The sequence below is a fragment of the Lissotriton helveticus genome, chromosome 4_1 (assembly GCF_964261635.1).
Source record: "Lissotriton helveticus chromosome 4_1, aLisHel1.1, whole genome shotgun sequence".
Lineage (NCBI taxonomy): Eukaryota > Metazoa > Chordata > Amphibia > Caudata > Salamandridae > Lissotriton > Lissotriton helveticus.
In genome coordinates, this window is record NC_136063.1 from 1383967300 (window position 1) to 1384111478 (window position 144179).

Here is a 144179-nt window from a genome sequence, read left to right on the forward strand (position 1 = left end):
CTGTTCTGTGACCTGATGAGACACACCACACATCCTCAAACCTCTGGTGAATCACATAAAGCAGCATCCCACGTTTTTGTTAATGATTAGCATGGCTAGGCCATTTTCTTTGTCTCACAGATAGTCTGGCTTACTGGCTCCCTCTCCAGTAGCGGCTGGCAGGGAATGAGCGTGGAGGGATGGTGGGAGGTGGGGTGGCAGGGGGGCAATATAATTTAAAAACACGTTTCTCTTCTGCTAGCTGTATGTCTCTTCTGCTTCTCCGACTAGTCCTGGAACCAAGAAGCACCCAGGCTGCCCATAGCCAATCCCAACAGTGTTGTTATTTGCTCCCCTAAGCCAATGAAAATGCTGCAATGCAGCATTGTGATTGGTCTGAGCGCCACGGATCGGCTCTCAGATGGTGATAGGTGGCCTGGCCATGTTCTCCATAAAGCTGTGTAATGCAACCTGGTGGGGAACATGCAGAGTGTGCCTGCCTGTTTGGCACGCCTGAGATGGCCGGCCAAGCAGTCATGCGCACTTGGAGTGTGCAAACCACTCCTCCCCCTGTGTCACCAGCCCTGCCCCGCCCTAACCGAGCCCCGAACCTGCGAAAACTAAAATAATAACTATGTTATTATAATTTTGTTTTTCCTGCTCAAAGAGCAGTGGGGTGACGCCCCTCCACCTCAGCGGAGGAGCATCCCCTGTCCGTCTCATGTAAAGGTGCACTACTATATGAACCGCAGATTCTTACGCTGGCATTCTGTATGCATATTGAGTGCATGTATGTGCAGTGAGTTTGTTATACATGTACGGTAGCTGGACTCTGTTTGTCGTGAGAGTCTGAGTAATGGAAACAAATAGATTCATTCCATATAGCTTCTGGTATAGCATGGCAAAAGATAGAGGGTAAATGCACCTACTCTAGACAGTGGAAGTGTGTAGATTGCATTCCTGTGGCTGGAGGATTGAGACCCAGACACTGAAGGGAAGGAGGATGGAGACAGTGCTCCCTTTCAAAATTGAATAAGGACCTTGTTAGCAAAGACCATGTGATAGGTTCTTCCTGAAAACTGCTATTTAGAGATCATAGGGGTAAGGATGAGTACAGCAGTTTCTGCTGTTCAGGATGAGGACGTATCTAGGCAGAACCTGTCTATTTATGTTCTATTAATGATTCAAGAAGGCTGGTGAAAAACAGGTGCAGTGATCTCACTGCTCAATGTTCTCTTGTTTTGGATTCACTTGCTTGGAGCCAACATCACCACTACCTGCTCTGAGAGCCATTACATTACGCATTGGATCCATATAAGCCGAATCCAGAAAATGACTTTTGAGTAAGAACCAATGCAAACCATTATTGAAAACTTAGACAGTGAATTCTCATTTCCTGTCGGGAAAATGTGTAAAATATTGGGGTTCAAACCACAAAATGTTGTTCTTCATGATCAAGGAACAGAGTGCTCTGCATGGAATTCAAAGCACTGCTATGTGAACAGGGATGGTCTCTGTATAACAGACAGTCTCCCAGAGGTGACAGGTTATCATCTCAAATCTGCACTTTCTGCTGGAGGAGTTAAGCATCTGCCTATTGCTTAGAAGTCTGTCTGCCTGCTGAGAGAGGGGAGGAGTGTGAGGTTAAGTATGAGCATACGTTCCTTATTTTTAGATGGCTGGTTTCTTCATATAGCCCGGATGAATCCTTTTTATCTTTGTATTTTAGTGGCAAACACAATTACTGCATGTTACATTCATTCATCTTCTTAAAGAGTCCATTTCACTCTTGTTGTAGATTTTCAAGACTTTATTAAGCAAATTATAAAGGAGAGCCAACGCGTGTTTCACCTTGTGTGGCGAGTAACGCCAGGGCTTTCTCAAGGCTGCAACAGAAATAGAGTACACTGGTGGAAGTAATGAGCATTAGAACAGTTGAGTGAGAACAGGGTGCTTAGAAATTAAGTGAGCTCATGGAAAAAAAATGTTTTTGTTTGATAAAAATTCTTTAGGAAAAATCTGTTTCTGAATTTCAACTATAAAATTCTGAAGAGGAGTTGCAAAAAATTCCTCGAAATGGTACAACTACGGGACACAGTACAAGCCTACATATATTTAAAAAAGTGAAATAAGTGATGACAAAACCAGTGTAAAAGATCTACTTCCCATAGGATTATTTAATAGTGAGTAAGGTTTCCCGTCTTTGACGCTTCTATACATGAGGGAGAGTGCGTCGGGTCGTTATTACACGATCAAGACCGTTAGTAAAGAATCAACCCGTGGTATGTGATGCCAAAGAGGGATAAAGGGTAAGTCCTAAGAGAAGAAGAGATTTTCTGAAAAAGAAAAGTTTTTGATACCTAGACAGTTTTATCACATCATTCTTAGACTTTTTCCAACAGTGAATGTCACAGTACAATTGATATGCATACAAATCTGAGGAAAGAATTTTTGGTTGCAGTCAGTTCAAAGTCATACATCGCTACATCATAATGCATTTCCAACTTGAGGAGTGTGCCTGCTCCGGAATGGGGACAGACTATCCAGGTGGAGAAGACCAGCTTGTTCTTAGCGTGGGGAATAGCCAAAGAGAATAAGCGACTACCAGGGATCAACGCCAAGAGCAACCCTTGTGTGAAGGCTCCCTATCCCCCAATCTCTCTGAAAGGGTGTGCTCATAAACAGCCTAAAGCCTCCAAAAATAAATCATGTATCGAGTACGACCAGAACTCCACTGCAACTGACAGACTGCAACTGCCAACAACAAAATCAGAGCACTCCGTCAATGCAGAGGTGAGTGCTCTGATTGGCCGAAAAGTCACAACTGGTGAAGTCATCTGCGTGAATGAAATCTGCCTGTAGGCTGCCACTTCTGTACAAATGCCCCAAGTACACCCAGCCAAGGGGAGCCACAAACACCAAAAATGAGAGCTGTTGCAGGGTGCTACTGCACTTAAATACCTAAAGTCTTAAAATTCCAAGTGAAGCCACTAGCACAGCCTCAGCAGTTCAGACGCTGCCTCTGCCGAAGCTGCACCCCTGAATGCATCAACCCCACACCTACCTAGACTGCAGCTCCCAGTGCTTGAGAACTGTGTGAGAATGAGAGACTGAACAGCAGCCAGAGGTCTGAAGCAAGACTTTTATGAATAACCTTAAGAAGTTAAAAGCAAATTGAACTCATGGGCAGATGCAGGGTCAGTTTTCAGTGCCACCAGTGAGAAAACGTAAGGACCACAGATTTTACCCAGTAACCCTTGTCAGATCTTTGCCCCCGCCAACAGCATCTGAGAGATATCTTGAGTCCCCAGCTCAGGATAGAGCTTTAAGTGGTCAAGAGCTCTGCCATAGGTACTGGAGAAAAGGCCATGCATTCTAGCACCATGTTGGATTGGACTGGGACCCAGCGCACCTCCATCTGCAGGGTTGCTCCTGTGGTGCATTGTAGCATGATTTGGGTTACACCTTTATGCAGCTAAGAGTCAAGAGGTGAATGCATATAGGCAGTAAACCTTTGGCTCAATGTGTGTCTCTCATTGGCTTGTGAAGCCAATTGGATTTAGAAGATCACCAATGACTTTCAAGGGTGGAAGTGGTCACGACGGCGCCGTGGATGGTAGCCTCACTGTCAGGATCCACGCTACCTTGGGCCCATTTACATTGATCTGGATGATCGAACACTCATTGGGTCCCCCAATTGCTGGTGGCGGCCTTCTCTCTGCAACCTTACTGCCTGTGGGGTATGATTTCACCAGAAGAAACATGCACAATTGTGGTGAGACAGTGAGGTCTTTTCTGACTGCAGCTGCCCTTGATCCTGGGCTGATCGGAGCACCCATAAGGGAGTGGCGTCTCTGCCTTTTGGTGTGGCCCCATTCTTCCTGGGTTAGAGAATTGTGTCACTAGCGAGGTGAGCCTCGTACCCACATTGCAGGGACTTGTGTGCCTAAGTGGGGTGTACTTCTGAGATGAAAGCTGAGAGGAACCCCGGACTTGTCTGTTCCCTTAGTCGCGACCATACTGGATGCTGCTTGGGGGATGGAACGTTTTGCAGTGCTCTTCTCTGGATGCCTGGCTCCTGGGGACACCCATGCACCTGCCTTAAATAAACCCCACACCACTTTGTTAATCTGGTGACCTTAATTTGACTGTTGCAGTAGGTTTATTGAGACAGCAGTGAGGGGACTACACAGAGGACCACGCTGCTGACCTGGAAGTGGGTGTGGCACAATCCCAGAGGATACCACTAACAATCTGATCCTCTTGTCTACACTCCCTGGGCACCACAGGTGGTGAATCGAGGCATGGTCTGGCCAAAGGTCCCAAAACCCTGCCTTAAAATTGTTGATTATGGCCATGCTAACAACATCTCCCGCATTGATGGAACCAATCCGTCAATTAGAATGTACCCTTGAAAAGTCAGTTGGGATTTTTGACAAGGTCCTACAAGACATTCAAGATTCCAAAACTGCTATGGAGGCCCAACTGTGGGTGATACAGGTGGAAGCTGGCCTGCTGTGGGCCGATCATGTCAAACCTATGGAGAGGGTGTAAGCTACGGAATCTTCCCTAATGGTAATACGACCCTCCTTGGTTGTAATGCAGTACCACCTTAAAACACTGCAAGCTGAGGTGCGGGACCTCAAGGCAAGAGTGGAAGGTGCCGAGGGTTGCTCCAGGTGCACCAAAATCCTTTCTTTTCATAACTTTATTTCGGTCATTGACCATTAAAGTGCAGATAAAATATGTACAAGCACAATGATAAAATACATAAATATAAGCAGTTTAAAAAAAAAAATATTAAACAGTGAGTTATCAAAAGAAGGGGGCAATTCATTCCTATTAACAAAAGCAGTTCTTCTATGCCACATACCATACAGAAAACGGGAAACAGAGAAAACAATAAGGGGGGGAAGTATCAAATATTAAAACTCTACAGGCCTGTGTACATTGTCTAAGTCCCAAATTTCTACACAACGGCGTCAACCAACATTTCCGAATTCTACTATATGCCAGGCAGAAGAACATAACATGCACAATGTCCTCTCTGCCATTGTTGCAAGCAGGGCAACTACCCTCATTCTAATTGGCCCATTTAGAAGTTAGTGACCTGATAGGCAGAGAGCCATGTCTCAGTTGAGTATATAATTTCCTTGCAAGCTGGGGCTGAACTAAGTCCAAAAATTCCTCTTTCTTGGATTCAGTTTTCATCAACAAAAACTTGGTGGATAACCTGCCCAAAGTTGTCGAACAATGTAGTAATTTAAAGTTGTAATGTCTCACAGAAGCCAACAACTCTGACCTCTGGATCCTCGGGCAACTTTCCTCGGAGGTGTCCCATAATTGAGGTAAGCCAACTTGGTAAGAGAAAGCTTTAATATGGGATAACCAGGGTATGTTTTTATTCTTTATCGGGCCCCAGACCGCAGCGAATTCTACTCTATAGGCTGCGAGCTCTGGTACAGACCAGAGCCTTCTCCAGTAGAACAGTGGTCGTGCGGCCACCAATTCTTTGATAGACTCCAGGCCCATGTCCAGCCTCAATGGTATAAGAGGGGTGCTTTGGGATAGGCCCACCAAACTACGCATGAAGGCCTCTCAACCTCTAGTAGTGTGTGTTCGTATGTCCCCAAAGTTCTGCACCATACATAGCTGCTGACCGGACTTGGGTACTGTAAATCTCGACAACAGGGGCAACTGGTTTAAATTGAGAGGTTCTTTGAAATTTACCAATACCCCCAAAAATCTGCGAGAGTCTCTAGGAAGATTTAAATACTTGGTGGCCCCAGTCGAAGTGTTCGGTCAGCATAACCCCTAGGTAGACGAAAGTTTTTACCTGTTCGAGTGGAATACCACTCAATACAGGGTTCGGGCGGGTGATCATAAACTTGGTTTTCTCCAAGTTTATCTCCAATCCCCTCGAGGCACAGAAGGATACAAACCCGTCCAAAACCCGCTGGATGCCCGTTGACGTTCGGGACAGCAACAAGGTGTCGTCCGCGAACATCAGAGCGGGCACCAGGCCAGTGGCCAACCACGGGGCATCACTGTCCCTGACACCATTAAGTGCATCTACCAGACCGTTAATATAGAGGCTGAAAAGTGTAGGGGCCCGGACGTAGCCCTGGCGTATGCCCCTGGTTACAGGAAAACGGGCCGAGAGTTCTCCGTTCCTCCCACACCTCACCTGCCATAGTTCCCTGTATGTAATCTAATTAGGACATCCAAGAGGTAGGACGGGAGACGTAGTTCTTCCAACACCAGCCATAATCTCTCCCTGGGCACCAAATCGAAAGCGGCCCGCAGGTCCACGAATACAAGGTAGAGGCTGCCACCCTCTACTCTTGCAGTTTTCCAAAATAGGACCTGCAGCCGAAAGATTTGGTCCAGGGTCGAGATGCCCGTTCTAAATCCGGCTTGGAGGGTGGTCAATGTTTCATGTTCCTCCATCCAACCCAATAGTCTGTCCAATAGTATCTGGCCCATTAGTTTCTGGGTGGTATCTAGAAGACTAATGGGCCTGTAGTTAGATGGAACTAGCGGGCAACCCTTCTTAAAAATTGGGACGATCTCCGCTCCCAGCCAGGTCTCCGGTAACACAGGGCCCCGGAGAACTGCATTAAAAAGGACTACCAGGTAAGGTGCCCAAATTTTAGGCTGGGAGCGAAAGAGATCGCCTGGGAGCTTGTCAAGGCCAGGGGCTTTATTTGGGAGCAGTCTTTGAATAGCAGATTCCACTTCCTTGAGAGAAATGCTCTCAAGGCTTTCAGTAGGAATCGTCTCCCGAACATCCAGCAAGCCCGGGCAGTATCCCGAGCCCGAGGCCCCCGCCAGTCCATGCTCGTGGGGGTGGTCTAGGGCCGGGGTAATCCGGGGGGCCATGTCTGCTTCTGGCATCTTGTCCCGACGTTGGGACTCTTGTGCGCCAAACTCGGGGATTGCGTAAAGTGCCTTGAAGTGTGCCTCCCATACTGAGGGTGCAATGTTCGGTAGTACAGCCTCTCCTCCTTCCTTCACCCCAGAAGTGACTAGGGCCCAGAATGTCTTAGCATCCTTTGAGAGAAGCGCATGTCTCAGATCTTCCCTCTTCGATCCCTCTCACTCACTCTTGCCCCTGGTGAGTTCCTTCTTATACTGCAATCTAAATGCCCGGATTTTTACAGTGTCTTTGGTTTTGATTGCTGCAAGGAGGTCCCTCTTTGCTTTCTTGCAGGAATGATCAAAGCAGGGGTGGGTCCTAGACTTTTGCTGTTTGTTTCCACCTACTGGGTAGAATACATCCCCTAACGTCACGGCTAACTGCCTATGAATTTCTATAGCCTGCCGGTGAGAAATCATATCACCCATCTGACTGATGTGCGGGATAGCGATCTGATACATTTTTGGACGCAGGATGGGGGAGTTTACACAATGTGGCCATTTGATCCTTCTCCTATTGTTGGTTACAGTAAGGGGTATAAACATCGTGGCGGGATTAGGGTCGGGTTAGTTAAGCCAAAAGACCTTTTCGTGTTTTCCCAGGGGGTCAGAGGGACCCAACATTGAGATTTTTCTTGAAAATTGACTGGCATTTACGATCTTGGTTTCTCAGAATCATACGTTTTTCTCCATCGAGAGGGCACACCTGATCCCTGGTCAACGCCCCCCCCCCCCCAGCACCCCCGGGGGCTCTGCCACACACAGTGATACTTCACCTGCTTAACTTTAGAGATAGGGGACTTTTATTACATATGTTGCAAGTAAAAGGCCCCTGAACCTACAATGGCATCAACATTAGTACATATCCGGACTACACGACTGAGGATCAAAGACATCGTAACACCGCCAGAGCAGTCAAGGCAAAACTATCTACTTTAGGATTATCACATTCCCTGCTTTTTCCTGCCAAGCTTTGTGTGGTGGACGCCAACACAACCCACTTCTTATCCTTCTCAGAAGAGACCTGGACCTGGCCGCACTCCAAGGAGGTGCCCAACCCACCTTGGGTGTCCAGAGATGGTCTGCTGGGAAGGAAGGCCTAGGCAACGCCGGCACCCCACTGAAGAGCACGCAGCTAAGAAGTGGGTGCTGGTGGTAGCTCAATCAATCATGATTAATAAAGCGCGGCTAATCACCAGATAGCGGGCCCTGGAAGCTTATTCGAAAAGACAGGTCCTGAGGGCCATTCTGAATTCTGGAAATTAGGTATTGGTCTGGAGGTGTGTGGGGAGGCTGGTCCAGGTCTTTGCTGTGCTGTGGGACAAGAAGTGTTCTCCACTTCTGCTTCGGTAAAGAAGGGGAGTATGGACAAGTGAAAGGGAGGTGGAACATAGTCCTCTAGATGGTTGGTGGAAGTTCAGGTGGTGGTTAATTTTGGCGGGCCCTTGGTTGTGTGGAGCCTTGCGTGGGTGGGTCAGCAGCTTGAATTGGCAACTCTTCTGTACGGGGAGCCAGTGGAGTTTCCTGAGGTAGGGTGTGATGTGGGTTCATCGAGTCACAGTGTGTCTCATGTGTAGGGGTAGCCACTTAAAGATCTTGTGTAGCATGGGCAGACTGATCAAGAAGACGGATGAGATGCCATTGATCTGTGATTTCATGGTGAACTTTTTGTCAATTATGATTCCGAGGTTTCTGGATTGGTTGGAGGGAGTGGGCGTGGTCTTAGGTCTGATGGCCAACAGGAGTCATTCCATGTCTTGCTGCTGTTGTCAAAGATCAGCACTTCCATCTTGCCTGTGTTCAGCTGTAGGCAGTTGTTTGCAGCACCGTTTGTCATGCATCTGTGGAAGTTGGTTCTGGTGGTGGCGAGGTTGTCGATGAGTGAGAGGATGTGTTGAATGTCATCTGCATAGGAAATTATGTTGAGACCGTGGGATCTGATGATGTAGGTCAGCGGGGTCATATATGCATTGAAGAGCGTGGGGCTGAGGGAAGAGCTCTGGGGGACACCGCAGGTGATCTCCTTGGGTTCAGAGGTATAAGGTGGGAGGTGGAGCCTCTGGGTTCTTCTGGTGAGAAAGGAGGTGATTCATCTGAGCGTGTCCCCTTGGATGCAGATGTGGTGGAGTCTTTCAATCAGTGTGTGGTGGAATACGGTGTCGAAGGCTGCTGAGAGGTCGAGAAGGATCAAAGCTGGTGTTTCTCCTCGGTCAAGGAGGGTTCATATGTCGTTGGAGGCTGCGATCAGGGCCATTTCGGTAGTGTGACTACAGAGGAAGCTGGATTGGGAGACATCGAATAGCTGGTCCTGCTCCAGCTGTGTTATGAGTTGATTGTTGATTAACTTTTCTAGTCTTTGAGGTTTCTGGGGTCAGCTTGGGTTTTTTGACTTTGGCGTGTTTCCAGGAATCAGGAAATAGAGGTGGTGATGGGGGTGTTTAGTAAGGTGGTGAGTTCCTGGCTGATCCTTTTATTTCTGAGGTTGAACATGTGGCGCGGGTAGGGGAAGTACATAGGTGCGGGTTGGCATTTGAAGTTTCTATATATGATTGCAAACTTGTCATGGAAGAAGTGGGCGATGTTGTCGCACAGCTCCTTTGAGTGTGCAATGTTATTTTCGCTGGCAGCTGGGTTGGAGAATTCTTTAACAATGTTGAAAAGTTCCTTGGTGTTGTTGGTGCTGGGTTCAATGCATGCGGTAAGGTCTGTCTCCGTTGTTGCCCTCATCAGGCAGTAGTAGAGTTTGAGGGAGGTCTTGAAGGCTGCCCTGTCGGAGGTGTCCTTGCTGGTCTGCCATCCCCTCTCTAACTGTTTGCTGTCTCATTTTGCTGTTCTGAGACCTTGGGTTTACCAGCTGGCCTTTTTGGATGATTTTCTCTAGAAGTTGCTCGTGATGGAGACAATGCTGTCTGTGCAATTGGTGATCCAGGCGTTGAAGTTTGGTAGCTGAGGTCTCTATTCACAACACCAACAAATTTCAGGTCCTAGCCCCAGACACAGACCTGGACTTAGAGGTGGGGGTCCCAGCTCCATGACATCTGACGGAGAGACCAAATTCACACGGATGGGATCACCTCGCTAATAGATGCCGGTTTCGGGACATTGATTGGATGGTGAATGTTGAGGAGCACCACTTTAACTGCTTATGATAGTTGGGGGGAAGTGTGGTTATCCCCTGCTGTCCTTGTACATTGAGTGTCGGACTCTTGGGCATGTGGGACCCGATCTTGGACCCCAGGTTGGACAGTTTTTGAACTGTTCTTCCAATTTATCACTCTTGGCCTATCCCACCAGAGACTTCTGTAAGGACTTTTGAGCATGAGAGACACATATTAATTGTTTACTGTGTTGTTTGTGAATATTGCAGCATGATGCCTGTTATCGTGCAAGCCAAGGGTGTTGGAGTTGTTGTTTTCTTAGTTTTACTTTTTTTGCTTGACCATGGCAGGTGGCAGTGAAGGGTAGATGGGGTTAGGGATGGGGGATATGATGGGGCTCATGCAGCGTCCCTGTTCTTGGAGTCCTATGAAAAATGTTAGCTACTGTATATAATGTACTGCCCTGAAACATTAGGGGCATGGCAACTCCAGTGAGGTGACAAATAGTTTATGCATACTTAAGGCACAGGCATATATATATTGCATGCCTCCAGGAGACACACCTCAACACTGTGGGGCTTGACAAGGTTTTCCGGTGCTGCAGTGGGCTGATATTTGGGACTGGATACTCTGCATACGCCTGGGGAGTTCAAGTCTGGATTGCCCCAGGGGTTCCCTTGATACAGAATAGAGTGGCAATAGACCCACAGGTATGTGCTACCGTTGGGGACCCTGGATGGTTGACCCCTTGTGATAGCATCCATGTATGCTATGAACACCCTCCAGGACAAATTCTTTCAGGCTCTGTCTCCTGCCCTGCTTGTGGATCCTCAGGCACCAGGGATTTGGGAGGTGATTTTAATTGTGTACATTGCACAGACATGGAACACTCTATCCCTCACCTACCTGGGACTGAGGACCTCCATGCAATGAGACACTTTTGGCAGTGGATGGAGGCAGCAAGCCTTTATGACATTTTACAGTTGGGACACCCTGGAGAGGCGAAATACTCTTTTATGGATCAGGACACCAGGTGCATTCCAGACTAGACTACATATTCTGTAATGCACGATTCTGGCCTAGGGTACACAACTCTGAGTTTTTGAGCTGCACCCTGTTTGACCGCAGTCCTCTAAGGGTTACTTTCCACTGGGGGGACCCGGGCACTGATACCTAAGTACCGACGTAGGCCCAGCTGGATGCGGTCTATAGGGATACAATCGGCACACGCTTAACTCATTACTTCAATAAAAACTAGGGCTCTGTGGGGATATGGGCAATGGAGTGGGATGCCACGAAGGGGGTTATATGGGGTCATTGTATTAAGACCTCATAGAGCGTAAGATCCTCCTTACTCCGCAGTGTGGATCTCTTAGATTGAAGCATGGCCAGATGCAAGAGTGCAACTGACTGAGCTCTGTTGTCAACACCGTGATGAATGGAGATGACTGGCCAACATAGATCATAAGGCTTACCTGGCTTGGCAACCCGCTGATGGAGACAAGCCAGGATGTACCTTGGCATGATTACTATGATCAGCAGTTCCTAGAATTCTCATATGAGCGATTCCTGACAAGGCTGGGAACACTGTAAACTCCAAAGCAAATATATATGAGGTCTTTGTTCAATATTTTGAGATACTGTACTCCCCCTCCCTCGATCCTCAACTGGACTGCATTCGGCAGACTATATCTATGGGATTGCTCTTCCTTGCCTGATGCCCCTACAGGTATTGGAATCGGAGCAGCCTCTCCAAATAGAGGAGATACAAGCCGCAGTTGTCAAAGGGCCTGGAACAAGGTTCTTGGAACCGATGGGTTTCCTGTAGAATACTATGCTAAATTTCAAGCAACTCTCATCGCCAAGCTCCTGGAGGTCTACCAAGAGGCACATTGGCAGGCCGTACTCCCGGATTTCCTACGAGAGACCCTCATCGTAGTACTGCATAAACCTGTCCGGGATCCTCTAGAGATAGGCTCTTATCAACTGTTAATAATGTTAAACATTGGTTATAAAATACTAAGCAAGCTACTTGCCAAAGGAGTGCTCCCTTTGCTTCAGCCATTGGTCCAACCCAGACCAGTGTGGGTTTATCCCCCAAAGAGCAATTTCCTCTAATACTCGTTGGCTGTGTCAAATCATGGATGGCCTTGAGAGGACTGCTGGTTTCCCAGTGGTGGTCTCCCTAGACTTTGAGAATGCCTGCAACACCTTATTTGGTGTTGCTATTGGAAGCCCTGGGGATGGGTCAGGTGTTCCTTAAATGGGTCAAACAACTCCATACGGGGCACGAGCCAGAGTGCAGATGGGTCATGAGATATCATTCTAGTTTCAGATTGGGAGGGGTACCCGTCAGGGTTGCTGTCTGTCATCCATAATATTTGCACTTGTTATCGAACCACTTGCAGAGTTACTACTTGCCAGCTTGCCAGAGGGCTAGATTGGGGTGTGCAGGTTGATGCGGATTAGCATACGGTCTCCTTGTATGCAGATTATGTGTTAGTTTATATATGAAACCACATGTAGGCACTGTCAACCTTGTACTACCTACTAGACCTTTTTGCCACAATAACAGACCTCCGAATTAATTGGGGGAAGTCCTGTGTCTTTCCCTTACATATAGTGGAGTGTGATAAACAGATGGGTTACAATCCGCATAGTTGCCGTAGTGTTTTGAGATTTTCCAATACCTTGGTGTGAACATTTATCATGCTAGCAAAGATCATCTGGATGGTAATCATGGTAAAGCCCTGACGCCGATGTGTCAGTCCCTGGCTTATCGTACGTGCTTGCCGTCATGTCTTTTAGGATAGGCTCATCATGTATACCCCATTTTTACATATATTGTCACATCCATATGACAATAATGATTCTAAACAGGTGACTTTTTACCTAGTAGCTTGCTCTTGTCTCCTCGACACCAGGTTCTAAGTATTCTATCATAATCCCTGTACCTGACATACATAAACATGTCCTCAGGCATGGCAGATTTATTCTGTATAAGGGTCACCACTTTTTTTCATCCTTGGCCAACAGCCAGCTTTCAATGATCACACTTGTTTAGAAAAGCATCGTAGATTGTTTTCAAAACATTTATGATTTTTTTAAAAAAAGCCATGGTTGTTTTAAAAACATGTTGATTCTGGAAAAACCCCTGGAGTGACCACTTTAGTATAAAAGACCCTCACTCCCCAGACAAATTAGAGGAGAATACCTTCCAAGCTGAGACGGGGGTCCTGCATGCCTCATCTCTGACAACCAGTGGTCTGACATCCCTTGTGGGCTGTCATCTTCGAAGCAGAGACAGGGTCCTAAATTCCCAACCATCAGGTGAGGGGGCTGGTTCTTCCCTGGGGGTTTCTTGGCTACAGATACACATATATATACACACATACACACCTACACATCCAGGTTAGGCTAGGTACATTTTAGCAAAATTACTTATGGTGCCCATTTTAGGGATATGCAAGTGCTAGGGTTTTTATCTGAGCTGCTTATGTTCATCTTATTAGTACTATCGTAGAAATATATCTACTATTTACTATATTGGTACTAGCAATCTCTTTCACATGCTTCTGTCTCCTGATTGTCACAGCACATATTTTTTACACAAGGCTGTCGCTGGACCAATAAATACTTATTCAAACATCCTGATCGCCATCCTGTGTATTTTCTGAGAGTAAGCAAGCATGTTTACCAGAGACTACCTACATCACTGTAGAATACAGGGTGCTGGTAGTGGCACTGTAGAGCTAGCTGGTCTAACAGCTGGCATATCGTGTGGGGGTCTCCGGAAGCAGTTGAGACACCAAGCCCTCAGTTTAGGTTATCCAAAACGCACAGGTCATGGGGGACTCCTAGGAATTACACAACATCCCTTATCACCTATGGGCTGGACCTCTATAGCGAAGATGCTCATTTTCCTGTGGCACTTATATTTTTTCTCTGCAATACCAGTGATACTGACCAGCTCCTTCTTTGCTGAACTGAGGGGATTGACTTCTGATCCGATATGGTGCGGTGAGCGAAAACGGGTGTCTATTCAAATGCTTCAGTTGACATTGTTGGAGGGTGGTCTGGTAGCACCTGACCTCGAGCTCTATTTTGCGGCAGTGCAGCTGCAGTGGCCCATGTGGTGGCTAGCCTGAGATGAATTGGCTGAAGATAGTGCTGGGAGAACTGGGTTTGCTGGAATAGCTGCTGTCACCTGGAGGCCCGTTCAGGTAACTGGGCAGCTTAGCGCGAGTAGCTAAGCTCTTCTGGAACAGATATGCCCAGCCCAAGTGAGGATGAATACCATATTGCATATGCCGCACAGTATAGCTATGGAGTGCACATGAAATGAAAGCCTTGTGAACGGCACACGACCTGACTCCATGACATGATGCGGAGGTGACCCGAATAGGCAAGGCATATGATGAGGTGGGTCTACATTCTTTTCAGGACATACAGAAACACCAGTATGGCCTTGGGGCTGTTCTTTTTCTGGCCTACATTACTTTGGTCTTGGCAGTATAAACCCTGGGGGGAGGCTTAGGTGGAGTCGCAGTCCATCAGGGGTTACTATGCATTCTCACACATGGGTTGGGCAGGCGAGCCATCATGGTACTCTACACGACAGTGCGGATGCCGATACAGCCCATACATTGTGTACTAAGCCCCGGTGGGCGTCATGCTTGTGAATGGCTTTGACGACCAAACAGTGAGAGATGGCACTATAACAAGAGAAACGCATCTCTAGAAGTGCCCGCCTGAAGTTCACACAGTTTAATTACTTACACCATGTAGTAAAAGAAGATACACAGTCCAGCTGTATAGTTAGATAATCCTTTATTGTAGATTCCTTCAAGGATAGGTAAGTAGGAGAAGATAGGAAGTATAGGTAAAACCCCGCCAGGAGCAAGCTCCAAGCAGCTCAGCCTGAGTTGACCAACTGACACTGTGAGCCAGAGAGTCACCCAGGTATTCTATGATGTCATGGACATTCTATACAGTGGAGAACATTAGAGTAGTAATTTACTACACATCCTCTTTCCTTCGGGAATAACAGCAGAATAGAGAGAAAGATAGGCAAGATACCTCAAATATAACATTTGCATGAAAGTACAAATAGAGATATAGAAATCTAATAATGTACGACATGAGGTATCATTAGCATGAGCAGAAATAAACTAAGAAGCTAAATATTAGATGAACAGAATCACAATTACATGCCTCACCCCCCTCCCTTAGTGAAACAGCATGGTTAATGAACAAAGACCAATGCGACAAAGAAAGGTGGTCACGCTCATAAACTCCCCATACTTGGGTACACCATAGGGTAATCACCCTGGCAAACAAAGATGAACGTAGACACAGACCCTTGGGAGAGAAACAGGGGTAAAATTCACTCTAAATAACTGGAAGAGTGTAAGTCCTATAACAGAAATTCAGCAGATAAAAACGCTCTGAAAAGAAACCAAAAGTTCCCCTGATGAGTTTATGCTGACACTAAAGATATGATAAAGCTCCTAACTCAAAGTACTACCAACATGGAACCCTTGGCCACGAATTCCAAGCAAGTAGACTTCAACCGGAGCATAGTGCCCAAATAATCTCCACGAAAAAAAAAATAGAGAACAGCACAGGGTACTGACCTTGTAAAATAACACAACCTCCCCTAAATAGGGTACACCCAGGATACTGAGCCTGTAAAACTGAACACCAAAGAATTGGGATCTAACCCTGTAGAAAAAACACAACCTCCCCTAAAAAGGGTACACCGCAGGATAGTCACCCTGGGAACTGAAATGGGGCATTGACTACCCACAAACACGCAACCTCCCCTAAGTAGGATACACCACAGGATAGTCACCCTGGGAACTGAAATGGGGCATTGACTTCCCACAAATACAAAACCTCCCCTAAGTAAGGTACACCACAGGATAGTCACCCTGGGAACTGAAATGGGGCATTGACTACCCACAAACACAAAACCTCCCCTAAGTAGGGTACACCTCAGGAAATTCACCCTGGGAACCAAAACTACAACATCCCCTACAAAGGGAACACCATAAAATTCAACATCACCCTAGGAAACAGGGCATGGACTACCCACAAGCACACAACCTCCCCAAAGAAGGGTACACCATAGGGTTAAAAGAAGTTGCTCTAGAAAACATTCCAGTCACAACAGCTCTCAATACACTTTCCATAATGGCCTCAAATACACCCAATAGGGCAAACACACTAGAGACCACCACAAAGATGATGCAACTCAAAGAAAAACAATGCCCAAACTAGCGACCAATCAATATAATGCCAAGCATTTCAAAAGGAATAAATAAAGGATTTGAGCGCCAGTGAAATACAACACAAAATTCTAGACACCCTAGAGAGAGTTTCAAGCTGTAGGACCACACGTGCATGACAACATGTCATGAGATGCTAAGTACCACCAACAAAGACAAAGAACTTGAGCTCCGGTGAGCGATCTCTCACCCGAGGTCTTTAGCGCCAGAGGGTCTTGATACAGAGAACCGTTCAGATGTGGGGAAGTTATCCTTGTCCCTAGTGCAGTCCCGCAAGTAACTCTGAAACGATGATCGCATGCATAGATTTAACTGTAATATTCATGGTGCTGGTCTGAGAATGGCTTTGCTCGTGTCCCATCACTGGTCGGCTCGGCGGCACAAAGGCGTATACACATCATCATTCCCATCGTTACCATGTTAGGCACGCTAGGTGCCGGCACGCTTTGTGACGTTAATGCCAGGAAGTTAAAGGCCACAGCGTGCGAGTTATAGCCACACCAGGAACTCCACAAAGATACTTCGAGCTCCATGTTGCAAGTCACAGCACCAGACACGCTAAAACTCACAACCTGGGACAGCGCTATGATTCGGACCAAGATGGCGGCATGCTGTTACGCCTCCGCCGGATGGTTCACGGCAAAGACGTGTTGTACAAAGTGTCGACCGGACAGAGAGGCAGACGTCACAGATAATGGCTGGAGGCGATTCGAGACAGGTAGGGCTGGGCGCGTGGAGGCTATGCGCACAGTGGGAGACTCGCGAGCAGTTTGAACGACAGCGGTTAAACTGCCGTGCCACAGTAACTGCAAAAACATCCAGAGTCGAACATAAAAATGCTTTCACTCACCCAGAAACACGTGGCCACAGTCACCACTCTACCTGACATGTGTATCGGTTGGCCAGAGGTGCCGCCTCTCACAATGACTATCATTGAAAACACGCCAACATTGCCTTTGTCAGAGACTCTTCCGCAAATGACAAAATGATCCACTTGTCAAAGAGGATACCACTCCTCAAGTAACAAGATACACAGCCAGATACCCTGTAAAAGCACTCCACATGGCATGGGTGGGCAAGTTTTTTGTACTTCAGTGAAACCTTTGACTGGAGAGACTGTTGAGAGACTGAGTCTTCTAGAGGACAGCAGGATGTAAAGTAGGTGACAAACGATCTTGACAAACGCCAATCCACAAACAGACTGCCGAGTGCTGCTGTAAAATGTTGCTCTTGCTCACTCAGGACAGCGCTGCCAAGATACACAATCACTTTGAAAGCACTCTCTGCGCAAAAAGTTGACCACACCTGTAGGCAACCAGTCCAGTTCTCACGCAGGTTAGCAGCGGACATCAAAGAAAAACACATGCCCAGGGTGCAGGCTGTCCAGGTGGAACAGGACACTGGTGGGGTCAGGTGGGCGTTACCTTATAGTTTCAAATTAAAGTTAAAAGTTCTTAATGTCTTTAGTTCCTTTTCTTGTCTTTTGGTTCCTTGGTTCCTTAGTTGGCCTTTCTCCTTAGTTCATTCATGCGTGGGTTCGCATCCCGTCCTCGTCGCCAAGTTGTAGTAAAGGAAGATACACAGTCCAGCTGTATAGTTACATAATCCTTTATTGTAGATTACTTCTAGGATAGGTAAGTAGGAGAAGATAGGAAGTATAGGTAAAACCCCACCAGGAGCAAGCTCCAAGCAGCTCAGCCTGAGTTGACCAACTGACACTGTGAGCCAGAGAGTCACCCAGGTATTCTATGATGTCATGGGCATTCCATACAGTGGAGAACAGTAGAGTAGTAATTTACTACACACCCCATCCACCTTACACCACATCGGCTCCATAAGAGGTTCCCTGCGGTGGCACCACTGTGCCCGTGATGTGGACACCTATATGCCACTTTTCTTCACATGGTTTGGGAATCTCCCAAGGTGGCAAGGGTGTAGATACAGGTGATGGAACACATTTTAGCTGTGGTTGATGTACACTAATATCCTGGTCCTCTTTTATGCCTGCTAGGAATTCCTCCATGGACAAAACGCACCAAATGTTACATGAAATTAGTTGATTTGGCCGTGGCCATTAAGTTTACACCAAATTGCAATGTCCTTGACGTCGACGCAGCCCTCCACCATTCCTTGTTGGCTCCACGTTGTCCATAAAGGGGTGATGGCAGAGGCCGATGATATGTCTCATGACCGGCAGCTTTGAGAGGGTGAAGGAGCTGCCACGTTCCGGGATACTTATGTGCTTACCCTGGCTGACAAACTGGACCCGTGCCCCTAGAATCATTGTTGTTCCTGGTTATTGTTTAGATGGGAGTCAGATGGAAGTTGATGCACCTCCCCGCTCTCTGCCTTGTGATGGACTTCTGGGCTGGATTCCCGCCCTTCCTCACATACATTGCTCCTACTGGGCACACATGCAATATCAGTACTGAGTTCATGCTACTGTGATTAAGATCATGCAATAATTGGCATGACTGTGATTAAGATGCCACTTCCAATACCCGGGCCTGTAGATTGTATCTTTATTGTTATATTTGGACTCTTATCGTTCTTGGCAGCACTCATAGAGCTGGTAAGATGTTTTTCTCTTAATTTTCTGCATTATTGTACAACACATTTTAGTCACCACTAAATCAATGTGTGTTGAGCTTTCTATGTTTCTTCTTACATCACTGTGAACTTGAATGTTGATATTTTCTATAGACATACATGCAATATAATCAGGGGTGGCTCCTCCAAGTGGGTCGTCGGAGCATGGCCCTACTGCAGAAGAAAGCAGAAGAAGGGTATGACTGGTTGGGGGCGGGCAGGTGGGCCGGTTGGGGAGGAGTGGCTAGCCCAATGTTTTGAGCACTGACTTTTTGGTAGGCCCCAGGGCCGACCAAACTGGTCATGAGCACTCTCCTGTTTTCTCCATTCAGGCTGCATGTAGCCTGCATGGAAAAAAAGGCCTCCCCATAGATGCCTGTACTGACGGCGTCCTAGCCAATCACAATGCTGCCATTGCAGCGTTGTGATAGGCTTTGGGATGGAGAGGGAGGCTGCCTGCTTCTGCTCCCTGTGAACAGAGAGAGAGCAGGAGACGCGACGCGGGAGTCCAAGTCCGTAGGCGAAGGTAAGTTAAAAAATATATATATATTAAATTAACCAACCCTCCCTGCGGGATCCCCTGCCCGCGTGACCCCCCGCACACCCCGCCCGCGAGCCAAGCCAGCCCGACTGAATATAATGTTGTAACTAGAAAAAATTGGCTAAAATTATGGAAGAGTGAAACTCAGCCATTTTACAAGGTATCTTATTGGACAAGTTATTCTGTGTGCTATTTGGGATTGGATGGGTTGCTGCATTCATCTCTGGAAGACAGAAGTAATTTAAGGCCCTGTGAACAGTGGCTGGTATTCTTCAGTTGCTGACTAGTAAGAGAGAACGACCTGAGAACTGCTACTGTATCAGAGAAATATAGCCAAGGAAACCTACCTATTTGAGCAGCTCTTGAACATTGGTGCTGTTTTTCAGGGGAAGGGCACTGGGACAAGAGGCTTCTTGTGGTGATGTACTTCAATGTGCATGAGCCTCTCATCAACTGGAACCCAGACACACTGAGCACTCTCATCAAATGGAACCCAGATCACTTCAGAATCATAGGTAACCTGATGATGCCACGCCAGAATAAGTATTACTTTAAAATAATTTGAGGCTAACTTTGTGCTTGGCACCTATCCACCTGCTGGGTTGAGAGAATGTCAGATCACACTATATTTTCATCCCCTCTGCAAGGCTGCAGGGAATGCTAAATGTTAATTAATAATTAATATACTGTAATAATACTATCCCTGACTGTTGCACATAAGGCTTCTTTCAGCATTTAAAATGCCGCATAATTTGCATTCCTAGTTGCATATTTGATTTTCCCTTTGCCACATAATTTTACCTTTCACCAGATTATAAATTCAGTAACCCTGTTCTTTGCAGGACAATAAACATGATTTTACCTAGCTCCGCCTACCACGAATTTCTATTGTGGTTTTTCCAAATCATATATTCATTCTAAATACCAGTGTAAAATAGGTGGTCTATTTAAAATTCGCCTTTCTCTCATTCCTCCATTACATTTGGGGAAGGTGCAAAGGAAATGCGAGTAATTGTATAAACAATGAAAAGGGGTCATCTCTACTTCTGTTCAATAATGAAACCCCAATGAACCCTAATAAACTAATAATACAATTATGGAAGCTCTACGGTTTAACATAAGAGAGTTCAAAAGAGGTTTCTGGTTACCAATAGTGAATTTAATTTTTATTAACACTATTTTGAGGTTGATGAAAATCCTCAGTCTGCCAGAGGTCCTGCTGTGGAGCAGAAACAGGAGTTGGCATTAAGAGGCGCATGGGCATTTCTTGCAAGAAGTTTGAGTTTTCTGAAGGATTACCCAGACGGCGAGGAAGAGGAGGAGGGCAGCCCGGGGACGCCGCAGTACAGGTAAGTGGCATTTTATTTACTTTTAATTAATGTAGAATTAATTGTTAATAGGGGGGTGGGGGCGGGTGGCGGAGCAGAGTTCCACGGAGTTTGTTCGCAACTCCTTGGACCTCCACGTAGCCCCGATACGCCCACTACGCCAAGGGTTAGCGATAATTCCACATGTGACATTAAAATTGGATGAATAGAGGAGCCCTTCTCGCCAGGTCAGACACAACATATAATTTAAATTTTATATCCATAAAAAACACAAAATTCTGATTGAAAAACTCACCTCCCCATTCCATAGGAGACAACTTTGAATCATGGCAAAATTTCACTACCTGAAATTACATTGCCAGTGGTAATATTAAATTACAGGAGTGAAGAAACTCTATTGTGTTTACTGATGTACCTCGAATGGAGACTGAATCTGCATTGCAACTTTTCTGGTAAAACTGCACTGGTGCAAAACGAGTAAAATCCTGTGTACCATTTTTGCTGTTTCTGGAATATGGACAAACAAATGATGTCTGTGTCGGGGCAAACCATGCAATCCGTACCACTCTATTTTAGTTCTGTTAATCTAAGAAGAAATTGAGAACTGTTGAAATGTCCGCGATGAGTAACTAAATTTTCTTTGTGCAAAATATCTTGCTTTATTTTTTAAGGGTTTTCATGGACTATTATGTTAATCTTTTATACCGTTAGCAGTCATTAGAAAAGTTTTATAAATATGTTTTCACGATCCGTTTCCTCCAATTTGCCTAATGTTTTTCGAATACTTTAGTAACACCGGCCAGCTCTAAACCTGTTTGCTTCAATCTGTATAACACAGATGCAAAAAATGGCGCAAGTGAATTTCTCCCGTTAATTTCACAAGTGGCGCAAATAATATGCAATACATTGCGAAATAACCTTGTCTGCCTCTTTATTTTTCTTGTTGATTCTCATCAGGCGGTAGTTCTAGCAGAATAACCAGGCTTCCGCGGAATTCCCAGAAGGCCTAGCAGTTGCTTTTTTCCCATAGATTTCCATATCGAATGAAGCATCTAGTCGAATCCGTCAAATGACGGATTGGGGCAGGAAGCTGTTTTCGTAAGGAAAAGGAAGCTCTCCTACAATGTGACTGTGCATGTGTACTCCTGTACTCGTGATACTAAATGCAATGGGGCTACAGAATTAGTCTTTTAAGTACTCTGAAAAGCCTTTGTGAATCAGCTCAAAGATCCCAACTCCCTATAAGTGAACATGCAAACAGAGCACTGTCCTTTCTATTTGTACTAATTGTATATGAATATTCCCAGAACATTTCCATATTATTCCCATTTTAGAGGTTTTGGGGCCAATTCACAAAGACCCTTAACAATACGTAAAAGAGTACTACATGAGCACTTGTTAAGGAACTCCAAAAATGCCTGTGTGAAGACGCCCCCTACAGGTGGAGTAGCAGGAACAACAGACTTTGCATAAGCAGCATTAGCGGACTCACACATGCTGCCACATAGCTTGGTGAATTGTGATATACCTTATAAAAGCAGGTTTTGCTGAACATGCCTCCCACATACATGGATATATTCCCCAGTCCACATGTACCATGCCCTGATTACTTTTATTAAGTTGCATTGGTCCACAGTTTGCAGAAATATACAGTGTAGTGTATATATATTACATTGATTTATTTAGGGTACATTCACCACCCGGACCACCCAGCATGAAATGGGTGGGCATTCTGCCGCAACACCCATTGATTTTGACGCTGCCCCTATTTACAAGGGGAGCATAAATAGGAGGCAGCGCCAAAATTAAGACCAGGGCAAACCTGGTCTTAACATGGCGAAATGAGGAGAAATACCTCATTTCGCCATGTTTCATGAGGAGAAGGGACACCTTCCTTCACATAAACAATCATTCCTTCAACACAGGCACCTTTGCACTATGGTGCAAGGGTGCCTGCCTTGGCGCTAGGCAGCTGAATTTAGCACCTGCGCAGGGAGAAATGCAGGAAAGTGTCGTATTATTGTAGATACGGTGCATTCCTACGTTTCTAAAGGACGGAGCATGGTATTACCAATTTTGGAGCTAACCCGCGCTACGCCACTTTTTTTGTAAATATGCCCCTCAGTCTTTCTACTATTTCTTTAGCAGCTTGGATGAATGAGGCTACAGTGGTAGCCCCCGCAGTCCTGTCTCTAAATGAATCAAGGGGACTTGAATAATTTAGAACTGAGATTTCTGCATCTGTCCAATTTCACTTGCCCACCTACAGTGCAATAGCGTGAAAGAATAGTCTTTCTACTGTGCTAGTGTTGCAATACTCACCAAGTGCTAAACTCCGATTTGTGGACTAGTAAGCTTCTCTGCAGGTCAATCGACTTCTCTCCCTTTCTACTTTTTCTTTCTGGCAAAGGGAAAACTGTTTAAGTAAAGTGATTCGAGCAAATGGATCTTTTTAAGATTACAACTTGCATTAAATGTTGAGAGTACAGAACAATGGGTCTGTGTATAGGAAGGTGAATTATTCTACGTAAAAAACATGTTTTCCTTATTTGATGAACGTGGGCAAAAATCCCACTACTCACTTTAAAACAGAACATTTTACCTACCCCTAAATGCTGGCATGTGTTCAGGGGTATACAAACTCAATTAACAATGCCCATGGATACTTTTATTTTTAAGGCATGCCATTTCATTGATTAAGCTTTAGCGGAAATGCATCTTATAAAAATCTTCTGCCTTTTGTTAGTTACAACACTATTCCTCGTGTGCCACATTGCAGCCGTGGCATGCATACTTAATGCCGTTTCCCCCTTCATACACCGTGGTACACTGTAAATTAAAGGCACGATGTTGAACACTGAATAAAACAGCTTTACATATTGTACGATACTGTGGAATCAATACACGTCGCTATCATATCCTTTCAGATTAAGGCCTTCAGTTCCCTGAATGCATTTTATCCTCAGAAGCATTAAACTTGAGCTACAGCCTGTCTTGGGTTTACGCTCAGTGTCACACACAAATCTTGGCATTTTAATTTTATAAACCCCACACTAGGAATCAACCAGTCACAGTGAGGCGCAGGGCTCGCTAACAATGCCTTGCATTGTATAAAGAATTCCTTCAGGCCCCGGCGGTTCTCTGAAAATTCCAACTGCTATTATATAAAAAAAAATCTGATCCTATGTAGACTTTTTAAAAGAGAGCAAAAATGCAAATTGAGTTTAACAGCATTGAACACATTACAACGTTGGCACAGTAATTGTATTTCCTATGATTCGCATTTCGAGCTATAGGTGGCTAATATTGAATTACATAAGAGAACAGTTCAGGGGTTGGGACATTACAAGCCAAGGGGGAGAACTTCAAGAGGATTATGTTATGTCCCAGACCCCTTCAGTGCAATTATGCTCCACTCATTCATAGCCCATATATTATGTATGTCTTAGCCTGCCGTCCACTGCAACTTTCTCTGTCTACAGTGCAGTGCTTAATTCTAGACAACTAAAAATGCAGTTTGTATTACAGCCCCTGTTGCACTTATATTTTGTACTTTGCTGCAACACTTCTCGAAAAACGACGCTACTCAACTATTAAGTATTATGCGAATGTGTGTACTTAAACTCAAACCATATCTTTCTTTGGAGGACGTATTTTTCATGTTATCTCCAGGTTTTAAGGAATTCAAATTTGAAATGAAAACAAAAATAAGCTAATTGTGATGTCCCTCTCTCTCTGATATCCTGGGACTTATTTATGAGAGGCTTGCGCCGCAGGGGCATCACTTTTTGTGACGCTCCGGCCGCACAAACCTCTCAACCAAATCTATGAGACCGTGGAAAGCCGCATTGCATGGCCTCACAGACATGGAGTAAGACAAAGCAGCGCAAATCGCTCATTGCCTTACTCTGCACCAGGGAGGCATTCCATGGGCGTTGTGGTGGGTTTTCCCACACAACACCCATGGGTTTTGACGTTGCCCCAGATATACATAATCACGTAAACATGGGGCACTGGCAAAACTTTACGCATCCCCAGAGCACGCATAACGAGGAGAAATATCTTTATTTCTCCTCGTTTTTTCCTCTTTCCATGTGTGCTGAGTTCTGCAGCAGACATGGAAAGAGGAAAACGCCTGCTAGGATTGTTTTATGATTCCTGCACAAAAACAATCCTGTATGCAACCCAGACACCCTTGCACCATGGTGTAAGGGTGCCTGTGTTGGTGCTAGGCAGCAAATTGTGTGCCAGCTAAGGCAGAAAGAACAGGAATTCACTGTATTTCATAAATGCGGTGCATTCCTGCCCTTTCACATTGGAGTAGGGCAGAGCAGAAAGAAGACTTGCAGCACTGCCCTACGCCAATTAACCATAAATTAGGCCCCCATCCTTAATTAAAGCCTGATTCATTACTACTTTGTCTAGCTTAGAGACATACAGAATGTACTGATGTTCAGCATGCAATAATGTAACATGGGAGACACAGGCTCTAATGCAGGCCAGTAAAATTACCCCATCTGTCTGTTTGAGCAGTAAAAGGCAACCATAAATGGGCTTCAGATGGTTCCTTACACCTAAGGCACTGGTACTACTCATTCTGCTACACTGATGATAGCTACTTGTTTGCATCCATGCAGTTAGATGAATTACATGGTAGCAACTCAACAGAATGTCATAAGTCCAATATACTATTTACTTATTTATGCCTATTACCTCTCCTGGGGTATAGGATATCAACCAGGACTCTCCAGCCTGCTCTGTCTTGGGCTTTTCTTTCAATCTGACTCCAGTGTGGCCCATCTCCTTGCAGTCAGCCCAGAGGACTCAGCACCAGGTGTTTCTTGTCCTTCCTCTTCTCTTTTCCCTTGAGGGTTCCAGGTCCGTGTTTGCCTTATGGCATTTGATGTGGGCTTGCTGAGGATGTGACCCTATCCATCCTAGCGACTTTTTAATGGGTTCTTCCTGGGCACGGAGTTGGGACGTCTGCGGCCATAGGTAGTATCTGCTGATGGTGTTTGGCCAGAGGATCTAGAGGATTTTCCTCAGACAGTTATTGATGAAGGTCTGGACTTTGTTGGTGGTGGTTACTGTTGTCCTACAGGTTTCTGCTATATACAGAAGGACCAATTTTATGTTGATGTTAAAAAGCCTGATCTTCGTTTGTTGTGTTAGGTCTCAGGAGCTCCAGTTCTTCTTTAGATGAGTGAAAGCACCCCTTGCTTTGCTGATTCATGTCTTGACACTGGCGTCTGTGCCCCAATTGCTTGTCTATGACACTACCTAGGTAGGTGAGGGTCTCAACCTCTTCCAGTGCATTGCCTGCAATAGAGTCTGCAGCTGTACTGGCTGTGTTAGCCTTAAGGAACTTGCTTTTTTCCCCTGTGCATGTTGAGGCCAAGTTGGGCAAATTGGGCTGACCTGGCTGCCACATTGCCAGTCTTCTCTTGCATCTGCTGATGGGTATGGGAGAGAGTAGGGCCAGGTCATCTGCAAAGTCCAGGACGTCAAGCTGCATCTAAGGTGTCTACTGGATCCTATTTGTTCTACCAAAAATGGGATAGAGCATGTCTATGATGTTTTAATGACTGCCTTCAGTGCCTCCGCAGGAATGTTGTCCGGTCCTGTTTGATGGCTTGCCGTATTTCTTCTTTGGTTGGTCTGCTGCTGTCGATAGGCAAATCCTTGTCAGCTGGCTGTATGTCAGGTAAAGCCTGTGGCATGGGCTGGTCCAGCAGTTCTACAAAGGGCTCCACTCGTCTTAGTTGTTGGCCTTTGTTATTCATGATTATATTCCCAGCATTTTCGTTAACTGGTTTCCCTGGCTAGCGCAATCTGCTGGAGAATTTCCTAATTATGTCGTAGAGTTCTTTCAAGTTTCCTTGGCTTGCTGCTTGCTGGGCTTTGGTGTCAAGACCATCGAGTAATCGTTGCTTGTCTGCTTTTAAGCTTCTCTTTGCTTCCTTGTTGGTTTCAGTGAACTCGACCTGAGCTTTCGCTTTTTCTACTCTTGTTCAGCTCGTGTTGACTGCAGCTTTCTTTACCTTTCTCTCTTGGATTTTGCAGCGAGTGTTGGTGGACTTTCAATCTTTATGATGGTGTTTCTTGGGATCCAGTACCTCTTGGCAAGATTATGTAATTTTTCGTTGATCTTCTCCCACTGACTTTCTACGGGCTCGTTGTCATTCTCTAGTTCTTGCAGGACTTCCAACTTGTTAATGAGTATAACTGAGTATAACTGAGTATTCACAGAAAGGGAGTGAATATTCAGTCACCCCAATAGTCCAATATGAGGCAAGTGAATGTCTGAAACTTTTTACAGTCCCATACCTACTCACTGCTGTAGTATGTCAGCTGACATGACAGAACTGTATATTTTGTCACAGAAGGCTCTATTCTCAAAATGCCACCATTTTTTAAGTTGATCAGTCAGGCACCACCACATTACACACCTTTCTCAGTCTCTTAGTTTAGATGGCGCTCACATCAATTACAGTCTCTCTAATGAGCATGAAACTGTCACGGACTGCAGACTCCTCAGGATCAGGGTGATGCTCAATAGGGTCCACCTCCTGACGTCCCCACACTCTGGCTATAATATACACAGAGCATAGAGGTAATCAAGCGAGGGAAAGGGTTAGTGTGGGGACAGCAGAGGAAAGGGAAACCTGAAATGACACAAACAAGAAATTCAATTCATTGTTTAATCTTAACTACTCTCATATAATTCTCGCTAGAATCATTGACGTACCCCAACTGGGATCGCCCCGGAGGTGAACCCCGCCTCTGTCCTGGGAAGATAATTCTCTGTCCATAGGGAGACGTATCTATAACACAAAACAGCAATTAATCCACCTGCCAACAGTTCTCGCTAAAATAATCAAACCGCACTGCTTGTCATACATACCATCTGTCACACACCCTTTATCCCCAAATCATAATGCAGCTCCACTTCCATAGATCAAGAAATAAGTCTTTCGTGATCTCCACAGGATTGTACATGGAGTATCAAAAAGAAATGAAAAATGTTGTTCACAACTTCTTTTTTAAACAACCAGTTTGTTCCAGCAAAGATAATTGTAATCCATAGAACCAAAAAGGAAACACTGTCTTTGTCACTAGCAAGATTATTCCCAAGATCAAAAGAGGTTACCCGCACTCGGACTGCAGCTAAAGGCAAGCAGAGTTTATTCAAAATCACAGGGAAAACACTGTCTGCCGCCACCGGCAGCAAGGTCAAAAAATACCACAGCCGTGGTTTACTAGGTGTGAGCAATGGCGGTTGAAATCCTCACATCCGAAAATATCTCACAGCAGCCGCTGTGTTAATAGGAACAAAGTAGTAGGCATAATTCATTTCGCTCGTCGGGCGGAAACGAAGATTCAGGCTGCCGTGGAAGCCGGAACATCCACGCCTATAAAGATCACCAGAGGTATCACGCTCCACACACAAGGAACTCTCCCAGCTGCTCACGAGGGGATGCCTGGAACCAATTCCCCCGCAGCGGAGGGAATAGAAGAGAACAGGGAGATCTGAGGTACGAACCGGGACTTTCAGAGCAGCTGCTCTGAGGAACACAACAGAGAACTAGTTCAGAATCACGTACGACGCTCCATGTGTGCGTCGTGATTATGTTCATTCTGCCTCACCCCTAGGCCTTATGGGAGATGTAGTTCTTCCCTCAGTATGGTAGGCGCATTGCGTTGTTTTCAGCTCCTGACAGAAACTCAAATACATCATCTACATCATTCTAGGCTCTCAAACAGCTGTCACCATTGATCAACTGGTACCGAATACAAGCTTAGAACAGCAGGACGAAGTTGGGTCTGGAAAGTCTGAATGATACTAATAGACACATCTGTGATATGGCTAACAAGAGGTGAAAAATATATTTCAATTATCATTGTCCTAATTTATTTAGACTGTAATGGTTGGTAGTGTGATAGGCTTTGTCTTGTGTAAAATAAATATTTATTTATACATGGAAACCACTGGTGATAAATTCATCTTTCAACGAATCACATCTTCATGAGGGTTTTAGGTCACCCACTTTCATATTCCTGATGAATCCATTAATCCATATTTGTAACAAGCACCCATTTGGAAATCTATGCTTCATTTGATCAACGTGATGAGTAGTATTGGATTCCACAGGGTTGATATCTGTAAATGCCACCAACTGGCTTAGTTGAAATGGAAGTTACAGCCTTGTAACAAGTTGTTTGGTAGATTTTGGATACAATGTTCTAAATCAGTTATCATAACAGGGGACTAGCTATTGTTTTTCTGTTGGATTTCTTACAGGAATTTTCAGTGTGTTGCAGCTTACTTGTTCGATAGAAGGCCAAAAATGAAAAGTCGATTGTTTTGATATTGGCCATGGATAGTGAACATTTGTATAAAAGGGCAGAGACATGATTTAAAAATCTCACCCATTAGCCAAATAGGTGACTGGTTTAATGTAAGACTATCATTTGCTATAGTACATTTTATTATTCTTTTTGTTATTGATGCTGTGATACAAGATGAAGTATTTTTGGTGTGAGAAGGCTTGAGAGGAAATGTCTCTTTCAACAAACATGTTTGGTGCACTTGTGACTTGGCCCTCTCTTCTTAGTTTTTAGTGGTGATGGTCCTTTACAGGTTTTGTACTGGTGAAATTTGGCCAATGAAGTTGGGATAGGATTCTGAGAGCATATTCTTTTACAATTGTTCTAGAAGAAACTGATGGCACAGATGGCTGATGCTTCTTTTAGGTCTTGTAGCATGGTTCTAATTTAATTCTCAGCCATTGAGGACAGGTGGTTATATTCTCTTACGTTGGCCATGGCTTAATTTTTTGTAATGGATTGCCATTAATATCCCTTGGAACACTGTGTAGTGAACTTCAACATGTTGGTTTGATAATTGCATTACATTTAGAATAGGTGCACCCCATATTTGTCAACAGAAGTAATGTTTAATTCACTTCTGTTGACATGTTGGAATCCATAAATTATATAAATTAAAAACAAATACATGAATTAGTGTAAATATGTATTTTTTCAGAAGGTAACATTTATTTTTGCTACACAACTTTTACTATAAGAGAAGCTTTACACCAACAGGTTATTTATATTTTTGGGTTTGGAGCTTTTAAATCATCAATAAATGTTAGAATGTGTCTTTGTTTTCGTACAAACACTATGAACCAATTTCAGGTGATGCCTCTGAAGTGGGAATATATTAAGGGATTTCTATAAATGTTTAACATAAACATTCTGTACTGAATTAAAAAAAAAATGAGTACTTAGTTCAGTTGCCATTGTAGTTGCTACTCTCATGCCAAGTCATTTTCCTCAACTGGTGTGACAGAAGTTTTGATTGTTTGACACTTCTTCTATTTGTCCCACTGAATAATTTATTATGTTTTTCTATTTGTCAATGGTTGAATGTGATTGGTCCTGTATTTGTTTTTGTTTTTGCTTTATGTTATCAGATTGACATCAGATGTAAGTTAATATATGTTTTAAAGAATGTATTTTGTGAGTTATACACATATTTTGAGGGTTAAACATTTATTCATGCTATTTTCTTTTAAGTTTTATTGTTATTGATTTAGTATTTGAATATTTTCATGCTGTTGATATGTTTGTCATTCTCAATTTAGTTGTTTGAAAAATATTTTGTTTTCTATATGTTTGCAGTCAGTATTATTGTTTTTCTGATTTTCGAACAAAAGCATTTTTGTTGCCTAGATTATGGTATTACACAAAGATTATTCAAATATCCAAAAATATGTAATCAATATTTATTTTAATTAGGCTATATTTTGATTGTCGAAGTTTAGACTACACTTTTTTTATTACACTATATTTGAGCAGTTGATATTGTGACATAAAGTTATGTGAGGGTTTATTAAGACTGCCAGGTTTAATACTTTGATACACTTTTAAAAATATAAAATTCGAAATGTGCAATTCAGAGGAATTTAAATGTAAGTGCTAATCTATATATTTTTATTTGATGAGATATATCAGTTTCGAAAATATTAATACAAAAATAAAAAATTAAGTGTTCAAGATATTTCTTCATGAAGTAGCACAGATAATAAAGGAGGCACTTATGATGTTGATGATCTAGTATTAGTGTACTGAGTTGTGGATAGGCAAGGAGAACAATGACTAGAGCAACAATACCCTTGTGTATTTGCACTTGTCCTCAAGTGAATAATACTAAGGGGCCTATTACGACTATGGTGGTTCGAGGTCCGTGGTGGCATGACGGTGGTGGTCTTGCGACCGCCCCATTATTACCCTAGTTGTCATGACACCCTAAACCCGCCAACCCTGCCAGAGAATCGATGTTCCTTGGCGGTGGTGCGGCAGTCCAGAGGCACCTATAGGCTTGGTGGTACCGCCGCAGTCCCACAAAGCATATTACAACTTTCATCGATGCCACTATTTTCTTGGAACTCTTTCCTCCATGAAAACAGTGGTGGAGAGGAAAGAAAGGGGGCCCGGCAGAGCGCCCTTGCGCCTTACGCCTTGTGGATGCACACAGGGGGGCACAACATGTGTCCCCCTGTGTGCATGCACAGAAGACCCAGCATGGCAAGGACTTTTCAGTCCATGCCGTGCTGGAACTTCCTTTGATGTTCCCATTGTGGGACCTATTTTATAGGCACCGACATGGGAATTCCAATGGAGAAGTCCGCCAATGATTTAAACAGTACGAAAAGGGCAGGCGGTTTCCACGCGGGTTTGGTGGTGTGGCAGAGGGGTGATCTCAGCGCTGCACCTTCAAACTCATAATAGGGCCCTAAGTGTACAAAGAAAAGTATTGGAAAGGTAAACATTACATGTTATTTCAAGGATACTTAAGCAATGTATGAAATGTGCAGTGAAATGTGAAATAAATTCCATGCTTTTATCACTACACAAATATGAATTCTCCTACAATATTATTCCTACGTTTTGGAAAAAAATTAACATGGCAATAAGACTAAAGTAGATGCAGCTGGCAAATCAAAGGCTTTGATTATAAATCCTATGAGTGCCTAAAAAAAATCAGAACAGGAAGTCGAACAGGCTTTGTAATATTTATTTAGCTATGTTATGCCTTTCATATTGCCTCAGGTCTGATGCTTTGTTTTGTGTCATGCTACATTATATTATTTCACCTTACCACGCTTCCTGCCCCTTTTTGCTTTAACTTCGGTTGTGAGGTAAGAGGATGATTCCTGATCTGAGTTTAAATTTGCACTGTTTTTTGGACTTTTTCCTGCCCCAGAAACCACCCTACCAGCCTCCTCCTCCTCAATTACATGCAGCGCGCTTTTAGCTCTCTTTTTTCGGGATGTACTGGCCCCCACCAAGCCTTTTGCTGAGCTCTTACCTCTTAACTTCCTAGCAGGCTCTACAGTGCTCATGTGTGCCAATGTGAAGTTTGCAGATTTCCGTTTATTACCAATATTTAACAGTTCTTTGGCGTTGTTTCCGCTCCTGGTGGGTAATTCGTTAGATTCGCTCACATCTGAGGCCCCTGCGAGCGAGTGAACAAAACCGCCATCCGACTTACTCGACGATAAAGCTGTATCTCCACATGCCGCCTTTCTATCATAACAAGCACCGCTTTTGCAGGCGTCTCTGCGGAGGCTAAGAATCCGCCTGGCTCTGCGGAGCTCCAGGGCGGCTTGCTCCCAGCGTAGCGGCTCAGGTGTGGGCTTGCCTCGGGCCTCGGGAGGGGCGTTCCCCTCCGCTCCTACCGCTGATAGCGCTGATAGACACTTCAGAGCTGCCGCGCCCTCCCTCCTGGGCTCCGTTGCTTGCCGCTTGATCGAGGCACATCGGGGTAAGCGAAAAAGGAGAAAAACGCTTGATTTAGGCTGTATATCGAGCCTCCAAAGGGAATGTTGAATCTATACGTGAAGTCCTGCTCAATTCTGCCGCATGACTCGGTTAACGAGCAGGTCAGAAAGCACGAAGGTCAGGCTCCAGGGATCGAGACGAAGCGGAGCACCGCTGCAGTCAGCCGACTGCCGCCATGTTTTCCCCCAGTCTGCTCCCCGTCACATCGCCAAAAAAAAACTACATTATGTTGTGTTTTGTTAAGTTTTGTTCTTCCCCCAGCTGTGCTTTGCTCTTCAGGGCTGTATTATGCATCATGCTATAGGTTAAGCTATGCATGGGATAAAGTACCCGTTACTCTACATTATTAAAATATTGCAAGTCACCAATAAGTTCACTGACCATAAGTAGAAACAAGGCCAAATGCTGAGTTCCTTTAAATGAGCATGGAAGTCTGAAGTGACTGGCAATGGTATTTAGACAAAATATTGATAGAAATATATTGTCATACCAAAGTATTATGTCAAAAAAATGTGATATAGAAATATCATCTGCAAGATGGTCGTTGTCAAGAATATTGATTTTAAGGTAAGTAATATTGATTCTGAAAATATCGAAATAATTAATATCGTTAAAAAAATTGTTGTTTAGATTATAGTTTTTAAATTATTGTTATGCATTTTAGTATATATTTTAAATATATATGTTAAAAATGTGTTATATAATTATTGTGTTTTTTATATAATTGTTCCATTTTTAGTAGTTATTAAAATTAGTTTAATAAATGTTTACTATTTTTAGTACAACAGCGGATTGTGGGGTTTATAGGGGTACCGGGTGGGAACTAAATTAATTATAATTAATTCATAATACATTTTTAATTAATAACAACTGCTTAATTGATAAATATTTATGTTAATTGTGTAATACATTTTTTTTAATGTTAAATTTCAGGTGCGGGATTGGAGATTTGTAGGGGTATAGGGTGGGAAGTAAATTCATCATAATTAAATCATAATGAATTTCAATTAATATTAATTACTTATTAATTAATTATTCATGTTAATTGTGTCATTAATTTTTTTAAAGTTACGTTTCAGGTGTGGGTTGTGGGTTTTGTTAGGGTATAGGGTGAGAAGTAAATACATTATTATTATTAATTATGTAAATGATAATTAATTATGATAATTGTGTAACACATTTTTTAAATATTAAGTGCCTGATTACGATGTTTTGCGCTGCAGGAGTGGGCGGTATGCCACCACCATGCTCCCGCTGCACCAAAACCATGGTCCGGCCACCAGCCAGATTAGGAGTTTCCACCTGTCTGGTTTGACTGGATTTTGACATTCCCATGGAGGTGCCGTTCGCATGGCGGCGGTCCCGTCAAGCATACTGGGGCATCAGGACTGTCAAGCCACACCTCCGCCAAGGAATGGTGAATGGTGAAGTGGTGGTTGGTCCGCCACCGCCACGCCTCTATGAGTCTGGTGGTCCTCAGAATGCTAGACTTATTATCTGACCCTAAGTTGTAGGTGCAGGTTGTTGAGTGAGTATAGCGTGGGAAGTACATTAATTATTATTTATAATTAATATTTCATTAATATTTATATGTTTATTGGTAATTTATGATTATACTTTTGTTCTTTTTAAGGAGTGTGTTGTTAATTTTGTATGGCTAAATGGTAAATAAGGAATGTATTACATTAATTAAAATATATAATTTCAATTTTAATCTTTAATAATTATTCATATGATAAATATTTATGTTAAATGTGTAATTAAAATATTGCTTAAAATATTTATTAGGTGTGAGTTGTTGCATTTCTGGGGTAAAGGGTGGGATGTTAAATAAACATAATTAACGTATTATTAGTCCATTATTAATATTTTTTTAATTAATAATACAATATATAAAATATGTAATTTAGTATTTTTTTTATTATATGAGGTGTGGGTTGTTTGTTTTGTATGGATAAAGGGTAGCAAGTTAATTAAATATACATATTGTTTTATTAGTTAAATATTAATAATATTGCAATAGATGTTTAATTATGTGAAATGTGTAAATATTATTAAGTTGTATCTAATATTTTAATCTGTGTTGTGTAGTTTGTAGAGGTATAGGTTGGAAAGGTAGATAAGTAATAACACATTTTAAAATAGTTAATAGAAAGTTATAATGTATGTGATAATTGTTTTGCGCAGTTTAATGTTAAATAAGGTTGGATTTATTTATTGTTATGACAGTGCAAATATAGTTTGGTAGTTTTAGTAAAATAATAATTGTATTGTTGTATTGCTTTACGATATGCAGTAAACATATTCAAAATATGTAATCTGTTTATTTAAAAAAATCTATATTTTTAATATTTACACATTCATATTTTTTATTTATAAGTATAGTTTTTAATTTATTTTATTTTGTTGAAGTGAATTTCTTTGTTTCTAATGTTGCATAGAGTGAGTGGGGCTACGACATTCTATCCCTGTCCCATTCAATATTTTCTTTACTCTTGTACTGAATGGAACACGTTTCCTACTGTTGCACTGACCACAGTGGGAACAGTAAATTTTAGCCCTCCGCAATACAACACTTTCCCTAGCATTGCATACACTGGGGTGGGGATAATACATTTTACCCCTCCACAATCCAACACTATCCCTACTGTTGCACTGACTGGAGTGAGAATAGTAAATTTTACCCCTTCTCAATTCAACTATTTCTCTACTGTAGCACTGTGTGGAGTGCAAATAGTTAAAATTACCCCTCATAAGTCCAACAATTTCCCCACTGTTGTTCTGACTAGAGTGGGAATAAAATATTTTACCCCTCCACTATCCAATACTTTTCCTAATGTTGCACTAACTGTAGTGGGGATACAAGACTACATTTTACCCCCCCTGAGTCCAACATTTTTCCTACTGTTGCAGAAATCGGAGTGGGAATAGCATATGCATTATTTGTAGAATTGTATAGTTTAGTTCACATTATTTAAAATTAAATTATTATGTTTTTGCGTATGTAAAAATATAACACTAATAATTAATATTTTTTATATTTTTTGTAAATTTATAGTATTTTATGTTGTTTAGCTTTTAATTGACATTAAATTGGTATTTTGTTATCTTACTTTGTTATTGGGCATATGTATATATATTTACATTTGCTTATTTATTAAATTATTACATTCAAAATAAGTGTTTAAATTAAAATATAAATTGAATATATTTATTTAATAATACTTGTAACTATATATGTAACTAAATATATATAATAATATATGTGTTTGTTTGAATTTTTTTCAATAAGTATAAGATATTTATTTAAAAAATAATTAAATATATTTAATTTGTATTATATTAGTGTTAATATTAAATATATTTAGGGCCTCATTTGGATGCCGGTCGGACCGCCACCAACTTCCTGACAGCCTGCGCAGGCACTGCCGTAGGGATTAGGATGTTCCATTCCGACTGCCTTTTCATAGCGGTCCCACCACCATGAAAAGGCAGACGGAAATTACTTTGGGGGGCCAAAGTAGGGCTCCCGTCCCCCATGGGCCACTGCTAAGTGGCCCTGGGTGCACATGTTGTGCCCCCTGCACATCCATGCACTGTATGCCAGGCACTACCTGTATGCGCTTTTTCTACTGCAGCTTGTGCTGCAGCCCTTTTCCTGGGCCACAGCTCTAGCCGCAGTAGTAAAAAGCACCTTCTGACTGCTATGCTGGCAATGTCATCATAATAAGGCGGGTGGACCACCGACTCATTGTCATACGGTCTCCTGCCTGATGCGATGGCGGTCGGTGGTCCGACCGACCACCATCATAATTAGGGCCTTGGTTCTGGGAAGCTGAAATGTTACCTCTTCCTCTCATTGCTTAAACAGCAATTGAACATTTTTCCTATGATCTGCCTTTCCCACTCCCTGCTTGATTCAGGTATTGTCAGATCACAATGTAACTGTGTATTAATTATTACATTAGAGCAACTTTACAATTTTCGTAATTCAGGTGGCTGACTAGTGATGCCACAACTAGACTGTAATATGAAAGCTGAAGACATTTCTTTAGATATTCCTTGTTTTATATTATCTTATGCTGTATTGTTTTATGCTATATTGTGTTTTGCTGTGATATGCTATGCTACAATACATGACTTCATGCTATGTTATATTATGAGTTGATTTTGTTGTCACATTGTGCTGCACAATGTAGCTAGGTCATATTATCTTATCCTATGGATTGTCAGCACATATTTGGTGTGTTATGGTATTTATGTTTATTGTTTATGTCGACCTTACCAGTAACTGTGGCCATGCTCTAAGAACTATGTAACCTTCGTTATGATGTAACCTGTAACAATTTTTTTTTTTTTTACTTTTTTTTTATTGAAGTCTTGGACACATAAAAACATAGCGTAATTTTAACCAAATGTACATATATCAGCAAAAATCAGTAAGCATACATATCACCATAACAATAGATTGGAACAATAGAGGTAAATACGGAAAGAAGAAAACAAGAAATAAAAAAACAAAATAAAGAAATAAAAAATAGAAAAACGGAACCATATATACACTTAGGCTCCGTTACCATTCAAAAAAAAAAAGAGCCTCCGATTTTCTCAAACTTTCGAGTCGCCCCGACTCTTTGAGCATACACTTGTTCACTGTTTCTAACTTTTTGCATTTTAAAACGCCATTCATGTACGTTGGGGCAATATTGCGAACGCCAATTTTGAAGGATTAATGACCTCGCCACGGCCATAGCGATATATGTAAATTTAACTAATTGCCCTTCTAGCATCAATTCCGGGTCAAATCCATACAAAATCATTTTGTAATTAACAGAAATTGAGATTTCACACTGGTTTTGCAAGAACGTAAATATATCTTCCCAGAAAGGAACAATTTTAGAACATTTAACAACCACATGGGACCAATTAGCTGAGTCATGCTGCAAACATCTATAGCAATTCGAAGAGCACTCAGGATACATCTTGTTAATTTTGACCGGGGTAAAATACAGAAGCCATTTACTAAAAAACAGCATTCTGCGCCAATTGGCTCCTCTTAATACAGAAAAGTTCAGCACATTAATTTTCTTCCATATGGCGGGCGTTAATACCATATTTTCCTGGTCTAGCCATTTATTACTTGCTTTGCCATATAGATTCGGATCCCTGTTCATGGTTAACCGACGTTTCCACTCCCCAGGCTTCCTTTCTTGTGTTAGCAGAAAAAGTTCATTAAATAGTGGATCAGGGGGGGAAAGATGTAACCTGTAACTATGATCTGATGCACATGTAAAGCGCTCTGATACCTCCGGGTCTAGCCAGCGCTATATAAAACTCTTGAAAATATAATAAATGAAATATGTTATAATATCGACTGCTTTCCTGTGTTATGCCAAACATATGATGCTGCATTCTGCTACTTTACGCGTCTGGCATATTATGGTATGTATTTAAATGCTAGGTTGTTCAGGACAGATGACGGAATAGGTATAATTAAATAAATAAATACCTATTTAGTCGGTTGTCGACTTCCACCACCCCCGCCGCGCCCCACCCCACCGCATCACCATGCTTACCTGTGCTGGCCGTGGCTGACGGCTTGTTAAACGTACTGTGCTTTGATAACGTATCCGAGATGAGTGTATCTTTTGTTGCATAATATTCATCTGGGAAAACAGATATGCTCCTTGTTACAATAAAATCCCCTCGCTTCCTGTTGGCTTCGCTTCAAATGTGCACAACAGTCTACAACCTCCTTTTTATGATATCACCAAGCTCTAAATTGCATTCACAAACTATGATATTTTTGCAGAATATACAGAGAGAAGGAAAGCATATTTTGTTGGTGTCATTTAGAAACAATGAATATAAAATAAAGTAAAATAGAAGGGAGGCAAAAACCCTCATTTTCAGCATGCAAACAAGACAAATCTCTTTTAAGAACGTTTTCTTTATTTCCAAAGACTAGCATGGAAAATAGGCCAGTCAATACGAATGACATCAGTAGCACCTTGTACATATTTTGTCAGGAAGACTGCAAAAGTCTGCACTTTCTAGTCCTTGGTTTTTTTTTCTCACACCTTTGCTGAGATCTCAAATCAACAAATGCATTTGACAGGCCAGGTTTTCGTTGATATGTGCAAAGTTTGAATCATTTGTTCAACTGTTTTTGACATTTGTGGATAGATACTTGAAAAAAGATCTGTGAAAACCCAAATGTGCAGCCCAGTGAAAACGTGCTGTTACTTATCGCGGCTCGAGCACGGTCCATCAAGCGACTTCCTGTTAATTCAATTCAACAAGATGCATTCCCTGGGAAGCCAAGCGCAACTGGCAAATGTCACAGAGCTTCAGCGATTATGGGAAGTATAGTAAGATGGGAAGGTTAAAAATGATCAATTTAGTCCATTACATCTAATATTATCATTCTGTGGTGGTAGTTCTGCAACCGTGCAGTTGTTCGTGGTAGCGGAATCACAGTGCCTTGATCCTTGGAAAATAAATTCCACAGTTTCCCATATTAAGAGCTAAAAATGTGTGATGTTTCAGTATTTTTATTTTGAGAGAAAACCGTGGGAATTTTCTTGTGAAGAAATGGTTCACGGCACATGCACTGCTGTTCCTTCCTTCCCCTCAGGTGCCTGGGCATATCCACCCCCCCGACCCCATTTAATGTACTGCATAGTAAAAATACAGTGAACAGCTAGCTCAGCTGTTGAAAAGTAGAAAGATTTTTGTATTTTATTGTATGGTCAATTAAAACCTTGACAATATAGACATTTTGAAAGAAAATGTTAAAAAAGTAACTATGTGACTAGTAGCAAAAAGAAAGTTTCACAAATATAGAGAACTAATAATAAAAAAATATTTAACAAGGAAAAATAGGAGTAAATAAAATGATACAAAATACTAAAAGAACCGACTGGGCAGAGTGATGTGTTTGTGTTTGTAGCTGTTCAGTAGCATAGATATGGAAAGAGATAAAGAGATGGAGCTATGGAGAGAGTAAGGAAGGAGTACAGTTGTGTTGACAAGAGCAAAGAGACAGACGGGGAATGGCATAGGCACTCCTTGCGACATTCCTGATGCGTCATATTTAATGTATGACGCATCATGTCGCAAGGAGTTACAGATACGTCAGTATTTCTGACGTATCTGTAAGCGCAAAAGTGACGCATTGCTGGAGTGTGTCACAAAAGTGACGCAACTCCAGGAATGCGTCCTTTCACATGGGGAAAGCCCCATGTGAAAGGGCCTGCGTCAGTCTTACGCCTGCTGTGAGGCAGTCGCAAGATTTTGACGCAACGACGTCCTAAAAGTGACGCAGTGAAATCACATAGATTTCACTGCGTCACTTCTACGACCCTTCCTTGCGTCAATACGCCCCCCTTGCATACATTATACCTGGCGCAGGTATAATGTGGCGCAGGGGTTTACAAAGTGACGCATCTACCTAGATGCATCACTTTGTAAATATGGCGCAACAAGGCGCATTTTTTACGCCACTGGTGCGTCACAAAAAGTGACGCACCGGCGGCGTAAAAGTGATGCAAGGCCTCATAAATGAGGCCTCCGGAGCGAGCAGGCTCAAAGGTGGGATTTGCTGGGACTGCTTGATGAACTGTCCAGGAGAAGGTGGTCAAAAGCTAAGGAGATATTGAATTAGCATGGTGTCTGGAAGGGGCAACGTCAACAGGAGAGGGTAATGGAAATTAGAAAAATCATGAAACCCTCACCAATCTTTTGAAAAAGCTTCTCAAAATTGTACAATTAATTTTATTTTAGTCTCTTCATTAATGATTGCTGGAGGCCATCACTTTTAATTGTGTGCTTTGTTCTTCAGAAATAGCTTGGACAGTTTGGAGACTGCATGTTTTGGACATGGTAGTACTTTAATTTATAAGACAGAGTGCCTGCTTTTCAGGAGAAAGCCATTCAAAATGGAGATTGAGCCCCATCTTTTCAAGAGTTGTATAAATCTATTCCTCTGCTCTGCGGAAAGCTTCATGCGACTGGATCTGACATATGATCTGCGGATGTGAAATCTTCTCTGAGCATGGAGAACACAAATATTGAATGCTTGTCAGCATTGAAACCCCCTGAGAATAATCTGCAGCATCTCTCTTTTAGTCCAATATCCAAGGGCTTCCATACCCATAATAATGAGGAGGGCAACTTATTAACTATATTTCTCTGGAGCTTTGGGAGCTTTCTTTGCACTTGGGAGCAGTGTAATTATTTCAAAATATACCAAGAGCAGAAGCTTAACATTTACTTAGTAATATTATAATATATGTCACAGCTGCATGAGCTCCTTGAACATACCAGTCTTTGAATGCATTTCGTCCCTGTCAGAGAGAAAGATCACAGGGATAAAGAAAATGGCATCTAAATGAATGTCACTCTTGTTAGTTCTGTAGTAAAATATAAATTGTAGTTCTTTCCATGTGTCCTCGACACTAGTGGAAATATTTATTGAAAAGTAGCACAGTTCAGTGCAGCACAACAGCCAAAGTGCATTAGTGGGAGAGAGCAGCACAGAGACATGTTTACTAGGACATGGTACTGGTGTTCTCTCCCCAACACTGGTGTACACACAGACTGCCTACTGCCTTGCACTCTCCTTTGCACCATACTGTAAGGATGTTTTTGTGAATATCTAGCAGAGGTTTGTACTCAAAGGGTACCCTTCCATTACAAAGCATAATGCCTAGGTAAAAGTTTAAACCTTTAACACATTGGATGTGTGTTTTGCAGTGCAGAGATATATGTGAAAAGTTAATTAAAATATTTCTCCTACTTAGTACCTGCCTCAGAGGCATTACATTTTGGCACAACTCCATCTAACAATTTTAGTAAACAGGGCTTTAAATCAAAAAACGTGGGTGGCAGCACGGGAATGCCCATGTCCCACCCATAGGGCCTCTCTTGAAGCAAAGCAGCACAAAGCACTATTTGTGTTACTTTGTGGGCGGATTCCTAGCATAAAAATACATTATATGTTGCTTTGCGTTTGCCCCTAAATATCTTAGTAGCAGTCCTAAGAAGCAAGGCACCAGCACAACCAATAGGTTTTTGCTTGTGTGTAGTGCATGCATACAGAGGTTCACAGCATGCATGGATATATGCACTATTAGAGCATGCACACAGACCAAAACACTCATGGACATTCATTTTTACCAGCTCTAGAGGTCTTAAAGACAGCCATGTACACAGGCAAACAGACATGCAGGCATTCATGCACATGTACCAATAATTGCAGATATCTTTGTGGAGCAAGCAGAAAAAGAAAAGAGTGGTGTGCATCACCAAATAACTGTATGATGTACAGTGTGGGGCACACAGTAATGTACACTGGAGGTACAGAAAAATGTTTTGGAGACAGACTAAAGTCCACCACTGGAGCACTGAGCAGTGTACCTCAATCGCTTCACTGTCATTGAAGCACTTCATGTTGTGCATGAGGTCAGTGCTGAAAGTTGCACATTGGGGGCGCTAGATAATATATAATTCAGGGACCTTGGATTATGTCAATTATGGAGGCCTAGGCTGATGCGAAGCAGGGGCACAGGATGAAGTACACTGGGGACACAGGGGGTGTACTATGGGTGTGGGGGACAGATTGATGTGCACCATGTCTTGTGTGACAGTTTAAGCCAGTAATGGGTTTTGGGCAGGATGATTTTAATTGATGTGATTGTAAACCAAAAATAATACTTTTACATGCAAATATCCATGTTTATAAAGTCAAAGTTTTATTTGGCTAAAAAAATGGAATTTACAAAATGTGTTACGCTTGAGATGGGCCACTAGCCAGCTATCCTCATGAACAGATGGACAAAGAAAAACAATCCTTTTTATGAAGTATTTAATTATAGCATTTTTTTGGTTTAGTGTTCAGCTTTTTCAATTTCTGCATTCTGACCACAAACGTGTGTTTGAAGTAACAAATATGTGTACTACTATTTACTATGCTTCACTCATACAATTGCATTAAACCTTAAAATCCACTTCTTGCATTACAGCTCATAATAATAATAGTACTGGAGCTTGTATAGCGCAACAACTACCTCAAGCAGAGGTGTCCTGGCGCTCTAGCAGCAGGCATTGCGCGCAGAGAGGCTACAGGACTAAAACCCAAGCCTAGTCAGCCCAAAAGAGCCAAGTCTTCAAGGCCTTTCTGAAGCAGATTTCTGATTTAGCCTGGCGGAGGTTCCCAGGCAGGGCATTCCACATTATGGCTGTTCTAACTGCGAGCGCTCAACCACCCAGACGTGCTTTCGCAAAGCGGGGAGTACAAAGCAAATTTTGAGAGTTCGACATCAAAGCTCGATTTTGCCTATAGCAGCAGAGTCTTTGTTTAAGACAGCTGGGGCACTTTCCATTGAGAGCCCAGTAGGCCAAAGTCATGGCCTTGAATTCGATTCTTTTGGCTACTGGGAGCCAATGGAGTTCATGTAGATGCAGAGAGACATGGTGCCGAAACTGTATGTGTCTGACCTGTCTTGCAGCCGCATTCTGTATCATATTTAGGAAGGCCAAGGTATAAGCCATTTGCGTAGTCTAGCCTAGCGGTCACTGTGGCATGGACTACGGATTTGCGGCAATCTTCCGGTAGGAAATGTAAACATTTCAGGAGATGTCTTAATTTACTGAAGCAGGTAGCGGTGACCTGCTGAAGTTGGGCCGAGAAGGAGAGATCAGCCTCCCATCTCACACCTAGATTTCTGATATTAGTGGCGGGAGAAGGCGGTGTATCCATTTTTGATATCCACCACAGATCCGAAGCTGGCACTGGGCCCTTTCCGAAGAACAGTACCTGTGTCTTTCCGGCATTGAGTTTGAATTTGTTTGGATTCATCCATAATGCTATGTCTCTCAGACACCCTTTAAAGTTCTTGAAAGCATCTACCATTTTCTCTGGAAAGAGGAAAACCAACTGGGTATCGTCAGCGTAGGAGATCGCTTTCACTCCCCAGTTGGCAATCAAAGAGAAAAGCGGAGCTATGTAGAGATTAAAGAGTGGAGGGACACCACACCAAAGGTGTTTGGGTTTTGATTCAAATGGTTGTCAGGCAACTCTCTGGGTCATACATTCACCCCAGTACATGGATCTGGGCCTAAATCCATCGTTTTTTTTGCACTCCACCCCACCCTGGGTTAGACACTGGCTATATGCAAATCAGCTCTGACCCTGTGCCTCATGGGAACAGTCCAGTCTGAACTACCAAGCCATGTCTTTCCCAGACCGGAATCAAGCATCCAAGGACCGGTTTCTGGCCATCAGCCTTCATCAGCCTGGATAGCTTGACTCCAGTGGTGTGGAGAGCCTGGGACTCACGTCTGAGCATGCCCAGCCCACTCGGGGTGAAAATTGCAAAAAACACAGTTGATGGACAGAATGTAGAACAATGTCATACATTCACCCCAGTACAAGGATCTGGGCCTAAATCCATCGTTTTTTTGCACTCCACACCACCCTGGGTTAGACACTGGCTATATGCAAATCAGCTCTGACCCTGTGCCTCATGGGAACAGTCCAGTCCGAACTACCAAGCCATGTCTTTCCCAGACCGGAATCAAGCATCCAAGGACCGGTTTCTGGCTATCAGCCTTCATCAGCCTGGATAGCTTGACTCCAGTGGTGTGGAGAGCCTGGGACTCACGTCTGAGCATACCCAGCCCACTCGGGGTGAAAATTGCAAAAAACACAGTTGATGGACAGAATGTAGAACAATGTCATACATTCACCCCAGTACAAGGATCTGGGCCTAAATCCATCGTTTTTTTGCACTCCACACCACCCTGGGTTAGACACTGGCTATATGCAAATCAGCTCTGACCCTGTGCCTCATGGGAACAGTCCAGTCCGAACTACCAAGCCATGTCTTTCCCAGACCGGAATCAAGCATCCAAGGACCGGTTTCTGGCTATCAGCCTTCATCAGCCTGGATAGCTTGACTCCAGTGGTGTGGAGAGCCTGGGACTCACGTCTGAGCATACCCAGCCCACTCGGGGTGAAAATTGCAAAAAACACAGTTGATGGACAGAATGTAGAACAATGTCATACATTCACCCCAGTACAAGGATCTGGGCCTAAATCCATTGTTTTTTGCACTCCACACCACCCTGGGTTAGACACTGGCTATATGCAAATCAGCTCTGACCCTGTGCCTCATGGGAACAGTCCAGTCCGGACTACCAAGTCATGTCTTTCCCAGACCGGAATCAAGCATCCAAGGACCGGTTTCCGGCTATCAGCCTTCATCAGCCTGGATAGCTTGACTCCAGTGGTGTGGAGAGCCTGGGACTCACGTCTGAGCATGCCCAGCCCACTCGGGGTGAAAATTGCAAAAAACACAGTTGATGGACAGAATGTAGAACAATGTCATACATTCACCCCAGTACAAGGATCTGGGCCTAAATCCATCGTTTTTTTGCACTCCACACCACCCTGGGTTAGACACTGGCTATATGCAAATCAGCTCTGACCCTGTGCCTCATGGGAACAGTCCAGTCCGAACTACCAAGCCATGTCTTTCCCAGACCGGAATCAAGCATCCAAGGACCGGTTTCTGGCTATCAGCCTTCATCAGCCTGGATAGCTTGACTCCAGTGGTGTGGAGAGCCTGGGACTCACGTCTGAGCATACCCAGCCCACTCGGGGTGAAAATTGCAAAAAACACAGTTGATGGACAGAATGTAGAACAATGTCATACATTCACCCCAGTACAAGGATCTGGGCCTAAATCCATCGTTTTTTTGCACTCCACACCACCCTGGGTTAGACACTGGCTATATGCAAATCAGCTCTGACCCTGTGCCTCATGGGAACAGTCCAGTCCGAACTACCAAGCCATGTCTTTCCCAGACCGGAATCAAGCATCCAAGGACCGGTTTCTGGCTATCAGCCTTCATCAGCCTGGATAGCTTGACTCCAGTGGTGTGGAGAGCCTGGGACTCACGTCTGAGCATACCCAGCCCACTCGGGGTGAAAATTGCAAAAAACACACTTGATGGACAGAATGTAGAACAATGTCATACATTCACCCCAGTACAAGGATCTGGGCCTAAATCCATCGTTTTTTTGCACTCCACACCACCCTGGGTTAGACACTGGCTATATGCAAATCAGCTCTGACCCTATGCCTCATGGGAACAGTCCAGTCCGAACTACAAAGCCATGTCTTTCCCAGACCGTAATCAAGCATCCAAGGACCGGTTTCTGGCTATCAGCCTTCATCAGCCTGGATAGCTTGACTCCAGTGGTGTGGAGAGCCTGAGACTCACGTCTGAGCATACCCAGCCCACTCGGGGTGAAATTTGCAAAAAACACAGTTGATGGACAGAATATAGAACAATGTCATACATTCACCCCAGTACAAGGATCTGGGCCTATATCCATCGTTTTTTTGCACTCCACACCACCCTGGGTTAGACACTGGCTATATGCAAATCAGCTCTGACCCTGTGCCTCATGGGAACAGTCCATGATTTTAGCCAGGTCAGCACCTTCCCCCCAAAGCCCGCAAAATGTAGTCTCTGGACCAATATGGCATGGTCGACAGTGTCGAATGCAGTAGACAGATCCAGGAGCACCAGTAACGCTGATGCCCCTGAATCCAGCAACCATCTTGCTGACGCAGCCACCTCGAGAAGGGCGGTCTCCGTGCTGAAACTCGCCCGGAATCCGGATTGCGTGTCATGCAGAGTGCCATTGCTCTCGATAAAGTTAGTCAGTTGGTGCTAGACCAGCTTCTCCAACATTTTACCGGGCGTGGGGAGCAGTGAGATTTGCCCAAGATTGTTAAGATCTCCTGGGTCCCCATTTGTTTTTTTTCCCCAGGGGGAGAAGTGTTGCCTGTTTCCATTTGTCTGGAAAGACGCCAGTGTCAAGAGAAGTGTTCCAAATATGAAATAGAGTTTAGGAGGGCATGGATCATCTGGGGCACCTGATCTACATTTTTGAATTTCTGCGAATGCATCTTGAAGCGAGATAGGTATGAAATTAGTAAATGGAGGAACCTCCACCGCACCCAGTGGTGTATCTAATTTCTCTGTTGCCTCTGGTGCTGAGAAGGAGTCATAAACCTTTGACATTTTATTAGCAAAGAAACTAGCAATATTTTCACACAAAGCTGGAGACGGTATCACTTTAGTCTCTATTGCTTTAGGGCCTGGAGCACCTTAAAGACCTCTCTACTGGAGTGATCTGCATTGTGGATACTCGTAACAATATAATTCCTCCTGGCTACTTTTAGTGACTTATGTAAATCTTTCACTGCTTTTTTATAGATTACTTTTGATAAGTCACAGTAGCTCACTCTCCTCTGGCGTTCTAGTCGTTTGCACCTGCTTTTTGATTTTTTAAAGGTGTTTGAGAAGAAAGGTGTTGAGGGGGACAGTCTAATGGACTTCAGCACTCTGGCCGGAACAACGACTCCATGGCAGTGGCAATCCATTGATTTGTAGCAAAAGCATCTACTTTGGGGTCGGAGGATAGAAAAGGATAGTTATCCTAAAGAATAGGGCTTAGAGATGCTGCGGTCAGATTTTTCCAATTTCTTTTTATAATGGAGCGTTTGCCCTTAACTTGGCCAGGTTTGGACAGAATAACCGAGAAAGGAACCAGGTAATGGTCTGACCACACCAAAGGGCAAGGAGTCTCCATACCTATAGAAGTAATGTTTGTAAAACTAGATCCAGTGTGTGGCCTGCATTGTGCGTCAGGGAAGACACCAATTGCATAAGATTGGACCCCGTCAGGGACGAGAACAGCCGTGCTGCTTGTGCACAATTAGGGTCATTCACATGCAGATTAAAATCACCAAGGGCCATAAAATTGGCATAGATTAGCGATTTTCGAGCAATAAAATTGCAAAGATCCTGACATACAGTCGCTGCACGATCAGGCAGTCTGTAAATAAGTATGTCTGAGAGGGAGGAATAGGGGTTGATTTGGAGGCAGAAATTGAGTCCTTCTATGCCCGCATGTAGAGTGGGGCAGAGGAAACAAGCTCCCACGAGTCTTTAAAAATTATGACCACCTCACCCCCTCTTTTGTTGCCCTCTCAATGGCATAACACATTTTAAAACCTGGCGGGATGGCCAGGGCAATGGCTGCCAAAGAGTCCATATTTAACCAGGTTTCAGTTAGAAACATGAAATCCCAAGTAGCCTCCACAAACACTAGCCAGAAATCCTCAGCATGCTTGGGCAGTGATCTGCAATTGACAAGGCACACCCTAATTGTATCAGTGAGCTCGATTGCAATGCCCTGGGGAGTCGCCCTTTCAATGCTAATATCTTAGACATAATTCAACATCTTACCACCTGAACAGCATCTGTGTGGCAGTGTAGTCTTTGCTAAGTCAATCTGGTGTGTCTCGGGACAAGCCGAGCGTTTGAGGAGCATCAGCTCGTCTCAAGACCAATGTGTAACCTCCTCACAAAAAGCAGCATGGTTGACGCTGGCCACGTTCTGATCGCGGTCGGGGGCAGACGGGCTTGCCTTTGGCGTGCCTTCGGCGCACCCGCTGCGTGGCCAAACAGCCATCTGCCTTTAGTACCTGGGGACAGGAAGTAAGGTGCAATGTGGGAGGAGTCGCGTCCCTCTGTTCAACTGGCACTAATAGCCGTGACGGACCGGGGACAGCGTAGCAAACACAAATCAAGGAACCACAGGTAAATACACCGTTAAAAATCAATTTCAAAATATGCTGATTGAAATTTTAAAAAAGCCGGTCATAACCCATAAAAATTATTTTAGCTTGTGGAGTACAGGTGCACCACTTCCCTTACTAGTCAGTGCCATACATGTAAAAGTTCATTAAGAAATAAAAAGTACAAAATTGCCACACGTGCTATCCGACTACCCCCGGCTCAGCTATCCAGACACACACCAGGCACATGTCCACCTGGTGCAGCATGCTACTGGCTGAAACTTGGATATTTCCTTACCTGTAATGAAGAAAGACTTCATGTCCCTATGTGGCACTCTTTGTGACATTGCCTTTTTGTTTGTTTGGCCTCTCATGAACCTTTTTATTCAAGTGCAATAGCACATAACATGATAGTGAATGCCATTGAGAGAGTGTGAATAGTTGGCATTTGTAATTTAAGACATACTCCTTATATTGGATTTCTCTGAAGCTGACTGTGCCCTGGCTCCAGGATATTGTAAAGAACGGATTCCTAATATAAATGAGCTACTTCATCATGCTGCTTTTGAAATCTAGACAAAATCACTGCTTACATAAAACGTTTCAAACAAAATTATTAGCACAGCTTCATCTAGGTGTATTTATAATCAAATAACAAAACAATTTTGGGGCATATTAACAAGATGTGCATTAAAGAACGCACATCGCACATTTCACTATCGCCGGATTTTTTCGCCGTGTTAGCGCGTTATTATCAACGTGCAACACGTAGGCGATAGTAAATCCTGCGATAGCCGGCGATAGCGAACATTAGCGCGTGAAAATAAGCATTGTTTTCACGCGCTAATGTGTGTCTTGATAATATGGGGGGGGTGGATTCAGCTTTATGATCCACACCTCCATGTTATTAAAGCCTAACGCCTGGTCAGAGCAGGCGTTGGGAGACCGGCGATAAATTAGTTTATCGCAGGTCTTTTCCTCCCAAAGCCTGCCTTGGTGATAGGGTGTTCCCACCTCCAACCACATTTTACATGTGGTTGGACGTGGGAACGCCCACTTTGCATGTCATTAGCGATGTTTCTCGCTGACATGCAAAGTGGGCTTGAGGCAGGCGTTGCAATGCCCTTGTTAATAGGGCGCTGGAAGTATCGCCGCTGTCTCGGCGAATTGTGCCGAGAAAGCGGGATATACTTCAGCTTGTTAATATGCCCTATTATTTCCTGTTCCAATTCATTATTTTAGGGGAAAACGCACACATTAAAGGAAATGTCAACCTAGTGGGTAGACATTGCCACCTGAGTAAGTTAAATTATTCTATATCACCTGGATCTTTCATATCAGAATTTCTGATTTCAAAGTAGCAATGGCATTTGCTTGTAATACTAGGCATGTATAAACATTTGTAACATAAGTTCTTAACAAGAACAAAAGCAGCAAGTTCACAGCCCATAAAAAGCTATCTTATATCCTATTTGTCCGGCTCCTTTACAAAATGTGCTTCACTATCCTGCTAGCTTCTGCCGAATTAAAAATATTCGGGCCACATCACGCATGCTCTTAGATCCAGTAAAATGGTTATCCATTGACAGTGACATCTTTTACATGCCCTAATTCTTTAAGCGTCATGCCCTAACACACCAAAATACATAATCCAGAAATGTAACTCTCTGGTGGCTCGTCCAAACTCAGATACTCGAGCAACCTGACAGTGGAAATACCATTACTTGAAAAGAGCACTCATGCCGTATCATTCTTTGGAAGTGCCACAAGAATCTAGAAGTCTCTGTCTAAAAAAATCTTTTTTTCAAAACTTAAAAATATGAATAAATAATTTGCTAAAATAATTGCCGGAACTCCTGAATCTCTCTAGCTCACTCTCGCTCATTCACTCCTTCTACTGCTAACTCAAAATCCCCTCACTTGAGCACAGACAATGTAGATTTTTCTAGTGTTCATGACGGAAAATCTTAATTTTATTAAAGACACGGAGGCGAGTATTATGCTTTCTTATCTTGCATTTATTTTAACAGCAGCCAAGATAAGTAAAAAACTACAGTTCCCAGAGGGCCAGGAACACACTGGGCCATGGGAACGAGAAATAACGAGAATACAGTAACCAATCACAGTAGACCTATTAGATAAACACCCTAACTGACTGCGCAGCTTCCTCTTTTCACTGGCGAGCAGATCAAGTATAGTCATTAAACAAAGGGAAAATAGAAAAAATTAAGGATATAGCCAAAGTCCAGGAACATAAGTCTTGTAGCAGGGGAATCCAAGGAAGACCAAATAGGAGTCCAGGACGATGATGCAGGAGCGCTGGAGAAGGAGAAGATGGAGGTGAAGATCGAAGTAGTCGAAGTGAAGATCTTCTAAGATGAAGCCGGTGGCAGGGCTGGATTCGCTGTAGGGAGGGAGAACAATGTTAAAAAATGTTGCGGCGGGATAATACTCGCCTCCGTGTCTTTAATAAAATTAAGATTTTCCGTCATGAACACTAGAAAAATCTACATTTTATGGCAAGACCGGAGGCTCCTATTATGCTTGTTTAAAGCATATTAACAACATCAGAAGCCACAGTATGTACAGGTTTACAATAGAACATGCGAAAAATACTGTCATTTGACCAGTCTGCTGATCTCAAAATGTCCTCCAAACGAGAGCCAGACCAAAAGGCTGTAGAAGCCATGGCTCCCCTGGCCGAATGAGCCCCGAAAACGGAGACATCAATTCCGGCAAGAGACATGACCCAACGAACCCAACGGGCAAGGGTAGGAGAGGAGACAGGGAGATGGGGTTTACGAAAGGAAATGAGGAGTTGAGAATGAGATGGCGTTCTGAGATCAGCAGTTCGGTGTTCGTACACTTTTAAACATTGTCCCACACACAATTTGGGATGATCTGGAAAGTATGGATAAAACACTGAATCCAAATGAGTCTTAGTACGTCTGCGTATCTGAAATAGAACACCTGTAGGAGAGAATTGGCGAGCAGAAACATCTAGAGCTTTAACATCAGATACTCTCTTAATAGAAATTAGACACAGTAACATGGTAAGTTTGGCGGATAGCATTTTGAGAGAAAGAACAGAATTATCTGGCCAATTAGAAAACAATTTAAGAACCACAGTAACATCCCATAAAGAGGTATACTTAGCCAACGGTGGTTTTGCACAACGAACACCTTTGAGTAGGCGACAAATCAGAGGGTGAGCACCAACCGGTTTGCCATCGATTTGGGAATGGTAGAGGGAGATGGCTGAACGATAGAGATTGATAGTGCGGTAAGCCTTACCGGCACTGGCTTGAGAACCAAGGAAATTAATGATGAAATTCAGAGAGGCTGAAATGGGATCGAGGTCCCTTTCCAAACACCAGCTTGACCAAAGAGACCAGGCGGATTTGTAAGCTTTGGATGTGCCAGGAGCCCAGGCTTGGCTGATAAAGATTGAAGCCTCTTGTGAAATGAGGACGTCAGAAGTGGAAGGCCGGAAACTTTCCAGGCCGAGAGCTGCAGGGAGGAGTCTAGGATGAGACTGTGCTGGACGCCTTGGGGATTGAGCAGAAGATCCTCGGAGGAGGGAAGAAGGACAGGGAAATCCACTGCCATCTCGAGAAGAGTCGGAAACCACACTTGAGCTTGCCAGAAGGGGGCCACAAGAACCAGAGACGCAGACTGACGGCGAACCTGAGAAAGGACCCTGTTGATCATCAGAAAAGGAGGGAAGGCATAATGAAGGTGACGAGACCAGTCCTGTAGGAAAGCGTCTGTCGCCAAAGCCAAGGGGTCCGGGCGCCAACTGTAGAACCGGGGTAATTGTGAATTGAGCCGGGATGCAAAAAGATCGATAGAGAAAGGGCCCCAAAGATGGGAAAGAGACAGGAAGACGGATGGACATAGCTTTCAATCGCTGGAATCTCGAAGAAATCTCGAGTGCCAATCCGCTACACTGTTGAGATCTCCGGGGAGATATTCTGCGGTCAAGGAAAGATGATGTGCGAGACAGAACTCCCACAGACTCTTTGCTAAGTCCGCCAGGGGTTTGGACCGTGTTCCGCCTAGATGGTTGATGTAGCGGACCGCAGAAACATTGTCCATACGAAGAAGGATAGAACAGTGGATCCTGTTTTTTGTAAGGCTTTTGATCACAAAGGAACCTGCAAGCATCTCTAAACAGTTGATGTGCAACTTGGACTCCTCGGCGGACCATGAACCTCCAGTCGAGATTGGTCCACATCGGGCGCCCCAGCCCGACAGGCTTGCATCGGATTCTAAGACAAGATATGGGGCAGTGGCGAAGATAGTGCGTCCGTTCCACGCATCTAAATGGTCTATCCACCACTGAAGCTCGGTACGAGACTCGGGATCGAGATTCACGAGATCTGAATAAGCGAGGCCTCGTCGAAGGTGTTGAATCTTGAGGCGCTGAAGAGCGCGATAATGGAGAGGGCCAGGGAAGATGGCCTGAATGGAGGAGGAGAGGAGGCCGACGATCCTCGCTAAGGATCGGAGAGACAAAAGAGAGGACTGAAGGACGGAAACAATCTCCGCTTTGATCTTGGAAACTTTGGAGAGGGGCAGGCGCAGGGACGCTGCAGCAGAGTCCACTAGAAAGCCCAAGAATTCCATGTTCTGAGATGGAATCAGAGAGGACTTGTCGGTATTGATGAGAAAACCCAGGTCCAAAAGAAGCGACCGAGTCACCAGCAGGTCGGAGAGGAGGGACTGTTGGTCGGAATTCATGAGGAGGATATCGTCCAAGTAAATAATTAGTCTGATGCCAAGAGATCGAAGATAGGCGACCACCGGTTTCAAGAGTTTTGTGAAGCACCAGGGCGCGGATGATAAGCCAAAGGGAAGAGAGGTGAAACAATAGTTGACACCTGCCCACTGAAACTGGAGATATTTCCATTGAGAGTGATGAATAGGAACCGTGAGGTAAGCATCCTGAAGATCCAAACGGACCATCCAATCGTTGGGGCGAAGAGTGTCCCTCAGGTGCAAAATGGTTTCCATTTTGAAATGGCGATAAACCACAAATTGGTTGAACCACTTCAAGTTGATGACTGTGCGGAGCTTTTTGTTTTTCTTTTGAACCAGAAAAATGGAGCTTAGAAAGCCTGAGGAGTCGAAGGGAAAAATTTGAATTGCCCTTTTTTGGAGAAGAGCCTTAATCTCGGCGGAGATCTGAGATGCCACGAGAAGTGAAAAGACGGGAGGGGGAGGAAGAGAAGACTGAACGGGAGGAGAAATGAACTCTATTAGGAATCCCTGTACCGTGTGTAAGACCCAAGGGTCTGCACTGAGAGTGCACCATTTTTGAAGGAACAGTTTTAAACGGCCTCCGACAGGAGGGGAAGAAGAAAGGCTTACCATGTTGGTTGGAGTTGTGGCGGAAGTTCCGTTGACCTCTCCCACGGAAGCCACGTCCACATTGGGGATAAAATTGGGGTTTGTAGTCCTGGTTGTTGGTGGACGAACCTCTGGAGCCTTGGTGATAGGGACGCCGGAAGAGCGGCCCCTGCCTCTGCCGGCCCGTCCAAAAACCCGAGGGGCGAAAACCTTTTTCACTGTTTGCTGGGCTTTGTCCAAAGAAGCGAAAGTAGAAACGAATCTACTGAGGTCGCGCACCAAATTTTCTCCAAAGAGGAGACCGTTCGCCTTGGGGCCAGGATCCATAGGTGCTAGATTGGAGAGTTTGGGATCCAATTTGATCAGGAGACCCTTGCGACGTTCATGTGTAATTGCGGAATTTGCATTACCCAAAAGACAGAAGGCGCGTTGGGCCCACATGGAGACTTCTTCAGCCGAAAGGTCAGTACCTTCCAAGCGGGAGCATTCAGCCAAATCAAAAATACGGGCTAACGGGCCCACAACATCCAACAATTTGTCCTGGCAAGTGGACCAAGCCTTGTCCACCCCTCTGCGGGGGTCTTTGCCAAACTTGGAAAAGAAAGTGAGGAGAGGTTGGTCGATAGAAGGAACCAAAGTGATTTTGTCGGGAAGAGAAGGTTTAGGGCATTCAGATTTGAGTCTGGCTCTCACAGGGGCCTCCAGAGGGAGACGTAATCGGGCAGAAATATATTCTCCGACATGGTGAGAAGGGAGCCATTCGGTAGAATTCGGGTGTCGGATAGTAGAGGGATCGAACATAGGAAGGCCCTCGGAGTCAAAGACTGGCTCAAAAGAAAAAGAATCCAAATGAGAGGATTTTGGAGGAGGGGGGGGGGTCAGCAGTGTCAAAGAGGTCAAATAATTGATCAGCGTCATCAAAATTTGCATCATCATCATCGTCTGTGTCCAAAATGGTGGATATTACCAACTTTTTTCTAGGAGACTCTGCATGTTTGGCTTTTTGTTTGCGCTTGCCCTCGGAGCCAACAAACCCCTCCTTAGCAGGAGGCCTGGGAGGAACTGGGTCCTCAATCAAGTGCGAGGAAGACTCGCAAGACAATGACGCTTTTTTAGGGACATGAGAATGAGCAGAGTGTTCCACCTTTCTTTTTCTGCTTTCCCCCGCAGATTGGGCCAAAACTTTGGACATGATGCTTAACATGGAGTTCTCCATATTTTTAGACATTCTTTTCATGGAAACTTCCACAGCAGTTTCTACAGAATTATTAATGAATTTATTAAGGTCCTTTTTGAAGGACTGAGAGTCCTGTGTGGGGACTTCCTCAGAGGAACTATCGAGTTCCATAGCCAGGCTGTGTGAAAAAAGGCAAACACAGAAACAGGAGGTAGGCGAGGGTTAATTTTTGTCAGGGGAGTGTTTGAGGGTTGGGCCGGGCAGAGAGCGTCAGGCGGCTTCACACGCTGCTGAAGGAAGACTGCAGAACAGAAAATGCAGGCTCGCAAGGGGCCGGTGACTGGAAAAGCCTTCCAGAGGTGAGAGAAGGTCGGGGAAGACGCGCTGAGCAGCGCGCGCTAGGACGGAACCAAGGGAAGCCGGGTGGGGGGGGGGGCCGGGAACGAAGCACCGGAAATGAAAGGTAGCACACGCGAGGAGCGTGAAAGTAATAGCGCGAGGGCGCGCTTTACAATAACAATAAATATAACGTTAAAACTAGCACAATATGCATAAAAAACCATGAAACATTACTGTGAGCAAAGATAGACACTTATCTGACTGCGAGCAGCAAGAAAAGAGGAAGCTGTGCAGTCAGTTAGGGTGTTTATCTAATAGGTCTACTGTGATTGGTTACTGTATTCTCGTTATTTCTCGTTCCCATGGCCCAGTGTGTTCCTGGCCCTCTGGGAACTGTAGTTTTTTACTTATCTTTGCTGCTGTTAAAATAAATGCAAGATAAGAAAGCATAATAGGAGCCTCCGGTCTTGCCATAAAATTTAAACACACTAGGACTGAGTGACAAATTGCGTTTTGTAGTACATAACGGTGTAATGCATTGTGCTAATCACATTCGGCAAAATAGAATTCACAAACAAGCTGGCTACCACCTCTACCTCTACTAGCTTTTCTATGCGGAGATCTCGGCCACAATGGCAGAGGTCTGCACAAGTTGGTATAGAAATTGGTAGTAAATATGTAAGGGACAAGGGGAAGTGGTGGGAAAATCAGGAATAATTACTACCAAAATAGGAGGGGTTAATGGAATTTCAAAGGTGGTGTGAGGATATGCTAATATAAAACGAATACTTACAAAAGATTAAGACAATTGAAAACAAACTTTGAGGTATATTTATCAGTGTTGTGTCGCCCTTGCACCACGCAAGGGGCCATAAGGGTGGCATAAAACTAAAGTTTGATTTATCAAGCCATGCAAGGCCACCTTGTGTGGGCCTGCATGGTTTGATAAATCTGGAGTAATGTAACGCAGTGCAAATCGCTGCATTGCATTACTTTGCCCCAGTCAGATGTTCCATGCGTGGAGTGTGGATGTTCCCACGCACCCACCCATGGATTTTGGCGCATTCCCAGATCTACGAAAACCGGTAAACCTGGGCATGCATCAAAATACAACACCTCTCACGGGGTGGTGTAACGAGGAAAAATATCTTTATTTCTCCTCGTTGTTTCCTCTTTCTAAGACACCCTTGCATTATGGTGCAAGGGTGCCTGCATTGGTGCAAAGCAGCAAAAACTGCGTAAGCACAAGGAAAGGGCAGGATTGTGCATATAATGTTAAATATGGTGCATTCTTGGCCTTTCCTTTTCACGAAGTTGCCCCTTAATGTAAGGGGATCATATGCAGTAAAAAATTCTTTTAGCATTTCCAATGAAAAATATTTTACATTAATTTAGATTGACATTATTCATTGGGATGTGTATTTATTTATTTTAAATAATTAAACCTATCGTATTTCCCTGCACTACCCATAGTGAGATTTCACTCTCCATGCAAGGTGGTGGGCATATCTGCTTACTAGATGGAATGTTAAATATGGTTTACATTCAAATATGTTTATTACAATTTCATAAGATGATCCAAAACAATTACACAATTATGAGAGGAATAACCAGATAATGTAAATGTACTGTCAACAAGCGAATATTGCTAACAATTGCTAGTTTTAATAACATTTATATAAACAATTGGGGAGGAATATAAAGTTTTAAAATTGAGGTACTTAATAATAAATTCAAAAGAGCATAAAATATGCAAACTATTAATGCTAATACATAAAAGTCATAAATCATTAGAAAAACAAAGATACATAATGATTCAGTGGCTTCCAAGAACAGCATGTTTAAGACAATGGATGAAATTCTAATAATCTATCAACTTTTCTTGGAAAGGTAAACCAAGTAATAGTAATTTGGCCTCTCTCCAATTCGAGGTCATGGATTTTATAGTTGCAGAAATTAAGAAGTCAAATAGTTTCTTATTATTTCAGGATAAAGTAGAAGAAAGAGCCACAGACTTACTAATAACTATAGATAATGACATAATATCAGAAATATCAAGAGTTTTCCAAATAATATCCCAAATAAGCGGCCAAAATGTAAAGACAATAAGACAATCGAATAACATATGTTTCAAAGAACCAATGTTGTAATTAAAATGCCAACATAAGGGACCATTAGTAGTCTCGTACCTTTCAGGGTCATTAAATACCCAATAACACAACTGAGGAACAAAGTGCAGCACGCTTTCAATCCATGTGACAGTCAGGTTCTTCCCCCGCAGCCTGGAAATATATTTGGGGCTGTTCATTGTGCTGCTCGCTCTACCATAAACATTTATTTAGATTGGCCTGTCTTTTTAATAATGAAGAATGAAGAATGAAGAAATGAAGAATGAAGAAAAAACAATGGTCTGATTTTGACAAATTAACTTGTGATTTGGGTAGTCAGTGAAGCAGGGGTGAGACATTCCTAACTATTCTAATTAAATGAGCCTGCAACACGCCCAGAGTCCTGAACTGAGGATAGATAACATGATTCCAGCGAACTAACAATATGTGGAGACAGAAATACAAAACTTAAAAATACTGCACTGATCTCACTGCTACTCATTCTACTTTCTAGTTCTAATTTCTCATACAGCCTGGAAAGTAAATGTCAAATGGCTTAAGATAATATAAAGCATGTTTACTGCTATCTTATATAAAACCCCCAATGGAAAAGCAAGCTTGCGTTATTTGCAACATTGACATTATACCATATACTTCATGGGTAGCTCAGTTCTTGTTGAACCACCAATGATAGGGTAACCTATACTGAACATGAAGTTCAATCTGTATACAACTACTCAGGGAAAACCAAGTTCCTCCAGATACTCAAGCCCTGTTGCATAACTGATGCCCTACTACGGACACTCTTTACCTGTATCCAAAGCCTGACAGTCACTGAACCTACATTGAGAAATGAAGTGGTTATGAGTAGAAAAGTGGGTACCGTTAACAGTGTTTACTCTATAGAGAGAGTTTACTCTGTACCACACTGTTTTCAAACTGTGAGATTCTCAGAGTATTAAAAAGTGCCTACTTAAAAACAGTGTACACTCTATGCAAACATGTCCAAGGAGCAACTATTCACCTAAAATAACTAAGGTCTGAAAGTGCTAAAGATCATACTTCCTGCAGCCTTTGTACTGTGATGAAAACTTTGCAGATAGCCCTTCTTTTGAAGCAAATTAGGCACATGTACATAGGTTAGTACCTGCTGCACACAGTCTTCTATGTTAAGTAAAAATTGCCAAGCTGAGATGATTTTGTCTAATAACTCATGGGCGTTTACAATACTTAGGGGCATTTTTTATGAAAAAATCACACAGCGATTGGTAAAGGGCAGGAATGCACCGTATTTAACATAATAAGGCATGTTCCTGTGTTTTCTCTGTGTTGGCACACAATGTGCTGCCTAGTGCCAATGCAGGGATCCTTGCACCATGGTGCAAGGGTGCCTACATTGTAAGTAGGATTGTTTTTGTGCAGGAAGGCTTCTTGCAAAGAAACAATCCTGATAGACATTTTCCTCTTTCTATGGCAAGTAACAAGGAGAAATAAAGCCATTTCTTCTTGTTACACCTCACCTGGGGAGGTTTAGCATTTTGATACATTCCCAGGTCTAGCAGTAATGGCGAATCTAGAAATGTTCCAAAATCCATTGGTGAGTGCATAGGAATACCCACACCTCACCCATGGAATGCCTCCCTGACACAGAATAATGCAAGGCAGCAATTTGCATTGCATTACATTACTCTAGATATATCAAGCCACCCAAGATCACACAAGATGGCCTTGTGTGGCCTGATAAATGTAACTTAAGATGTGCATCTCTCTTCTGCCCTGTTGCGTGGAGCAAGGGGAACACAAAATAAATATGCCCCTTACTATGTAGCACATAGAATGCCCGGCTGCAAAAAAATTCTGCAGTGCAAAAATATTTTTGGGGAACATGATAAACACAAGTCAACTGTCACCTACACACAAAGTTACTCTTCAAAACAAAGATTTATAACATCTTCAATACCTCTACACACCTATACTGCATTAGGAACACTTGTGTTTTGTAAACACTTATACCAATTAGCTGGACACAGGCTGTTCAAAATTAGGTGGAAAAGTAATTTGGTGGTTACCCGCCACTATGTAATCTATTAAACAATCTTACAATGTCATCAATGATGTCCTCAATTATGTAATTTGATATGTCATAATGTTGTCATAGAACATAACTTTCAACTTCATGGGTTAAGGCACTGCACCAGCTCAAACTGCTGTTACCCTAGCCGACATATACATTGCAAAGTTTAATATTTGTTACCCTTTTTTTCATGCAAAATTATCATAGGTAGATTCTAATACAAAAAAGACAATATGTAAATGTGTTTACAAACAAGATATATTGTACAGATATTTTTGAAGGTCAGTCTCATGAGAATTATAGTACAGAAGAACATCAATGTTCCAGGGTAATCCACCATATATTGAACAACGTCCTTTAAATCCATTGCCATAAACAAATTCTTGAAATAGGTCTTAGAAGGTTCCTTTTTAACACAACCTAGAAGTTTTTTTTCACAGATAACTTGTGTTTTGCAACTCAAACCCCCTTCTTCAGGGATGTAAGGAACTAACACAAACCTCATACGTTATTCTGATTTCTCATAATGAAACTTCCATTCTGAATCAAAATGTAACACTTAGGGCCTCATTACGATGTCGGTCACAAAGGTTATGAATTCGGATTTTCCTAACCTGTGTCGGAACCCATGTTTCTGACTGGCTCAGAAACATTCCCTACCGACCAATGACAATAGAAGGAAACCACTCGGTCATTCGACTCCGTTCTGACCAACATTGGGAGACTCCAAGTCGGTCAGAGCCGACTCGTATAGCTCAATACCGGACAAAAGGGGGTGGTGATGGACGGAGCATCCAAACCAATCAAACACTCTCACCCAGTCAAAAGATCTGGGTTTAATCCATCACGTTCTTTAGCCCACTCTGCCACCCCAGTTCAGACATGGCTATATACAAATCAGTCTGACCCTGTGCCTCATGGGAACTGTCCAGCCCGAACTGCCAAGCCATGCCTTCCCTGGACCGGAAACAAGCTTCCGAGGACCGGTTTCTGGCATTACAGCCGTCTTCAGCCCGGCTTGCTTGAATCCAGTGGCAAAGTGAGCAAGGGACTCACGTCTGAGCATACCCTGCCACACTTATGGCGGCCAAAAGCGGTACAAAAGGGGGTGGTGATGGACGGAGCATCCGAACCAATCAAACACTCACACCCAGTCAAATGATCTGGGTTTAATCCATCACCGTTCTTTAGCCCACTCTGCCACCCCAGTTCAGACATGGCTATATGCAAATCAATCTGACCCTGTGCCTCATGAGAACAGTCCCGCCCGAACTGCCAAGCCATGCCTTCCCTGGACCGGAAACAAGCTTCAGAGGACCGGTTTCTGGCATTACATCCGTCTTCAGCCAGGCTTGCTTGAATCCAGTGGCAAAGTGAGCAAGGGACTCACGTCTGAGCATACCCTGCCACACTTATGGCGGCCAAAAGCGGTACAAAATGGGGTGGTGATGGACGGAGCATCCGAACCAATCAAACACTCACACCCAGTCAAAAGTTCTGGGTTTAATCCATCACCGTTCTTTAGCCCACTCTGCCACCCCAGTTCAGACATGGCTATATGCAAATCAGTCTGACCCTGTGCCTCATGGGAACAGTCCAGCCCGAACTGCCAAGCCATGCCTTCCCTGGACCGGAAACAAGCTTCCGAGGACCGGTTTCTGGCATTACAGCCGTCTTCAGCCCGGCTTGCTTGAATCCAGTGGCAAAGTGAGCAAGGGACTCACGTCTGAGCATACCCTGCCACACTTATGGCGGCCAAAAGCGGTCCAAAAGGGGGTGGTGATGGACGAAGCATCCGAACCAATCAAACACTCACACCCAGTCAAAAGATCTGGGATTAATCGATCACCGTTCTTTAGCCCACTCTGCCACCCATGTTCAGACATGGCTATATGCAAATCAGTCTGACCCTGTGCCTCATGGGAACAGTCCAGCCCGAACTGCCAAGCCATGCCTTCCCTGGACCGGAAACAACCTTCCGAGGACCGGTTTCTGGCATTACAGCCGTCTTCAGCCCGGCTTGCTTGAATCCAGTGGCAAAGTGAGCAAGGGACTCACGTCTGAGCATACCCTGCCACACTGATAGCGGCCAAAAGCAGTACAAAAGGGGGTGGTGATGGACGGAGCATTCGAACCAATCAAACACTCACACCCAGTCAAAAGATCTGGGTTTAATCCATCACTGTTCTTTAGCCCACTCTGCCACCCCAGTTCAGACATGGCTATATGCAAATCAGTCTGACCCTGTGCCTCATGGGAACAGTCCAGCCCGAACTGCCAAGCCATGCCTTCCCTGGACCGGACACAAGCTTCCGAGGACCGGTTTCTGGCATTACAGCCGTCTTCAGCCCGGCTTGCTTGAATCCAGTGGCAAAGTGAGCAAGGGACTCACGTCTTAGCATACCCTGCCACACTTATGGAGGCCAAAAGCGGTACAAAAGGGGGTGGTGATGGACGGAGCATCCGAACCAATCAAACACTCATACCCAGTCAAAAGATCTGGGTTTAATCCATCACCGTTCTTTAGCCCACTCTGCCACCCCAGTTCAGACTTGGCTATATGCAAATCAGTCTGACCCTGTGCCTCATGGGAACAGTCCAGCCTGAACTGCCAAGCCATGCCTTCCCTGGACCGGAAACAAGCTTCCGAGGACCGGTTTCTGGCATTACAGCCGTCTTCAGCCCGGCTTGCGTGAATCCATTGGCAAAGTGAGCAAGGGACTCACGTCTGAGCATACCCTGCCACTCTTATGGCGGCCAAAAGCGGTACAAAAGGGGGTGGTGATGGACGGAGCATCCAAACCAATCAAACACTCACACCCAGTCAAAAGATCTGGGTTTAATCCATCACCGTTCTTTAGCCCACTCTGCCACCCCAGTTCAGACATGGCTATATGTAAATCAGTCTGACCCTGTGCCTCATGGGAACAGTCCAGCCCGAACTGCCAAGACATGCCTTCCCTGGACCGGAAACAAGCTTCGGAGGACCGGTTTCTGGCATTACAGCCGTTTTCAGCCCGGCTTGCTTGAATCCAGTGGCAAAGTGAGCAAGGGACTCACGTCTGAGCATACCCTGCCACACTTATGGCGGCCAAAAGCGGTACAAAAGGGGGTGGTGATGGACGGAGCATCCGAACCAATCAAACACTAACACCCAGTCAAAAGATCTGGGTTTAATCCATCACCGTTCTTTAGCCCACTCTGCCACCCCAGTTCAGACAGGGCTATATGCAAATCAGTCTGACCCTGTGCCTCATGGGAACAGTCCACCCCGAACTGCCAAGCCATGCCTTCCCTGGACCGGAAACAAGCTTCCGAGGACCGGTTTCTGGCATTACAGCCGTCTTCAGCCCGGCTTGCTTGAATCCAGTGGCAAAGTGAGCAAGGGACTCACGTCTGAGCATACCCTGCCACACTTATGGCGGCCAAAAGCGGTCCAAAAGGGGGTGGTGATGGACGAAGCATCCGAACCAATCAAACACTCACACCCAGTCAAAAGATCTGGGTTTAATCCATCACCGTTCTTTAGCCCACTCTGCCACCCCAGTTCAGACATGGCTATATGCAAATCAGTCTGACCCTGTGCCTCATGGGAACAGTCCAGCCCGAACTGCCAAGCCATGCCTTCCCTGGACTGGAAACAAGCTTCCGAGGACCGGTTTCTGGCATTACAGCCGTCTTCAGCCCGACTTGCTTGAATCCAGTGGCAAAGTGAGCAAGGGACTCACGTCTGAGCATACCCTGCCACACTGATGGCGGCCAAAAGCGGTACAAAAGGGGGTGGTGATGGACGGAGCATCCGAACCAATCAAACACTCACACCCAGTCAAAAGATCTGGGTTTAATCCATCACCGTTCTTTAGCCCCCTCTACCACCCCAGTTCAGACATGGCTATATGCAAATCAGTCTGACCCTGTGCCTCATGGGAACTGTCCTGCCCGAACTGCCAAGCCATGCCTTCCCTGGACCGGAAACAAGCTTCCGAGGACCGGTTTCTGGCATTACAGCCGTCTTCAGCCCGGCTTGCTTGAATCCAGTGGCAAAGTGAGCAAGAGACTCACGTCTGAGCATACCCTGCCACACTTATGGCGGCCAAAAGCGGTACAAAAGGGGGTGGTGATGGACGGAGCATCCAAACCAATCAAACACTCACACCCAGTCAAAAGATCTGGGTTTAATCCATCACCGTTCTTTAGCCCACTCTGCCACCCCAGTTCAGACATGGCTATATGCAAATCAGTCTGACCTTGTGCCTCATGGGAACAGTCCAGCCCGAACTGCCAAGCCATGCCTTCCCTGGACCGAAAACAAGCTTCCGAGGACCGGTTTCTGGCATTACAGCCGTCTTCAGCCCGGCTTGCTTGAATCCAGAGGCAAAGTGAGCAAGGGACTCACGTCAGAGGATACCCTGCCACACTTATGGCGGCCAAAAGCGGTACAAAAGGGGGTGGTGATGGACGGAGCATCCGAACCAATCAAACACTCACACCCAGTCAAAAGATCTGGGTTTAATCCATCACCGTTCTTTAGCCCACTCTGCCACCCCAGTTAAGACATGGCTATATGCAAATCAGTCTGACCCTGTGCCTCATGGGAACAGTCCAGCCCGAACTGCCAAGCCATGCCTTCCCTGGATCGGGGACAAGCTTCCGAGGACCGGTTTCTGGCATTACAGCCGTCTTCAGCTCGGCTTGCTTGAATCCAGTAGCAAAGTGAGCAAGGGACTCACGTCTGAGCATACCCTGCCACACTTATGGCGGCCAAAAGCGGTACAAAAGGGGGTGGTGATGGACGGAGCATCCGAACCAATCAAACACTCACACCCAGTCAAAACATCTGGGTTTAATCCATCACCGTTCTTTAGCCCACTCTGCCACCCCAGTTCAGACATGGCTATATGCAAATCAGTCTGACCCTGTGCCTCATGGGAACAGTCCAGCCCGAATTGCCAAGCCATGCCTTCCCTGGACCGGAAACAAGCTTCCGAGGACCGGTGTCTGGCATTACAGCCGTCTTCAGCCCGGCTTGCTTGAATCCAGTGGCAAAGTGAGCAGGGGACTCACGTCTGAGCATACCCTGCCACACTTATGGCAGCCAAAAGCGGTACAAAAGGGGGTGGTGATGGACGGAGCATCCAAACCAATCAAACACTCACACCCAGTCAAAAGATCTGGGTTTAATCCATCACCGTTCTTTAGCCCACTCTGCCACCCCAGTTCAGACATGGCTATATGCAAATCAGTCTGACCCAGTGCCTCATGGGAACAGTCCAGCCCGAACTGCCAAGCCACGCCTTCCCTGGGCCGAAAACAAGCTTCCGAGGACCGGTTTCTGGCATTACAGCCGTCTTCGGCCCGGCTTGCTTAAATCCAGAGGCAAAGTGAGCAAGGGACTCACGTCTGAGGATACCCTGCCACACTTATGGCGGCCAAAAGCGGTACAAAAGGGGGTGGTGATGGACGGAGCATCCGAACCAATCAAACACTCACACCCAGTCAAAAGATCTGGGTTTAATCCATCACCGTTCTTTACCCCACTCTGCCACCCCAGTTAAGACATGGCTATATGCAAATCAGTCTGACCCTGTGCCTCATGGGAACAGTCCAGCCCGAACTGCCAAGCCATGCCTTCCCTGGACCGGGGACCAGCTTCCGAGGACCGGTTTCTGGCATTACAGCCGTCTTCAGCCCGGCTTGTTGAATCCAGTAGCAAAGTGAGCAAGGGACTCACGTCTGAGCATACCTTGCCACACTTATGGCAGCCAAAAGCGGTACAAAAGGGGGTGGTGATGGACGGAGCATCCAAACCAATCAAACACTCACACCCAGTCAAAAGATCTTGGTTTAATCCATCACCGTTCTTTAGCCCAATCTGGCACCCCAGTTCAGACATGGCTATATGCAAATCAGTCTGACCCTGTGCCTCATGGGAACAGTCCAGCCCGAACTACCAAGCCATGCCTTGCCTGGACCGGAAACAAGCTTCCGAGGACCGGTTTCTGGCATTACAGCCGTCTTCAACCCGGCTTGCTTGAATCCAGTGGCAAAGTGAGCAAGGGACTCACGTCTGAGCATACCCTGCCACACTTATGGTGGCCAAAAGCGCTGCAAAAGGGGGTGGTGTTGGACGGAGCATCCGAACCAATCAAACACTCACACCCAGTCAAAAGATCTGGGTTTAATCCATCACCGTTCTTTAGCCCACTCTGCCACCCCAGTTCAGACATGGCTATATGCAAATCAGTCTGACCCTGTGCCTCATGTAAACAGTCCAGCCCGAACTGCCAAGCCATGCCTTCCCTGGACCGGAAACAAGCTTCCGAGGACCGGTTTCTGGCATTACAGCCGTCTTCAGCCCGGCTTGCTTGAATCCAGTGGCAAAGTGAGCATGGGACTCACGTCTGAGCATACCCTGCCACACTTATGGCGGCCAAAAGCGGTACAAAAGGGGGTGGTGATGGACGGAGCATCCGAACCAATCAAACACTCACACCCAGTCAAAAGATCTGGGTTTAATCCATCACCGTTCTTTAGCCCACTCTGCCACCCCAGTTCAGACATGGCTATATGCAAATCAGTCTGACCCTGTGCCTCATGGGAACAGTCCAGCCCGAACTGCCAAGCCATGCCTTCCCTGGACCGGAAACAAGCTTCCGAGGACCGGTTTCTAGCATTACAGCCGTCTTCAGCCCGGCTTGCTTGAATCCAGTGGCAAAGTGAGCAAGGGACTCACGTCTGAGCATACCCTGCCACACTTATGGCGGCCAAAAGCGGTACAAAAGGGGGTGGTGATGGACGGAGCATCCGAACCAATCAAACATTCACACCCAGTCAAAAGATCTGGGTATAATCCATCACCGTTCTTTAGCCCACACTGCCACCCCAGTTCAGACATGGCTATATGCAAATCAGTCTGACCCTGTGCCTCATGGGAACAGTCCAGCCCGAACTGCCAAGCCATGCCTTCCCTGGACCGGAAAAAAGCTTCCGAGGATCGGTTTCTGGCATTACAGATGTCTTCAGCCCGGCTTGCTTGAATCCAGTGGCAAAGTGAGCAAGGGACTCACGTCTGAGCATACCCTGCCACACTGATGGCGGCCAAAAGCGGTACAAAAGGGGGTGGTGATGGACGGAGCATCCGAACCAATCAACCACTCACACCTAGTCAAAAGATCTGGGTTTAATCCATCACCGTTCTGTAGCCCCCTCTGCCACCCCAGTTCAGACATGGCTATATGCAAATCAGTCTGACCCTGTGCCTCATGGGAACAGTCCTGCCTGAACTGCCAAGCCATGCCTTCCCTGGACCGGAAACAAGCTTCCGAGGACCGGTTTCTGGCATTACAGCCGTCTTCAGCCCGGCTTGCTTGAATCCAGTGGCAAAGTGAGCAAGAGACTCACGTCTGAGCATACCCTGCCACACTTATGGCGGCCAAAAGCGGTACAAAAGGGGGTGGTGATGGACGGATCATCCGAACCAATCAAACACTCACACCCAGTCAAAAGATCTGGGTTTAATCCATCACCGTTCTTTACCCCACTCTGCCACCCCAGTTCAGACTTGGCTATATGCAAATCAGTCTGACCCTGTGCCTCATGGGAACAGTCCAGCCCGAATTGCCAAGCCATGCCTTCCCTGGACCGGAAACAAGCTTCCGAGGACCGGTGTCTGGCATTACAGCCGTCTTCAGCCCGGCTTGCTTGAATCCGGTGGCAAAGTGAGCAAGGGACTCACGTCTGAGCATACCCTGCCACACTTATGGCAGCCAAAAGCGGTACAAAAGGGGGTGGTGATGGACGGAGCATCCGAACCAATCAAACACTCACACCCAGTCAAAAGATCTTGGTTTAATCCATCACCGTCCTTTAGCCCACTCTGCCACCCCAGTTCAGACATGGCTATATGCAAATCAGTCTGACCCTGTGCTTCATGGGAACAGTCCAGCCCGAACTGCCAAGCCATGCCTTCCCTGGACCGGAAACAAGCTTCCGAGGACCGGTTTCTGGCATTACAGCCGTCTTCAGCCCGGCTTGCTTGAATCCAGTGGCAAAGTGAGCAAGGGACTCACGTCTGAGAATACCCTGCCACACTTATGGCGGCCAAAAGCGGTACAAAAGGGGGTGGGGATGGACGGAGCATCCGAACCAATCAAACACCCACACCCAGTCAAAATATCTGGGTTTAATCCATCACCGTTCTTTAGCCCACTCTGCCACCCCAGTTCAGACATGGCTATATGCAAATCAGTCTGACCCTGTGCCTCATGGGAACAGTCCAGCCCGAACTGCCAAGCCATGCCTTCCCTGGACCGGAAACAAGCTTCCGAGGACCGGTTTCTGGCATTACAGCCGTCTTCAGCCCGGCTTGCTTGAATCCAGTGGCAAAGTGAGCAAGGGACTCACGTCTGAGCATACCCTGCCACACTTATGGCGGCCAAAAGCGGTACAAAAGGGGGTGGTGATGGACGGAGCATCCGAACCAATCAAACATTCACACCCAGTCAAAAGATCTGGGTATAATCCATCACCGTTCTTTAGCCCACTCTGCCACCCCAGTTCAGACATGGCTATATGCAAATCAGTCTGACCCTGTGCCTCATGGGAACAGTGCAACCCGAACTGCCAAGCCATGCCTTCTCTGGACCGGAAACAAGCTTCCGAGGACCGGTTTCTGGCATTACAGCCATCTTCAGCCAGGCTTGCTTGAATCCAGTGGCAAAGTGAGCAAGGGACTCACGTCTGAGCATACCCTGCCACACTGATGGTGGCCAAAAGCGGTACAAAAGGGGGTGGTGATGGACGGAGCATCCGAACCAATCAAACACTCACACCCAGTCAAAATATCTGGGTTTAATCCATCACCGTTCTTTAGCCCACTCTGCCACCCCAGTTCAGACATGGCTATATGCAAATCAGTCTGACCCTGTGCCTCATGGGAACAGTCCAGCCCGAACTGCCAAGCCATGCCTTCCCTGGACCGGAAACAAGCTTCCGAGGACCGGTTTCTGGCATTACAGCCGTCTTCAGCCCGGCTTGCTAGAATCCAGTGGCAAAGTGAGCAAGGGACTCACGTCTGAGCATACCCTGCCACACTTATGGCGGCTAAAAGCGGTACAAAAGGGGGTGGTGATGGACGGAGCATCCGAACCAATCAAACACTCACACCCAGTCAAAAGATCTGGGTTTAATCCATCACCGTTCTTTAGCCCACTCTGCCACCCCAGTTCAGACATGGCTATATGCAAATCAGTCTGACCCTGTGCCTCATGGGAACAGTCCAGCCCGAACTGCCAAGCCATGCCTTCCCTGGACCGGTAAACAAGCTTCCGAGGACCGGTTTCTGGCATTACAGCCGTATTCAGCCCGGCTTGCTTGAATCCAGTGGCAAAGTGAGCAAGGGACTCACGTCTGAGCATACCCTGCCACACTTATGGCGGCCAAAAGCGGTACAAAAGGGGGTGGTGATGGACGGAGCATCCGAACCAATCAAACACTCACACCCAGTCAAAATATCTGGGTTTATTCCATCACCGTTCTTTAGCCCACTCTGATACCCAAGTTCAGACATGGCTATATGCAAATCAGTCTGACCCTGTGCCTCCTGGGAACAGTCAAGCCCAAACTGCCAAGCCATGCCTTCCCTGGACCGGAAACAAGCATCCGAGGACCAGTTTCTGGCATTACAGCCGTCTTCAGCCCGGCTTGCTTGAATCCAGTGGCAAAGTGAGCAAAGGACTCACGTCTGAGCATACCCTGCCACACTTATGGCGGCCAAAAGTGGTACAAAAGGGGGTGGTGATGGACGGAGCATCGGAACCAATCAAACACTCACACCCAGTCAAAAGATCTGGGTTTAATCCATCACCGTTCTTTAGCCCACTCTGTATAGCTCAATGGACAGCGTCCCCGACCAACCAATTACGATGTTGAATTCTGACAGCGTTTCTGACGGTCTGTCTGACACGAAAAGGCTGTCGGAAACTGACTTTGGGGGCCTGTAGCAGACCCCCCTTCACCCGGAGGCCTCCGATTGGGGCTCGGGGGGGTACCCATAGGACCCCTCTTTCAAACCATGCACAGTGTGGGAGGCACCTTGCAGTGCCCGCCACAGGTTGCAGGGTTTTCCGTAACCACTCCTTTTTGCAATGAGAGCCTGTGTTGTTGGTCGGAACACAGGCTCCCATTGAAGTCAAAGGAAGTTCGACCGAATGGTGTTTGGAACCATCATAATCAGTCAGCCAGACTCCCAAAACCTGTGTCGGTCAGAAACCATTCTGATAAGGAGTCGGTCAGATTGCTTTCTGACCGACATCGTGATGAAGTCCTTAGTCATTTCTGCGAAAACGTGTAGGAAAAATACGGTATACATTTCCTATACTGTAATATCAAAATTATATTGGTATTCAGGGAAAGAGTGGCACAATCCACGAATCCTTTTTTGGATAACTCCCATCAAAATCCCATCCTTGATAGCTAAATCCCCTTTAGGATCTTCAGAAATCCAGCAGCAAACACATCTTATCTAATAAATGCTGATGTTGTGGCAAATGTCCATGTATACTAGCATCATATTGTCGTAAACGCATGGTGTAACTCAATCTCAAACATGAGATCATCCCAGTCACATCTACAACTGAACTGAAAAAATATGTGGGTGAATAGTTGTGATACAATTGAGTCTACTAGTTTAATAGCTGAATCACATTTATATACTTTATATGCAGTTGAAAATCCTCCTTACCTTCCTATTATAGCTGATAACTTCAACCTCACAGTTCAAACAAAATATTGGTGTAATCTTGTTGGAGATTCCACCATTTTCTCACAATAGGGTTCCCACCATTCTTACGTCACTTATAGAATACAAGTGTGTAATAGGCAAGAAAAACAAATGTAGGCTCAAAATTCCTTGAGAAAAACGAAAAACAAGGGAAAATGAAAATGTGTCATTTTAAATGTAAAAACTTCCTGATCAGTACCTAATCTGAAACTCACTCCCATGCATACAAACCAGTTAGCAAAACAAGACTTGTAATGTTTTATTGTTCATTAGCAGAAAATGCACATGCTTTATACTAGAGCATTCACAGTTATTGACAGTAACAAGTCAACTTTTGACGATGAGCCAAAGAACATCAAAAGTATTATTAATCAACTACAGAGGCATTTATTCTCATATTGTCTCAAAACACGGCTCCTTCACAGAGAAAGTCACAAACAGTTTTCAACCACACTCGGCACTCAAAACAACTTGTGTTACCCTAAAGGCTTATGTGGACAGTGAGAGAAAATGTGCAGTTTTAAATGACAGTAATCTTCCCAATCTGTTCCAAACCGAACACTAATCTCATACGGACCAATTACCAACAGGGCTTGTAACATTTTAACATTCATTGGCAAGCAGGCCCCATGCTTCATAAAAGCGCATTCCTCGTTATGTTTTTTACCCCTTAGCTGCTATGAAGCCCTGTGGCCAACCTCAGTAAAAGTAGCTAACCCCACATTGCACTCGGTTGGCCATGGGGCCTGGCCCTGAAGACCCCATCCAGAGGGTCTTTTTTTTAAAGGGGGGCAGTGTGGCCACCTTCCTCCAGCTTGTTAGATCCTGGGTATCCCGTCCCCCAGAGCCACTCCTTTAAATAAAGGAGAGGACCGTGTGTGGCACACACATCCCAAGACCAATTTTGGCCCCAGAGTCCCCATCCTCAGAGCCTGGTGTGATTATCAGGGGAGGGAGACATGTGCCCACCATTTGGGGCGTTTTCAGCCTCACAGAACGCATCTCCTGGAGCCCGGCATTATTATCAGGGGAAGGGGGGAACACAGCCCCCTCCCGGGCTGATTTTGGCCCCAGTGACCCCATCCCTGGGGCCCGGCATTCTAGTTTGGGGGAAGGGCACATGGACCTCCTCCCTGGGTGATTTCGGCCCTGAGGACCCAATCCCCAACGGCCCTGACACTTTAAAGATGGGTGCCCTGGCGCCCACCTGGGACACTCACCATACATTCATTGGGGGTTGTGGTTACAATGGAAGCCAGCCTTGCCCCTGCCCACTGGGAGAAGCTACTGATGCTGCTCCCTCAAGATTGGAGTAATATTTTGATCTGTAACCCTGCCTGTTTCAGTGCGGACTGGAAATTAGTTCAAACGTCTGCTCCCATGGTGGGGAGCATTTTCAAAGCTTCCGCCAGGTGGGACTGAACTTGGTGTTTGTTTCCGCTTGAGTTTTGAAAATGGTCTTGCCAAGTAAGAGCAAGCACAGGTTTTCCTTCCTGTGCCGCTGCCGAAAGGGAAACCATTATGTACCGTGGGTGGGCTCCCCAGGACTAATATCTGGGCTGGCCCCGGAGCATGGGTCTCTGGAGCTATTAAAGGCTCAGTGAGTAACCGGCCCTGGTGGTGGGCTACCCAGACATTTAGTGGCTTAGGGAGTGGGGCATGTGTCCCCCTTCCCGTACGAATATATTCTGTCCCAGGTGCAGGCTCCCTGGGGCCTCTGATGGCTTGGGAAGGGGGTCCATGCATCCCCCTCCATGCACACAATAGGTTTGGCCCCGGAGATGGGCTCACCAGGGCCTCTGATGGCTCGGGGAGGCCAAGTATCCCTTTTCCCTGTAAATAATGTTTTCATCTCCAGGGGTCAGCTCCCTGGGGCATCTAGAGGCTAAGGGACAGGGGCTATGCAGCAACCTCCCAATTATAAATGAAGTCCCAGGATGGGGTCCCCAGGGCTTAGAGTTGACAAATGCGGCCTGGCCACCATTTTATTTTCCATTCCTCAAGAGTCTCATAGTATTGCAGCATTTCTGCCAATTTCTTTTCTTTTTTGGCTCCAGGAGATTCCTCTGGGTCCCACATGGACCTAGGGGATCAGGGGATCCCTATCCTGCCCCCTTACACTATTTATTTTTCTTAACTTCAGGACAGGGGACTTAGTCCCCAAGTCCTGTACTGCCCTCCAGTAGCATTTTTCTCATGTTGCTGACAGTCAAATCAGAGTGCTCGCTCCTGTGGGAGTCTGACACCTGGGGGAACAAGATGATTGGCCCTTGGGAAAAAAAAGTTCCCTGGGCCAATCAGAATACTCAATTTTTGAACTGCTGCTCCTGCAAGAGTTTCTCGAGCCTCTCGCTGATCCAACCGTCCAGAGATACAATTATTTTTTACCCTTAACCCTTTAAGTGCTGCCGTCGGCCAACGGTCGTCACGGGCACTACCTCCCCAGTGCTGCGTGCGACCGCTGGACGTCCAGTTCAGCACTGGATAATGGACAGCGCAGCACTGGGGAGGTTTATTTACGAAGCTCCTAAGGTGTTAATTTCTCAAATACTACTGAATGGATTTACACCGAGCACAATTTGCAGAACAAGATCTAGGTTTGGGAAAGCAGATCTAAGTATAAATACCTAGTGGCGACTGACACTAGGTAATACATGTATATAAATATATTCATATATAAATTTAAGCTTAACTTACCTGTGTTAAGGCTGCTTGGCAAAAACTAATAATATTAGTATTTTTAGAAAACAAAAATATTACTCACTTAGTCCTGTAACCTCAACGCCTAGCAGGTCAAGCATGTCCTATTCCCTATCAAGCATGTCCACCCAGTGGTGCGTCAGTTGCTGATGGGTGGAAGTGATGCCGGTGCTGTGGCACATACATCACCACACTCACCCCCAGAGCGCCCAATGCACTCACAGAACTGAACCCTTACTGGGCCTGCTGCCTGCTCCAAACATGCAGAGAGGTGGTGCTGCACCCAGAAGATGAGTGTAACCACCTCTACCACACCAAAAATGGAGTGGGGGTGCCCCCTGCCTGCCTGCATCACCCACAAGGGGTGCAGGTGGTACTGCCCGCTTCTGTGGCCGGCATGTTTCAGGAATCGGGATGGGAAGGAGTCAGAATTGAATAGGATGGAAAGGAAACCAGATGACATATCAGGAAAGGAAAACAAAAAACAAAAAAACTAAGTTAATAAAAGTCACAAAAACACACACAGAAGCGCAAATACACACACTTAACGACAGACAGTAATACAAATAAGTAAATAAAAGGTGGGATTGTGAAGTGGAATATCAAATGGGGGTTGATTAGTTAGGATTGAAAAAATTGGAAAAAGTAGGCAGAAGAAAGCTAAGCAGAAGCAGGTAGAACATAATGGCCTCATGCTGGCCCCTTGCGTGGTGCCATTCATGCTGATTTTTCAGCGTGAAACATGCTACTGGCACTAAATCGCATTGTGAGCAGGGCCACATGTATTTGTTGCCCATTCGCTGAACTCCTTTGAATTTAGCTGAGTTTTTTGGTAACTCTGTGGAATTCCGCAGAGTGAAATTCCACAATTTCTGCCCACTCCTAAGAATAATTAAAATCTGGAAAAACTAATCCACCATAATCTTTAGAACATTTGAGTTGTGGAATAGTTACATCTAGGAGTTTCGGGATTTCATATGGAAGTGCATATAGCAGATTGTAATTGCTTTCAAAATGATCTGGAGAAATGAAATGGTAGCATGGAAGGGAAATAGAAAAACATGAGGTACACTAACCATTTTATTGAACGCTACCCCACAGACTTAAATGAAGAGAAGACCATTTCTCAAATGTATTTATAATTGTACTAATGTCACTATTAAGTTTCATTTTAAGTTGGGTAGTGTTCACAAAAAATATACCTAAATACTTACATTTGTTTTGGCATCAAATAATGTTATATGGATAGATCGTAGTTGTTGTACAGTGAAACTTTAACTGGCAAAAATCGATCTTAGTTAAGCTGAGAGTATAGCATGGAAAAAGTGAATAGACATTAATTATATACAAATTGTATCAGAAATAGAGTTAACAGGATAATAAATAAATAATAAAACATTATCAACATATAAAGATGTATTAACAACTGTATTTCCACGATATATGCATGTAAAACATTGGAAAGATCTGATGTGATTCAGGAGGGGTTGAAATGCTAATAGGAAAAGGATGGGGGAAGAAGGACACATATATCTAGTACCACTGAATACATGAAAGACTTCTGGAGAGTAATCACTAATATAATTCTTTGCAGGGATGTATCCATATAAGACATTAACCATGGCAATAAGATTGAGACCAAAATAACAACAAACCCTAACTTGGAATAAAAACTGGCAATTAACTTTGTTAAATGCTTTTCCATATCCAATGCCAACAGACACGAAGGGGAATCAGCATTGTAAACAGAAGACAAAACATAACAGACAACTCTAGTATTATGAGCTAGAAGACAGGCTTGCATAAAGCCTACGTGACTGGGTGAATCAAGAAATCAAGGACCTTAGAAAGTCTGTTAGCAAGAATCTTTACAAATATCTTACAGGATTGATCTATAATTTGAAACAATGGTGGGTTATTTATCTTGTTTTGGAAAAATAACAATAAGAGGATCATAAAAGAAGACTTGATCAGTGGAAATATGAGAAAAGTCTCAATAATACATATGGAACTAATTGTGCACAAATTCTTCAAAGAATTTAGCAGAAATGACATCTGGGCCAAGAGCTTTCCTAGAACTGAGTGAGGCTATGGTCGAACATATTTCATTCAATGAAGTAGGAGATTCTAACATCAGTTTGTTATCAAGGGATAAGGATGGCAAATTGACATTTTAATAAGAAATCATGTGACACCTTGATTTCAAGAACATCATGTTTATCATATAGATTTTTTTTTTGGTAAGAATCGAATAAAGCATTTTTCTGATTCTGATATAGATTAGTGTGTGTTCATAAAAATTGTGCTAGTATATCTTTAGAAGTAGCTAATAAGGGAACAGAACTGAACTGTATAGTATAAGTTTGTCTCCTGATTTTTGATGCATACATAATCAGTAAGTAATCTTTCTGATCTATTAGTTTGAATGTGGAGCTTTCATTTATTAATTGATAATTGTAGGCCATCTCTTTTGCTTAGTAAAGAATTGTATTAATATCTACGTTTTTGTAATGTGTTTTATATTTTAGATTAGCAGCGGAGATATAACGTTTTTCGTATTTAGAAATGGCTTTTTCTAGTTCTGAAGTCTGAGAGGTAAATTGTTTACTTTCATATACCATAATAGAGGTAGATACACTCCCTATGGAGGCTTTTAAAGCATCAAATTTGATAATATGAGATGGATCTGTTTCCTGATTATTTAAAAATATTGAGAAATGGTATCAAATAATGTAATTCTCTTTGTCGCATTAAAAATAATATTAGGTTTTGGCGGAAGTCGTAGAATTTCACTCCACGGGATTCTGCAGAATTACAGAAAAACAAAGTGAGATTTGGCTGAATTCCACCAACCAGCTGAAAATATGCAGCTCATGCTGCTCACACAAAAATGATGTGCCGGCAGTGCTAGCAGCTCTGAAAATCTTTGCAAATGGCACCATGCATTGCACAAGAGAGCGTGACCATTTGAGTTGAATTTGCTGCCTCGCGAATAGAAAATCTACTCGAGCAGCAGCAAATCTACTCAAATGGTGGTCCTCTGACCACTCGTGAATTCTGGCTAATGCCCGCATTAGAAAGTTGTGTAAGGGGATGCCTAATCTTGCTCACACTCACCAGCTGCCATATTACAGATCTTTTCAAGAGATAAATTCCACCACGTGGCAATTTGCGAAATTTACTCAGAACACCGCATTAAATTGTAACGAGGAGTGGCCAAAATTCTGCCTATTCCGCAGGAGGAACAGAACATTCCACTCACTGCTAAGTAATATCTGTATTTATTCTCCAACATGGACAAGGGGCTGAATTATCATTTAGTTTGAGACTGAGTGATATGATGGTATGATCTGAAATATCCATTAGGTGGATTTTAGGTTGGGAAACTAGGTGAGGAAAAATTCCCGAGGTAAGTAAGTAGTCAGTTCTGAAGTGTGATGAGTGAGGATTGGAGTAGAAAGTGATTTCCCTTTGAGTAGGGAAATGTAATCTCCTAATGTCAAGCAATTTCGTGCAAGGCATTCAGGGGAAGAATCTTTACATGTAGACAGATGATCTAGTTAAGGATATTGTATAAGATTAAAGTCGCCTCCAAATATAATTGGAACATTAGCTAATTTAAGAATTTCAGTGGTTAAGTGCTTGCAAAAGATGGGATTATCTACTGTGGGGGCATAGATGTTAATCAAGTGCAAAGTTGTGCTATAAACCATAACTTTAACATACAAGTATCTATCACTAGTATCACAGTTTTTATGTAAAAATTTAAAATGAATCTTCTTTGGAAAAAACACTATTACTTTTCCTAGTAATAGCAGGAGAAGAAACAAACTCGCCAACACACTCATTTAGCCATTGACAATAGAATTATGTCATTGATATGAGCCATTGAGATGTCAGCTTGATGACAATGTAGATAGTCATTGATTTTCTTACGCTTAACTGGGTGTCTCAGCCATTTTACATTGAAAGATACAATATTAAGTTGAGAGGAGCAAAGGCATGACGTAAAGGCAAGAGTAACAGACAAAGGAATAATCAGAGAGACAACAGAAAAGAAGGGAGAGAATACCAAGTAGCTCAAAACGGTGAAAAGACAACTGGTACAATTAACATGGAAAATAGAGAAACAATGAGGTAATGTACTTAGGCTCCGTGAGGCAAGCACAGCCAGAAACAGAACCAAAGCTCTGAAAGAGGTCTGTTGGCCATTCAGATAGTATGTGGAGGGAGTTCACTTGCTTGAGCTTCTATGTGAGTGGGATGATATTGGTCTAGAAAGTCAATTAGATCTTGAGGTGCACCAAATTTTCATAATAGATGAGGGGTATAAGACATGTTTATAACTAATATCTTTGAGACAAGGTCATAGAGAGGCAAACTGTTTCCGTATGGTAACAGTTTCCTTTGCGAAGTGACAAAAAGTCCCTAAGGGCCTGACTCCTTCTCATGTAGGACCCTACTCCATTTTAGTTCACTGAGGCCACCATCAACCTTAACTTAGGCAGTGGAAGCTGCCATATTCCCTGAATTATGCAGAATCAATCTCATGTCTGCCTTTTAACACAGATGTCGCAAGACGTTATCTTTCTAGGAACTGTAATAGTGTCAAGTTCTTTGATTGATAACATAAATACAACACCTACTATGACATTCATCTGGGTCAAATGTCTGCTCATCATGTCAAAGTAAAATTGAAACACATACATATAACCAATATAATGTAGTCTGAATTTACGTCTTTTTGCCTTATGTGTGTATAAGGAAAGGTCAGGTACGCCTACCTTGATACACATAATTCATATCAGGCATTCCTAAACTTATGTCAGAAGTTCCAATTTCTGATAAGAATTAGAATATAAGGACTGCCACTTGACCACTTGTCAGGAGAGGTCCTTCGCTCAGATTATCGCCAGTGATCTTGGCAGAGACAGTCACACCTTCTGCAAGCACACTTCAAAATTTGCTGATAGTACATGTCACCTGAAGAATGAAGCTGATAAAGAAAAGCTCTGGAGGAAGACTGCCTGACTGTTACTGCAGTGGGTGTCTGCCCTTCGAGGGCAACACTATCTTCACACGTCCACCGATAAAGACAGCCTTTGCTGTCAACAACGTATGCAGTGCATTTCTTCTCCTTAAGAAACTCTAGATTGCAAGTTGCTCTGCCTTCCATGTTTTCATAGATTAGCACATAGAAGTAGGAATTAAGGTGTTAGGTTCTAGATAATATTTTAAATTACATTTTAATAATGCTGGAAATGTTCATTTTATTCTAGTTACTATTACTTGTTTCTGTTTTTATATCATTTTGTGTAGTTATTTTAGAACAGATTGTCCCTGTAGTAATAGATACTTTTAACGTCAAAGTGTTCCTTCTTCGTAGTACAGTGTGCGTGATACTGTGAATAACGAAATAAAGTTTGTTGCTTTTTCCACGGTGCCCCTGATCCCTTTATGGGATTGACAATAACCCAAAAGCAATACTTTTATGTAAATGTCACATTGATTGGTGTTTTGTGGGGCTGCAATAGCTTGTCTTTCACATTCATCGCTGATGCATTGAACCAAGTTCACCCGTGTCACCGATGGGTGGGAAGGCACCCCTTGTAGAGTTACACCAAAGTCGTAACTTACGCAACAGAAGTCTTGATGGATGTATATTCAATTGTCATTTACCATGAAAGATAGTATTTTGTGAGCTGTTTTCCTAATCATTACCAGATGGTGATGGTGAAGCACTTTAAAGAACATTTGACAAGGCTGTGATGAGATTTTCTGTGAGAGGAAATTCAACAAGCTTCATGAATCTCAAAAGGTTCCAGAAATTTGAGTCTAAGTTACTTGTAGGAAGATATGAAGAATGAATCTCAAACGGGTACGTACTGTGAGTGATCTTTGCATTTCTGCATTCAAGCTGTGCAGAGGAACATTTTTTGCACAAGCCTGTACTCTCTTGTACCAGACTCCTCTAGCTATCATGTGTGGCACAGTGACATAAAGACCATTTCAGTCAAGAGCCATTGGCGAGTGACTCATCTGCCTATTCTTACAAAATGAATTACACTCAGATGATGGATGAACTGACGTAGAGGCAAAAATGACATCAGTGTCCAATGCTCTTAGCACTGAAGACTGCATAAGAGACATCTAATGCACAAAACAACACCGCAATTCGACAACCCTTCACTTGCCTCATAGTAGCTGCATTCCTGAAACCATACTCCTTATGACGGAATGGGACACAATTCAAATATGCCTGAGCACAAGCGACTAGATCAAAGAAAACAAATAGAGATGCCGAGCATATAAAAAGTGGCCATCCTAATGTTGGGCAGGCAGGCCGCCAAGTTGCTTGGGACAGAGGAAGCACCCCACTCTGTCAGCTGACTCGCCCCCAGCCCACATATTTTAAGATACCATGGGCCTCATTTAAAGTGAAAACAGCGATGCGTCACTTTTCACTGCATTCTCCCTGCGACACCAATGATGCGACATATTTACAGTATGACGCATCATTGCGCAAGGAGTTACAGATACGTCAGTATTTCTGACGTATCTGTAGGCGCAAAAGTGGCGTATTGCTGGAGTGTGTCACAAAAGTGACGCAACTCCAGCAATGTATCCTTTCACATGGGGCAAGCCCCATGTGAAAGGGCCTGCGTCAGTCTTACGCCTGCTGTGAGGCAGGCGCAAGAATATGACGCATTTGAGTCCTAGAAGTGGGGCAGTGAAATCTCATAGATTTCACTGCGTCATTTCTACGACCCTTACTTGCGTCAATACGCCCCCCTTGCATACATTATACCTGGCACAGGTATAATGTGGAGCAGGGGTTTACAAAGTGACGCATCTACCTAGATGTGTCACTTTGGAAATATGGCGCAACAAGGCACATTTTTTACGCCACTGGTGCGTCACAAAAAGTGACGCACCAGCGGCGTAAAAGTGACATAAGGGCTCATAAATGAGGCCCCGTGTGTGTTGGCAGGGTTGTTTTTGCTGAAAGTGCTTCAGGTAGCGTGAAAATGCAACCTCATTTGGAAATTAATTAAAAATAAAAACCTACCTGATCAAACCTGTGACGAAGCACTTATTGGAAGCAATGCAAAAGATGCTAGACAACATCAGCCCAAAGACCTAGATCATGAATAAAAACTGTCAGTGTACTCCAAACCACTTTACTCCAAGAAACACTCAAAACATTGATATTTTGTTGTATGGTCTCTTAGAGGGTTGCAGACAGCCTTACCCTATCATAGAAGCCTTCTCGTTTGCCATTGAATAATTCTTAGTGCAAAGGCATTTTTTTCAACCACAACCTAAAACTGGAGCTACACATCTTTTTAACCTGAAGAGAACTGCCTGTGAGGAAATGCTGCCATCATGCTGACTTAGCAAAATAGTCCTTTTTAATGCTTACGAATGTCAGAGTGGTCAATAGGCGCATTGTCTTAGAAACCGCTGTACGAATTCCCAGATCCCTCATAATCCAGACAAAGGCATTCGATAGTCTTCTCATTTTCTCATTTTAGGTAGACCTAGTAAATGGTCCCAATAAAAAATAACATTTGGAAAACAATTCTCAACACCCATTCGACGATCTTGCTGAAGTTACAAACTGTACACACAACAAACCTGGACCAATGGGTATTCGGTTAACTTAAAGATCATACCCATGAACCTGAAGTCTCAACAACCTGACATTTCCTGCATAGATCTTAAGTAGACAGTAAAACCAGCCTAAATATCCACTTTTGCGAAGATGGTGACCATGCCTACTATCTGTGGCTTTTTCCACAATTAGTTTAGTGAGGCATAACAAACTGAACAAATGCTAGGATCAGTGTCGCCATTCTCTGAGGTAGCTTTCAGCAAGAACTAGGTATGTATGAGTCTAAATTACTACAGCTCCTTCTTAGGTAAACCACTTAGTGACTGAAATGTATAACTTGAAACCTTAAAACCTTGCATCAATCCTTGCTTCCACTTGACCTCATTGTGTGATGCTAGGCAGTTACTTTTTTCACAGTACCTCCTTTTCCTTTATCATTACATCGAAAAACATCAGTTTGGGGTGGATGCTGCACTAAAGCAGAACGCAATAACATTAAAGCATCAATGGTAACAACCTTTTCAAGTGCAGTCGGCAAAAGATAGCTGAATTTCCTCTTAGTTCAGTAACAGCATCATAGTCATGGCAGTCGTGGTGTGGGCATTAATGTTTCTAAGTTCATAATTAGAATCTGTTAGTGTAACAATTGTCACTCAATGCAGTGGTATAATGTAATATACTAAATGGAAATGCATTGCAAAGATCACATTATGAACAAAAGCACTTGCAAAAAATTTGGATTTTTCATATATGTACTGGTCTCTTTGAACCAAGCAAGAAGTGTTGACCTTCAGAGCTTTGGGGTTTGGCCTCAACCCCAACCCCCAAAGCCCTGAAAGTCAACACTGCTCGTGGAACGCAGAGAGAGACAAGAACCACAATGTTAATGTGGTAAGCATGATCTGACTGGGCACACTTAAAAACGATTTGTTTTGAGGGTGTTTTTTTTTTTAAAGCGCCATAGCTTCGTAGAGCTCCAAGAAGAAAACACAGCCTGCCCAGTCCGCAGCAACAAAACCAGCTCCCACCAGCAGTGAATCTGCCTCTTACTCTGCCAGCCCACTGGGAAAATTCCTAAATCCCAGTTGCACCGGTCCGGGTCTTTTGCGTAGCCTAAAAAAATCAGGAAAGCGAGTATGCTTAGAGCCAGATGAGGGTTTCTTTTTCTTGGAGAACTTTGGGCTATACAACAACAAGTGATTCTTCGAAACTATGTTACTTGAGCACAAAGGATGGGGGGGATGAACATTGTGTTAACAAATTTGTGATGACACACGTGACTAAATTTACTGATTTCTTGACCACGGTACACACCTTTCTTTTGAATCACACCAGTGTCCCGTTGTAAGGACAAATTTTGTCCCACTAAAAATCTCTTGGAGCTTTGGCCAAATTTCCCAAGAAATGTATCAACTGAAAGACGATCTCTGGAATGTTCTCCTGATCATTGAAAGCCACAAAAACACTTTGGGCCTAATTACAAGTCTGGCGGTCCTCATGCTGCCAGGCTCTTGGTTGGTTGGTAGTGGCGGCATTCCGACCGCCACATTGCAACCCTGGTGGTCATGCAGCCCTGGGATTGCCGACATCGCCAGGAAAACGATAATTCCTGGCGGTCTTGAGGCAGTAATATGCTTGGTAGTACAGTTGGGGTCCCACCAATCATATTACAACTTTTCTCATTGCCACTGATATCATGGAGGTCTTTCCTCCATGAAAAAAGTGGCGTTGAGGAAAGTAAGGGCCCCCCTGTTCCTCAATCCATGTGGATGCAAACAGGGGGCACAGCTTGTGCCTCCCTGTGTGAATGCACCCCCAGTTCCTGCACCGTATGGACATACAAGTCCATGCCATGCAGGAACTGTTATTGGGGTTCCCATTGCGATGCCTCTTTTTAAAGGCACGGCTGTGGGAACGCCAAAAAAAGCCCACTAGACACAAATTTAACTCGTAATCTGACTGACAACCCAACCACAGGTTTGGCGGTGCGGCTGTGGGGCAGACCAACTATTGCACCGTTAAACTTGTAATCGGGCCCTTTAAGTACTCTGCCCCTTCAGAACCTTTACTTTTAGCAGCCGCATCTTTACAATGCTTGTAACATTTCTCTATTGACTTTTTCGATAACAAGGTAAAACATGAAAAATCCCTTTTCCACATCTCTTCTTTTGTCTCAGAAGGTAAATCCTACCTCGCATATTCAGGAGGTGATAACAGAAGTTCAGGCCAGGAAAGACCCAGAGGCATGCTGTTCTCACCTGGTGTACCTGTAGACTTTCTCCAGCTTATCATGCGTGGCCTCACTACAGCTCATATTACAGCATATACCAAAATTATGAGTGTTGCTGCAAACATTAGGCCACCGTAAGCCCAAATAAATACATCAACACGCTGATTTTTGGTGCACTAAGCACCAAAACCCTCCAGTTATGTCTCATTTTTGCAGGCAAACTCAGAATAGGTGTTAATTATTAGACATCATACATTTTGAACACCTCGGTGTTGAATTGTACAGGGCACCATAGTTATCATATTCGACACTAGGGCAATGATAATGAGGATCTTAGACAACTATTCACTTTGCAGAGGTATAGAAAACTATTCCATCTTTCCACTGCAGGTCTCTGCAGACTGGATCTGGCAGGTGATCTGGGGATGCGAAACCTCCTCAGAGCAAAGAGAATACAAATATTGGATGCTTGCCAGCATTCAAATCACTGGAGAATAATCTGCCTCATCTCTCATTTAGTTCAATATCCAAAGGCTCCCATGCCCATAGTAATGAGGAGGGCCTTTTATTAACTCTGTTTCTCAGGAGCGTCTGGGGCTGTTTTCACTCTAGGGAGCAATGCAATTATTTCAAAATATACCAAGAGCAGAAGCTTAACATTTACTTAGTGATATTATAATATATGTCAGTGCTGCATCAGTTCCTTGAACACACTAGTCTTTGAATATATTCTCTGCCTTTTGAGAGAAAGATCACATGTGATCACAGAAATGCCATCCAAATAAATGCCACAGCTCTGGTCTCTATAACAATAAGAATTGTGGGTTATTTCCATTAATACACAATCTTCTATCTCTTTGCTCCAGTGCTGCGCCTTGATGCCTCCAGTGCTGGAAAATTAAAACATTGATCTGTAAAGCCAAAAGGTATGTGTTTAATGTACTAATGCATGCAAAGACTGGTATGCACAAATGTGCATTTCTGCATGCCTGTGTATGCATGTGTTAGCAATCTGGGGTCAACAGAAGGAGAGGCAGCATTAAATGAAAGAGTATTATGTCTCAGCGCTGAGCCAAGATGAGAGGCCTCAAGCCAATTTCTGAAAGAGGTTGGTCAGAAAAAACCCATGGTTGATAGAAGCAGAACCTTAGAAAAATGCATGTGTATTGGAAACTATAGATACAAAAGACGATGGGAAATAGTCTAACCATTGGCAATCGCTCAGGGTAGCATTCCAGCCCATTGTTTTTCACCTACTGTGCCTTACAGCCAGAAGGCCTGCTACGGATGCTGCTCCTCTAAGGAACATATGATTCCGGACTGCCAGATGAGTCCCTCTCTTGATGGGAACACAAGTAACCCTGTAATGGTTTCTGCCTTACTAGGCCTCTTCAGTAAGGTATGGCTTGGATCCTTTGCCACAGCGAGCAAGGGGTCCATGTCTAGGCATAACCTGGCCACTTGGGCAGTTAAACACAAAAATGGTGATGGGAGGAATGCATTAAATAATCTAACCACTGGCAATCATTCAGGGTAGTATTCCAACCTATTAATTTTTCACCCACTATGCCATTCTTGACAGAGGTCCATTTTATGCAAATCAGAAATGAACCTGCTCCTCATGAGAACAGACCATCCCCAACTGCCAGGCGAGGCACTGTCCAGAACAGAATGCAAGCAGCCCCAGACCTGTTTCAGTCTTGTTAGGCATCCTGATTGAGGTAAAGCTTGCATCCTGTAGGACAGCCACAGACCCACATCTGGGCTTAGCTTTGGCCACGTAGGGTGTTACTTCAAACACACAAAAGGTAATGGGAGGGATGTTAGCAAATAGTCTAACCACTGGCATTCTCGCAGGCTAGCATTCCAATCCATTTGTTTTTACTCACTGTGCCCTCAAGACCAAGGTCCGCCTTTTGCAAATCTTTACTGACTCTACTCCTCATGGGAACAGATCATGTCAAACTGCCATGTGAGACCCCTCCACAAGGGGGCACAAGCAACTCTTGACATTTCACCTTGGTAGGTCTCTTCAGGTCTGTTAGACAGAATTGAATTGCGTATTAGACAATGTGTTGTTTAACATAATAAAAATCTATCATCACTCATATTGACAATCTACTGCATAGGTGTCCACATTATGCCACATGATACCACAACAACTTTTTTCATTTTCTTTTTATCTGCGAACATTAACTTCGGAATTGTGTCTTATATACAGTGTGGCTTACCTAATTAAGGGTTTGGATTAACTTTCTATTAGTCATTCATAGGTTTTGAGAGTTTGTGGGATTTCGTATTTTTCCTCTGTAGTTCAATAAGGAATCTTTAGAACCGTTTGGTACTTTGTGTTCCTGATTACTGTGAATTGATTAATATAAACTTCAACTCATGTCTTAGATGTCAATGTTAGATAAACTAGAAGTATTGCTCTTTGCAGATCAAAGGCTTACAATGTATTTCAATACCAATCATTTGCTTAGCACCGCCGAACACCTGCACTTCCAGATCCACACCGACCCCAAAACCACCTTCAGAGGAACCCTCATCTACAGACCCCCCAGACCCCGACCACAGTTCAGAGACTCCATCACTGACTTTGTCAGCACACACGCCCTTGCCTCCACGGACTACATCCTCCTCGGGGACCTGAACTTCCACATCGAGAACAACAACGACACCAACTCCAGCACCCTGATCGACAACCTAGCCAACCTCGGACTCAGACAACTCATCACAACACCCACCCACTCCCCCGGTCACGCACTTGACCCCATCTTCTCTACAAGCACCATTCTCCTTCAACCACATCACTAAACTCCACTGGACCGACCATCGCTGCATCCACTTCACCTTCAAGAAACCCACCATGCACCACTGCACCCAAAAGATGCATTGCCGCTGCTGGAGCAAAGTCACCGAAGACCAGCTAACGACCACCCTCGCCCAGAGCCGACCCGCCGACCCCACCGACCCTGACACCACCACCCACAACCTCAGACAGTGGATCAACAACTGCGCCAACACCCTCTCCCCGATCAAGAAACCCTCCATCTGTCACACCAACAAGAAAGCCAGCTGGTTCACTGAAGACCTCCGAGCCTCCAAGCAAACCTGCCGAAAGCTGGAGAAGATCTAGCTCCGTGAACGAACACCGGACAGCCACGCTGCCCACAAGAACACCACCCGCAGATACAATCACCTCATCAGATCCGCCAAAAGGGCCTCCTTCAAAGACCGCCTAGACAACAATGCGCACAAAACCAAAGAGCTCTTCAACATCGTGAAGAAACTCCCCAACCCCAGCTCCAACACCAACGACCCACCCTCGCAAGACCTGTGCGACTCGCTGGCAACCTTCTTCAACCGCAAGATCTCAGACATCCACAACAGCTTCAATGCCATGACCACCCCGACAAGCACTGAGACCTCCGCCCCCACGACCAACATCCGCACCAACCGCCTGCTCTCCTGGAGCAACATCAACTACGACAACACCATCAAAATCATGAACACCATCCACTCCGGATCTCCGTCAGACCCATGCCCACACCACATCTTCAACAAAGTAAGCACAGCCATCGCACCCCATCTCTGGAAAGTCATCAACACCTCCTTCGAGACAGCAACCTTCCCAGAGAGCTGGAAGCATGCCGAGATCAACGCCTTACTCAAGAAACCCAAGGCGGACCCCAAGGACCTCAAGAACTTCCGGCCCATCTACCTGCTCCTGTTCCCGGCAAAGGTCATCGAGAAGACCGTCAACGAACAACTTACCCGCTACCTCGAGGAGAACAACATCCTAGACCCTTCCAAGTCCGGGTTCTGCAGCAGCTACAGCACTGAGACTGCCCTCATCGCCACCACCAATGACATCAAGTCCCTGCTGGACAACTAAGAAACGGCGGCCCTCATCCTCCTGGACCTGTCAGCCGCTTTCAACACAGTCTGCCACCACACTCTACGAAGACGCCTCCACAACGCCGGGATCCAAGAGAAGGCCCTGGACTGGACCACCTCCTTCCTCTTCGGTAGAACACAGAGCGTCCGCCTTCCTCCCTTCCACTTCGAAGCCACCAAGATCATCTGCGGCGTGCCCCAGGGCTCATCCCTCAGCCCAACTCTGTTTAACATCTACATGGCACCGCGCGCCCACGTCGCCCATCGGCACGACCTCAACATCACCTCCTACCCCGATGACACCCAGCTGATCCTCTCCCTCACCAAGGACCCCCACACCACCAAAACCAACCTTCATGAAGAAATGAAAGCCATCGCTGCATGGATGAGGAACAGCTGACTGAAGCTGAGCTCGGACAAGACGGAGGTCCTCATCCTCGGATCCACCCCTTTGGCCTGGGACGACTCCTGGTGGCCGACCGTACTGGGAACCGCTGCAACACCCACCGACGATGCACGCAACCTAGGGGTCATCCTCGACTCCACCCTCTCCATTACTAAACAGGTCAACGCCGTCTCCTCCTCCTGCTTCAACACCCTCTGCATACTCCGCAGGATGTACAAGTGGATCCCCACAGAAACGAGAAAACGGTCACCCAGGTCCCCGTCAGCAGCAGGTTGGACTACGGAAACGCCCTCTACGCAGGAGCCTCGGCCAAACTCCTGAGACGGCTCCAACGCATCCAGAACGCCTCTGCACGCCTGATCCTCGACATCCCTTGCTGCAGCCACATCAAACCCCACCTGAGAGACCTGCACTGGCTCCCGGTCAACAAGAGGATAACCTTTAAGCTCCTTACCCATGCACACAAGGCACTCCACAACACCAGACCAACGTACTCAACAGATGACTCAGCTTCTACACAGTTCCGCTCTGCCCCCCTCGCCCTCGCCACAGTCCCCCACTTCCGAAGAGCGACTTTTGGTGGCAGATTGTTCTCCCACCTCGCTGCCAAGACCTGGAACACCCTCCCCATCCACCTACGGCAGACCCAAGACCTGCTGACCTTCAGAAAACTCCTCAAGACTTGGCTTTTTGAGCAGTAGCAGCATTCCCCACCCCAGCGCCTTGAGACCCTCACGGGTGAGTAGTGCGCTTTACAAATGATATGATTGATTGATTGATTGATTGATTGATTGATTGATTGTATCATAAGCAAGTGGAATTTTTGTAACATTTTTGAAAACCTTTTTTTTTTTTTACCCAATCTGCAATCCATGTCCAAGCATGTTGCTCCAATTGGAAATTACCTAAGGACTTCCGTCTGCGATCGCAATGTCTGGAAAGTCATACATCAGACTAATTTCCATTTCAGCTATACCACAAGGTATCACTATCTTGTCGCAAACATTAGTGAATCATGAGCACCCCATTATTATTTGGGAAGGTCAAAAACACAGAAAACAAGCTTTAACAAACGGTTTCTGTGGTGTCCCCACAAAGTTGCTCATTCTATCTGCCATGCCCATCTTACAGATTAAATGAGAAACGTTGTTACAGTCCCCATCGTATGATCGTGAAATGTGTCCAGGAAGAAGTTATAAATCCCCTAATCTAATGCTATGCTCTTTTTTTGGAAAAATGTTGGCCTCTCCCAAACTACTAGCCAATCATAGATCAACTTGAGATTGGAGTGCTTAGACAAATTCTAGCAAGCAATGCATCCTTCTTAAAGTTATGCTTTTGATTTATCTGTGTTTTGAGCAATGTCTGTGGGTCCATGATGCGTTTGCTCAACAAGTGGCACCGCTTTCCCATCTCACTACGAAGCCTATTGCGAATTGCTCATGCCAGTATTAGTTTAAGGATCTTATGACGCCTTTTGCACAAGAAATAAATAATGGCTACCTGTTGTTAACTTTGTGATGATTTGATACTCCTTTGTCCATCTCGTTCTGTTTACAGGGGACAACCTGCCTGATATATGGTAATGTAGTACTTAGGGTGGTTTGCAGTTCAGGATATAGGTGCCTGTGAGTGTCTAGACACACTGGCATTATCCCACGCCCGCCACATCCCCCACACCCAGTTAAAATCACAGATAATTACCAGGCATTAATTGTTTTATTTATTTTCACGATACATTGGCGAACCAGGTACAGACTCGCCAGGGGCTCAACAGGTTGAAGCTACCAGGTTTTGAGCATCAGGATCAAAAGGGTAAACAAAGAGACCAAATAGCAGGCTAGGAGAATCTCACATGGTAACATAGGGCACAGGGGGTGCCGGCGGGGAGTTCGCTACTGCGGGATGGATCTTAGGTTGGAAAGTGGATATTTTAATAGATGTTTTAATAGTCACCAGCATATTGCTACCCATTGTCCGGAAGCAAGTGGCACAGACTTCTCCTACCGCCACCGCCCACCCCAACATTAGGCAAGCACAGCAGTAACACATTATCTCTCAGTTTTAGAATCAACTAAGCAAGCAGATATAACACAGAAGCAAAGGTAGAGACCACAGAGACAAGACACCCTAGTAAAGAGAAAAGTGTGCCCCAAAGCAGACCGAAGCAGAATTGGCTTTCTGCAATTTTTCCACAAAAGAAGTAGGTAAAGGGTGTAACGGGTCACACCATGAGAGAACTCTGGAGTCCAAGTTCGACATAGGTATTGTATTGGGGCTGGACAGCTTTATAATTTGCTTTCTCATTCCAGGCAAAAGCTTGCATTCTGTTAACCCCTTCCATGCTCATGACGAGCTCAGCTCGTCATGCAGTACACTTCTTGTGTGCTCATGACGAGCTGAGCTCATCATGAACAATGGGATTCAAGGATCTGCAGCACAGAGGATGAATTGCTGTAGCATTGATAGTGTTAAGCTACGGAAGCCCAGCAAAAGGTATTACTGGAAAGCTCGCATCAAGCGCTGTCCAAGGAGTGAGTACCTATCAATCGGAAGGTGTCAAAGGAGGTGGCAAGCTAGGGTAGGGGCCAATTGCAGGACACTGGGACAGCAGCCAGATAACGGAACAGCTCCTGTGACTACCAATGCACAAGTAGTGCAGAGCTAAAACAGAAGTACGCGAATGGTAGATGACTTTTACATTATTTATTCCAGGCAAGGGCACCAAAGGAAAAGGACACCCTCCCGATTGCCATGCAGAGCCAGTTCAGGAATGGAGGATCAAAGCTCGCCGGCATTATTCTCCATGGGAGAACCCCCGACCCTGGGGCAGAAACAAGCAACGCTGTGAAAGTATCTTTCTAGATAGAATTTACAGCATTGGCACAAGCACGGGTGCCAACCGGGCCATAGGGGCTCTGACAGACAAAGGAGCTGCAATTTTCATGGTCCCTCAAAACACAACAGCTGGCGACTCTTCTAGACCGCAAGACTCAGACTCAGGTGTGACTTCCTTGAGTCAGGACGCCCCCACCATCCACAAGAGGAAAAAGGCAGCAGGACCCAGCAACACACTCAAGCAGAGGAAAGCACCGCTAGACTCTGCTCCACCAGAGGTCAAAGTCCTAGAGCCCAGTACGGTGTGCCAAATGATTGTGACAAAGCCCGCCCGCAGGTGCTCAGTGCAAGCGCCAAGGCAAATGAACCCAGCAGCCCCAAAAAATTGATGATAAAGGGGCTGTTGGGTAAGATGGTGGGTGTGATGCAAGGGTGCAGCACTTTGGCAGATAGAAAGAGGGACACATGGGGCAAGGGCCAAGCTCGCTGTGGGGCCTAGTTGAAAGAGCACTGCCCACCAAACCAGAGAAAGGGGGACAACCCCACAAGTCCTAGCCCAGGCACCACAGGAAAGAATAAGACAGGCTTGGGAGGGAACAGGGGATACAGCACTGATAGGTTATGCACCACCAGCACCCATCTTACCTGCCAGGACATCACTAGCCTGGAGAATCCCACTAGCCGCAAGGGAAAAGATTTGGAAACGAGAATTCATAGACATTTTCTCGCTACTGATACGCAGCAAGGAAGGAGGGCACTGACACAACCATGCTGACAGGCCAAGAAGAGAACAGGAAACACAAGCATAGACTCAGGCCAGAGCAGACATTGGAAAATTGGCTTGAGGCATTCTCAATCCTGTCAACCACCATAATCATGGAAAAGTTCCCTGAGCAAGGCCCAGCACTATGGAGTTACAATAGGACCATCCAAGATGAGGGCAAGCTCAATGGGGAGTCAGGTGGGTTAATATACAATAGGGATTTCAGGCAGAAGATGGAATACATGCACACGATGACATGGGACAGCAAGGACTAAGAGCTTTGGATGCAACACATGGGGGCTAGAAATGCTATTACCAGCAAGGATTGAGGATATAAATCTTATACAGCAGACAAGGATTCGACAGAGGCACATATGATAGAAATGATTTTACAGCATGGATTTTGGAGGAGCAAAAAGGGGCTTGGGTGCAGGAGACAGCACACATGGAGGCAGGGCAATTCAGTATGCCTCCTCTACAACAATGGGGCATACATATGTGGGTTGGCTTGAAAGTTTAGCCACAAATGCACCATGTACCCTGGTGCCCACCCGACATCAGCATGCGGGAGACACAGCCAAGGCAGGACAGACCAAGGGGTGCAGGGCCCGATGCAAATCAGACAAAAGGTTAATGATTCAATAGCTCACTCAAATTTGACATTCTAGCAGCATTACTGGCAGACCATCCTTGGTCCGATGGGCAAGAATTACTTTCCGCTGGTTTCAAGGATGGCTTTATCCCTTGCTCACTGTGCACTGGATTCAAGCTATCCTGGCTGAAGAGGGGTGACACACCGAAACCGGTCCTAGGTTGCTTGTTTCTGGTCCAGGGAGGACCTGGCTTGGCAGTTCAGGCTGGACTGTTCCCATGAGGCACAGGGTCAAGACTGATTTGCATATAACCAGGTCTAAACAGGGGTGGCATGGTGAGCAAAAGAATGATGGATTTAACCCAGATCTTTTGACTGGGGGAGAATGTTTTGATTTGTTCTGCATTCCGTCCATCCATTGTGTGTCTTTTGCTTTTGTCACATAAGGCATCATCGGCGGCATAATCTTCAGAGTTTAACAAAAATTATTGCTTCTAGCTCAAACAGATGAGAAGTGACTAAAAATGAAGTAACATGAATCACCATGTAGTGAAAATCCCATCTGAAAGGTTGACTGCTTCCCTTTCAGTTGCTTATTCCTATGTTTGGGCATTAACTGGTACTAATGAGGCGAAGCTTCTGCTCAGACAGTGTTAAGATGTTTAAAAAATGTAAACAATAATGAGGTAATACATCAAAAAATATGCCGCATAATTTGCTTTTTTTTGCTGCATTTGGTCCTCTCCGCTGTATAATTTGGTCCTCTCTGCCACATACACCCAGTGGCCCTGACCGTGGGCAAAAACTACATGTAAAATACAATCACAGACAACTCAAGTGGAAAATAAGTGAAAGATAAACTAACCTGTGGGAGATGCATTGTTCTGGGAGGAAAGCTTAGTTAGTTAATATGATTATTTCAGATATCTGTATGTATAGCTGCTTGGGGACTAGTCACTTTTGTGGTTATAGACCTATGAGGTTTCGGCTTGGGAGAGGAAGCACATTGAGGGGCTTATTTACAAGCACCTTGCACCACCGGTGCCTCACTTTTAACATGGGAAAAAGTGACCCACCGGCGGCGCAAGGGGCTTGTAAATAAGCCCCTGAGTGTGTAGATCAGTTTAAAAAATGAATTACAAATGCAGTATAACAGGCAGCACAAAATACAAGATAGACTGACATAAAATGTGCAGAAAGTCTCAGGGAAACTTTACTAACACTTTTCACCAGGTTTGCATCACAAAAAGTGTTGTAACCTGGAGCAAAGTGTTGTGCTAGAATGTAAAGTGCAGTACATATGCAAAGCAAAGTAGAGTCACACCCTACTTTGCGACAAATGGGCATTCCATGGGTTGTACATGGAATTTCCCATGCAGCCACCAACATTTTTGATGCAATGCCCTGTGTCCTGAAAAAGAAAAGGTAGACAGGTATTTATGCCAAAAAATGTATGCCTCCTCAAGGCAGGCATTTATTTTGGGAAAAAAATGATTTTCTCTCAAATGTTCAAACTTTGCATATGTACTGCACTTTACAGCATGCATACAGTATTAAAAGTGTTAAAGTAAAAGTATAGTTTTTTTGTACTTGAAGGTCACCCTTCCACTAAAACATTACTGCATGACATGATACACATCCTTGCACTCTAGTGCAAGGGTGCGTGCATTGGAGCAAGACAGATAAAAGTGCACCAGCAAAGAACGAGATAAAAAAGTTGGCACCATATTTTAGTAGAATTTTGTGCTGTTCAACTTTCTCCTAATGACGTAGGGCAGCAACTTAGGTTGCTGCACTGTGTTCCATCAAAAGGTAGAAATGTGTCCCTTGGTGTTTAAATGTTACTATTCTTTCAATGTTTTACGATTTTAAGTGATACACATTGACTGTACTTTGTGCAAAAGTTTCATAATTGGTAACAACCTTCGAGTACCTCTCAATAAAAAATAGCTAATTTATACCAGGATACTTCAAAGGATTGTAAGAATGAAATCTTTTTCAGGCTCTAAAGAAGCCTTTCGACTTGTTGAATAACTAAATATCACCCAAACTCACAAACCTGTGCCACATTCCAAATTCTTTTCAAGGATCTCACGTACAGGGGTACTTTGTGTCTCAGACGGAAGGCTGTTCGCATTTCTATGCACCTGTCACACACACATTGCCTCTTGCTTTTGAAAACGTTACACTTGCACACACACACTGCATCTTGGTTTATGAGCAACTCACATACTAAGCTCCTTGTATCTGTTTCTCTCGTCAGGTTTTTCACATTTGTAAAGAATTTCTTTCCAACACACACACATGAAATCTCATTAGATGTGAGCATTTCACACACAAGGCTTATTTCAGAAGTGTCTAATTTTATTGTGTGTTATACTGTAACTTTCTGCATTGAGTGCATACTTGACCTTCCAGCCACAGGAAAACAATCAATTCACTTCTACGGTCTGCGGTAGCATGCTCACCCCCCATCTTGTGCAATACTAGAGTAAATGGGAGCAGGCGAATATGTTGAAAATATGATTGCTCATGAGCACACAGTCTGTCTTAAGTCTGTCTTAAGTTTGTCTTACGTCAAACAAGACAAAATCCTAACTTTACTAATACTAAATGCCTTCTGTGAATCCCAAAAGTAGTAAGTTTAGGATTTTGTCTTAAGTTAGTTCTGTGCATCGGCCCCAATGTTTTTTCACATATTTTCTAATTACTTTGGAGAGTTTAAAAAACAAGAAATCATACTGTGGTTATTTACCTTCTTTTATCATTATTACACTTTTTCAATTTAGAACTATGTGACTGTATACGTTTATCACAGCCTACGCTCGCAGACCACAGGCACTTTTGTATAGGTTCAATGGAAAATCCCAAGGCTGTTCCTGTCCGTCTCTGAAATTTAGTGTTTCTTACGCCTCTGGATTCACCGTGCAGCAACAGCTGATTTTGGAGGGCCGGCCGATAGGCTGGGCACAGGGCCGGACTGACTACCGGGCAGTTTGGAATGCTGCAGAGCTGGGGGCTGATTTCACTGCGGTGGGGGCTGATTTAGTTCATGGAGACCTGCGTGTGCTTCGAAATAATTAATTCAAAGCGAATTTCGTTTAGCACACGCAGGTCTCCATGAACGAAATCACCCCCCAGCTCAGCAGCATTCCAAAGTGTCTAGTAGCCGGTCCAGCCCTGGCTGCGCACAGCCAAACCCCATGTGCCTCTTTTTGAAGCAGAATAGGGTCTGGGTTTAAGACATTGTCGAAAGCAAGGTTCTTAGACCTTGCTATGTGGGTCCAAAGCCTGTGCACAGCCCATTTGGCAGACGGGGACTGGGTTTAGGCTCTGGCCAAAGGCAATGGGGAGTTGGTCTGGGTGAGCTGAGGCTTCAGCACAAGGTCTGGCAGAAACTAGGCCCAGCTTTCAGATCTTGCTGTATATGAATAAATGTTTGCACAACTTGTCGATGGAGGAGCAGGTCAAGACGGTGGCCGGGACCTGTTTTGGCACCATGAGGATGCTCAGGAAGGTTTTCCCTTGGGTTCCCTTGTCAGCAAGAAAAATCCTTATCCAGTCACTCCTGGTGAGTCGGCTGGACTATGGGAATTCGTTGCTGGTGGGGGCGAGGGAGGATCTTCTATCAAGGCTCCAGGTGGTGCAGAACACGGCAGCCCGTCTTGCCCTTAATAAGCCGGCACGGACGCCTTCTGCCCCCCTGCTGAATCAATTACACTGGCTCCCGGTTAAGAAGCGTGCCATCTTCAAGATGCTCTGTGTAGCCTTCAGATCAGTGCAAGATAGTGGCCCTGCATACTTCAAAAATAAAATCAGTCGGTACCAGCCTGTGCGACAACTTCGATCTGGTAATGCGAATCTCCTGTGTTCCCACAGAATATACAAGGCTAGGATGGGTGGTAGAGCCTTTTCCCATCTGACAGCCAGTTATTGGAATAAACTACCACAGAACATCAGAGCCTGCAATAATATCACTGTGTTTAAAAAGCTTCTAAAGACGTGGCTTTATTAGTTATATCTGCCCAGTATGACCTTATCTTCGAAGCGCCGAGAGATCCCTTTGGGGATGATTCGCTGTGCTATATAAGTCCACAAGTAAAGTAAAGTAAAGTTTGGAGGGATGGAAGCTGGGGTCCGGACCTGGCTAAAAGGTCAGCTGAAGACTGTGCACAGCTCATAGGGTGTGAATAGGTAACCTGTGCAAAGCTGGTTTGGCCATGACGGGGCTGGGTGCAGGCCCTGGGAGAAGGCTTAGCCTTGAGTTCTATACTTTTTGTGTACATCACAAAGCCTCGCCCAGTGGGTTATCTTCAACTGGCGACTAGTGCACACACTCTCCATCCATATTAACCTTTTCTCACCACGGACTGGTCTTACCAAGGTCATCAATACTGTCATCTGCTACGTCTTTTGAGATGTCATCAGTTATTTCTAGGACTGAGGCTTCCCCCACCCTCGCCCATACATATATACCTGCATTTGTGTATGAAACAACATGATAACATTCTGTGTCATATTAACAGACAGGATATGTATGCCATGTTTGCAAATGTGGTACAGAAGTTTACATGTCTTCAAATTAACATAGTTCTAATGAGCGAAAATTCAAAAGGGAACTGTGTTTCTATCTGTCTGGCGACGAGCGAAAAAAATATTCTTTCGAACTTCTATCATCTGTCACCCACCACGCGCTCATTCTCATGCTGTTAAAAGAAATGTAAATATTTTTCACTGCATGTGCAATAGCAGAATCAGCATGAATCCAGCATCCTCTCATACAGGGAGTGCGAGCTCAGTGGGGCATGCTATGAATATGCCATTCTAAAGTTAAAAGAGATGTGCGCGTGCCATGCAATGCGTGTCCAGATGCACACTAAGGGCTTTATTTGCGTGCAAGTTATTAATTAATAATGATACTCCAAAATGCTTGTTGTTGCCAACATTTTTGACAACAGTTTCATCATAACTAATTTTATGACATTCTTTTTTAAGTTGCACGTGAGTTCACTACTATTGTTGATAGCTAAACTCATTAAATCTTTTACTAGGATACAACAAGTTCTGTCAGCTTCATGATATTATGCATGTGCTAGTTTTTGTTCGAAAGTATACACCTCGATCCCAAATATTTGCAAAACGAAGGCCGGATCAGATAATTAATTTATGAGATCGGAGTTCAGTTCATTTGTGTCATCTTTCTGTAACCTAATGCTTATTTGGACGAGAAACACCCAGCAAAACCGTGGCAACTAGTTATATGCTGGCAATGGAGAAAACCTATACATTTTAAATTCACGTTTCCAGATTCCTTAATGAAGAAGGCTATAATTGGATGTGGCTGTGTCGTTTGAAGTGGGAAATGTACAACAGGGAGGTTTAAATACCATGAGCCCTTCCTTCTGGGCAACAAAGTTTAGATAAGGGAAAAGGTCGATAATAGCAGCGTGCTTATCAGTGGGAAATATTACAATTTTGAAAGTTTCTGTGAAATTAGTACTGATGTCCATATTAAAGTCAGGCATAGTCCTAAAATGATGCAAGCAACCTGTTAGGTACCCTAGCCACTATGCCATAAAGATATAATTAATGTATTTGGATTTAGAATCCTAGAAATGCCATTCAGTCACTCAGGGTGGGGGGTAAATTCCGTTACGTTAGCGGAGTTAGCAAAAGTTCGGCAATTCCGCGTTCGGCACGGAATGTGGAATTGCCAAAAATTCAGCGATCCGCGGCGGGACGGAATTTGGGCATGGTGGCTGGTGAGTTCAGTAGAGGTATTGCACAAAACGGTGGCATCTTCTTGGATAAATGCTGGGCAGGATTCATTCTGGCACGATGCTCCTGTCACAAAAATTAAACCTCAATAAAAAATACTTATAGATATAAAGCGGGTGCCCGAGTTAAAGCTCAAATTCAATAACGCATTAATCAGTCCAAAAATATTGTGAGCTCGGTCAAGGCTGGGCAGGTGTGCTTTCTCCCCATATCTACCATCAAAAAGTAGCTGTGATGCTTGATGGAGGTCTTTGCATCCATGACTTTCTCGAGCGCAATCCCCCTGTAGTTCCTGTGACCAGGAGTTTCTTTTTCCTCATCTGCTGCTCTGATCGGTCTCTGACCTTTTATAAACAAGAGGCATGTGAACTCACAAAGAAGCCCTGCCCTACACACATTAGCGGTATGCAACGTCTTCTCGCTCTTTACCCATTATGATGGACAGCTCACTCAAGGGACACCGGTGCCTTTTGGCGCAGTGGCAAAGTTACAGACACACATGGTCACTGGAGACAACTCTTCTGGTCCTTTGCACAGCAGTAGTGTAGGAAAAGCACTATACATTTACCCAATGAGGTAGCACTTACTGATTAGCCAGTAGTACTCCAGTTGAGTAGGGGTATTGCATAAAACAGTTGCATCTTCTTGGACCATGTGTGCTGCACAAGGCAGCACACATGCAAAAAGCAAAAACGAGGAGAAATAATGCATTTCTCCTCGTTTTGCCATCTTAAGATCAGTTTTTACCTGGTCTTAATTTTGAGGCTGCCTCCTATGTACGTCAGCATCAAAATGAATAAGCGTTGCTGCGGAACACCCACCGCAACAACCACTGCCCACCCCTTTCACCCTAATCATTGTGTGAAAGAGGGCCTAATGTACAAGGCAGCGTTAAGCCACGCTAAGTGGCTTAACGCTGCCTTGTACATACGGCACAACCCCTTTTCACTATAGGTGATGATATGGTGGCGATAGGGGCTTGTACATATGCTCCACTGTCTTTTTGACTGTGCTGGCTGGTGGAGGTGTTTGTTGCGTGCTGGAGATATTTGTGCTGTTTCCTGGTCTTGTTGGTGTCTGTGCTGTCCGTGTCAAGTCCCTATATTGTCACATTTGTCCAGTAATTGTAGCTTTTGTGTTGGTTTGTGTACTCTACTGTGGGGTGTTTGTCTCAATAGGGTTTAATAGTTATAGGGGTAGAGGGAAGGGATAGTGGGTTTTGTAGTTTGGGTTGGGGGGGCTAGTGGGTGTAGGTAAATAATGGGCAGGGGAAGAGCCAAGATCCTGATGGAGGAGCAGTGGGGGGCCTGCTTTGACTGTTGGTTAAATACGTTCCCATCATGATTGAAAGTGGAGGCAGGGTAATCCAGGGCTATCCAACCCATGAGAGGTGACAACGGTGCACGAAGGTGCACTTTTAGATGAACAGAATTTTGGTATTGATCGGACTGTCCACCAATTCAAACACCAGTGGGCCTATATTGTTAGCCAGGAGCAAGATCTCCTGGATTACCTGGGGACAGAAGTCTGCGGGGTTATTGGTAAGTACCTATATACCATGAGCATGAAGCTGTTTGGCTGTAGCATAATACTCTTAATAGTTTTGTCATTGGAAGAGCCAGATACCTATAAAGGTTACTATAGCATGATACAGGCTAACTTATTCACATACACTGAACATTACTTGGGCCTGTTCACAGGGGCATTACAATAGCCAAAAGAGACAATGCAGTGATGGGGAGGCCCATAGGTGGAACCCATACCGAGGTGCCCTTATTGGGACTGAGGCACCAAGGACTCCCTGTAGAGTGCCTGCCACATTCTCCATCCCCGCCCGCACCTCTTTTACCAACTCCAGCTGGACTCCTACTACACAACTTTGGAAGACTATTTGAGGGACCTTGGAGAACTGGGCTGAGGATGGGCTTGCAGGTGGTGTTTGGTGGGTGAGAGGTAGAACATATGTAGACCCCACAATGCAGTCGGCCCTTCCCGTGACCAGAGATGGTGTTTTGGGTGAAGTCCAGTATTTGCTGGAGGGTTTCTTGGTCGAGGTTTGGCAGTCTGTCATCCTCTGCAGAATCTACTTCCAGGACATGCAGCTGGTCAGGACTTGGTGTTTCATCCTCTGTAATGGAAATGATTTATGTTGATGGTGATCCATATCAGTTGCTCACAAGGGTCCAAAGGTTGACAATCAGGACCTCATTTACAAGTGTACGGCATATGGCAGCATTGCAAGCTTTCCTGCTGCACTGCCCTACATCTAAAGTAAAGAGCATGAATGCCCTGTATCTGTGAGATACTGTGCATTCTTGTTCACTTCCACAGCGCTGGGGCACAAAAGTCTGCCATTCACCAATGCATGTCTGCATTGTAGGGGTGAATATTTTTGTGCAGGAAAGGGCACCTTCCTGCCAAAAACCATGATATGGAGTTAATTTCCACTTTCTGTTTGTGCTGCTGAATGCAGAACAACTAGGAAGAGGTAGAATCATGGAAGAATGATGTTATTTCTCCTTGTTGTGCCTCCCGTACACCTCCCCTGGGGAGGCATCCTATATTGATGTATTCACAGGTTTCCAGCGTGTTGTCAATCTGAAAATGTGTCAAATGCCATGGGTGTTACCGGGGAACACCCACCATGAAGCCAATGGGACGCCTCCCCATTATAGTGTGAGGCAACACAGTGAATTGTGCTGTATTGCCTTTCACCATATCTACAAGGCCATGAAAAGCCAAGCAGGATAGCTTTACATGGCCTTGTAGATATGAGTAAGCCCAGTGCACAGCTGCAACATCATTAAAAGTGGACTTCTGGCGGTGCACTGGGCTTGTCAATATGCCGCCATGTCTGTGGATGGATTGACACCACTATTATGCACATTGCACTGAATCCCCAAGGAGCCTGCATTCCCTATGGCCAGAACGCAGCCCTTCGCTCCAGTGAAAGTGATGTGGCTTAGGATACTAATTAGTTATGTACCTACATTCTGCCTTTCACACACTACACCACAGCCCTCTGCCTTGTTGTGCTGTCTTGCATATGCATTGTGCATTCATGTGGCCAGGGGCTCTGTATTTCATGCATATTCTGCACACCTCCACACGGTGTGTATCACTTACAACGCAACTTTTACGTCGTAATGCTGTTACAACGCAGCTATTACAACGCAGGATCCATTACAACGCATGGCATTACAACGCATGGCATTACATCGCAGATGCTATTACAACGCATACCATTACATCGTAAGTATTGGTAAGTATATAATTTATTTTAATTTTATTTAATATTATATAAATGATTTAATTAATATTAATTATAAATAAAAATAAATAAATATTTTATGAATTAAATTTATTATTTTAAGTAATTTTTTAAATAAATATGAGTATAGGAGTATATGTATAGGTGTACTGAGGTTTTAGGGCAGGGTTTGGGTTTTGGGGTACAGGGGTGTTTTTAGGTTTCAGGTTTGGGTTTTGGGGTACAGGGGTGTTTTTAGGTTTCAGGGTAGGGTTTGGGTTTTGGGGTACAGGGGTGTTTTTAGGTTTCAGGGCAGGGTTTGGGTTTTGGGGTACAGGGGTGTTTTTAGGTTTTAGGGCAGGGTTTGGGTTTTGGGGTACAGGGGTGCTTTTAGGTTTTAGGGCAGGGTTTGGGTTTTGGGGTACAGGGGTGTTTTTAGGTTTTAGGGTAGGGTTTGGGTTTTGGGGTACAGGGGTGTTTTTAGGTTTTAGGGCAGGGTTTGGGTTTTGGGGTACAGGGGTGCTTTTAGGTTTTAGGGCAGGGTTTGGGTTTTGGGGTACAGGGGTGTTTTTAGGTTTTAGGGTAGGGTTTGGGTTTTGGGGTACAGGGGTGTTTTTAGGTTTTAGGGCAGGGTTTGGGTTTTGGGGTACAGGGGTGTTTTTAGGTTTTAGGGCAGGGTTTGGGTTTTGGGGTACAGGGGTGTTTTTAGGTTTTAGGGCAGGGTTTGGGTTTAGGGATAATTCAATTATATTTACCATTTTAAAATTAATTGAAATATATTTAATAAATTAAAAATTAATTGAAATATATTTAATAAATTAAATTAATTATTTTAATTAAATTAATTAAATTAAATAAATTAATATTATTATTTTATTTTAATTTCATTATAAAAAATATGTACATTAAACTAAATAAATTTTTTAATTAAATTAAAATAATAACAATTTTTATTATATTTACATTTATTAAATAGATATTATTTTATTAAATTAAATTAATGACAATTTTTAAATGTCTTTTAATTAAATTATTTAAAAAAAATTAATTACAATAAACTAAATAACATTTTTAAAAAAAGTCAACTTACCTATACTTACGATGTAATGCCATGCGTTGTAATAGCATCTGCGATGTAATGCCATGCATTGTAATGACATCCGTTGTAATGGATCCCGCGTTGTAAAATCTGCGTTGTAACGGAATGCGTTGTAATACAACGCGTTGTACTGACACCAATCCCTCCACACAGCTTCCAACCTTGATACACTGCAGGAATGTGTGAGGGAATGTTTTTATAATGGTTTACCGAGTTGTGGATACTGATGTGAGTTAATTACACACACAGTTGACTCTATATTAGTGGGTAGTGGCCAATGTGTTGCAACTCTGAGGGTATGTGCCCAATGCACTATGTAGATTACTAGCACGGACGCTCAACCCATTGCATCACTACAAGAGTAGTCTATCACCCATGGTTTGGCTAGGGCTCCCTCACTTGTATGTGTACATGTCTCCTGTGGCAATTCTTATTTTGGACCAAGGACACAACTTACTGCCACACACTGATGTAACCCAGATCCTACATTGAGTCTCATGAGACTACAAATTGAACATTGTGCATGACTATATCCAATAGACTGACATGACAGCCTGTTTTTGAGGGATATGGGTCAATCTAAACCCCGCATGGTAGTAGTGCTGGAATTGGTGGCATGCACCTACCCAGGTTTACCACACAACTGGGCCCATCCACCTCAGCCTCCTACCATCCTTGACTCAAGGGCTTTGTGCTGGCAAACTAGGTCTTCCTATACCTTGACTGATCACTGTTCCACATCCTCCAACTTTGAAATATGTGGCATGGTGAGACACTCACTCCAGATGTCCTCCTGCCACGTGCTACATCTTTACCCAAGGCCACATCACATGTATGAAGTACTGCCCCAGTGGGTGCCTCTGTGTCATCACTTCCCAGCTGTGACACACGTGTGACACTGTCTGACACAGCAGTGCATGTGCATTTGTCAGGCTACCTTACTGTACATATATTCCTTCTCATTTCCTTCCTGTGAAATGTCTCTACACACACTGGCAGTTGTACGTGGTAAGCCAGAGCTTACAATGCATTGACCTACCACAGACCCACCTGGGCCACATACCATCTTTAGTTTCAACACACGTGGTCTTCTATTGTGCATCACTTGCATTCACCCTACACCCAGTTGCATATTTACAAGCCCAATGCGCCCCCATATCACTTCTCCTGACGTTCTGGAGGCTCACAGTGCTGAGACATCTCTGGTAGGCTAGGCTAAGCCACATGAACATAGAGTAAAGCAAATCAGCGCTTTCCACTACTTTGCTTTAATCCATTCCTATGAGGCTATTCAAAGCCAGGCAGGGTGGCGTAGCGTCATGTGATGGCTATAATTAAGAGGCCTGCACCACCAGAGTGTAATTAAAAGTGAGAGTCCATCATCACAGGCCTCTTGTAATTGAGACCCCATGCTTTTTGTAGGGTATTGTGGGACTTGTATTTCTCGTGACTCATGTACATATGACTACAAGTGGTATTATACAGAGGTTCACGTGGACTGGTGCAGCCCTTCACACATGAGAGGGAGAAAAATGACAGAGTTGGAGTGAGCGGTGCAACATGTAAAAGGGCAGTGTGACTTACATTTATGTGATGTACATGGCCCACATACCTGCCCTTTGCCCTGTACACAGTGCACTGCACAACATGACCTTTTTGCCCACATTGTCCTTTGTTGCGACTTATCTTGTAGGTCTTGTTCTTCCTCAAGGGCTGCACTGTCTTGTCCTGGAAGCCCTACTACCAACTCCCTTGGGATGACAGCTGTCACCCGCTCCTCCAAGGCATCCAGCATCTCTTGTGAGACCTGCACCTCAGTCACAGGCCTGCACTCTCCCCGACAGCTCCTGCTCTGAGTCACCGCCGCTGAGCCCCTGCCTTGGGTAGTTCGAGGCTGCTGCCAACGCTTTTTTGCTCCCGGGAAAAAGCATTTCTGTCTGCATCGCTTCAGTTTGTTTTTCTGCTGTAATTGTGTTAAATGTGTTCCATTGTTGGCATTCGTATTGTATCCCTCTGTACTGATAGCCCCCACACCGTCCCCACCTCCCTCTTCCCGCCTCTGCTGTCCTGACCCCTCCCCTCTACCTGCGCCCGCTTACCGCCTCCCAGCTGAGCATCCCTCCCCTATTAATGCAGACCGCTGCGCGGTCACGCCGCTAGTGCGCCACTGGCCCACCTAAGGCAAACCTGTCTGCGCCCGTCCACACCTGGACCGCGTCCAGCGGCAGACCCCCTGGACCCCGTGACCGCCACGACACCCGAAGCCTCTACGATGCCAGCATGCTCCACGAACACAATGCCGGCCGATCATCCACCTGCTTCCAGGCCGCCCGAAGCTCACCCATGGACCCTTCTCCTGCAGGAGATGCAGCGTCACCAGCACCCAAGCCATTGCCCCACACACCGGAGCAGGATGCAACCATCTCAGGTTCATACTACTCAACACCTGTTCCGTCCGCAAGCACTCCCTTGAACTCTGGAACCTATTCAACTCAACCCCCCCGGACGTCACCTGCCTGACGGAGACCTGGATGAACCCCTCCTTGGCGGCCGACATTGCCGTACCCATCCTGGACGGATAAAAGATCCCCCGCCGGACCGCTCCAACAGACCAGGAGGAGGAATCACCATTGTTCACAGGAATACCATCAGAATTTTGACCAGCACCGAAGACACCCTCAGCGCTGCCGAACACCTGCACTTTCAGATTCTCACCGATCCCAACACCACCCTCAGAGGAACCCTCATCTACAGACCCCCCCGGACCCCGGCCACAGTTCAGTGACTCCATCACCTACGTTGTCAGCACGCACGCTCTTGCATCCACAGACTACATCCTCCTAGCAGACCTAAACGTTCACCTTGAGAACACCAATGACTGCAACACTACCACCCTGCTCGACAACCTCACCAACCTTGTACTCAAACAGCTCGTCGACACCCACCCACGACGCTGGACACACGCTCAACCCCATCATTTCCGCCAGCAACCACGTCACTTTCAGCTACACCACGTAATCCACTGGACCGATCACCACTGCATCCACTTCACCTTCGAGGAACCCACCACTCACAACCACCCGCAACAGATCCCCACCGTTGTTGGCACAAGGTCACCACAGACCAGCTAATCTCCACCCTCACCCGAGACCCACCAACCAACACCACCTACACAGCCGACTGCGCCAACACTCTCGCCCCACTCAAGAAACCCTCAAAGAGAGGCACCGACAGAAAGCCCATCTGGTTCACCACTGACCTTCAGGCATCCAAGCAGACTTGCCAAAGACTTGAGAAGGAATGGTGCCACGAACAAACACCGGACAACCATGCAGCCCTCAAGAACGCCATCCGCAGCAACCACCAACTCATCCGAACCGCCAAAAGGACCTCCTTCAAGGATCGCATCAACAACAATGCGCACAACAACAAAGAGCTCGTCAACATCGTGATGCAACTTGCCAACCCCAGCTCCAGCTCCAACGACATCCCGCCGTCACAAGACCTCTGCGACTACCTAGCCACCTTCTTCCACCGCAAGATTGCAGACATCCACGACAGCTTCAACACCCAGACCCCCCCGACACCCGCCAACACCTCACACTCACCGCCCCCCAGCCACACCAACCTCCTGCTCTCCTGGACCCACGTCAACGACGACGGCACCATCAAAATCATGAACACCATCCACTCCGGCTCACCATCAGACCCCAGCCCGCACCACATCTTCAACAAAGCAAGCTCCAGCATCGATCCCCAACTCCGGAAGATCTTCAACTGCTCCTTCGAGACCACCACCTTTCCGGAGAGCTGGAAGCAAGCCGAGATCAAAGCCCTACTCAAGAAACTCAAAGAACCTTAAGAACTTCCGGCCCATCTCCCTTCTCCCGTTCCCGGCAAAAGTCATCCAGAAGACTGTCAACAGGCAACTGACCCGCTTATTCGAGGAGAACAACACCGTAAACTCATCCCAATCCGGTTTCTACAGCAACCACAGCACCGAAACTACCCTCATCGCCACCACAGACGACATCAGGACCCTGCTTGACAAAGGCGAAACCACGGCCCTCATCCTCCTGGACCTCTCGGCCACCTTCGACACCGTCTGCCACCACACCATACACGCACGCCTCCATGACGCAAGGATCCGCGACAAAGCCCTGGACTGGGTTACCTCCTTCCTCACCGGCAGAACCTAGAGAATCCGCCTCCCTCCATTCCGCTCAGAAGCCACCAAGATCACCTGTGGTGTACCCCCAAGGATCCTCCCTCAGCCCGACCCTTTTCAACATCTACATGGCACCGCTCGCCAACATCTTCCGATCACACGACCTCAACATTGTCTCATACGCCGATGACACCCAGCTGATCCTCTCCTACACCAAAGACCCCGCCACCGCCAAAACCAACCTCCACGAAGGAATGAAGGCCATCACTGAATGGATGAAGCACAGTCACCTGAAACTGAACTCGGACAAGACGGAGGTCCACATCCTCAGCTCCACCCCCTCCACCTGGGACGACTCCTGGTGGCCGGCCACACTGGGAGCTGCACCGACACCCACCGACCACACACGCAACCTGGGGTTCATCCTGGATTCAACGCTATCAATGACCCAGCAAGTCAACGCCATCTCCTCCTCCTTTTTCAACACCCTCTGCATGCTTTGCATGATCTACAGATGGATCCCCACCGGGACAAGAAGGACCATCACCCAGGCCCTCGTCTACAGCAGACTGGACTAGGGCAACGCCCTCTACATGGAAACCACGGCCAAACTCCAGAAAAGACTACGACTCATACAGAACGCCTCGGTACGCCTCATCCTCGACATCCCTCACCACAACCATATCGCAGCACACCTGAGAAACCTGCACTGGCTCCCCGTCAACGAGAGGATCACCTTCAAGCTCCTCACCCATGCTCACAAAGCACTCCACAATGCCGGACTGTCATACCTAAACAAACGACTCACGTTCTACACCCTGAACCGCCAGCTTCGCTCCGCAGTCCTCGCCGTCGCCACCGTTCCACGCATCCACAAAACAACCACTGGGGCAGATCCTTCTCCCACCTCACCACCAAGACCTGGAACACCCTCCCTATCCACCTGCGACAGACCCAGGACCTGCTGACCTTCAGGAGACTCCTCAAGACCTGGCTGTTCTAGCAGTAGAAGCACCCTCCCTCAGAGCCTTGAGACCCTCACGGGTGAGTAGTGCTCTCTACAAATGATTGAGGGATTGATTGTTGCCCTGGACTTCCTCCTCCGGTCTGCACTGCAATGCTGCCTTCAGGTTGTTGTCCAGTTTCTCCTTCATCCTGCGCTTTATATCATGCCAGCGTTTCTCCAAGTCAGTTACCATCATCTTTGCTTGTCCCACGCTGTTGACCTGGACCAATATGGACTGCCAAATTATTTCTTTCTTTCCTAATGGCAATTTTCAGGTGAAAAACAGCTGATGTTGGTGGTCTGTCACCTCAGTGATCAGGATCTCATTCTTTTCCTCACTGAAGTCGCACTTCCTCTTCCCCTGGGAGTCTGTCTGGACATTCTGACTGGTGCTGGGGTTGTTGTCCTGGTTGCTGGTCTCTACTCCCTGCTCCATTGCTGCCTAGTGTGAGTTTGTCATTTTATTTGCATCAGTTTTTATACTTTTTTCACATTTCATGCAGTGAAAAATGACTCTAAGTTGGTTTGGGTTGTGTTACTTGATGCAAATCAGCCGTACAACACTTATCCAGCCGATGCATCCGTTTTTGCAGTGCCATAACAACCACGCCAGCATAATTTGTTTTCATGTAGCCCGCAGCTTATGCCACGGTGCACCATACAGTAAATATGGCAAATTTATGGCATTTAAAAATTATGGAGCGTCTGGAAGTGCTTTTGACGCATTGCTGATGCAGCGCAGTGATGCATCACTTTTTGTAAATAGGGCCCTTGGAGCACTTTGGGGCATATTTATGATATCGTGGCACAGCGCAATGCAGCAAGTCACCTTGCTGCGCTTCACTCCATCTTTGGTGAAGTGAATAAATGTGTTGTAAGTAAGGGATACAACGCATTTCGACTTTCCCCCTTCACTGGCGCATAATGGGCAGCCTAGTGCCTATGCAGGCACCTTTCCACTGTGGTGCAAGGGTGCTTGTGTTGCATGCAGGATTGTTTTGTACAGAAAGGGACAACTACCTACACAAAAACAATCCTAAGAGGAATTTTTCCTTCTGCAGCAACCAAAGAAAAAGGAAGTAACAAGGAGAAATAAAGATATTTATCCTCGTTACACCTCTCCTGAGGAGGCATTCCCACGTTTACAAGGTCTTGTAAATCTGGGAATGCGTCAAAAACTATGGGAGTTGCGAAGAAACACTCACGCAATGTCCATGGAATGCCTACCAAGGGCAGAGTAACACAGTGCCGCAGTTTGCACTGCGTTGCATTACTCCAGCTTTTTGGAGCCACGCAAAGTGGCTTTGCGTGACTTCAAAAATCTGACTTATGGTTTGCCTCACTCTTTCACCACGTTGGTGGTGCAAGACCGATGCAAACTGGGCCATAAATATGGTCCTTGGTGAATAAATGAAATTCACACATCTGCACCATCGAAACCAGTAAACAGGCGAGTGCAAGGCTTTGACAAAGGGGCTCCTTGTTATTTGAATTGTTTTCAACACAATTGGTAGCAGATGACTAGTATTTGTATTACTTATACACTTTGAGAACTCATTCATTCCGGTACCAATAGGAACACATTTAGAAAGAGAGTAAGCCAATTTAATCAAGTTAGACTGGTCAAACAAGTTTGGTTGCATGAGGCATCATCACTGCATACAATGAATGTAGTGTTCGTTGCACACAATACTAAATATGAACTAAATTCTAAGATCAGAAGATAATCACGCGTTTCATGAAATCCCTGAAAATGAACTACTCGCTAACTTTCCAAGGACATTTTAAGGGGCCATGATCCAATGTTGTGGCTTCTTCACTGGGCACGGTTCTTTCTTACGCAGCGCACTCTCAAAGCGGGCAATACAGCTTCCTCCCTGCTTCCGAAGTGGCTTAAAGGTTAAAGGTAGTGCATTATAAAACTTCTCAATAAATAAATATTCATTAAAAAAACATCGCGTTAAAAGACCTTTAACAGTGCAAAAAAAAGCAGCCTCTTTGCAAGCGTGCTACTACCCACCAGGAATGTGAGTATGGAGCGTTTTTTTCCCCTTTGATTTTGCTTAAAATTATGCAGGTCTCGTTAACGCTCTGGCTAAAGTCGATAGACCTGTCTTTTGTTATGAGGGCTCAAAGCAGCTGCGGGCCTTGACAAATGCAAGTGTCAAACCAAAACGTGCAGGTATTTGTCTTTAGAGGGGAAGTTGAACCTGAACAATTAATGTGCTGTGTGTGCACATACATCGACTAAAGGAGCCCAGAGGAGGCCATCGCTCAGAACTAACCCCTGCTTAATCTTCAGCGTGACAGCAGAGATTTCAGGGCGACACTCCACAAAAGTGTGTGTGATGGACACTGATTCTTCTCCAAAGTAAGCGGAATTCTTTGTAGTGCTGGAAACACTTCATTTATTAGAGAATGATTTATCCTGGGCAGTCACAGAATAATCTGACTCCCTATGTACTAATAGCTCAAGCAGCTGAATGTTTTACAGGAGCGCTCATAGGCCCTCATTATGAGTTGCCCATCGGGGTGTCGCCTGGAGGGATAATGCTCCAGGCAAACTACAAGTTTGCTGGTGTCTCCAGGATTTGAATTGTTGGGTCCTTAAACGCTGGACCTGATAATTCTGTGTCCAGGGACACCTGACCTTTAGTGCTGTGGCCCGAGGCCCCAATGCTGCAAAAATGACTGACACAGACATAAGGAGTTGGTGGGTATAACTGGCCACGAGTGTGTGCCCATGGGCCCTTTTATTAACCTGACTGGTGACGCCTGTGTTAGATGGTGTGGTGTGAGTGTTAGAGCTGCCCTTTGTGAGGGGCTCCTACTTGATGTGTCCAGCAGGACATTACATTCCCCCCAAAATCTTAAACAAAGGACAACATGTCTGATTTTCGGAAACAAAATAAACTGGACACCACATAGATCACCAGTCTTTAGAGTCAGTCAGCAGGGCAGCAGTGGACATGTGGATTGATGAAGCTGGATGCAACAGGACATCTCAGCTCTCATTCATATTTCTAACCAGAGTGGTTCTGGACACGAAAGCTTGCTCAGAGTTGTCAGGAACCTTCTGGCTGCATGCCGGCTAGAGTTGTGTCCATTGTTTGTTGTTGGCCCACTCTGCTGATGCTCCAGGTGATTCATAATTAGTAGCAGTGTTCATGTCTGAACTGGGGTGACAGAGTGGGCTAAAGAACGGTGATGGATTAAACCCAGATCAGTTGACTGGGGGTGAGTGCTTGTATTGTCAACGCTCCGTCCATCATTTCCTTTGGTTTTTCTTTGTTTGCCATAAGTTGGCAGGGTATGCTCAGACGTGAGTCCCTTGCTCACTTTGCCACTGGATTCAAGCAAGCCTGGCTGAAGACGGCTGAAATGCCAGAAACCGGTCCTCAGTAGCTTGTTTCCGGTCCAGTGAAGGTATGGTTTGGCAGTTCGGGCTGGACTGTTGCCATGAGGCACAGGGTCAGACTGATTTGCATATGGTCATGTCTGAACTGGGGTGGCAGAGTGGGCTAAAGAACGGTGATGGATTAAACCCAGATCAGTTGACTGGGGGTGAGTGCTTGTATTGTCAACGCTCCGTCCATCATTTCCTTTGGTTTTTCTTTGTCTTTTTAGTCCAGCCACCGGCCTCAGGTGTTTGACTCAGTCTCTTGGTGATGATCAGGAGGGTTATTTATGTATTTATTTAGAAAGTTTTATATTTTACGAACATGATCCCGAAGGATATCAGAGCACTTCACAATTGGAGGGAAAGGAAGGTAATAATTGCAGTACAGGCATCGAATAGGAATATCAAACAAAGCATATATCAAATATGAATACCAAACAAAACAGTTAAAAACCAAAGGGCTAAACAAAAAATAAGACAATAACTGGTACACAGTGAGCTAGGAGGGGAGAAAATGATTAGTAAAAGAAAAATAGCACCCAGCGCAGGGCTTGAAGGTGTAAGTCTAATGCATTAGAGCAGACAATCCAAAACCCTTTTAGGTAAGAACTTGTTCATAAGGATTATTTTTACTTCCAATTTGAAAGCAACCTTGGAGGAGATTCTACATATTTCCGGTGGGAGAGAGTTCTAGATCTTCGGCGCAGCGCCAGAGAAAGTACAGTGACACGTTCTCTTTTTGCGAAAGATCTGTGGTTTCAGGAGAAGAGAGTTAGAACTCCTTGAAGGTCTACCCCTTCAGGATAAATCTAGCTGTTGTGCTTTATAACTGGGGGTTTTGAAATGGAGTGCTTTGTGAGACAAGCAGGTAATCTTTTGCTGTATTCTTGCTTCATAAGGCTACACATTTAGGGATTTTAAGACTGGGGAAATATGCACATTTCTTTTGGTACCCATAACCAATCTGGCGGCAGCATTCAATGAAGCCCTTAGTGGGGCCAAGGTATAGTTGGAGAGGCCACAGAGCATAGCACTGCCGTAGTCTAGCCTCGGCAAAATAAGCACTTGGACCACTTGCTTGAAGTCAGCTTGTGGGAGGAAAGTTTTGAGATTCTTGAGTATCCTCATCAGGTGATTAGCTGCCTTGCACACATTGCTAATATGATTCTTCATGTTCAGATGCTTGTCCAGGGTGATTCCGAGAGATTTGGCTGAGTCAATAATGAGGGGAGGGCAATTGAAGGCTGTAAGGTGGTTCATCCAAAGGTCAAAAGAGATGAGAAGGAATTCTGTTTTGGAGGTATTGAGCAGGAGGTTAACCAGTTTTGAGTAATCGTTAGGGTAGTATTGAGTGATATGAGGTTATCCGGGGAAGAGATTTTCAGAAAAAGTTGCGTGTCATCGCATACATATGGAAGAGAATGTCCGTGGAATTTAGTGCATTAGCTAATGGTTTCAAGAACAAGTTAAAGAGTATGGGAGATAGGGCGGACCCTTGAGGGACCGCAATGGATACTGGTGATGGCTGAGAGAGAGAATGATTTGCCTTAACTCTTTGGGATCTGTGCTGGAGGAAGGACGAGAACCATTGTAACGCCAGACCAGAAACTCCCATCCTAAGGCTCCAAAATGAATAGGAAATTGTCCTGATTAACAGTATCAAATGCAGAGGAAAGGTCAAGGAGGATAAGGAGGCAAGATTCAATTAGATCAAGCTTTTTTATAATGTCATCCATAACGTGAATGAGAGCCGATTCGGTGCTGTGCCCACTTCGAAAGCCAGATTGATGTTGGTTCAGGAGCTGGATATTTTTGATGTGAGCACATACTTGAGACTGGTCGCATTTTTCTAGGAGATTGACTAGAGTGGGAATGTTAGAGATAGGGTGAAGTTGTTAAGGTCAGCAGTATCTGCTTTAGGTTTTTTTAATATAGGTGTTAACTGAGCTGCTTTTAGGCACTCCGGGATCGTGCCTTGTGACAGAGACGCATTGACAATCTTTGTCCAGATGGGGGTGATGACATCCTTGATTTCTTTGAAGATGGAAGGTGGCAGCGGGTCACTGAAGTGATTAGATGGGTTGATACTCTGAAGACTCTTGTTAATGTCTCTTTCACTGAGGGGAGTAAAGGTGCCCCATGAGGCATTGTTCTTAGTGCTGATGCTAGATGGTTCGATCTTCTCTAATATTTGCTGATTCAATTCTCTGTGTCTTCTCTGGGGCATTGTGGTGTACGACAATTTGTTGAATGTCCCATCTTCCAGGACCTTTATGGAGTGCCCACTCTGTGGGTAGATGTGAGTGTGGCTGGCCCTCTGCCCCAAGAGCCTTCCCGCTGCCTGACCTAACTCTACACTGGGTTGCTATGCCGTCATGCCATGTGCCGCCATTCCCTCCTCAGAGGTCTTCTTGGAGTGCCTACTGCATGGTGTTCCCTCTTACAGGACTTCCTTTCACGGGTAGTAGGGAGCTGTGGTTCAGTCTCACTTTCTCTTGGTGGCACCGCAGTTTTGCCTTGAAGCATCACTGCCATCAGCAGGGTTGGTGGGGTGAAGCACGGTGTGCATAGTAGTTGTGGGATGCCGCTTTTATAGTACATGGACCACAGTCACAGCATTTTATGCTTCGGGTGCGGCCTCGCTTTCCTTGGACTTCACCTGCTTGGAGTTGTGTCCATCTGGCAGGTTTAGACGACCAATGTGGTCGACCAGTGTGGTGTCTCTGGGTTTCTCAGGCTCTTTAGTGGGTGGCACTCTGTGGATTGCACCTCGTGACCTGGGTGCCTTCTTGGGATGCTTCCACTTCTCCGTCATGTGGAACTAGAGTCAGAACGCTCTTCTTCCTCATGCTGCTTGGCTCCTCCAATCCTCCTTCCATCTCAGGAGGCAGGCATTGGGCAGGTTTATGACAGAGCCAACGGGGACTGTCCAGTACTGAGTCGCCTCAATGGCACAGCATCCAGGCTGTGCTGCAAATTTGTCTGAGTGCCCTCTCGTGGTGCCCTGGCTGCACCACAGGCAGAGGTGTTGCTGGTCTGGCCATGACCTATCTGGGCTACGTCTCTGTCTGCACTCTTACGGCCTTGGAGTCTCCTTTTGCCGCAAGTTAGGCCTTTCATATTGAAAATGCTATTGTGGCCTCTCCTGCAGAGCTGTGCCCATCTGTTCTACAGGCTATGTTTCAGTGTACAGCCTGCCTCAGTAAGGGTTGCTTGTGTGGTTGTGTTATGTGCCTCTGGGGCTAGCTTTATCCATTCCTCCCTTCATGCCAGTCTATGGACTCTGTGTCTGGCAGCCTGCTGTGCCTTAAGTTCTTCATCTATGTTGGGCCTTGTCCTGGAGCCCTGCTTAGAGGCTGTTGGCAGGTGATGAATTTGTGTATTAACACTGTTCATATGGAGGGGGCACAGTGCTTCTGGGCCGATGTGGGAATGTTGCGTGGGAGGCTCTGTGAGTTTTTACAGCAAACGGCCAGTAGAGTGAAGCCTTGCTTTGGGATTCTTTGGATTGTGAGGGGCACCCTCTAGTGCAGCAGACTCACAGCATGTGTTTGGGCAGTTGGGCTCACGCAGGCAGCAAACAGTCTGCGTTGGTGCAGGGGCCCAGAACTGTTCTAATTTGTGGAGCTTGTTAGTGCATGTGTAGGCTGGCACAGTACCTCTTCCCTTTAGTGGGGGCAGAAACCTATGAATCCTTGCTGTAGCTGATGGGCTGTGTTGAAGTCTGTGTGGCGATGGGATAGCAGAGAGCTCACATGATAGGGGACTAGCCAGAACAGCAAACTTCCAGGGAGTGTGAAGAGTCTGAAGATGAATTTTGGTGTTCTGCAACTCAGGCTCACATGTACCTCTCTTTGCTCTAAACCACTTGCTCTTTGCTGATGGGCAGTAGGGGTACGTACTGTAGGTGAGTCAACAACTACTGCCCACCACATCTGAAATTGATCTTTCAGTTTGTGTCCTGGTGTGGCTGTTCACCTCTTTGTTTTCTATTTTTTGAGTCAGAGAGCACTTTCACATACAGCTTTTGCCCTAGAGCTCTTCTTTACACAAGTGCAGACCCGCCTGAAGGGTGTATTGGTTAGAGTTTCTTCTCTTGTTCTTATCTCTGGCTGGTGCTGACAGGTTACCGCAGGAGCCAAACATTCTCCTCCATCATGCTGCTGTTTCTCTCTCTCTCTTTTCCTTGCCTTTGCCGCTTCATGGCACAGTGGAAACCCCAGCATGATTCGGGAATGTGGCGGCGGCCCTGATTGCACCATCCTTCCCCATCATGGTGCATTTCTCCACAGCAGCGCAGCAGGTGGGATTAGACCTCCTCATCGCAAATGTAGCGTTGTGGATCCTAGGCCCACATGTTGGAACAATGACTGACACAGACACAAGGAGTTGGTAGGTATAACTGGCCACTAGCACGTGCACTGGGCTCTTTTATTAACATGGTCTTCTGACTGGTGATGCCTGTCTTGGATGGGTGTGGCATTGGTGTTGGCACTGCCCCTAGAGAGGGGCTACTACATGACGTGTTCAGCAGGATACTAAAGGACCCAGAGACTTGTGAGGAGTGGTGCGGGCTGTGGAGAGCAGCTATGCCAGCCCCCGCCATGGAGGAGCAGATAAAGTTCCCCCAGTCGACTTGAAAAAAATTCTGCCCTCCTGCCACCCCCTGCCATCCCTCCATGGCCAAGGAAAAGTGAACACAACTTTATTCACCTGCTACGAGCAGGTGAGAAAAATGTGCAGAGTTGGACCTATTATTTCCCCCAGAAGTAGGAAAAAACCTGGAGAACTGGCAATCACTGGTCAATGTGTTATGGAAATAACTTGTAATCATTGAGAAATCACTGGGGATATTGTCTGGAAATGTTAATTCCAGTCCTGATATTTGCCCACTAAGTTAATGGGGAAAGGGGAACTCGTAATGATGGCCATAGACCCCTACCAAGTTAATGAGTGTCTAATGGTACAAAAATGCATTATGAAGTGGCTATACTCATCATTATCAACATACTTTATTCTATTTTAGAAAGAAAACCATGAAAATCATACAAAGTTTAATACAATACATGATAACAACAACAAGAATCACAGTGGCTATACTAACAAAACCCATTAGAAAACAATTCCATAAATAGAAATATGTAATTGTCACAGTATTTTCCACTGTAAGGCCCTCCTTGCAGGCGGACCTTTAAATCTCGATCCCAGCAAAAACCTCTGTTTGATCGTGGATCTAAGGGGCATATTACCAAGCAATAGCTTGGTTAGAGCCAAAAATTTACCGCTGAGCTGCAGCGATTTTTATCGCAGATAAACCTTGGTATTACCAAGGTTTATCGCAAATGCGATAAAAAACGGCCGCAATGCATGAATATCGCTGAAAAGTCAGCGATATTCATGCATTACCGAGCTAATGCTCTTAGCCATGTTATCCACCTCCCATTGGATAACATGGCTAAGAACTGCTCAGGGCAGGTGTTAGCTTTTGGAGATATTCGCGCTAGCGCGAATATCTCCAAAAGTTGGTAATAGGAGATAGCGATGTTAGCGATGTTAGCGACTGTTTCCAGTCGCTAACATCTTGGCACGCCCACTTTGCATGTCATTAGTGATAAATATCACTGACATGCAAAGTGGGGCCCAAGATGGTCGCTATCTCCTACTAGCTGTCGCTAACTGGTGTTAGCGACAGCTAGGTAATAGGGAGATCATTTTATCTCCGCTTTCTTGGCTTTTAAAGCCAAAAAAGCGGAGATAAACCCCCTTGATAATATGCCCCCAAGTTCTCCGGAAAAAAACAACAAAAACAATCTTCACCTGGAGAATTTCGGCCAACCAAACCTGCGAAAATGTACCGGCTAATCAACATTAACCCTGGGCATAATTTGCACCGTAGCGCTATGCGTAGCTATGCAAAGTGCACTTCGCACTACGTGAGATACGCGTAGCACGATGCAAACTGCGTAGTGCGCTGTTCTAGATGATTGCACAGTACCGGATGCTTGTCCGCACTGTGCAATCATTGAAAACGGCATCTCGCACAGTGAGAGCTGTCGTTTTCTGCCACTCTAGTAGATTCTTACTCGAGTGGCAGCTTTCTCAAGGCGGACTGGTAGTTTCTCATCAGGAGCGGTTGCGAGCATACGTGACCACTTGCAATGAGAAACCTGACCTCCCGACGTTGAGAATCTCGCCGGGAGGTTTATTTTCCATGCTCGCGATCGCCAACTTGATGTTGACAATCGCGAATGAGAAAAAAGTCTCGCCGGGATGTCATTTTGTTCGCTCGCAGTCGCCAACTTGACGTTGAGGACCACGAGTGAGCAAAAAATGCCTACTATGCTACGCCACGCGGTTTCGCACTGTGCTACATGTAATTCGCGTAGCTTGAAGTAGCACAAACTACGCAAACAACGCAAGCATAGTGGAGTTGGCCGCCCAGGGTTAATCAACGTGTCATGAATTTGGATACATGAAAACTGGATGCCGAAAGCACCAAATTCTGCATGTGGTAACTCTTTTTTTTAAGTGAATCCTTCACCCTCAGCCAGTTCACTTATAAACAGGGTATACAAGTACTCTACTTTATACATCCTTTAAGTAATATCTCCTCCAGTAACTGTGAAAGACCTGACATTATTTTCTAACGAGCTGAGCAAAACTGTGCAATGTTTAGCACGTTTGTTCAATTTGCTTGTTAAAACAAAATGTGTTGTGTAAACTGAAACTGCACAAAGTAAGCATTAAAACTGCTAGAAAAATGAAAAGTGTTGTTGATAATATACAAGTATGCTTATTTTCACTGTGCGCATCACTAACTAAATTATGGGTTGATACTAAGACCTTCATTTAGAATGGCTGTGGTAATTGCCTGATATTTCCCCACCACCAGAGAAAAGATCAAGATGGGGAGGAAGATCCTTTGCACACCCGATTGCAAAACTGTGGAACGAGTTTCCACCCGACCTAGGAGCTTTGCAGAACAAACTTGCATTCAGAGAAAAACTCAAAACCTGGCTGTTTGCTTTAAACCACTAATGGGCTCCGTCCTCAACATAGCACTCTCCACTAGCGCTAGGAAGCCCCCGGGCAGCCATGCGCTCTACAAATCCTGAAACTAGAAACTAGAAACTGATACCCAAGTTACTGATACCAGGGTATCAGTAACTCCTGGGGCAGGGAACATCCAGCCTATTTCGAGTTGGACCTAGACGGTCCAATGAGAAATTAGGAATTCCTCGAGAAAGCTTTAATTCCCAGTCCAATTCCCCTGGTGATGTTCATTTTACCCCTGACTTTCACCTGACGATTTAGATTGAAAGCATTACTATTAACTGCTGGTAGTCAATAAAAAAACTCTGGTTTTATTAACCTGAAAAGATCAGACTTGTCAGAATTGAACATGCGACCTGCGCAACTGGCTCTGTCTGTCACGCACCCACTCACACACAGTGGAGGGTATGCAGCAGGCACAATCCATCCATCGATATTACATTTTCCCACAATCAACATGGAATTTTCTGCATTAAATGCCATTAGGAGAGATCTATCTTTTCCTTGGATCCACTGGTATTTTTTCATTACGTTAAAGCAGAAATTTAGTCATGAGTGGGACATTATGAGTATGAGTATTGTCAGTGGAATAACACCATCAGTGGCTCAGTATAATCAATAGATAAAAATTCTTAGTGCCTTAATATTAGCAGTCGCTGATATGATCGACCCTGTAATAACAGGGGCTCATTTTTAACAGTGGCTTGCTATTATCACTTCAAAGCAGAACTGGCCTAAAGAGCAATCAGGCAGTTCCCGAAAGTCTGATCTGACAGGTCAGTGGATAGGCTGGTATTTTAACTGTTTGTGGGCCTGCTTTATGATCTGCTGGGCCAGTTTTTAAGTTGACTTCCTTAATATTAAACATACATTGCCTGCAGCAAGGTGAAATTCCTGCAGTCTTGCATACTTTGCAAAACACATCTAAAGCATGTCTAAAGCAAGTGCAAACTGCCTCAATTTGTAAACATGACCCACCTTATTATCTTCCTAACTCGCTAATAGGGTCCACTATTATTTTGATGCTTGGGTCTATTTTATGTCTCAATCCGACCCTGATTATGAGTGACCCAGTAGCATCAACTATTCATTAATATTGGTGGTTCGGATCATTGATAAATTAGTATGGTAGGTAGCCGAGTACGATCAATAACTCAGTATCATCAGTGGTTCAATATAATCAGTTCCTCAGTATCTGTTGTGGTCAAACTCACAGCAGTTTTCTGTATCATCAGAGAAATAGCGCCATCAAAGACCCATTACGCCCTCATTGGTCCCCCTCGTCCTTGTCCCAGTCGTCACAGGGTAAGTCAGCCCCGCCCACCACAGTGCCTATACCACGCTTAAATGCAAAAGTCCTTCCTTTCTGTCCATGACCTACATTGACTTAAGGCTCCTCCCACCATGTCCCATTCTGTTAGTAACAAGACACCAGAGAAAGGAGGTACAGAACCCCTCATCGGTGAGGGAGGGAGGGACTCTGTGGGCTGCCCGTGGGTCACAAAGGGGACCCTCTTAGAGGGCGGCTGCCTTAGTGCCACATGAGGGCACACGAGTCATCGGCTAGTAGTTCCCCCTTCTAGTGGCCAGAAGGGCCGTGTCACTTCCGGCAGTCGTGGGGAGGGCAGGAAGTATAGATACTTTTCCCCGCCCACGGTGCAGCCTCTTGTCTGCGGCCTGTCTCGGTGACAGAACATGCAGCAGGGGTAGCGATGGTGAACGGGGGTGCTTTTCGTCACTCCACGGAATCTGGTGGGGTGCGGGGCACATGGGCACAGTGCAAGGCGGATGTACGGGGGAGAGCTCACTTAACCTTTTTTCTTCATCTCCGCATGCAGAATTCTTCGAAGCACCCACCGAGCGTCGTCCACCTAAGCCCAATAGCCTACTGTCAGTAAAGTAAATACAGAGCTTGGGGTGGAACGCTGCAGAAGGGACACCAATAGAGAGCATGGTCGTGCCTGGTTCACTTGTTAGGTCAGAGTGGCCTACAGTTGTTTTTTCTTCTAGATTGAGCCGGCAAGCGCAGGATAATCATGGCTAGCCAGGAATCCCTCCTCTATTCTCGCAGAGGTCCCAAGTGGAGGAAACCCAGCCAGGCACCTCCCAAGATGCATAGCTAGCAGCCTTCATTGAGATGGCTAAGACCAAGGGATTGGCTTGGGCCATGGAACTCTTGAAGGCCAATAATCCGTAGGATTCCGGTTTCGCCAATGTGGTCCCGACCACAGAGCAGTAGCCCAGTGAAGAGGCAGGTCCCACTAGGTCTAAGAGGAAACGCAGGCCAACAGTCAAGGACTTTCCGGCAGACCCCCTGCTACCCAAGAGTCGGGCCATGGCCACCCCCGAATTGCCGCCGCACCTTTGTACATTCCCCCACCCCGACACCAGGAACAGTAACACCCGCGGCCCTCAGCATGCCCCAAGTGAGCTTTGCTACAACAGATGACTTGGGTAAGCTCACAGACACTTTGAGGAGCTTCATGGCAGACGTAAGATCAGGCTTCGCTGGGGCTAGCGGTCTCACTGGGGGCACTACCGTTAACAATGGGGATGGAGGGGCAGCAGCAGCGGTGAATGTGTGGGCCCTGCAAGGGACTACCTCCCAGGGGCAACAGGCGGCCCTCCTGGGGGCACCTGTTCTAGGATCAAAGGGAGGGACAGGATCAACGGGAACCAGTATGGGACAGAGAGCTGCGGGTGGGAAAGGTTCAGATGGACAAGGTAGCCGGATCTCCAATGCGCCCTCAAATATCCCCAAGCCGCGCGTTGCACCACTACAGCCACTCCAACCATAGCTACTCCTCTTACAGCAGCAAGTCTTCCACCCGCAGCCACTGGTGGCGCAAGCAGTATCCACGTCTGTCACTAATGTGCTGCATCTGTCAGGTCGCAGCTCCTTGTCCTGGGAGGTCCCGCTGGCAGTCAAGGAGATCATTTGAGCGCACAAATTTCTAGACATCTTTTCACTGCTCATGCTCGGCTAGGAGGGCCTGGACGCTCCGTGGGCCTGATTCACAGAACTAACTTAAGACAAAATCCTAAACTTTCTTCCATTTTGGTATTCAGAGAAGGCGCTTACTCATTTCGGTATTCACAGAAGTTAGGAGTCCGAACTTTAGGACTCCTAAATGTCTTCGGTGAATATCAAAAGTCTTAAAGTTAGGATTTTTCTCAGTTGAGGAGTAGTAAAGTTAGGACTCCTAACGTAAGGACTCCTAAATGCCTTCTGTGAATACCAAATGTCTTAAAGTTAGGATTTTTCTCAGTTTAGGAGTAGTAAAGTTAGGACTACTAACTTTAGGACTCCTAAATGCCTTCTGTGAATACCAAAAGTCTTAAAGTTAGGATTTTTCTCAGTTTAGGAGTAGTAAAGTATTCACAGAAGGCATTTAGGAGTCCTAAAGTTAGGACTCCTAACTTCTGTGAATACCGAAATGAGTAAGTGCCTTCTGTGAATACCAAAAAGAGTAAGTGCCTTCTGTGAATAGCAAAATGGTAGTAAGTTTAGGATTTTGTCTTAAGTTAGTTCTGTGAATCAGGCCCGTAGAGTTGGGGGAAAGGAAGATGATAAGAAAATTAAGTATCAGGTGTGGCCAGTGAAGACTATCTTCACTTGGCTCGCAGCCTTCTCCATTATGCAATCAGTGATCATGAAGAAACTCCCAGAGCAAGGGTCGGCGCTGGTACAATACACACGGTTGATCCACACAGACGCACAGAAGTAGGGTGGGTCCGATTGGTTGACCTATGGCCGTTAATTCTGGAAAAAGATGGCAAATAGCCCGGAGATGGCGTCGGACCAGAAAGAAGTCCAGCTATGGATGGACCATATGGGAGCACGAGTGGCGCAGAGCATAAGGACACAGTTTAAGGTGCAGGTGGGGTCTCACCCAGGCACAGGTCACTTTCAGACAAACTCAAGGGCTTTCAAGCAACCCTGGGCGTAGTTCACGTAGTAGCTACGCAAAGTGCATTTCGCATTATGCGAGCTATATGTAGCTACGCGAACGGCGTAGTGCACTATGCAAAATCCTGTTCACATTGATTGCACAGTGCCGGATGCTTGTCCACACTCTGCAATCAGTGCAAACCGCATCTTGCACAGTGCAAGTGGTAATTTTCTGCCACTCAAGTACATTTCTACTTGAGCGGCAGCTTTCTCAACGCGGACTGGTAGTTTCTCATCGCGAGCGGTCGAGAGCATACGTGACCACTCGCAATGAGAAACCTGACCTCCCCACGTTGAGAATCTCGCCGGGAGGTTTATTTTTCAAGCTTGTGATCGGCAACTTGATATTGCTAATCGCGAGCAAGGAAAAAGTCTCGATGGGATGTCATTTTGCTCGCTCGCGGTCGCCAACTTGTTGTGAGGACCGCGAGCAAGCAAAAAATTACCACTATGCTATGCGTGTTTGCACTGTGCTATGTGCAATTCGCGTAGTGCAAAGTAGCGCAAACTTCGCAAACTATGTAAGCATAGCATAGTACTTGGCCCAGGGTTACTTTCAAGTAGCCCTTTTGAGGGGCACGCAGGGGGGGCAGAGAGGGGGGTTTAAGAGGATGTCACCTGGACATTGTAATGTCTTCAACGCGGGGGCGTGCTCATGTGGGAGAAGGTGTAAGTTCCGGCATGCTTGCAGCAAATGCGGTGGTCCACACCCCTGGGCCTCTTGTCAATCCAAGCAGGATAGGAAACTGGTGGCCACCGGTAGGCAGGACAATTGAGGCAACAGTTAATGAGTCAGGATCTAGAATCCCCCACACGCAACCCCTTGCGCAGCGCCTCCCTCGTTCATATCACACCAATTCGGTTTAGCAACCTGCCTGCAATCCCAAGCGCACCAGCACCCCACCGGGCAGTCAAAGGTCCATCTCCAGTCATAATGAACAACATCCTCCCCCTCCGCAGGCGGTTCTCTTACAAGGTGGATGGGTCTCTATTGCTGGGGGGTTTCACTGAAGATTTCGTGATCCCCTGTGTGGGCCCTCTGACAAGAGGGGAGGCGGACATCCTTAAGTCATCTAGGGACCTACCATCAGTGGTGCAGGCGAAAGTCACTAAGGAATTGCCATTGGGGAGAGTGGCGGGCTCTTCAGGGAGCCCCCTCTGGACAATTTTGTAGTTTACCCTTTGCGGGTGATGCCCAAAAAGGAGCCTGGGGCATTCAGACTTATTCACCACCTATCCTACACGGAAGGGGACTCAGTCAACCATGGGTTGCAAGAGGGATTATGCTCAGTGTCATATTGTACCCTGGATGTGGCTTTGGACTTAGTCAGGAGGGCGGGCAAGGGGGCCTGGTTAGTGAAGGCGGACATTGAATCTGCTTTCCGCCTGCTACCAGTTCACCCAAGCAGCCAACACCTGCTGGGTTTCAGGCTAGATGGCTGGTACTTTTATGTTCTGTTTTATTCGCTATTGATTGTAAGTTGATTTTAAATTGTATGTATATCTTTATGATCTAAGTAGATCGAAATAAAGATTGAAATGAAACTGATAAAAAGCCTTCGCTTAACTATAGTTAAAAAAATATTCACTCATTAGAACAGCACCACACAGACTTTATTCTAGGTGCTAGACTGTATTTAACTTATCACAGCATGTTTGAAATAAAGATGTACAAAAACACACAACATTGATTCTGAAAACAATAACATCCTGAAAGTTTGGTTCTTCTTTAAACAGTTGTTTTAAGTCTTACTGATAGTGCCTAACTCTTCCTCATGTGGTGGAAACATAAAAAACAATAGGTGAATAATCAATCGTGCAATTGGTAAGTTCCGAAAATATAGCGGTTTGAATCAATAAGATTCTGGGGCGAAACTGAAATGTATGCTTCTTTCCGTTCATCCTATTTTTAAACAGTTTTTGTCTCTATTGAGGGTGCAGCTTCTCTTATTTCCAAGTTCACGGCCTTTGTTGGCCACTCTAGGTATTCATTATCACACTATTTCAATGCACCTCTCAGTTATGAAGTTCAATGCCTGGCAATTTCAGCTCAGGAGTGTAGCTTAGAGTGAGGTCCTTCATCAAGAGGTTGATCCTGTGTCCCCTTATGTCAATAGAAACAAGATATGGTCCATACTGTATGAAAATCTATTCGTGCTGATATGTGCTTATTTTTAGTGAATCTTATTGGTTTCTTTGTCGGTGTCCTGGTCAAATTTAGTACTATTGACAGAGTTCATCATGATGCTTCCTGGCAGGTAATAAAGCATTTTTAAGTGTGGCTTCAGCGAAAACAAATGCGTAACCACTCAGCTTATGTGGCTTACCACACGCGTACTCTATTTGGAGAGATATCATGTCTTGTTCCGTAAGAAATTATTGCCTTACTATGAATATTGTCGTTAGACAGGTGAGTTCACTAGCAAGATCCAGGTAAATGGTCTGGAAATCTTAACAGGATGGAGACTGCTTGTTGATGTGCCCTGAGATCTGCGTAGGCCAGTGCTTAGTCCTAGTCTGGAGTTGGGAGCCCTGTGATGCTGGTTGGTGCTTTCAAACCATGCCGGGATTGCTGGTGTGTTTACATTTCTCCATGGTTTGATGCCCTTTGGTGCTTGTGATGATGTGGCTAAAGTCTGTACCATGATTTTTTTCTTTTCAGCATTGTGTGGATAGGTGTGCCTTGTGGGCAATATGTAAAGCGGTTCCTTGAGGGTTGCAGATAGCATGCTAATCCTCATCCCCATAAGAAACCCCAAGCCACTACATATCTCCTGTAACATCCGTTTCTTCAGAAGGTATCCTGACGTCTACATTTGGGTTCAGTGACTGTGCTGACCACTTCCTGTGAATTTCTGAAGTGGAAACCCTGTGAAATCTGGACCACTGACTCTGTCTCCTAGGCGGTATGGCTCGTTTCTGGTAATTGCATTTATGAAGCGTATAGCTCATAATTGGAGCTGTTGATTTGAACCAACAGGGACTCCTCTTGGTTAATGTCCACCTAGCAAACTTCTATGTTGGTGATAATGTCGCACCTACAGCCCTTGCTGAACTGTCTCGCTCTTCAGTCCATTCCTTGTGTATGGCTTGAGGCAAATTTGTGTGTGGTATTGCAATGTTTCTGATTAGAAATCATCAAATGATCTTCAATTCCGACAGCTCGATCAATCCTTACTTGACTGGGCCAAGTTTTAAAATCATCCATGCTTCTCATTGGAGCTGAATTCACTCTACATGATCCCTTTTCAAGTGGGTTTGGATGCTCTTGAGTACTGTATGAGCTTTCTCCATATGATGACCAATAACTGAAGCCATATGGGTGTTGCATCAAATTTTTGATTTATGCTGAATGATCCCTTCTTAATATCGTGATTGGTTTTCCAAATGTACACCAATTCACAGGAGCACACTACAGCATAAACAACGCTTTTGTGTTGTAATTGTTGAGCTTGCAATGTAGGACTACATTGCATTTCAATGTTGATATTTCACTGTTGAAACATTGAACCCACAAAAGGGATTTTGGAGTACTTTAATTAGTAGTACTCCAGTAGTATCACTTCATGTACTTCAAAATGTAATTCACAAACCTAGGGAGCAGCTCCACCTTCTTCCTCTCCTGTGTGCATTGAATGAAGATCTTAGCCCCAGTGGCAGATATTCACACATATCAGTACAAGGGTTTAGATGGACAAAGGGCAGAATTTTGAAAGTGTGGAATATTTACCACAAAATGTGCCGAACTAAGGGAAATTTAAGGAGGAGTTTAGAGAGAACCCTGCTAATTAGGAGACATTATCCGTGAGTTCCCAAATGTCTTCCACATCCATTTCAGTAAACATTCTGACATGTAGACTCAAACATGTACTTTCAACACCAGCAGTTAACTTCCTGGTGATCACCTGCAGTTTTAACACGGTGTTGTAATGAGCAACTACGGTGCTAACATTCTGTACTTATAAAAAAAGTGTGGCTCAACTGAACATCTTCTTGATAGAATCAAAATAGGAAAACTTAAAGCATTTAATACAGGGGATACTGCAGTAAAGGAAGAAATGAGGGCCATTGATAACAAAAAAATGGTATGCAGACAAAATATCGAACTTTTAATATCGACATACACTAATATCGAAGTTTTAATATCGAAGGGACAAAATATAGAAGGTAAGTAATATCGATATATTTAATATCAATATTAGTAATATTGAAGTTTAAAATATCGATGTAAGTAATATCGATGTTAATAATTTCGATGTTACTAATATCGATTTTTTAAATATTTTTTTGTATATTATTATGTATTATGTTGTTAATTTAATTTTATGTAATTTAATAAAATTTTGTATTTTAGTACTGTAGCGGGTTGTGGGTTTATAGGGGAATAGGGTGGGAAGTAATTTAATTTTGTTAAATTAATTATTAATTAGTAGCAATTAAAAATTAATAATTATTAATTGGTAATTATTTTTAATTAATTGGTCATTCATTTTAATTAATTGATTAATTGATAATTATGTTCTGTAGCGGGTTGTGGGTTTATAGGGGAATAGGGTGGGAAGTAATTTAATTATGTTCAATTAATTATTAATTAGTAGGAATGAAAAATTAATAATTATTAATTGGTAATTATTTTTAATTAATTGGTAATTCATTTTAATTAATTGATTAATTGATAATTATGTTCTGTAGCGGGTTGTGGGTTTATAGGGGAATAGGGTGGGAAGTAATTTAATTATGTTCAACTAATTATTAATTAGTAGCAATTAAAAATTAATAATTATTAATTGGTAATTATTTTTAATTAATTGGTCATTAATTTTAATTAATTGATTAATTGATAATTATGTTCTGTAGTGGGTTGTGGGTTTATAGGGGAATAGGGTGGGAAGTAATTTAAATGTAATTAAGTAATGTTCTTTAATTAATTGTTTTGTTAATTATCTAATTGTTAATTAATTATTAATTGTTAATTAAATATTATTAAATGGTATTTTTATAAATTATTTAAATTACATATATTTTGTTATCATGTTTTTAATAATTAAGTATTGGTATTTATAAATGGTTTACATCTATTTAATATTTAATATTTTTATTATTTATAATAAAACATTTATTTATAAGTATGTTATTTTTACTCCTACGCTATCCAACATTTTCCCTACTGTTGAGTTCTTTAGAGTTGGAATAGTAATTATTACCCCTACGCTATCCAACACTTTCCCTACTGTTGCACTCTCTGGAGTGGGAATAGTAATTTATACCCCTACGCTATCCAACACTTTCCCTACTGTTGCACTCTCTGGAGTGGGAATAGTAATTTTTACCCCTAAGCTATTCAACACTTTCCCTACTGTTGAGTTCTTTAGAGTTGGAATAGTAATTATTACCCCTACGCTATCCAACACTTTCCCTACTGTTGCACTCTCTGGAGTGGGAATAGTAATTTATACCCCTACGCTATCCAACACTTTCCCTACTGTTGCACTCTCTGGAGTGGGAATAGTAATTTATACCCCTACGCTATCCAACACTTTCCCTACTGTTGCACTCTCTGGAGTGGGAATAGTAATTTATACCCTTACGCTATCAAACACTTTCCCTACTGTTGCACTCTCTGGAGTTGGAATAGTAATTGTTACCCTTACGCTATCCAACACTTTCCCTACTGTTGCACTCTCTGGAGTGGGAATAGTAATTGTTACCCCTATGCTATCCAACACTTTCCCTACTGTTGCACTCTCTGGAGTGGGAATAGTAATTGTTACCCCTACGCTATCCAACACTTTCCCTAATGTTGCACTCTCTAGAGTAGGAATAGTAATTGTTACCCCTACGCTATCCAACACTTTCCCTACTGTTGCATTCTCTGGAGTGGAAATAGTAATTTATACCCCTACGCTATCCGACACTTTCCCTACTGTTGCACTCTCTGGAGTGGGAATAGTAATTGTTACCCCTACGCTATCCAACACTTTCCCTACTGTTGCACTCTCTGGAGTGGGAATAGTAATTGTTACCCCTACGCTATCCAACACTTTCCCTACTGTTGCACTCTCTGGAGTGGGAATAGTAACTTTTTTACCCTACGCTATCCAACACTTTCCCTACTGTTGCGCTCTTTGGAGTCGGAATAGTAATTATTACCCCTACGCTCTCCAACACTTTCCCTACTGTTGCATTCTCTGGAGTGGGAATAGTAATTTTTACCCCTACGCTATCCAAAATTTAATTAATTTTTTTTATTAGTTTTACATTGTTATTAATTGTTATTTATATTATTATTTTATGTGTATAAATTTATTTGTAATTTATTATATTTTCATTTATTTATAATTTATTAAAATAATTATTTTACAGTTAATATTAATTAAGTATATACTATGTATTATATTTGTGTTATCATTATTTTTTATTACATTATTTATTAATTTTAAATATTATAATATATTTTAACTATGTTTATTATATTTATAAGTATTATTTTGTTAATATTATATTTTTTTAATAAAATAAAAACGATATTTTCTAAAAAACGATATTTTTAACATCGATATATTTTTTTCGATATTTTTGTACTTACCTTGTTAGAGATAGGATCCCGATATTATTGTCCTCGATATTTTTGTTGCGATATTTTGGTACCTCGATATTTTTGTAGTCGATATTTTGTCATAGATTCCCAAAAAATGCTTCTCAAAATAGCTGACTAAGAAAAAAATATATATAGCCCGATGATAGAAGTGTGCAAAATGCTTAAGTAACTCGTGCAACAAATAGTCTATTGATCAATTGGATAAAAAAACATAAGAATAGCAACTAGTTTAAACGCCTTGTTTTGCTATTTGAAAACTCAGTAAATGCGTCCTAATTTTAGCTTTCTACTGCATTAACATAATTTCTTTGAGAATAAAAACGCTTTATTTTGTTCATTTCAAAAGGAAATGCTTTAAGTTTTACAGTTTTGATTTCATCAAGATGAATTCAGGGGTGGCACACTTTTGTCATATATACAGAATGCTAGCGCTATGTGGGAAGGGAGGGAGCAGGGGTATAAAATCAGACAACAGAGGACAAGGGGGAAGGAGAAGGGGTGGAGGGAGCAAACTGGCCACATCGGGCAGGTGAAAGGGCAGTGGTACCATAATGGACCATGCAGGGCAGGTGGGAGCAGCTGTGACAAAACAACGGACCACGGAGGGTGGGAGGGAGGGGCAATGGTTGCACAATTGACCTTGGTGGGCAGATGGGAAGGTGTTGAGGCACAGATGTGGACAATGGACGGCAAGAGGTATCTGACCACATAGGACAAGAAGCAGTTGTTGTGGCATAACAATAGACCAAGCAGGGCAAGTGGGAGGGCAGTGGCAGCACAACACACTATGGAGGGCAAGAGGGAGGGGGTGGGGGTATGCACACTAACAAATGAGGGCAGGGGCAGCAAGCTGACCAGACAGGGCAGGTCAGAGAGACAGAGGAATGCCAACAGACCAAGTAAAGAAGGAGGGAGGGGATAGGGCATGGTCTTGGACAACTCAGAGCAGGAAGGAGGGGACAGGGACAGAAGCAACAAACTGGCCATGCAGGGTAGACAGGAGGGCCAGTGGCAGCACAATGGACAATGCAGGGCAAGCAGGAGTGGTGGTCGCCATACAGCAGACTATGGAGAGTAGGAAGGAGGGGTAGTGGCAACACAATGGACCATGGACGGCAGAACAGAGAGGGTAGAGGTATTGACTTGGATAATGGAGGGCAGCGGAGAGGGGGGCAAGGGCCACAAGCTAACTGTTCAGGGCAGGCAGTAGAGGTAAAAGCAGCACCACTGACCATGGAGTCCAGAAGGAAAGGCGCAGGATCCCATACATGGACAACCGAGGGCAGCGGGCAGTGGGGCAAGAGCAGGAGGCTGATCATACAGGGCAGGCAGGAAGGGTAATAGAAGCACAAAGCACAATGGAGGACAGGAGGAAGAATAAGGGCATGCACACAGAAAATAGAGGGAAGGTAGAAGGGGCAGTCACGTCCCAATGGACCGCGAATGGAAGGTGGGGGTTTAGGGACCACAAAAGAGACCGTGGTGGGCAAGAGGGAGGGGGTATTGGCATAAACTAAGGACAATGGAGGGCAGAAAGAATGAGGTAGGGGCTGGGCTCAGACAACAAAGGGAAAGGGGAAGGGTGCAGAAGAAGGAGAAGGTGCAGTAAGCTTACCATGCAAGGCAGGCAGGTGGGACAGCAGCAGCACTGCAGATCACACAGGTAAGGCAGGGGGTGCAATATGGACCATGCAGCATAATGGACCATGGAGGAAGGGCCAGTACAATTGTCCCTGGAGGACAGCAGGGAGGGGATAGGAGCATGGACTATGATAATGGAAAGAAGGGGGAGGGAGCAGGGCCAGGAGCAACAAGCTGACGTGCTTTAAGGTGGATGGAGCAGGGGCTGCACAACAGACCACACTGGGCAGGCAGGAGAGGCAATAACAGCTCAGTTGACCATGGAGGGCATGAGGAAGGGGGCAGGGGCACACACACACAATGGACAATGGAGGGCATGGAGGAGCAGGGCAGGAGCAGCAAACTAACCATGCAAATAAAAGGAGCACCGGCAGCACAATGGACTATGCAGGGCTGAAGTGAGGGTGCAGATTCATGGCCTTGGGCGACAGAGCAGGAAAGTTGGGTATGGATACTAAGCACGGAGGCAAAGCAGGGGGGGCAGTAGCAGCACAAAAAGACGATGAAGGAAAGGTGTGAGGGGACAGGGCACAGACATGGTCAATTTAGGGCAGGGAAGGGGTAGATAGTCATCAGCGTACATGGATTTTAAGGTCTGGCTTTGCAGCATATTCATAAGCCAGACCTATTGGCATTGCCAATTCTTGTTTTGTAACTGAAAGTAGTTCTTCTGTGATTGGTCGATAAGCATGTGTACGTAAATGACTGGCTGGGTGAGTGAACGAATGTGAGAATGAGTGAATGGATGAATGAGTGACTGAGTGCATGGACTTTTGAATTGGTGAGTAAAGGCACCAATAGGTGAGTGAGTTTGTGAATCACTGCATGGATAGGTGAATCAATGGATTTCTTACTCAATGGATAATTGAGTGCATGGAAGAATTTATGAGTGGACAAATGTGTGAGTCAGCTCAATCTATTTATTCCGTGCAGTAGTCTTGCCTGTTTGCATTGAGACACCATTTCTCTTCAGAAAGTGCACACTTATCAATATGCACCAGCTGCACTACTAATGGAAGAGTGTGTGATGTGCCTCTAGGAGGCAGTGCTGTTGGTAGGCATACTGAATACCCAGCCTGAATTTGAGGAGCATAATATCAGATGAGAGGTTTGGAAACCATTTACATATAGTTATGTGGTGCTACTCACACCCCTTATTCTCATCTTGGTAGGCCTTTCAGACTCCTTTTCTGTGCAAACCAGTGGGGGGAGGGACACATGTATGACATGGTAAATGTTCCTCGGACAACTGTAAGACCTTGGAATGCTTTCTCTGCCCCTACTAGTGGTCTCTGAACTTCTCCTCGGCACAGTCTAATTCCAGAGGCCAGAGAATCAGAGAAAACCTCAAACTACAGTTGAATGCTGCATATCCTGAGTGTTGATCCAGGCCATAATGGTGATGTGGAACATCTTGCTCCTGCTGTGTGCCTCCCTCACTACCTATGTCTGAAGAAGACTGACTTCTTGTTCTCCTTCCGCTGTCTCAGAGCTGGGTTCTGCCAGATGGTCAGTCTTTCTGCATGCTCCGTTTGCCTCACGTAGCCGTACACACAGCAGCATGCAACAAAAATCACCACAAACACATATTTGTGTGACGAAGCATGGGCTGTGACCAGGGCCGGACTGTCCATAGTGGGCACCGGACAATCCCCCGGTGCGCCGAGGTTTTGGGCTCTATCATCAAGGTTTATCTCAGAAACGATAAAAATCATTCGAAATGCGTGAATATCGCTGGAAATACAGCGATATTCACACATTATCGTGACAATGCTCTTAGCCATGATATCCACCTCCCATTGGATAACATGGCTAAGAACTGCTCTGGGCCGGTGTTAGCTTTTGGAAATATTCGCGCTTAGCTACGGAGATAGCGATGTTAGCGACTGTTTTCAGTCGCTAACATCTTGGCACGCCCACTTTGCATGTCATTAGCGATAATTATCGCTGACATGCAAAGCGGGCCCCAAGATGCTCGCTATCGCCTATTAGCTGTCGCTAACTGGTGTTAGCGACATCTTGGTAATAGGGCGATCAAATTATCGCCGCTGAAGCGGGAAAAAGTCCCGCTAAAGCGGCGATAAGGGCCCTTGGTAATATGCCACAGAGTCTTTCGGTGCTACTGTCAGTCTTAAACTGTGTAGGTATGCATGTGTGCATATCTTCTACTGATTCTGCCCATGCGGTACATTTTTTGTGACTTTAACGCATCCAGTTCATGGCTATTGAGTATTTTCTCTCTGTAAATGTAAGATAAGCTTGCATTGTTGATACCCACATACACATTGCCTGTGTCTCTCTGAAGCCTGTGAATAACTTTTCCAGTGTGCAAGCAACAAAAGCCATTGCCATTGCCAATGCTTATTTTTCCATATGAACAACACATTGCTATCTGGAATGCACCCAATGAGTTGGGCGTGAGAAACTAGTAGGTCCGCGTTATTCTTTCATGAATACTAATATATTTTTCCACTATCTCATAACAAAGTGTTGCGGTTCATTTATCTGCATGCAGACGTATTTTTTTTTTTTTTTTTTTACACAAATCACACTTTTCTTACCATTTCTTTTATATCTGCTGAAAAATTCATAGGTTATTGTGCACAGATTCCTTAAAGGTCAAGAGCTGTTTCAAAAGTCTTAAAGCATTCCTCTACAGGATTTACATTGGCAAACCACTTTCTCATTTAATACCTTTATTTATAATGTGAGATCCCTTATACAATTTCTACACGCTGGATTCAACAACCTCCATCTCAAAAACAGAACACCAGGTTGAATCTCTAGTGGCTTTTCTGGCAAGTGAAGAGGAATATAAGGAAAGCAATGTGTCCAAATTCTCTCTATTCTCTTCTGCAAATATACTGTGCATAGTTTTTAGATACCATTTAATCTTTCTATCAGGCTATTTCTTTTCAAGTGAGTAGGGGCTGCACGGCTCAGCAGTGCAGAATACATTTTGCTGAAATACTTCACAGGGTCTGGCTTGAAGATCCACCCTTAATCATTCACACAGTCCTCTGGGAGGCCCGCACAGCCGAACATCTCCAGCAGTATGCCTGTGACATATTCTGCCTTAATGGAGAAGTAAATGGAAATGCGTGGAGATGTTAAAGCACTGCACAATTGGATCGAATGAGAAAATCCCTGCTGTGCTATTGTACAATAGGCATGCAGAGAAAAATACCCTGTAATGCTTTTTCCCAACTGTTGTGCCTGTATTCTGTTCAGAACGTTTGCATTAAAAAAAGATATATTCCCGGTACAAATTCCCGAGTTTGTCTACAGGAGCCTGATCATGAACAGCAATTTGCATTATTAATTGCCCATTTAGGCCCTGATTGTGCACTGCACGGTGCTGGCGGGGTGCAAACGTTACATGTGGAGTTTAGGTTACTGAGTGGTAACACCTCACCAGTAATGTGCAATTACGAGTTACACTTCATGGAAAGGGGAATAAACACGCAGGACAGGATTTACTGGTCGTAAAAATACATACTATTCTTAATTCAATGGGGTATAATGAATACATTTACCACCTGCTCCGGACACCGTATAAATGTTTTCGGGGGACCTCTGTGTGGGGGGCTTTAGTGGATGGAGGGATATGGGAAGTAGATGAGCGAAGAGGAAGCAACCTTCTGGCACAGAGGCCTGCCAATAAAAGAAATGGCCGTTGCTGACCCGGAAAAATGGGGTGTGGTGTTATAACATCAGGAAAATGAGGAGGAGCAACACCAGTCGGCTCAGAATCAGTCAGAGTGGAGTTCCATGTGTCAGAAAGCAAAGCTGAATAAAAAAGTAAAAAGTGACAGCCCTTGTAAACGTAAAATACATGCATAAAGCTATAGCAAAAAGAGCAGCATACTTAAAAAAATATGTCCATTATTCTCACATCAGTGTAAACAGAATTCCATTTAGTAACTTGGGGAATGATTCATTACACCGAAAAAGAAAAACTCTGAAAGGTTGTCCTTTGTTTGGAGCACATTTTTGACTTGTTGGAATTCTCGGCGAAATTCTGGATTACTACTGTGAATCTTTGACATCTGTGCACGATCAGAGTACTAAAATCTGCAAGTATTGACGCATATTGAAATCATCAGGTGTAGATTTCTGCATGTGAATGTTTGAAGGATGCATTTGCAATTCTGATATTTCTTTTCATTCTTCTCCATATAGGAACCATTTTACGCTGGTGAAACCTCTTTCCCTAAACCCAATTAAATTCTGGGACTGTTCTCCTCAAATTCCCATCTCAATTCAATTTAATTCATGAAGCTCATATAAAATGACCATAAAAGCACATACATAAAAATAAACAAAAGGGTCACACATAATATAAAAACATCAAATTTCAGGTCACACATAATATAAAATATACATCAGATTTCAGGGCAATGGACAGCCAATAAGAAAATACCGACATGATCGTTTTAAAAAGCATACTTTTCCTGTTATTAATACACTTGATTAAGAACGTTGCAGTATAAAAACAAATATCGACGGTTTGTAAGTTTAAAAGTAAACTCATTGCCTGGTTAACTGTGCGTACACCATGTTTAACGAACATGGGTTTTAGATAAACAGTACGCAAATTTGTATACAGTTTACAGAACAGTAGGAAGTGCATTGTACTCTGTTTTGATACGCCATCACACATGCATGGCCCTAGTGGATGTCTCTTGAGGTTCGGCAGGGCCACTAAATGGTGTGCTTTTCCGAACCTCAATCTAGTCATTACAAACTTGTGGGATGGTCTTGTTGTCACCGCTACCAAATAGTTGGGAAAACCTTCGACTGTAATATAACGATTATAGAACATGACAGTTGATAAGGATCCATAGGCTAGAGCTTGTTTCTTTATTTTATAAGCCAAGAATTTAGCTTTAAACTCTGATTTAGGTATCTTAGAGGCTGCACTCTACTCAAGACATTTAAATCAAAAATCTCAGAAAAACAAACAATGACGTATTTTAACCAGGGTATATTTAAATATTTATCTAATAAGATACAATCCTCAATAAATGATCTGTTAAAAGTTTTTTCCTCCTGAAGCCAAATTGACCGCCAGATCATAAGTGGTCTCAAGGATAACAGATCCTTTAGAAAATTGATATCCAATTCCCGGTGAATTAACTCGGTTGGGGCCGAAGTTGGTAAGGACAGGAGCTTTTTTAAGAAGGAGTTTTCCTCCTGCTGCAGGAGGTGGTCATTACTGTGGCCCCATACACCTGCCCCATAAAGAGCTATAGAGATACATCTTGCTTGATATATTTTCTGTAAAAAAGTGCACGCTAAGAATGCATGTGCATCCCTGTGTAGAGGCACACCCTTGGGTTTAAAGAAATCCAAAGTTTGTTATAGTTTCTTTATTGTTTCTTTTTCAATTTTCTGTCATAAATTCATGATATTGTCCACATATCATATAATTTCATTCAAAGAACGAGATCACTTCCAAAAAGTAGAACTCCGATGCATTTCGGGCTATAATAGCCCTTTGTCAAGGAGTACAGTCGCCGACCTCATCGGAGGGTGTAGCGATTTGGTAGCGCGAACGCTGGAGCGGTGGGGTGTGACTCGGAGGATATATTTTCAACATGTCTCCAGTCCGTCTATCCCCCACCTTGGCAGCAAATCTAAAGACGCCATGGGCACTTTTAGCCATTTTAATTCGAATGTTACTACATTCTTCGGACCATCTTCTATCTTTGGAGAAGGTTATACCCAAATAGCAAAATGTGTCTACTTGTTGCACCTTAACCTGATCAATAAAAAAGGTTTTACGGAATTTACTTCTTGCCCAAGTGTCATTGTATGCGTTTTCCCCTTATTGATAATTAATTTCCTATCAGTGATAAAATCATAGAATCTATTGAGTAGACGTTGTAAGCCCAGAGGAGTTCTGGAAAGCAGAACAGCGTCATCGGCATACAACAACACAGGGACAGGTACACCTTTGATCTTGGGGGCATCTGCTTTTACATTTTTTTAAATCATGTCGATACCATTAATAAATAAAATAAAAAGTAGGGGGCCAAAACACAGCCCTGTCTAATCCCTCTTTTTACATCAAATTTTGGGGTGCATTCACCTTTGACACCGTAACGCACAGAAGTTTGTAGTTTCCCGTACAGCCTGGCCAGGAAAAATATGATACCTTCTGGTGCTCCTAGCTGTAGCAGGGTTGACCACAAAATAGTGTGGTCAACCATGTCAAAAGCACTACTCAGGTCAGCAAAGCAAAGGTACAACGATTCTTGCTTTGCTTCAGTGTATTTCCCGATCAATAACTCAAGGTGTATACACTGATCTAATGTTCCCCGGCCCTTTCTAAAACCATACTGGCTGTCTGCAAGAATACCCTTTTGCTCCGCCCATTCCTCTAACCTAACCAACATGACTCTACTCAAGATTTTTACTGAGGAGTCAAGGAGGGAGATAGGGCGGTAGATTTTCGCATCAGAGAGGCTACCCTTTTTGTATATTGGGATGATGATAGATTCCCCCCATGATTTGGGTGCCTCAGGACATATTGCGGCATTAAAAGTGATAGCCAAAATGGGACTCCACATCTCTGGGGCTGTTTTAAAAACATCCACAGGGACGCCGTCAGGGCCCTGAGCTTTCCCACCATTACTGGCACGTATTGCAAGTTCAACTTCTAAGGCTGTGAAATCCAGGGGTAAAACAGGCCATCCCCCTGGGGTGGAATCCACACAGTTATTTGAATCAAAGATGGTTGAAAAATGGGCGACCCAACCATCACTCGTGATATGCGAGGTTAGCTCTGGCATTTTTTCATCTTTCAAAAAAGGAGAGTTAATGGTGGCCCAAAATAAAGTTGTATTGGATAATTCTGCGGCTTGGTTAAGGGAATCCCAAGCCGACTGCTGTAACTCAGTCTTTCTCCATTTCAGAGCGTGCTTGTAGTCTGATCTTAGCATACTTATAAAATTCGCATCCCTTAGTTTTTTAAGGAGTGCATGTTTCAATTCATTTAATAGCCTAGTACATGTGTGGTCAAACCAACCTGGCCCATTTTTTGCCTGGACACGTTTAGGGCTAGTGAACCTAGCATCTATTAGTCTATTAATATTATTAAAAGAAGATAAAACCTGCCTATGATCATGGCCATTGTCGAGGATAAAAATAATATCTAGCATACAGTCCTTGACAATGGAACTAATTAGATCATTGGCTTTGTCCCCCGCCCATCTTAATCTGACCCCATTAGGTCTATGTGGTTCCACATTGTTGACTGTGATACCTGTTTTGGTAAGGTTACTGACCCATAGCGTTGTTTCCAGGATGATACAGTTATGATCACTAATCGGAGTTTCTACAATCTTTGGAACAGCACATCTAGAATTGATATTGGAAGAAATGACAACATGATCAATAACAAAACTAGAGTGCCCATTATTAAAAGTAGGGATAATTTCACCTTCTTGGCCGTTGGCAAAGCCAAGAATCTCCAAATCATAACATCCCATAAATGTATTTAAAACCTCACCATAGCGGTTATGGCCAAAATGCAAGTCGTCAAATCCAGCATTATTTGTGTAACCAAAGACTTTTTGGTTAGAAAATAAAGAAATGTTAAAATCACAGACCCATATGAAATCAAAACAAACTTTTACTTCTAAGATTAACTTTTCAATAGTAGTTGCCAGATCGGATATTACTGTAACCTTTGAGTTGTCGAATATATTAATATAGTAATTTAACAGCAGAATATTTCGTCCTTGGTCCTCAAATAACCGAAGAATCTGCACATATGCACCCACAGTTATATATCTCTTAATCACAATCGAGCGATTAATAGACAGAAGTATCAATAGGCCGCCTTTAGCTCTCCCTGGTCCAGTCCCCTGGGCCGGGAGATTATATGAAACATACCCATTGTAATTAACATCATCCCGGCACCAAGTTTCTTGGAGGCACAATATATCATAGGCATTAAGCATATCCACCCACCCTAAGGCATTACCCTTTGATTTCAGCCCTGCAATATTCCAGCTGGCGATTGTTATCCCTTTGCCGCCTGTCCCAGTACAGCTGATATAACAGTTCTGTTGACAACATTTTTCACCCTTTGGTTCCCACTTGGCGAAACCCCAGGTTCACTGATACAGTCTAGGTTTGCCATCGAGATCAGATCAGCTGCCATAGGGTTATCACTAACCTTGGTCACCAATGCATCTGTGATCTCACAAATCGAGGATTCTGTGGGAGAGAGCACCCCATCTACCAGGGGATTGTCTCGGGTCGTGATCATTGTTACACATGGGGTCTCACAGAGGGGAGGCTCGATAGCCTGTTGAAGTCAATCATTGACATCGAGACTGCTTAGTACATAGAATGGGTTTTGCAACAGGATATCCACACTGGGCCTATGAATGAATGGCAATTGCCTATACCTAGTGTTCCTATTATCATTGGGGGTAGCTTTACTAAGGTGCTATAGAAAAAACCAAGTGGGCGGGCATAAACATTATTATCATTGAATGGTAGAGATGCTGCTCTCAGTAAAACAGTAGCAGCATGTTGGGGATGTTTAAAATTAATAATTACACAATCACCTCTACTACAATTTGTAGAATTGCCGTTCCAGTTGACCCTCCTAGTTGTTAAAATCTGGTCAGAGTATTCAACTGGAAACCCACATTGCCTATGTAACCAAGAGACTGTTTTATTTTTTAGAGAGTCATGTGTCTCTTGTTGTGTAGTGTAGTTCCTATATTCCCAATAGGCTCTGCGCATTGGAATAATATATTCAGCAGTGTAGACGTAGGACTGAGGTTGACTAGGTCTCTACTGACTATATTAGACTTAAGTTTTGCCAGCTAGCTCAGAGGTCACTAGAAACTTTCTCGAATAAACGAGGAGAAGTTTAACCTCCCTGGATAGACAAGAAGGGATTAGCTTCTGACAACCATATAACATGACAACTTTGCTCCCTCAGAATAAGAGTGTATCTCTAGAGTCGTGTGAAAACAATAGACCGCTATTTCACTCAATCAAGTGTGCATACTTAGTTTCACCAGAGTGCAGAGAAAAGAGAGACGGGCGTTTTCAATAAAAGGTGTTATTTATTGAGCAGTCTTCTTTCTCATACAAGAGAAATGAATTGCCACAATTGCAATACTCATAGTAAAGTAAAGTGCGTACAGTAAAAGGAGGATTAAGAAATAATACTGTAAAAGCATTGATATGGTTTCTTAGCCATAAGATACTTTAAAATAGATAAAATATATACATACTTATATACATTGACTAACGTACTCAACTGGTGCTTCTAAATACGCCTACCCCGGTGTACCTGACCTAAGCCTAATACGTGGGAAGGAGTAAGTAAGTAGCAGTTTAAGTTAAGTTGGTTTTGCCAAGAATCTGAGTCAAGAAATCTCTCTAAGGTTTTAGTCAGCCCCGTACCTGGGTAAAAGAAAGCAGGAGGTCTTGTATCTCTCTCTCAGGACTCGATATCCCAGTAACCCGCGAAGGTATCTGGAAACACCGGAGCTGGATTTTCTCGGCAGGAGAAAAGACAGCGTCTCTCTCAGTGCGTCAAAAGGGAGGGGCAGCGTCCGTGGGCTCTCGCATCAGCTGGGCTTTCGGGCAAGTAGATAGCTGCTCTGCTCCAAAACCACCACCGTGTGTTGGCTTAAGGCAGCGTTGGTATTTTTACCTGAGAGGTGCCGGGTTTGACGTAAGGTTGGACATAAGACGTCAATAAAGATGTCACTAAGAACTGGCCGTTCTTACAGTGCTTCACAGGAGTTCTAGGACGAAATCAAAACAAAAGCAATGGGGATTTCCCAGGTTGCTGGAGGTTTGGTTTGTTTAGAGAACTCGTTGTGCTTTCTAGGAGTCCGGGGAAGTAGCCTTGCTTAATGTGACTGCATGGGCTACGACTAAATATGGATATGATTCCTTATGCCTTTATAGGGATATTATTTATTATAACCGTACAAGGGCATAAAATAGAAATATCTATTTAGGTTCCTAGATAAAAACACAATAGTTGGGGCTGAGACGTGCTGATTGCAATAGGCGGTACATTAGTTAAGACAACTACATAAAGGGCACAGTCAGGGGGAGATTAATAAACTGCTTCCTTCTTACTTCTGCCTACTCTTCTTTATTCTCTGCCACAGTAATGGTCTTATTTACCTGTCCAGTGCTAGCAGAGCTGGCTGGAGTCGCTGTCATATTAACTGTAGGTCTCCCTTCTACTGGCCTTTTTTCCTTTGCACTCGCATTCGCACTAGTGCCCCTCTTTGTAGTCTTAGATTTTCCAGCCACGGCAATATGTGAGTCCCGGAGGCCTCCAATCTGACTACTTCGGCAGAAAGCATATCTAGTTTTTCCTCTAAAGGTTTAATAATACTTTCTAAATTGGCATTGATTATATTACCCAAAATATCAAGTTGGCCAGTATTCAATGTAGCTGTACCTTCCTTTTCTATATCATCCTCCTCCCTTGCTGTACTTTTGGGGGGGGGGTTCCAACTCTTTTTTTTAGCCGATTTCCCCCGCGTCTAATTGGAATTTTTCTACAGGCTCTGACTACTCTACGTGGTGGGGAGGCATGTACTGAAATATTAGAGGAATCAGGAGAGTTCTCTGGCACAACCTGGCTGGAAGCTACTAATATAGGGCCCTCATTATCAATAACATCCACTTTTTCCGACTCATAACTACCATTTAAAGCAGATTCACTCAAAGGAGTTGACACCGTCGGAGGGCTACCACGTCCTAGTGATAGTCGCCGATCATTAATAATTTTCTTAGCTATTTAACTAGATAATTATCCAGTGTAGCAGGTATTGGGGGGGTTTTCACAAATTTTTGTTTGGACATAATGATTAAACCACCTACAACACTTTTTAGACTATATTTAAAAACCGAAAGCTAACATGAATTATGCGATGCAGTTATATCAGCAAATTATATTGCATTGCAGTCTTTCAAAAGATATATTAAAATTTCAGAAATATCTCACGGATTCAACAGAGCAGGCACTAGGAGTCGAAAGCCAGGGTTTATGGCCCAGCCCAGCCTCGTCCAGCCCAGGACTGCCACAGACTGTCCCGCCCTTGTCCCAGGCTTAGCCCGGCGCCGCCCGCGCGCGTCCCGCAGGGCGGGAGGTGCTCGCTGTTCTTATGGCGCCTCCGAGCGCGTGGGCAGTGTCACGGCCTGCGACCTCCCTGGGGCCACTGGGTAATGTAGTCCGCTGGCGGGGAATACAGCCGTTTCCCTCACGGCGTTAGGAGAATATCCGTGCAGGTAGGAAGCTTTGGTGCGCTGGTGTTGTTTCCCTCACGGCCTTGGCAAGGCTCCGCTATATGACCCCCAAGAGCGCTCGGCGCTCGCTGTTCTTATGGCGCCTCCGGGCGCGTGGGCAGTGTCACGGCCTGCAACCTCCCTGGGGCCGCTGGGTAATGTAGTCCGCTGGCGGGGACCAAAGCCGTTTCCCTCACGGCGTTAGGAGAATATCCGTGCAGGTAGGAAGCTTTGGTGCGCTGGTGCCGTTTCCCTCACGGCGTTGGCAAGGCTCCGTTATATGACCCCCAAGAGCGCTCGGCACTCGCTGTTCTTATGGCGCCTCCGGGCGCGTGGGCAGTGTCACGGCCTGCGACCTCCCTGGGGTCGCTGGGTAATGTAGTCCGCTGGCGGGGACTACAGCCATTTCCCTCACGGTGTTAGGAGAATATCCGTGCAGGTAGTAAGCTTTGGTGCGCTGGTGCCGTTTCCCTCATGGCGTTGGCAAGGCTCCGTTATATGACCCCCCAATTACCATCTCTAAAACGCATTCATTCCTGCCGTAGATAGGAGGAAATGCGCAACACTTTTAGGGTGGGAAAATACCTGCAAATGTTTAATGAATGCCCAGAAAATTGCAGGCGTGTTGATGTTCTCTGAGTAATGTTAGTGGACACAACCAGGAAAACTAACATATACCCTGGGAGGAAATTTGCTCTGTCCAACACTAGTGGTATTCTTGTGTGTGCAAATCAAATAATATTTTTGAGTTAGTGCAAAATCCCACCAATTGCTGATTCTGTTGATAAGAAATGGGATTCCAACCTTGCAAATGCGTTGCTACCGCAGTCACTTGGGGGCATATTTACAAGGGCCATATCTCTGCTTTTTTGGCTTTTCAAGCCAAGAAAGAGGAGATAAAAATATCGCCCTATTTACAAAAGGGTGCTAACATGCATTAGCGCATGTTAGCACTTTTTTTCCTGACGCATCCCTTTGCATCTCTAATGAGATGCAAAGTGGGCGTCACTGGGCAGTACAACCTTGTAAATATCGCTGATGTGCACATCGCGATACTTACAAGGTGGCCCACGCATTTTAGCATACGTTAGTTTGGGCGAAAACCGCTGTTTTCGCCAAAAACTAACATCTGCTAAAATCATGACTAACCCATACCTAACATGGGGGATTGATTCTTGTGTTACGAGCACTTGGTCGTATCAACAAGCATATCGCCTTTTTGCAGGGAACATCGCTGGAAAACCTGCGATGTTCCCTGCAAAACGGCGATTACCCCGCTATCGCTGGAATTTATATCGCCATTGCGCTATGCGTTGTAAATACAGCGCAAACATGGTGATACATTCCAGCGATAGACAGTGAAAAATATAAAAGCGCTAAGCGCGCTTTGCAATATTTATCGCAGTCCGTTGTAAATATGCCCCCACGATGTGTGGTAAATAAATAAATAATACCCTATTTTTGACTAGACTTATAGCATAACAGATAGCTCAATAAATAAGAGTCAAGATTCGAGGTAGTAGGAGTTTGTGCAGGTTTATTACAGCATAAGGACAGGATCAGGACAACCTGCATAGGAACAGAGGTGACAGGGCCCAGCAGGACAACTGGGGCCCAGCAGGGGAAAAGAGGCCCAGCAGCTGCTGGGGCTAGGTCTGGGATGAGCGCGCTAACATTCAATAACAAAACACAGGCATATATACATAGCGTGAACACATAGCATTACATTGCAGTAGGCGTAGCAGTGGGTGGAGCAGAAAGGCATGACGCGTAGCAGTCGCGAAAGATAACAGTAAAAAGAGGTGTAACTGGGCGTATACATAGACATGTGGTGCAAACGTAACAGAATATGTCATGAATGGGCGGAAACATAGGAGGGGGCTACCTAAGGAGCCGGGACCTCTAACCTAATGGTGCGCGAAAACTAGCAATGACGTGTTACTAGGAGAAGCTGGGGGCTATGAACTCTGTGCTAGGAGCAGAGACTAGAGTCTGGAGGGTCGGAGCGACATGTACCTAAACCCTATCTGGTATCTGATGTTTAGGGAACATGTTGATATAAACTAGAAGTCATGAGGGGAAAAGCTAACTTGATTCTAAGATTGGACCATACATTATTCTACATGTAGTGCGTGATGAAGAATACTAAATGACCATTAATACAGTATTTCTCTAACATGGACACGAGAAGGCTAGACAATGACAGAAACTATTGATGCAGTTCAGTAGCTTAGGAATGCAGAAGAGGAGGACGGAACTGATAACTGGAACTATAACATACTTTTGGCAGACTCAGAGGCAGAGCCAAGCTGCACCGGGCACTGCGAGGCAGGAAGTAAGTGAAGGGTCGAGGATACAGGTGGGGGCTGTATCGCTCCTCTGCGAGGCTTTCAGGAGACAGGAGCTGAATCTGATGTCCGGGCCCTTTTGAGGCCTGGAAACGGGGACTTTATAATGGAATAACGTGCACACTGGGAAACGTGGCAACATTACTTTACATAGGCCTGATATTCGTAGTATTCACGAGGACTGGAAACTAACATACTAGAGGTGGACACAACTGGAATTGCGTCATTAATCGGACATGGGGAATAACATATGCATATTGGTCATGCACACATAACATATGATGGATGAGGCGTAGGGACACAGAACATGGCAAAAGTTACTTTTCCACATTCCCTCCTTGTCACTACGTTTCCATCAGGAAACATCAATTTTCATGATACCATCTATCATTTCATACAGTACCATTTGCTCGTCTCGAATTGTCTTGGAACGGGATTTGGAACGGGGCTTGGGACTAGGAATACAAGAGGTAGCACACATGCTGCAAATCGCAGGGCCACATTGTATACAGAGGCAGCAGCTAAATATGATCGCTACTGCAATACCTAGAAAGGACAGGACTTTCCATCCCCAGGCGGAAATTATATTCCAGAACCAACCGGACCATGTCCAGGTGCCTGGATCTTGATGTAACAGATGGGCAATTTTATGGAGTCTGGTTATAGCTGAATAAACAGACGGCGCGTTATTTGGAATGAAAATGCAGCAACTAGATCCGATGACTCTACAGGCCCCGCCCCTATCGGCCAGTATGACGTCAAGGACGAGACGATTTTGCAAAACGACAAATCTCATAGCAGATTGTTCTTCGGTTAGGTTACCTAGAGCAGAGGCAGTCTCATTAACTACAGCTTCAAGGGTTCTTGTTAACCTACGGATCAGTTTACTATTCTGGACAGGTCCTACAAAGAAGAAGAAACCTTTATTGAAATCTGTATACTGTTCTAGAGTAGTTTCAGTATAATCGACAATTGGGGACTCCCTTCTATGTCTAATGTGTACTAGATGTGTGTTTCTGTGATAATCAGATGGGGCTAGAAAAACAGGTGGCAGTAGGAAGGCAATGTAACAGGTTCCCTCCCAATCGAGGGGCAGACGGACATATGCGGTCTGACCACAAATAAAATAAGAATGACGTGAAGCTTTGAAAACAGATTTCCCACTGTCACTATACTTGATAACAGTAGTACATTCACTATGACCTATATGTACAGAACCATAATTACGGACACATAATTCGCCTTTGACAGGTAATACTGAAATAGCAGGTAAGTCTGGAGTAGTATCAGACTGAACATTCAGGACCATGAAATTCGACGAATAATTACCTAAATTATAAACTTCATTTTCTAGATCTAAACCTGTTCTGTGGGGGAGACCTTGCTTGTCTGGAAAACATGTATTGTTAAGAAAAGACATATCTGTTGAGGATGACGTTAACGTGGACCATGCTCCACATGAACCATTGTG